The following is a 144,179-nucleotide window of genomic DNA, read 5'->3' on the forward strand; positions in this document are numbered from 1 at the left end:
GGACTGTCCCTTTTATGCGCTTGCCAGACGCTGGCGGAGGGGCTCGATGCCACGGAGAGAGGCGCACACACGTCGAGTTGCAAGGAGCCCAGGAGCTATTAAAAACCGCGCTGGAGCCGTACGAGGGCAAGGATACGGCTTAGCAAATGGTCCCGACCCAATTTCGTCAGAGGAGGAGGGAGATCATAGAAGCATATAATATACTGAGTTGGAAGGGACCCGCAAGGATCATAGAAGTCCAGTTCCTGGCCCTGCGCACGGCAGCCCCATGAATCACACCATGTGCCTGAGAACGTTGTCCAAACGCATCTTGAACTCAGTCAGGCTTGGTGCTGTGACAATTTCCCTGGGTAGACCGTTCCAGTCAGTGCCTAACCACCCTCTGGGTGAAGAACTTTTTCCTGATATCCAGCCTAAATATAGCCTGACACAGCTGCAGGCCGTTCCCTCGGGTCCTGTCACTGGTCACCACAGAGAAGAGATCAGTGCCTGCCTCTCCGACGTATGCGAGCCCTCTGCTTTCACTGGTGCATGGCCAACCCTCTTTGAGCGTTCCTCAAAAATTAGTGCCTCATATAAAACGAGGAGCCTCGCATCTCTTTCAACGCTCCCAGCTCAGGGATGCGATGCCTAGGCTGGAGTTACCAAAACCAGCCCGACCCGTTACCTGAGCACACCAGTGCAGCCCTCTCCCGTCTGCTCCCTCCTTGCCCGGAGAAGCCTGGACTGGCATCCCTGTCCTCAGGGACACGGCTGCCGCCGGGCCCGTGGCGATGGCAGGGACAGCGCTAAAATCGGCCGGACGGAAGCAGCAGGCTGACAGCTGCCTCCCTCGGGCCTCCCCCTCCCTGACCGAGTCACAGCCACCTGCCTAATGGCTTGGCTCCCGGGAGACACCCACCCGTGCGGAGGTCAGGAGTTTATTTTGCTAAGGAAAATCAAATGGGAGGAAGGGTAAGGGGAGTGTGTTTGTGTGGTGGACCCGAGAGACACCGACCCCATCACTCTCTCACTGAAAACACAGGCCCGTGTTGAATCAGCGGCGTTGACTGCTGGTGATTGTCTTGCTGGGCAATCGCTGCCGCAGCTGCCTGGCTTTTCCATTCCAAAGATACCGACCCGGATCAGGCTGCTGACCCTACAGACCACGCAAAGTGTGAAGTGGCTCTCTCGGAAGCCCGTCGTACCCAGTGGGGATATTTGCAAAGCTTCTCGGGTGCCCGCGCTGGAGAGAGCTCGACCCGGGCTCTGCTTCTGCCGTGCCTGGCGGCTCCCCTGTCGGATTGCGCGGGGGCTGGGCTGCGCCCTCCTCCCCCAGCGCGGGTGGGAACGGCTCCGCAGCAGCCGCAAGCCAGCGGGATTTCGTTGTAAGGCCGCCTGGACCCACGCGAGCCACTGGCAACAGAAGGTTGGCTCTGATCCCGCTGCTGCCAAGGGGCGAGACGGCTCCAGCCGCCGGCCGCTGGCGAGAGGGCCCAGGCAGCGGCTGAGACACGTCCCGCAGGGTGGCTCCTGGCGTGGGCTGGCGTGTCACCGCCCGGGCTGCCCCGGGAGTGGAGGCTCCGGTGCTGCCGCAGTCCCCTCTCCCCTGCGCGGTGAGGGCTGCTCGCTGCCGCCCCCGCTGCGGGGAGGGGTGCGGGGAGAGCTGTACATGCCAGGGGGAGGCGAGGTGCCCGTGGGGGACAGGCGACCTGCCAGCTGGCGGCCAGGCACACGCCCCCCCTCCCCCCCCACTGCAGCCTGCGGGCAGGGAAATCTGTGGTCTCCAGGGTAGGGGGCAGTCCCGTACCGCTAGAAGTGGCCCTCCCGTGGGAAATGGGACCGAAGTAACTCGAGGGTGAGGTGGTGGGATCTGTCGCGACTGTTCAAAACCCTTATTTTTAAGAAATGCGGGGGGAAGAGGAAGAAGAGACAGAAATGAGATGCTGACACTGAGGAGTCGCAGGGAGACATCAACAATCGGTGCCTATAGACCACATCAAAGCACTGCAGAGCAACAATAAAATGCCTTGAAATACTTTTTAATGCAATGTTTGCATTGGGCAAGTCCACAGATGACGCCGAATTTGCCATCACAAGAGAAAGAAAGCAGCAGATGAGGTTTAACCAACATTTCTCTGAAAACCGACTATAGAGGGAAAGGAGAGGAAGGGAGAGGGAGAGATTTTTATAATCCTGAAAGGCAAGAGGAGAAACCACATCAACGCAAAGTGAGTAAAATGCGGCAGGACAGGATTACTAAGGCACAGGGGGATCTAAACAAATAGACCAATGTGCCACAAACATCTGTAAAGAAGAAAACTTCCAGTCAGGATTGCTAGGGAGGCACTTTTGACTCAGGCTATTGCTCGGCCTTGCTATTTTAGAAGAGGCCATACTTGTTCCCCCTGGCGCCCCCGTTCCCCTGGCGATATGGGGGCACACACAACCTGAGTTTTGTCCCGATAGTTGAAGAGCTTTTCTGGGCGGGACGCCTCTCGCACGGATGGTGAAGAAGGAAAACGGGGGCGAATGTGTGTGCTGGCAAGGGGAAAACCTCCGGGTTCCGGTCAGTCTCTGCCAAACAAGCAGTCACACTCAGATGAGCGCTTAATTGCTATTGTGTTTTTGTTTTCCAAAGGCAGAACTCCTATTCCCCGAGCGCGACTGCAGTGTGGCACAGGCTGGCTTTGTCTGGTTGCTGTGCGGCCGCTCTCGTCATGCTGACCCCGCCTGACTGCAGCCCAAAGCCAGGAGTACCTATTTAGCCTCCTGCCACCCACGCACGAGAGAATGGCTGGATGCAGGCGGCTGAGCACCCCTCTGCCCTGCTGCGAGTCTCTCTCTCGCTGACTGCTCATTCCCGAGGAGATGAAGCCCCGACCTGTGCTGAACTGTCAGATCCCGCTCTCAATTTGCTTCGTTGCCTTTCCCCGTGGGCGAGCTGCTGTCCCCTCTGAATTTGGCTCTCCCACCTCACCCGCTGGACGGCCGTGCCAGGCGTGACCCGGCGCCTGCTGCCGGCACTGTTTTTCCCTAAGCTGGAGCCTTTCGCGGCTGAGCTTCCCGTGCTGTTTTCACACAGAGCCTCCCGGTTGCTGCGCCCACGCCGGGCAGCCTCGGGAAGTGCTGCCGGGGCTGCCTGCCCTAGGTGCGGCTGGCCGGGGGGCTCCGCTCTTTCCTGCTGCGGAGATGTCCCTGCGGTTCGGCCCCTGCGGACAGCAGCTGGCTGCTGCCCACCGCCTGCCTCAAAACATTGTTCTGCGGGAGCCTGAAAGGCGGCATTGCGGCCCTCGGGCTCCTCCTCCGAGTATGCCACACGCCGCTCCTTGACCCGGGGCGACTCCGTGCCCACTGCGACAGGGGCGCGCCGGGGCCGAGCACAGGGCAGGGAGAGAGGCCTTGCGGCGGGGGAAGCACCGCACACGCTGCCGGGCTCGCTGCTGCGTCATCGTGTCTCCCCAGGGGATGGAGAGAGAAGATAATTTCACTTAGAGAATCATGATAGAACGTGACCCCGACAGGAATGCGGCCGGCACCGAGACGGGAGCGGGGGGGATATCTATAGGTTTCTGCGGCTTTGCGGGGAATTAGCGGGATGGGTTGTGGGGAGCCCAGAAAGCTGCGCTGAGGGAGGGATAAAGGTTCAGCTGGATCAGGGGGTATCCCACGGCGTAATCGCTCGTCACCCTCCGTTCGATTCCAAGGTTTCTGTCTTCCAGGCAGGAGAATTCCCTGCGAGGTGTGCAGTTCACACGACAAAAAAGGGACCACAGACACCAGGAGAAGTTCCTCCTGCCAGCCCAAAATTTCGTCCTGAGAGAGCCCAGTCCCCGGCAGTTTTCTGGTTACTAGAAACTAATAAAAACAGTATTAGAAGCTAATAAAGTCTTGCTTAATAATAAATCTAGGTGAATTCCGTGCGCGGAGCAAGAGCGGGAGAGGTTTGAGATGAAAAAAGAGAGCACGGGTCCGGGTCTGTTGGCTCATGGCCGCTTTCGAGGGGCTTGGGGCCGCATGTCTGGCGTGCCTGTCTTACACAGCAGTTGTGTTTCACGTGGGTCAAAATAAGCCGTGTTTGAAGTTCCCGGGTTGTGCCACGAACGTGTCTCGTGAGGAGGCCGGGGACCACTCTCCTGCTTCTGTAGTGGTGCCTAGCGTTGGTAGCACTGTTTTCCATAGTGGGAGGATTACATCCGGCGGCCACAGGTCTTTTAAATAGTCCCATTAAAGTCTGCTTCGTTTTAGGTTCGGCCTTAAACGAGATTGTTTACAGTATAACACATCACGTATGAGGTAGGGGAGCGCAGAGACGTCTCTTGGTTCAAAGAGCCGTGCCTTGAAGAGGAAAAAAAATCCCTTTTATTTATTTTTTTGACCGAACACACATTGAAATGCTGTGTGCATTCCTGCTTTCCTCCCTGGAAAAGCGAGCTTTGGATCCCGTCTCGGTAACAAGGGGCCGGTTGTCCGCCTGCAGCGCCCCATATGAGAACTATTGTGTGCAAGACCCACAGCGTTTTCTGGGGAACGCCATTTTTTCGGCGTGTATGAGGCTTCGGGACAAGAGCGGGATAAGGAGCAGCGTGACTGGGTCCTGCCCGAACCCGAGGGAGGTTTAAGCACGCTTGGCTTCTCCCTCTCCTCCTCCCTGGCGGCAGCTCAGGCTGGGACGGCTGCAAGGTACCATAGGCCCCGTGTCTCCAGATCTCTCCACCGATCGCACTCAGTCCTGTGGGTTTGGGAGCCGAGAGTTGCATTTGGGCTGGAAAAAATAGTCCAACAAAAAAGGAAAAAAAATCCTCAAACGTCAATTCCCTCGAGAGATCCCAAATTATAACAGCAGCAATTATCTGCGAAGAAGCAGCTCTTCAAGGCGCCTCTGTGTAAAAGCCTTTTGCTACCCGCTTTAAACTGATTTCTTTTACTTTTCCGATGGAAAAGTAGTCAGGCTCCCTGCAGAGAACAGTCGCCTTTCACACTAAAATCTCCCTGCCGAGGCTCGCGCGTGGGCTGCCCCATGCCTGATCCTGGCCCGGCTTTCCCGGTGCTCCTCGTGGGGTGATAAGGGAGGCGTACACATCCCGATCTGGGGTCGGAGGCATAGGAGTGCTGAGCCATGGCAGAGCTGAGCCTCCTGGCGTCCGGGAGATGCTTGGCCTGCGACCTTCTCGAGACCAGCTCTTGTGCCCTGACTCTGACAGTGGATCTGGTTAAAGTTCTTGTCCTGGAGTTTGTCTAGATACAACCTCGCTGCCGGCTTTTCTCGCTCCTCCTGAGGTCTCCTAACCCTCTAAAACTCCGAAATTCCTTTAGGGTGGTTTATGTATTGGGGGAAAAAACCAAAACCTGCCAACAAACAAACAAAAAACTCAACCCAGGCCTATGAACCGCTTTGAAATCTCTCTCGGTCCCGTCTCGCCGGCTAACACCACTCCAGAGTCCACCTGCAAAGAAGGGCAGGGGCAGGAAGGAGGCCCCGAGGAAACCTCAGTGACCCAGTGTGGATGAGGCCAAGAGAGCGCGCAGGGAGGCAGCGGAGCCCAGGAGCCCAGCTGCACCTTCTCCTCGGCACCACCACCCTGTGTGAGCGACTTTGGCTGGCTTTGCCACCTCTTCTCGGGGGTGTGAGTGTGTGTGTGCAAGTAAGGTTGTCAGGAAGGTAATGTGGCGGGTGGCATGGCTGATTGGACACCTCTGTTCCTCATGGAGCCAAGCGGTGCACTATTTTTTTTTTTTTTTTTTTTTTTGGAGGGGAGAGGGGGTGTGATGGTCAGCCCTGCTTTCCGGTGGTCTTGCCAGCCTGTGCCCTCCTTGGAGCTGCCTCCTGCCTCTCGCCATCCGAGAGCTGCAGCCACGAGGATTCACCTGTCAGCAGAGACCTCAGCACAAGGCAGGGAGAAAATCTGCAGAAGAGGGAGGAAAAAGAAATATCTTATAAAAAAAGCGGGCGCCAGGAGCAGCCGGGATCGGGTACGGGGTGCCCGTGGGTGTGAAGCCGAGTGTCCCGAGCGGGCACGCCCCCAGGCTGTGCCCGGCGGCCGCAGCGCACAGGGAGCGTGGAGCACACCAGCCCGCCCGTGTGTATCTGCGGGTTTCACGCAAGCAGCAAGAGCTGAAAGCTGCAGAAACTCCGCGAGCCTGCTGACAAGCAGGCAAAGCGGGTCTGTAGTCTGCAAATGAAGAGAGAGGTCATCTAGTCCCCCCCTTATCGTTCCGGCTTGTTCTGAAGTTTGGCGTGGTAAATACAAAATGCATGGCTTTTAATCCTGCCTGTGTTGTTCCAAGTCAGTAGTTGAGAAGGCAGAAGGGTCTCTAGCCGGGACTTTGGTCTTTGTTTGCGAAGGGAACCTGCTTTGTGTGAATTATTCATCATAATTGCCTATTTCCAAACAGCTCCGCGGGGAGGCTCCGAAATGCAGTCAGGTCTGACTGGTGCCTGGAGAAAAGTGACGCCCGGAGCTAGTGGTAGTTCAGGGACAATGTTAAGTTCCCGGTTCTCCTCCCCACCGGGAACACTGGGGCCGGCATGGGGATGAATATGGGGAGAGACCCGGGGACAAGGGGCAATTTGTTGCCTTAAGCCCAGGAAACGTGCCAAAGCGTTTCTGCTCTGCCTGGTCTCCTTCTGCTGCCCCGAAAACAGGAGAGACAAAAATAATACACGTGCTGAAACAAACAGGGGAGAAGTCTTGGTAAAATGGAGGGAAAGTAGTGGCTGTTTTTTATAGTCCAAGTGTATAATCGGATTTTTTTTTCTGTCCTGATAGAAAGCAGATAAATTTAGGAAGGGAGAGCTAAGAGAATAATTACAGGGTGAAGGTAGTTAAATTTTATTTCGAGTCCCAAAGGCAAAACCTGACATTTTATTGCAAACATCTGGAAGGCTTAAGAGACTGGCATGGTGTTTGTTTAAACACTAATAGAGATTTTTATTCTGTAAAACACAAACAAAGCCCGTTTAAAAACACTTGAGACTGTAAATATTTTGCGGTGGTTCAATTCTCAAAGCCTGAGAAAACCGGGGGAAGGGGAGGGGGAACGAATCAACAGCATAATAGGGGTATAATTATGAATTAGTTAATATACGCAACAATACCGTTTGTGCAGACCATAAAAATAAATTGCAGGCGTATTTTTTTCCCCAGTCACAATAACTGACCCCGCGCAGCACGGGAACATCACCTCGCTCGTGTTTCCAAGCGGCGACTTGTGCTTGCTTTAAACTTGCCTCTTTCTAGAGAACCAGCCTCGAAATCCTCCGATCCGTTAAAAGATAATCGGCGCTGTGTTAAAGCCCAGTAAATCACTCGCTCACATTATCAGACAGCCTGGTTTTAACGTTGTTTTCAGTCACTAACTTTAAAAAAAAAAGAGAAATAACAATAAATCCACGGGCTAGATCTGGATGAGAGACCTTCGGAAAGGTTTTTCTTGCTGTGGAGAAGGGTTTGAAACTGGCCCAGCCCCTGCAAACAGCACATCTGGACAGCACTCCCGCCCAGCACCCGGCTCCCCTTATTTCTCTTTTTCCCCCAAATATTTCCATATATAAACAAATATTTTTCAGGCTCGCTCTGCGGCAACTGGAAAGCAGAAGTGAATGATTTCTTTATAAACCCCGAGGCCTGGCCCTGCGACCCTTGCTCCTGCCACTTTATTCCAGGGAGCAGTTTCCTGGATTTAATGGGAGCTACCCCTGCGAGTAAGAGTCTGGAATAAAGACCAGGCAAAGGGACGCATTCATCTCTGGCGGCCGGGGGTCGGAGTCGGATCTGAATCCAGATTAAGGCCAGGCCTCTGGTAGACTCGAGGTTTACACGGCTCGCCGCGGGGAGAGGGGACCCTGGCCTCGGTGTCGCTGCGGCTGAGAGGTGCCCCGGGGTCCGGGTGCCGACGGCGCAGCGCGGACGCGTTTTGCTCAGTCAGATCTTGGTGCAAAGGCTCAGCCGAAATCCCATCCCCCGACTCGGGGAGAGGGGGTTTTCTTTGGGTGAGCTTTCTCAGCGCAGCGAACCCTGCGAGGGGGCAGCGTTGGTTCTCTGCCCCCCCCGCCCCTCTCATCCCTCCCCTTTCCCCCGGCACATCCAGTGGGGCCGCGAGGTCGCTGCAGGGTCTGCCCTCTCTCTCCGCTCGCACGGCGGAGCAGCAGTGCCTTTGTGTTTACCGCTTTCGCATCGCCCGGTGCGGACGGGCACAGGGAGAGCGAGCAGCCCTAAACCTCCCGGGTACCAGGATAGGGCCAGGGAGGAGGGAGAGGAACAGTCACCGGGGCCGTGAATCCCCGCGGTTCTGGGAGCGGTGTCCGGGACCGCGGGGAGCTGCTCTCCCGCCCCTGGCAAAAGGGTCTGCACCCTGGGGTTTGACAATTAGAGGCCGTGTTGGCTTGGAAAGTGCGCTGTGTCTCTTGTCGGTGCTGCAGAGGCTGTGCTCGGCTGCCAGAGCCGGGTGCGGAGTGCTCGGACACCGCAGCTCGCAGACCTAGGCTGGCACAGGAAAGAGCCCCAGGGTAAGAGACCCGAAAGGGGTCGGGGCTTCTTTAAACCGTCCACCAGTAAAACCACACTTACTGCTCTGGAGAACGTATTTCTGAGTTCTTACATAAGTTCCCAAAATTCGCTTAAGTCTCCCTGCCTTTCCAGTACCATTTCTCTTCACTAAAACGCTATAAATAATCCACTGTTTTCTCGGGCTCTTTTGCTAAAATCTCCTTCCAGCTCCTTTGAAAGCCTTCCTCAGTGTCTGCATCCCAGACAAGTGTTTCCGAGGCTTTAGGAAAGAGGGAAAAGAATTGTTTTGGTGGGGTTTTTTTGGGGGGGATTTTTTTTCTTTTCTTTTTGAGACATTCCTTCTCCTGGGAAAAGACACACAGCTGGGGGACCCGCTGGAAACACGTGTGCCCTCCTCCGAGTCCCCGCTCCCGCTGTCGGCTTCCTCCAAGCCCCTGCCTCGTTCCTTCTTGCTGCTACTCCTGCCCGGCACGGCTCCCCGCGGGGCCGGGGAGCGGACAGTGCCAGGGGGGAATACACGACATCCATCCCGTGTGGCAGCGCCGCTGTGCCCGTCGCTGAACCCGCGGAGAGTGACCTGTCAAGGAGGTGTACTGGAGGGGAGGGGAAAGGAGCGACGGGGAGGGGGATGAGGGCTGTAGGGCGGGTGATGGAGTCGTACAAAACCTGCTCCTCGGCCTAGATAACAGCGTTTAGCCGGGATTTCCGAAGAAGTGGCTCTTTCCCGTTTTTCGTCTGAAATCCATTTCCGTGCGTGGGAACCCCGGCGGGCTGTTGTCAGTCGGCGCTTTAGGCCGGGGACAGCGGGCTGAAGGGCTCCGCCGTCCCGCGCTGACGTGGGCACCATGGATTCACTCTGGGAGCAAAAGGAAGTGTTTTTTCCCCCCCACGCTCCCCTTTCCAGCCCCATAGAAAAAAGTAGTCTATGAAAAAGCTGCCCTAAGCAGCTCTGCACCTTCGGGGAGCAGCTGAGAAGCAATGGACAAAAATAATCCCTTTCCTGAGAAATTGTGTGTCTCCTTGCCCGCTTGTACACCGCGGCTAGGTTCAGGCTAATCCCCTCTCGTACTTTATACTTATTTACATTTTATTTTGAACTTGTGTCGAATTATCCCTCCGCGGCTTTCCCCACTGCATTTTCCGTGTACAGTGTTTCGCTCGACTTCACCCATTTTTCCGGGGTCCCACCAGCTAATGAAAACACACGCTTCTGTCACCTTCTCAAAAGCCGCCCTTGCTGCTTTTCACTGCGAGCCCCCCCCCCCCCCCGCCCCGTGCCACGCGTGACCGAGGGGCGTGGGAGCAGCTGCGGACCCGCCTCAGCCGGGCGGATGTCAGGGCAGAGTGAACAAGAGAGCAGAAATAAAATGCTGAATATTATCCAGGCAAGCAGCCGGCATATGTACCTAGCGGCTTTGTTTTCGCTGTAGCAAGAGTGACAAAAAGAAGCGGGAAAGGGAAAATAATTATTTTTATATAGATAAAAATCCCTTCCCTAAGAGAAGGCGCTGCCCATGCCCGGGTGTGTCTGGGTCTCCCTGCCAGCCCACGCCGCCCGCTCAGCCCTGCCGCTCCACGGACACGCATCGTTTTGAAGTGAAATTTCAACCCCCTCGAGACGTTGCTTCTGCTTCTGCCAAACACCGATTCCGCCGGCAAGGGCAAGTAATACATGGCATAAATGAAGTTTTAAAAACACCCCGTCATCCGGCACCGCTGGGTGATAAAGCACCTCTCGGGTACTTTGCGTGGGGATTAACCAGCAGCAGCATTTGGGAAACCTGGGTGTGGCGGAGAGAAGTGCGGGAGTTGTTACCTCTCTGTGTTTAGAGTTATGGGTTTCCTACTGGCTCCCCGTTCTTCAAACAGTTAATTCTCCCGGCCGGTGTTCCAGGACTCAGATGGCCAAAATTCCTCTCCCTCAAGCCCGAGTCTCCCTCCCCTCCCCATTGGGTCGCAGCTTTTGGGTCTCTCTCAAGCTCTCCCTCCTATTGGCCGGGGACATTTTTCCCCTTTTTTTTTTTTTTTTTTTTTTTTTTTTTCTGACAGGCGCACGCAGCCTGCCTAACTCTTGGAGAAAAAAAAAAATACCAGAAGTTTGGATCAATCAGAGAGAGACAGAAGGAAAGGAGAGAAGAAAAAAAAAAAAAAAAAAAAAAGAAATCCAGCCTGCAGCCCCTCTGAGCAAGTGCTGGGACCTGGTCTGAGCACACCCTCCTGGCTCTGCCTGCGGAGTATCTGCAGCCTCATGTAGTGCCTTCAGGAGACTGAGGGCTGGTTCTTCTGGGGGTGCAGCTGGGGAGGGGTGGGGGGGGGAGAAAGAGGCAAGAGGCTCTGCCTCTGGTCCCCGAGCTGTGTGCTCCCAGCCACTGGTCGCTCCTCTGCCCAAGGGTCTGGGCTGGGGGATAAGATGAGTGAGAGGCGAAGATCGGCGGTGGCCCTCAGCTCCCGAGCGCACGCTTTCTCGGTAGAAGCCTTGATCGGGACAAATAAAAAGAGGAAACTGCGAGACTGGGAGGACAAGGGGCTGGATTTGTCCATGGAAAGCCTCAGCCCCAATGGCCAGCTGGGGGACAATGAAGACCCGACTCAGTGCCTGGACCTCAACCCTGGTTAGTGCGACTCCTTTCTCTTCGGGACCCCCCTCCTGCCCCGCTCCCTCCCAGCTTCTCGCCCTGAGTCCTGTCGGGAGCTGCCCGCCGGTCAGCGCGTCCCGGAAAACATCCGAGACTGGGGGGAGTACTGAAAAAACGAAGCGGGAATTTTGCGGAATTTCTTTTTTTCCCCCTTTCCCCCCCTTTTTTTTTTTCTTTTTTTCCCCCTTTTTTTCATTTTCATTTTCTGTTGTTTTTGTGGGGTTGTTTTCTGTTGTTTGTTTGTTTTTTTCCTTTCAGTTTACGGGGACTTTCTCTTACTCGCTGTGTCTCTTTCCCCTCCACATAGCTCCATGATCTCCCGCGAGGGACGGCGTGTCCTCTCTGCTTTCTTTTTAACCCTCTCTCCTTCCACTCCCTCCGTGCCTGTCGATCGCGATAGTCCTTCCCGGGTGTCTGGGGACACGCATCTCGTTTTGCCCCAGTTTCCCGAGCCCCGGCCATGGAGTTGCCGGGTGGGTCTGGGGCAAAGGAGTGCGGTGCGACTTGCACCCCTCTCCTCTTTTCCGAGTCACCGGCCGCCCCCCGTGTACTCCCCGCGGAGACAGTGCCGCCCTAAGCGGAGGTTTCGGTGTAGGAGGAGGATGTGGGCATCCAGGATCAGCGCTGCTCCGGGGCGGGGGTCGCCGGCTCTTCGGAGCAATGGAGACCCGCTCTGTACTCCCGCAGCTCGGTATCCTTCTCCCGGGACCGGAGCCGCTGGGTTCCGGCCGGCGCGGCCTCGCTCCGCTCCCAGGACGGAGCGTACAAGCCGCGGCGGAAGCGCGGGGGGATGCGGAGGGGGACCTACCCTCTCCGGAGGGAAAACGCTCCCGGCAGGGAAAAGGACCTCAGCGGGTAAGGGGCACTGTGAGGAGTCCAGCCCCGCTCCCGAGCCTGGCTCCTCCTGCGAGCTGCGGAGTGCGGAGCAGCGCCGGGTCCGCGGCCCCAAGGCCGGCGGGACGGGGTTAGGGGAGAGGGAACACAACACTTCCCTCTTGGTGTCCGTACTTTTAACTTTAAACTCTCGTTTGTTTATTTTTATTTAAAAAGGATCCGGTAGCTCGCAGCTCTCATTTGGCTCAAGCCAAACCCTCGGTCTCCTCTTGTCCCCCTGGCCGTTCCTCTCCGGCCTAAAACGACGGCTCCGCAAACGCAGCCGCGGATCCGCGACGATCCCGAGGGTGAAAACGCGCTGGGCCTTGCTCCCCGAGCTGTCCCCGCGCCCTTCTCGCCGTCCCCACACCCCGTTCCCCAGGACCTTGACAAGAGATGGAGGGAGCGGCCCCGCTTTCACAGTTATTGCATGGGGAGAAAGCGAATTTTAGGTGATTTCGCTTTGCTTGTAGTATTCGGATGGGGCAAAAAGGTCAAACGATTTCTTTGCGCAGCCCCTAAGAAAAAGGGCAGAAATATCCCCCACTCCTGCCAAGTCCATTCCGCTGCACTTGGAACACCTTCTAAATTTCGTTTTTATTTATTTTGCGTGACGTTCCCTAAGCTATGAATTAGCATAAGCTGACCAAAAGTAAGAGTAAAAAACCCAAACCAACAAAACAAAACAAAAACAAAAGGAGGGGGGAAAAGAGAAAGAATTTTAGATCGAGGTATCAAAAATATTTGCTGTTAAAAAAAATTGAAGTGTTTTTGAAGGGAGCTAAAGACCGTGAAGACCTCGCCCCTCTTCGCCCTCAAGGAACCTCATTTCAATTTGCTGTTAACAGCCAGCAGCCTTTCCCGGTGCGGATCCTAAGGAGAAGTAGGTAAAATCTGCTGCCAGTGTCGTCTCTCTCAGCGGAGGGAAGGGCATAAAGGAGAGGGGACAGCAGCGATCAACCAGTCAAAAAATAGCCTACGGTTTCAGAGGCTTCCCTGTTCAAAAGAATAAATACACGATCATAGACAAAAATCCACTTTCTAATAATGGAGCTTGTCTGTGCATCAGTATCCTTTTTTTTGGACATTTTTTTTTTTTTAGAACAGTTTTCCATAAATTTTTAGCCGCAATGGGATATCTGTTTATACGGTCTAAAAGTTTAATTTCCCTATTTCTCCGTGAATTCGAATTGGAAAATTGGAAAATTCTCCATGCGCCAGATTGGAGAGCGGGAGAGAATGGCTGCTAATGCCTGAAACCTCAGAAAGTAAACGTGATGTTTTTCATAAAGCAAAGGAAATCAAGAACAGTTTGAGAAATCATTTTTAGGAGGTTGATAGACTTGAAATAAAGTCTGCGTCTGTAATTTGCACAGTCACTTCATTAAACCTAATTCCTCCGCGGTGTACTTTTGCTGCTGGGTGAAAATTGATTAGCGGCTCTATAATGACCACCAAATTCCATCTTTACAAGACCTAATTAAGAACAAACTTTACACCTAACGTATTTTAAACTTGCCAAATCTCCAGTGATATAGAAAAAAATTAGAAAAGGGAATTTTTATAGCGTCCCAAAGGTTCAACACTCAAAGCCGCTGCCCCCGAGTAGCGACGGGCTGCTCCTTCTGCTGGCGGTATTGTTGCTACGGGGGTGCTTGCGGAGAGGCCGCAAGTCGTGCAGTACGCGCTGGGAAATTATGTCCTGATTTTCATGGGATGAGCGAAATCGGTCTAGCCCCATTTATCAATCGTTTCGCCTAAATTGTCTCCATTTCAGCGCGGGAGGGTCTGAAAACTATTCGGTGCGAGGAGCTAAACGGGGCCACGAGTAGAGTAAGGCTTCGCTATACTTTGCCCAGATCTTTTGCGTGCAGGCGGGTATGAGGATTTCTCTCCCAAGCACGCACACGTCCTCCGGCAAGGGTGAGGGGAGAAGGCGGAGAAGCGGCCCCGCTTCAGTCCCCGCGTCGGTGCGGATCTGTGCTGGACGTGTACAAACCGCAGCCTTTGGGAGTGCCTGGGAGGCAGCGCTACTTGTTTCTCCGTTTTGGCGGAATCCCTGACCCCTTACGTGCCATCTTACAGCCGTGCCCAAACTCTTCGGTGACGATATTGGCGAGACCGAGTCTCCCCGAGAGACCTGCCCTCCCTCCGGGGCCGCATCGTCCTGGGAGAAGCGAGGTGGCAGGCTGGGAGGTGCCGGGTCGGGCTGTGGCGTGGGCAAAGGTGAGAAAAACAAGCGGGTGAATCCCCCAGGTTTGTAAGAAACATCTCCCGAGCATCCGAGCTATTTATGAATTTGTCGCCAGAGTGAATGTGCTTTTTTTACAAGACTCATTTAAAAGGGGGATAAACCTGGATTTTAATCATGTGCAGGTTCAACCACGAAGTTGTGAAAAGGAATTCGGGATTACACCGGCTCTCACCTTCTCTTTCCCACCCCGTGCACTCGGGCGCGCCACGCGTGGGGCCGCGGCCGGGCCGGGGAAGGCAGAGCTCGCCCAGGGGCTCCGGGAAGCCTCCCCCGCTGCTCCGCCGCCTCCCACGGCCGCGCTCCCGCATCCTCCCCCGGCACTCAGTTCTCGCCGCCGACAGGCCAAAGGAGGAGGAGGAGGAGGGTGGCGGGACGCCCCTCCGTCCCCTTGGCAGGTTCGGTTTCAGAGGGCAGCAAAACAATGGGCTCGGATGTCTTCTGGGTATTTATAGATTTAACCTGAGCAGCGGAAAGGTCACGGGGGCCCCAGGCGTTGCCTCCCTTGATGAATATATTGTTTACCGTCGTTTACGGCGGCGGCACTCGTCGGCCCGTCCCTTCGCCACCCCAAGGGAGCAGGGACAGACCGAGGCAGAGCCGAGCGCACTCCTTTCCTTGGCGAAAGTTTAAGACTTTGAAACATTTTTTTTTTGGAGAGTGTGGGTGGGAACGTGTTTCCGTGGGCGCGTTTGCCTTCACAAAAATACGGCTGCTCCTTCAGGCGGTCAGGGTCCCTTCACGGCGAGACGAGCACAGGCGCTTCAGAGGCAGAACAAAACGGTGCGGCGGCTAAATAGATAGACTTTTCCGGCTTTGGGACCGTCCTTTTCCTCGCGAAGAAACACACAAGCCATTTTGTAAACGAATTTTACTTGTTAGTGCAGTCTTTGTATCACACGTCCATCCCATCGGTTTTTGGTTGCATATATTAAAAGTGCACCTACCGGTTAAAAAACCCCCAAACCACCAGAAAACAAACAAACAATCCCCAAACAACAAATTAAACAACAGAAAGCAGGGCATTTTTGAGAGTTTAATTATTCGTTCCTTGTGTTTATCTGAATCGACACTGGTGAAGTACTGTGAGGCTCTGCAAAGAGAGAAAAAACACGGCACACATTTTAAGACCCACAATGTGTTTATTACATGTGCTTATCTTTAAGATCAAGATCCAGGAGTTTGACAAAGCCTTCAGTGGCTGACAAGAGTAAAACCTTCAGCTCTTTTAGCGCGGTGTGTTGCTCTCCTGTGTCTCCCGGGTGGTTGCATCGATGTCCATCCCAACCCCGCTCCGCCGCGGGGCTCCCGCTCCTCCTTGCCCACGGGCAAACCCCCTCCGCCGGCGGGGGTGCGGGAGCCTCCTGGCCCGGCCACCCTCCGGAGAGGTAAAGAGATTTTAAGAGCAGGAGAAAATGCGATTGAGCCTTCTACTTCCTAATTTAATTTAATTTTATTTTTTTTTTTAATACCGTTGCTTCTGAATGCTTATATTGATGAAGTCCGTTCTTCGAGCAGTGGCTGTTAAACCCGGGAAGAGAGAGTGACTTAATTCGGTTTCTCACTTCAGCTTTTGTTTGAGTGCTCGGTGGATGGAGCTAGGATTTCAAGAGCTGGCAGAGCAATTTTTCACGTCTCTTTCCCAAGGTAGAGAACATTGGTGTACATCGTCCTTTGCATATTCCTTGAGGCTCGTAGACGAGCAATGCTCTGTGACAACGAGATATTAGACAAGAGAGTGTCAGCTTTGCCTTTGCCTTGGGACTGGGTATAATTGATGAGAAGTCTTTCTAATGAATTTGTGTGTGACTGGGATTGTCTGAATTAATTCCACCTGTTGGATCATCAGTTCACCTCTTTAAGACGGGATACCGAGCTCAGATCCGTTGCTCCCTTGTATACACGATAGAAGGAAATGCGAAAATCTTCCCGTCCTCATACCTCTGTTCCCCCATACCCCAGCAGCAGAGCTAATACTCTCGTCTTTCCCAGAGGAGACAATTGCAGGAGGCAGATGGAGTTGTCCAGATGAGAGCCAGGAGAGCCGAGCCCTGTGGGGGCTCGGGAAGGGGTTGTCTTAGTCAAGTTCATACACCTCTGACCTTGGACCCTGAGGAGACAGAGAGCGAGAAGGATTTGTTCCTGTGGTAATATGTGCCTTACGGAATTGGGTAATTCCTGCTGCTGGGTTTGTGAAACTCCTCCTGCAGAGAGGTGAATTACTCACACTGTATTAAGAGGGTAGGTAATAGAATAATAGCGGCAAACCTTAAAGAACAGTAGAGCGTTGGGAAATGGGCAGTGCCTCAAGCAATTTCTTCCTTTTTTAAATATGTGTTTTAAAGCTGCAGCATTTTTTGCATAGGTTTATTCCATCTGCTGGTAAAGGTGAAAGCTGCTGTTTCAAAAGATGTTTCTTGTCTTCGACAAGAACTTTGGGAGAATCCAAAAAGCTTCTGTTACAAGCAAAAGTCAAGTAACTCCTTGCGAACCATCAATCACTTCTCCCTCCTCCCATTTGGGACTGAGCACTTATATCAAATATCAGCCCAGCTAGCCTCTCCTCAGGCAGAAGTGTCCTGCTTTATCCGTATCTGTCTTTAAGGAAAACTGATGCTTTTCTCAGATGGAAAAGCTGAAAGATGCCTTCCAAGAGCACTGCACTCAGGAAAGAGCGTTTACATTGTTTTACAACACAGTCGGTGCCATTTGAGTCACTTCTAGTCACACAGATCACCGTTCTTTTTGTAATCCGTTAGATTCCTGAACGAATCTTTGCTTGCAGTCTTAGATCTTCAAAGACCAAATTTTCTTTTTTTTTTCCAACGTTTCTTTTTCCTGCCTTCTGATCTAGTAATGAGGTTACAATAGTTTAAATAATACACTAAAACCAGTCTGAGAGTATTGAAAAAAGTCCTGACTATAATGAGACAGGATCAGATGGCATTTACATTGTCTTTTTTGTAAAATTAGTATAATCTGTTCAGGTGTGATTTAAATCACCCCAAGTGTACATATTGAGATCTCTAGTTTGCACTGGTGACATAAAATCAAATTCAGTGAAAGCAACTTAAATTTTCTAAACCTGAAACATTTCAGAGATTGACAGAATTTCCCAGAGAGGCTGAGTGCTAGTGCCTGTTGATGGAGTTCAGGATTTTGTGCTCTTAGTTCTCTGACATCCTCTTAAATAGTGCAATTACTTGGCAGTAATGGGATTGAATCTTCTGTTTAAATCCTGTCAGAAAAGGCATCGTGGGTATAAACACATGTGGACAGTGTCTGCCAGCCTGGGAGCTGAGTGGCTCCTTTGGGAAGAGCAGCGGTGGGCACCTGGGTGTAGGGAAAATGCCGGCAAGTGGGGTCTTCCCAGTTCTCCAGTACCTAATCCTGTCCAGAGCAGCTCTGCATAACAGCACATTGAAAGATTTTGCTTCTATAGCTTTTCATTCGAACTACAGTTTCTTCAGATAAAGAGTACCATGCAGCAATGCTAAGACAATTTTTTTCAGAGGGAAAAAAAACCCCAAAGGTGTAGTTTTCTGTTGCTTATTTCCAATGTTGTTGAAAATAGGTTATATTTGTAACCTTTACACCTGCAAAACATTTGCTGTCTCAAAATACAATCCCATTGCATTTCCTGTGTTAAAAGCTGTGGTGTGCTCTAGTGAGAAGTGCTAGGGAGAGATAACATAGTGGTATGGTAAAATTAAATTGAAATATCTTTGAAAGCACATTGAGAATTTTTGAAACTGAGAAGAAATGTGTGCCAACTGAAATTCTAGTAGCAATTTGCATCCTGGGGGCATCTTTTAATTGCATATTCTTCAAGGTCAGAAAACAATGAATCAGTAAATCAATCCCAGAAGTGATAAAAGCACTCGTTGCAATAATATTTACAATAATATTTTCATATACCCTTTGCTTCATTGAGCTATTGATCTGAGAGTATTGTGAAGATGGTGAAAGGTTAGTCTGAGTCAGACCCTTGTGACAGTGGGCTGTCCACTGTTTGCTGCGTGTTTGTAAATGCAGCCTCGCAGCTGTCAGAGGGGAGGATTCACCTAGCGAGTGGCTTGGGCCAGCACACACTGATTCACAGCAACGGAGGAAGTCTGAGGAGGATTTTCATTTTGGGAGTCAGCAGGGAAAAAAAGTGAAGATGGTGAGGATTCACTCAGATTTAGCTTAGTAAAAGCTTTTTAAACAATTTTTATTTTATGGAGAATCAGGAAAACTTAGGGTTTGGCCAGTCTTTAAGTATTTATTTTTGTATCATCAAATTACCTAATGTTTTTAAGTTGTATAACCATTTTATAAATAGATCCCAAGCCTCTTTATTTTGATTAATTAAAAAGTAGTTTTAAAATAGATCACTGAACTAATTAGCAAATAAAGAATAAAGCATTTTTATTTATATAATACTCAAACCAAGCATTTGGACGCTCAAAACTGCTCCCTATTTTTTCTTTTTCTAAAAGTAAAAGCTCTTTGGCAAATTCTGCAGTATTTAGTGAAGTTTTCATTTCTTCTAAGCTGGATTTTCTTAGTTAATAATATATATAAAATTAAAAAAGAAGTTCAGCTAAACTCTTGCATGATAGAACTCAGTCCCTGTCATAGTGGATGGCTTCACTTCATTGCCACTGCACCTGTTCATTCTTCTCGAGGCTTTTGCTTTTTGGGAAAGAAATCTTCCAGTATTGTTAAATGGACATTTCCAACTATGTCCACATGTGTAGCTCTTGGAAAGGAGCTTGGGAAGAAATTATTGCAAACCATCTTTGAAAGAACCAATTTAGAGTTTCTAAAGAGTACTTAACCAACTGGTTAAAAGCTGACACAAATCATATTAATTATCAGCACATTTACATGAATGCAGCCACAGCAAAAATTGTTTTAAAATCAGTGGGCCAGGGCACACAGAATAGTTATGAGTGACTTACAGTTCTTTGATTTCACTCAGGGGCTGGATGCACTCTTGGTTAACACTGACATTTTTCCATGACCAATGAATTAACAAACCCGAGCTTCAACTTTTAGGAGCTTCGGGAAATAGAGAACTCCCTGGTCAGAAATCTCACCTAAAACCAAGGAGAAAACTGAAGACTGTTTTAATAAGAGTGAAGAACTGTGTATCATAGACTTCTTAAGAAGCTGCACTAGTAATAGCAATATCCCTAAGTAAGATATCAGAAATGCTGCTTTCTTATGATACCAGCATCAGTGTGGATGCCTATGCAGAGAAAATATGAGAGCTTGTAATAACATTTAGAAATGTATGGTGCATATGATGTGTAGGTTAGGGAGGCTTTAAAAATAGGTTCTTCCTGGTTTACCCCTGAAATGCCTGTAGATCAGTTCTGTAAGTCTGAGTTTAGTGAGGAAGAAGAAAGCTTGGGAATAGATGGAGATTCACAGATAGATTTTTTAATCTTTCACCTAATCGCCACATAGGACTTTCCTCAATCCTGCTCTAAGGATCCTATTGAAAGGTCAAATATTAAATGTTCATAGATGTTATTGTAAGCACATTTAGTGACTTCTACAAGAATCACTTTCTTTGATGAAGAAATTATCCCGGTTCTGCCCTGTCAGCATCCTCTTTCAGCTTTGCGCTTTGCACAGAAAAAATGCAAATGAATTTTAACTGTGCTTTAAGCAGCCTTTCTCACCAGGGTGAAAAAATAGTGGAAGAAGACCTGTTGAGTATTCCCTTATACTCTCTCAGACTTAGTGGAAACATTCCCACTGGCTTTTTTAAAAGCAAACTTCAGCCTTCAGGTTGTGCTGGACTCTGCTGCTGCCTAAACTTGTAATTAAATACCATGCAAGAATTGGGACTGGCAATACTAAATCTTTAGTTGATGTATCCTAGCGTGAAGGCTGTGTGGAAGCACTGCTAAAGGAGGGCCTGATTCTTTGTCATGCCAAATATCTGCACTTCAAAGGATTATATGGTGCTGATTTTCAAGGGCGCAACTTCTGTGACCTTATTTTCAGCAGTGTTAAGAATGTATAATTGCCATGGAGATCTTAACCTCTCCCTTGATTTCTGCTCTGAGACACCCTAAACAGGCTGTGATAGCCAAAAATTAGGCTCCTCCTCAGTGCAGCTGTTGGGATTGGAGTAATTTTGTGAGATTCCTTTTTCTTCTGCTTCAATACCATGTCATTCTATAGGAGTTAAATAGTCATGACAGTGAGGTTAATACCTGGGTCATCATTTTATGCTATAGCTGGATCATATTTGCTCTTCAGATTTAGTGCAAATACTTGATAGCATGAAAACAATCAGGTTGGATCTGCTGCAGGTTTCTGGATTGTGCCTGTCTTTGCAATTTCTAAGTGCTCCTGCCATTTAGTTGTGTAATACAATAATACAGTGCTCCATACAAGGCAACGAGGCCATTATTTTTACACTGTGGAGTTATTTTTTTGCTTTATAAAGCTTAATCTTTTTATGCCAGAAGATTGTAGCAAGCTACGAAAATACAGAATCCAGCCCATGGCTGTGGGTGCTTAATGGTTTTTATTTTGCTCTGGAATTTAAAAGATAAATAGAAGATTTATTATCCTAGGATTTAGGGGTTTCCTGTGCCAAGCGCTTTGGAGCAAATAAAAAAAAAGTCTTAATTTACCATCAAACAAGCCTAGCAAAGTCTCCATGTGCCTAGTGGCAAGGCAGTCACATTATTCACTCCAAGGCTTGGAGTGTTACCACATAAACTGTAACATCACAGTGCTGTTACGTAGGTCCTGCAATGCTGCCGGAGCGGCAGAAAGCCCACACTGCCTCATTAGAGACTCCTTGGATTATTCTGTACAGTGCAATTCTGTTTACTCCATCACTCAGGAAATTGGGCCTGAGCTGGGGAAAGGGAGGGCAGCTGTGGAAGTGCCTAGCAGTGTGCTGTTACAGCAATGGACAATAATTAATAGCTTTTGTGAAAATATAGCTGTATAATGCAGCTTCAGGACAAAAATAAAAAAAGCCACCTCAGTCTGCTTCTCAGAATGAAAGATTCAATAGTGAATTGGCTGGTTATTAGGAGCATTTCAAGACTGTTTGCTCAAGTTACATTAAGGTGCTGAGCATCATTTATCCAGGGTAATGCTGGAATAATTGATTTAGAAAAAAAGGAAAAGAGGTTGGATTGAGTACATAGAGGGCACATAAGAAAGTAATCCGGTATGGTTACAGCCTTCCACAGAAAAGCAGTTCAGCCTTAAAGGGGGATGGAAAATGTCTAGGGCATTTTTTGCTTCTGTTCTGTTGCAGTGCCAGATGCCCTGCTCCTGGTTGTGCTCTCAGACACCTGCAGGACTGGAATGTCCACGGGCTTCTGTAGGTGCTGACTTGTCCCTGGGCTGAGAAACGATAGAAAAATAGCAAATCAAGAATAATAGTGCTGTAGCTTGGCTGGATGAGGACTGGGTGTCCTGAATCCTTCTGAGGGGCTCACTTGGCAGGGACAAGGGATGCAATGCACCAGGGAATGAAGTGAGTCACCGTTGTGTTCGTGTTGAGTCATGGGTGTACATTATCCTCCTGGGAGTGAAATGATGGCGAAATCAGGAAGAGATGAGTTAACAGTGGCAAAGGAGTAAAAAACCAGAAAACTGATAGAAAACCAAAGAGAGGGATCACTATTGGGAAGGAAGAGGAGAATGAGGTGGGAAAGGGAGCAGTTCAGGGCTTCATTTCCTACCCACCAGCTGCTCTCAGCATGCGAAGAAATTAAAAACTATTTTCAGACTTTGTCCCTGCATCTGGGTACCTTCCTGTGTTGTTTTCATTTTTTTTTTCCAGAATAATGAATAGCATGGTTCCTATACATGAAATATACTATTTGAAATGGTTTCTGAAGACAACTCAGGACATTTTATGAGTAAATGTAACAATTTGGTGTACTTTAGATATGTAAGAGAGAGGAAAGGGAAGACCTCTAAATTAAGTAGAAGTTTCCATGAAAAAGAGCAGGATTTCTTCCTATGGTCTTTGTTCAGCCATGGTTTGAAGCAAAAAATTAGGAATTTCAGGAAAAATTAAAAATACTCTTCTAAAGGAAATATTTTCTCTTATAGTCAGCTCCACAGGATTTTTTTAGAGTAATATTTAAAATTCTGTTTGCAACTTTGGCTACTTCATCCATGTCTTTGGTATTTTTATAATAAGTAGATGTTAGGCATGGAGTTCAGTCTATTTTATTGTGCAGTTGCATTGGCTGAACATTTTGGATATTCATTGAATATAAAATTCATATATTTCAGTGCTTTACAGTATTAATATTTAAATTATCAGTATACAGAGGTTTTTTATGTGCCATGGAGACTATGTTAGACATGCAGTGAGTGTAGTTATTTATTCCATAGGTATACCTAGAGGCAATTTCTAATTGCTAATTAATTTACACTTAGTACATTTCTGATTCTTAAGGTCATAACTAAACTCAATTTATAATAATCGAGTACTTCAGATAATTTAGTCTTCTCCCTCTACTCAAAATTTGTGCTTGTTATATTGTTTATTTGTGTGTTTTCCTGGGGGCATGGCTAGAAGGAAGAGGGACCAGCTTTTCTGCACAGCAACAGAAGTTTTTTGAAATGCCATTCTGGCTAGGACCCCTGAACTTAAATGAAGAATTATGAAATAGCAAACGTTTCCTGTTGCAATTACTTGCAGTTGAATGAGAATGTGTTTGTGAACTGACCCTCAATAATTTTATTTGTGAATATTCAAAGAATTACTGAGTATTCATAAGGATGCTTGACAGTCATAAATTAAAATATGAATAATTATGTCTCAGACAGTTGCTCTTTGCTGTACCATTTGCAATGATGTTTGCCGTGCAGACAAATGGGAAGGAAAAGCTTATTATTATGGTCATCTAATGAAGTGTGTAATATTTATTTTGCATTTTTTTCCTCAAAAATAAACATTTCTTTTTCAGTCTTCTCTCCACCCCACCCCCCCCGCCCCATTTCTGCTTCCTTTTTTTTTTTCTTTTTTTCCACATTCACAGTTGCATTATTTTTGACCTGAGTCGTGACTTTCCTCCCGCAAGTCAAGGTGTTTGTCCTGCTCTGTTCCTAAAGCAGGAGGTGATTCATTGTTAGCACTTGGCTCGTTGCACGTACTTTGACTGGTGACTCCTGGGGACAGCCCAGGGCTGGCCTTTGCTCACATTTAACGGCACAGCAGAGCATCAATTCCCATCCAGGGCCTCAAGACACTGCAGCTGTACAAAGAGCAGTATTTTGAAGGTGTTGCTGGTCAGTCACCCTCCTTTCATGAGAAGAATTCACACCAACACTTTACGCTGTGGTTGGCTGAATTTTTTCCCATGTGCACACTAAGATGTGATCTTCGTCGCATGTGCCAGAATTGCCTCTTTGAGCACAGCAGGTCAAACGCTCCTAACTCTTCCCTGATATCTGTGTCGTAAGGGGACTTCAACCAGGCTTTGTCATTATTTTACTTGTGGTCTGAGTTTGATATAATTTAATAATAAATTTGAAAGGACGGTCAATGATATTTGAGTAGGAAATCAAATCTCAGTACAGAGGAAACCCTAAATGAAGAATGGAGAAATAATAAAAGTAGAGTTTGGTGAAATAGAACAGAGGTCATGAGGTTTTTGGGTTTTTTTCAGTGCACAATGAATTACAGGCGAGATATCCATTTATAAAGGGACATTTTGTGGAAAAAAAAAAAACCCAGAAATTCCTGAACTATGAACTATGTTTCTTCTCTGTCTAAGATATATTTGTCTAAGAAAAGCCCCCTTTACTCTTACATATCTTAACAACAAACAAGGGAATAGAAAGCAGTAATTCCTCATTTGTGAGGGCAGAGGAATCTGAAGCTGGAGGCCTAGTTTGCAGAGTTTGTAGAGCAATTAAACATATCAGGATTCCCAGTTCAAATTATTGGCTCAAAATACATCCTGATTTAATAAGGAAAGAACAAGAATAAGTCAGTGATTGAGTTCCTTGAAAAAGGGATTTGCCAAACTGGAGATCTAACATTTTCCTTTTCTTCAATTACATTTTGACTACCCTGACACAGATAAAAAAGGTTGTTTTTTTTATGAGGACATAACTTTCAAAAGTTATTATAAAATATTTGTTTGTTTGTTTGTTTTTCTTCAGAAGAGTCTTTAGATGCTTATTTGGGGCCAAATTCAGCAAGCAACTGAGAATTCTAGCTCATCCATTTTCTGAATTTAAACAAAATTTAAACAAAAGCATAAGAGTGACAGTGACTTACAATTTGATATTTCCCATTTTTAGTGAATGTAGTTCTCCCTCTTTTTGCTTTTGTTCTATGATTTTTTTAAGAACTGAAGATTTTTTTTTTTCAGTGAAGACATTCCTGCTACTCTTACCAGCACAGAAAAAAGAGACTGTGTAATATTGGACAGTTTGAATCCCATTTTAATTGCTATATACTTTCTCCACATCATGTTCAAGTCTCTCTCTCTCCAGAGAGATCTATAATATGTACATGTATATATTATATATAATTTATTATTTTATAGATATAATTCCTTATTTTTGGTACAGTTTTTGTATAAGGATGTAGTATAATCTCTTTCTAGGGACATTAGGACACTGTATTTAAACATTTAACATATCTTAGGTATTTTAGAAATACCATTCTTCTCCATTCCCATTTTGCACTTAGGTTTTTTTTTATGGCAACAAGCGTTAGATACTAGTGTTACATTTTATGGCTAAAAATAAGAGAATTGTGCTTTGCAAGAGAGGTTTTATGCATTTGCTAGTGAAATGCTACATTCATTTTACAATGGAATTTTCAAGCATGTTTTTGTATAGAGCAGCAAAAAAACCCCTTGCTTTTTAATGGAAGAAACATTGTTTTATGTATAGATTTGTCCAATTAAGTTTGCAGCAAGTAGGTAATGTTCAGGACTTGAAGGCAGAACTGCCTTCTGTCTTCTATGAGAATCACTCAACAAGAGCATTCCCCTTTTTCCAGCAGATATATTTGTGGCAGCACAGGTTTCCCTCCAGGCAAAAGTGGACGTGAAATCTTCTTTTAAGGGGCAATTAAAAAAATTCACAGTGTTAAACAGAAGTGCAAAAAACTCTTTTAATGAAAGACAGATTGCCTAAGATTATCACTCTGCTAAACTGAAGCAGAGCAGCTGAAATTCCTGCATCATTTACATCCCGTGAGCAAGGCAAGAGCAAAAGCTGGAGGGAAAATATTTGATAATGTGCGAGCAAACAGCTGTGAGGAAGAAAAAGCTGTCCTTTCAGTCACTGAATCTCTTGGCAAAAGAAAACATTAGTTTAGTCAATGCCAAATGAAGCAAGCCCTGGGCTGTGCCATGCCATAAATCCTTAAAGGAACACTCTCTCCTTGGATTTTATAAAAAAGATCAGTTCTGATGTCCTCCAGTTTCTCCTCCTTTTAAATACTCTCTCTGTCTATGCACTTAAAAGTGTTTAAAACTTTAATTTCTGTTCATGGGGTCTTTCCCTTTCTTATGTTTGCAAAGGTGGTTTCTGTTAGCCTGTTTCCTCCTTGCTATCTGAGGCCCTGGTCCTGCCAAAGTGTATTCATGTCCTTTATTGCAGTGGGTCTCCCATCCAAATCCCTCCCAGCAGGAAAGGTGAGCTCACATTTATGTATTCGTAGGAGCAGCGCCTAATTGTAGGGGAAATGGAAACTGCACAGAGTTTTGTCTGTGCCACAAAATAAGCAATAGAGACTATGGAGTAAAGTATATTTCTTTAATACTTCAATTATAGACGTGCTAGATGTGATGTGTAACTTTAGTAAGGAACAGTCTCTTCAGAGAGGAATGTAATATTTCACCTTGTAAGTATATAGTTTTAAGCAGAAATATCTATTAAAATGGTACATATTGAAATTATTTCAGTTGTGAGGTGAGGAATCAGGTTCTTTATTTTCATCCTATATTTTCATTTCAATGTGAAACTGTCAAGTCCTTTTGTTGCTTGCCATGGAACTCCAGTGGGACTTTGATTTTATTTCCCTCATGCATGATCTTGTTGTGCACATTTAGCAGTTCTGATGTCGGAATTTTAGGTAAATCCATTCAGAAATTGCAGTATTTATTAAACCACCTTGTATAGTGTCAGTGGAAGACTGATTGTTGAACAAAATTAAATTGTGACCCCTTATATGGCCTTATTCAGAAAAATAGTCTCACTGAAGTCCCTGGGAGCTGCAAAATACATCAGATGCAATTCAGGCATTTACTTGAACCTAAGAGCCTAAACTGCATTTGAAAATGCACGGTGGGGGGGAAAAAAAGTTTGCTTAAATTATTTACATGCCTTCAGAGGTATATCAGGTTTTAAAGTATGGTAATGTCATGCATGAGCATAATTGAAAAATGTAGCCTAGACATAACAGGCTACCTTTACCTTGTGCCAGAGGTGGCTGAGACAGACTGCAAAGCTGCTGTCATCTTACAGAGCTTGGTAAAGTCGCTGCACAAACAGCTGCTAGACCCAACATGAAGAATGATAGAGCACTGAGTTGTTAGGTGAGAAATTATCTTACTTTCTTTCTTTTTTTCTGGCTAACAACCTGTGGTAAAATTTGGGGAAAGGTGTTTCGTTATTACTCAGTTTTTGGACTTCAGTTGCAGGAAAGTTATGTAGAAGAGAGGCAATCTTTATTTCTCGTTCTGTCTTCTTGCACTCTGGTGCAGCTATTTTACTGAAAGTTGTTTGCAGAGCAAGATGGCATTATTTAGATCTTGTAAAATGAAATATGAACCAGCACATATCACCACATCAGGAAGATTTCATACACATTTTCCTCCCCAAAAGCCTAGTTTTGCTCTTTCCCTGGGCCGCAAACTTTTGAAGATTCTAAAGGGTGTCTCTGTGAAAGAAACAAGCCTCTTGCTGGGCAAATGATTTGCATCATGTTCTGATGTCACCAGAAATGTTAGTTCTTCCTGCCCCTTCCCCAATGACTGTATTCTGTTGTTTACCAACATTTTCAGCTCCCCATACATTTTCCTGAACATCTCACAGCATCCCAGGTACAAGTGAACATTTTCTCCATCTGGCTCTTGTCTGAGGATGTTCTCCTGGGCTCAGCACCTAGAGCAAGTAGTCAAGAGAGCCTCATCAGTGAAGGTGCTAATTTGTTTTTGATTTTCACAAAATGTGTAGTATTGTAATTCATTTGACACTGCTACCCCTGTGTAAAAATTGTTAGAACCTGACCAGTGAGTCAGTTTGGACCAGTAGGTGAGAATATTAAGGGGAAAAGGAAAATTTCCCAGCTGATGGCCTTCTGTGAGCCTAAATTCCTAAGAAATACAGGTAAAATGTTTGTTATGTATACAGGCAATCTGTCTGCTTCTTTTACAACTCGATGTTCAAAATAAATGCTGTAGGCTAGAGTTACTTTATGTGCTTATGAAAAGATTATGACAAAATAATTTTCCACACTTTCATACATTTTTTGTCATTTGTATAGCTTCATTTTTCAACTTTCAGATCTGAGTGCCACTTCAGGAAACAATCCCAACTGCATAAAGTTTATGCAAATGCTGTTAAGAGATGCTGATTCTCTGTGCTCCTTTGTTCCTGACATAGGTCTTTTAAACAACATTTCCTCTCCTTTCCCAAAATACATATAAGGAGGTAGCTAACAAATGTCAGTATATCACCATTAGCTGACAAATTACTACTTGAAGGTATAAACAGAACATTAAATTTCAAAACTGTTGGTTTAGAGACCGCAGATTCACACAGATGGCCATAGGGTGACTTGCAGTGTTTGGCACCTCCGTTTAAAGGATGTTGCACTTCCTTTTTCCAGGAGGAGATTTAAGTTGCTGCATATTCAACTTATGTACTGAAATATTACTTTAATTCTGATTATGGCAAACTATCCAGGAGCATTTCATTGCTGTGCCTCAGCTACTGCCCCCTTTCTTGGGCTCTCTTAGAAGCCCTAACAACTCAGAATAAAATGTTACCCCTTATTTGGTAAATGGTAACATTTTAAAATTATAATTAATACACAATTAACCTTTCATAATTTTTTTCAGTGGTTTGACATAGTTACACACTCTGAGTAAAGCTTTGCCTGTTAGGGAACCCAGATTAAGAACCCATTTACCACATAAAACTAACTAAAACCCCATATTAAGAGTTCAGTATAGTTGCTTGGCTCTTGTGTGGAACACTGGATATGAATTTAATCAGAATATTTATAGATACAGCATTCCTCCTTTGTATCACCATCTGCTCACCACCTCTGATTCTCTAGCTGAGCTTCAGAGTCTGTACCAATGTCAGCGGAAGCTTTAAAATTTGCCATTAAAATAGAAACAACAGCAGAGATCTGCTATTAAAATAATAGCAACAACATCCCTCTGTGGGATGCTGGGGAACACACAACTATGGACAGGCCTGATCCAGCATTCCTTTTCTGCCCTGGGAGCTCTTTTAGGGGGGTAAAAATAAGAAAAGAAAGAATGCACAGGCTGAGCCCGTTTGTGTACAGATAGATGGAAATGTGGAACTACTTTCTCCCATTGTCCTTCGAGCTGAACACTGGGGAGAGATTGGAACAATGCATGGAAATGCCATGGAGGGAATGTAAAGAGATGCTCAGCAGATGAATTCAATATAGACAGAGCTAAAACCGCTGATAAAGTTAATTTATACTTTTTCCAAGTGACTCTCCATGTAGTTGTGACTTGGCCAGCTCCTATGCATATTACAGTTAATGGCAGCAGGATTACAATTAATAGGAACAGTGCTTATACTGGATTGTAGTGGGACTGAACTTAGGGGTCGTGTATGAAACACTCTGAAAACATACACAAGTAGAGCTGTGAGCAGGAAAATAATGTGAAAGCAGTGAAAATGAAAGTAGTGAACAAACATTAGTTTTGCTGTCTGGCCAATTTTTAGCTGATTGTAAGGGAAAACCACTGAGCAGCATCATCTGGTTTGGTCCATTAGTTGTTCTTTTTTTTTCAAAGAGCCTAAGTAGTTGTGGTATGGTTGAGACATAATCCTGGAGAGTATCTCAGGAGACACACACGTCTAATGAATTCACATCATGTTCATCAGCACAACTTCTCAGCACATCTTCATGCGTTATGCTAGCAGAACTTCACTCACCATGTAATTCCTGACAAGAAAATAACATTGTGGTGGCTAGAATGAAAGAAAAAGATGACCACAGTGATCAGTAGTATGTCTTGAGAGACTTTACTTTTCATATTTTGATGCTGCTTTGATAAAAAAAGTTGCCTGAGATGTAACATAAAGAGCTTTTTCTAATAGAGGGAAACTAAGGGCTTAAAAAATTACCTTTTTCAACAGAAGCATAATTTAGGACTAATAAATAAAGCTAACCATAACAAAAGGATAAAAAAGGACAAATCCTCAAGACAGAAAGGTCCTTTGGATGATTTCTTATCCAGAAAAAATTTTGTGAGTACCATTTGCAATGGGTGTTAAGAGTGTAAAATCAGTGGGGTGTCTTAGGTGCTTGGAGAGGGATAGGACAAAGTGCATCTCTAGAGCCACAAAACCTGTGAATTCTCATACTTCACTAAACAAAATTACTGTAGTTAGTTTACACATAGAAGGAGGTTTGCTGATTTTGATGCAATGACCTGCTGAAGAGCTAGGCAGAAAAATTACTCTGTGTTTTGAGGTGCAATCACTGGGAAGCATGAAGAATGTAGTCTGGAGGACAGTGACTGTTATTAAGTATCAGCAGTGTGTCAATGAAGTGTCTGTGCTGAATATATTAGTGAAAATTGATTACTCATCAGTAACAATGTTAAAAGTAAAGTGTTCGATCTCTAAAATACTCAAGGTCCTGCTCAGCTATTGCAGGGTGCAAATAGACTTGCAGTTTCATGGCACAGGAAAAATACACACAGAATTAATTCACAAAGACTAACACAAAATGGCAGCATGATAAACAGTCAATTAATGATTCAACAGTTTTGAAGTGTAGTGGGAATACAGTCTTTGCACACAAATTAATTTCCTCTTATACTGTCTAGGATTTTTTGTCTTGCTTTCCTTGTGCACTCAGAGAGTGCTGTTGGTTAAGTGCAACATCAGATGAAGGCGTGAACTGCCCATGTCTCTGCTGTCAGAAGGGAAAATGCTGCTGCATTTTGTTTTAATCTAAACTGTGTGAGGCTGTCGGCAAGACTGTGTGGAAATGAACAGGAGACCAAAACAGGAGGGCAAAATAAGATATCTCCATGAGATAAGGGAACTCAATTTATTATTTTTAATGACAGGCATATGGAAGAAACGAGTATACCAGAGTAGTAACAAGAAACAGCCTACCATTTAATAACGGGAGAAGATAGCATTTATTTTTATGGCAGGTCAAGAGCCCAATCCACAAAAACAGATGAAACTTTGCTTTCATGAGCTCAGCAGGCCAAAACCGTTCCATGCAAGCCACGACTGCAGTGGGACTGGCCTTTGAAGTTAGTTGTATCTGCCTTTGCAGTATCAGGCACATGAAGCCCTGGAACATTACAGGAAAAAACCTTTAAAAATTACTGTAAAGGGCAAGTAGCATAAAGGGGAAAACAAAGTCAAAATCCACATTCTTGTGGGTATAAATCAGTTCCAGTGGCCTGAGTGAATTTTCCCTTGTTGATACTATGTGAGGCTGACCTAGCAAGACAGAAGTATGAGTACAGTAGCCAGTTGGGCAGAACTCCAGTGAGATAAGCATTATCTGTGTAATATGAGATAAATTCCTTTTACTTTTTTTCAATAAAGGTAAGAATTGCACAGTGCAAATCATATAGAGGTCAGACTGGTCTGCACCTTTGCTGTGTGCCAGTGACTGCCTGTCAGTAATCTACAGGAGTTTGAGGCATGGGCTAAAGACTTGAATTTGATCTCACACATCTATAGCCTTTTACTTCCTTGGTCTGTTAAGACACTGTAGGATTTCTCCTGGTCACTCTGGGTTTTGCAGAGAAGCAAACTGAGATGAAAAGCACTGAGAAATGTCTCTGTCTAGAGATACCTTTTTTGTCAGGTATGTATCTGCCTGAGTAGGAAGAAATAACAGTTTGTTTGGGTACATCAACCCTGCTCCTTCTTGCTTATTCCTGGGTGCTTTCAGCTAATTTCCATTCAGTTGATTTTTTACTAACTCTCCTCCAAGTATCCAGCTTCTCCCTTTTGTTTCAGAATCCTATTTCTTTGCTTTTCCCTAGAAAACCCACCATGCTCATTCTCTTAGACTATCTTGTCTACAGGAACATTACTGCTGATAATTCTCCCCAGATGTTGTCAGGCACATGATCATGAGGCCAGGCCCTTCCTAAGCTACTTACCTTCCATTAAATAAATAAAAAACCCCAAACCAAAATTAAAGATAATTTTATTTTTAGACAGCTAAAAACACAGTCCAAACAAAGCTAGAAAATGCAGAAAGTACAAAACAAGATATTCAAGATTCACGAGAGCATTAACATTTCACTTAATGGAAGTATTATGCCTGTTAACAAATTTAAAGAAAAGTAGTATGTGAATAGTGTATGTGCAATATGTAAATAATTGATATTACTGGTAAAAAATATCATGACTAGGAATTTGGGCTTAGTCCCTGCTGAATTTCTGCCTTCTGTGTGAGTAAAAAACAGGACTTGGAGTTAAAGTCACTTTTTCATCTTCTGACTAATTTCTAGAAATGTTGACAGATGGGCTTGTCCATCTGGTGCCAAGGTGTCCCAGAATTAGAAAGCTTTAAGGAGGAAAGGAGAAGGTGGTTCAAGGATGAGACTCGATATCTTCCAGGTTTGATCATTCCACATGTAGGGTCTCCCCGCAAGAGGCATATCCTCTCTTCCTTCTGCCCCAAGTGAACTCCACGAGAGGGGCAGGCAGTGGGCAACCCAGCAGATCCAAGGGGATGCTATGAGGACCAGGGCTATTGTCAAGTCCACTCAGAACATTTCTGTCATCCCAGGTCTCTGCCACAACCAGGCTGAGAGGAAAGCAGCTTGCATCTCAACACTGGATTGCTACAGGGTCAGATATATGGGTAGAAATATTATTTTATTAAAGTTGGTTTTGACCAAATCACACCTGGAAGATGAGTAACATATGTATTCTCTCTCTTATTCCCTATGCTGAGGTATTTATTTCTCTTTAAAATTACATATGTTTTAGAAATTATTCCATTTTTCCTTGAGTTCATCCACATCAGTTGCTCCAAAGTGCAAAAAGGTTGGATGAGAGCTTGTATATAATTACTGCTGATTGCTATTGCTGATAGAAGAGAGGACTTCATGATTTATTATCACAAATTTTTAAATAGTGTTTGATATCCACCTCCAAAAGGGTTAATCTAAATGGATGACAGCTGTCATAATGCAAAGAGACTACATAATGCATTGAGTGAAGAATTCTTTACTTTTAACCCAGATGGTAAAGAGAGAAAGATGAAGGGAAAAGAGTATTCTCCTATATAGTCAAGGAAGGCAAAATAAAGAAGTGGCTTTAATTTTAATTTTTTTTTCTTTTTTAATCCCTTTCTTATGCAGTACGCATCTCAGAAATTTTCTCACACCATTCTCATTCTGTATTAGTCTACAAATATGGCTTTGTCCTCAAGTATAAAGCATCCTTCAGCTGAGTTCTTATTTCAGCTGAGCTCGGTAACAATGTGCTACCCTTTCAGCCCTGTAAGATTTCCCATTGTGGGAGGCCTTAATAGTATGGAACTGTTTGTTTTTGGCTTTGTCTATTTCCAGATGAAATTAATGACAACAGCTTTTCAAGTCTTTAAAGTGCTGTCTGGTACACACACAAGTATGTGGTGAAATGGAAAAAGAATGTGAGAGAGTATATTCTTTTCCACAATTTTTTTTTAGCCCATCTGAGAAATCTCTGTTCTTACTTCATTTATTAAAGTTTCTGAGGACTTGAGACATGCAGATATTTCTCTGAATCTTTAATCCACAGTAGTTTCTGGGCTCTTTTTTTTTTTTTTTTTTGAATTGGAAAATGCAGAAATCTAACACTTTCCTTTTATCTAATGATTTTTAGTGTGGAAGCTGAGGCATCCTGCGCTCAGCACTTCCCAGAGAGTTACTGCATGTCCTGCCTCTGATCTGTCCCTCACTTGCTCAATTTTGAGAATTCTCCTTAATTTCTCATGGCCAAAATGAACAGCTGTCAGCTGTTAGCAGGGCCTCATCAACTGTCTTGCCCTTGAAGACATTCAATCTAACAACCCACAAACAGATGAGCTGTAGGACCTTTATAGAGCATAAGTACCAGTCCTTGACGTTTCTTCAAAATCATATTGTTTCTGCCACAACTATAAAGTCCTGTTGCTTAATTATTTCTACATCTAAAGGCAAGAAGTCCAACCCACTCAATTTTTAAGCTTTCAAATTTCCTGGGTTTTAATATTTTACTTATTTTACCTCTCAAACAGAAAATACTGTTTTATTGAGCATGATATTGATAAATGTCTAAGGACACCATATTTGGTCATAAACCCATCTGTTCCTGCTGCCTTATTTACATTCACACTTTCTATGATAGTACTCACTTCCTCCTTTGAAGTGTGTTATCCAAGAATTCTCAGTGTATACAAATATATAAAAAAAATATATATAATATCTAATATATATTTATATATATAAATACATATGTATAAAATATATAAAATAAAAATGCTTATTTTTATTTTTATTTCGTGGTTCTGTGGTAAAGAAGCTCCTAAAGAAGTTTAAAAGTTGTTGGCTTTTGGAGAATTGAGCAATAAATAAAACCTTTTGGTCTCAAATCACCCAACATCTCTTCTCAGCATGTTACCATATGTCCTTTGCTGTCTCTTTTGAAGAAACTGCCATATTATCTGCTTTTTCAAAAGCCTGCCCACCATCTTTCCCTTACGTAATGCTTTGGTTTATGCATTTTTGGGTTAGTTCTGTTTAACAGACTTGCAGGAAATCCAGTTCTTCAATCCCTGTGGGTTTATGCATATTTTAACAACACCTTCAAGTAACTCTCTGTTTATCTCAGACTGAAAGGGATTCACCACGACTTTTCTTTACTGATTCTTGATTTTTTTAAGATGGAAATATTTACCAGTACCTTTGCCATTTATCCTCACCTTTCAAGCAACCTGCACAGGTTTCTTATCCCAATGAGTTTACTGTGGTTTTTTTAGATAACTCTGGTAGGAGACACAGCAGTGCCTGAATTTGCATCACATGGTTGACAACAGTAAGAGCATCCCCCAAGTTAAGACCTAACCACCTCTTGAACATTACCAGCATCTAACAAGATGATTAGCTTTAAATTACCTACAAATCCTCATCACTTTCCTCTACCAAGGGCTGGGTTCATGAACTGACTACAATTTTCTCTTCTGCCCTAAATTTTATGGAAAATTCTTAAAAAAGAGGGAAGTGGTATGAAAGAAGCTTGTTCCAGTGTGGAACAGTATGGAGTATGTACTCTTTCAAGTTACAATTTTAGAAGTCTTTGATCAGAATATATCTGCCATCTTCAAACACCAAGCTTTTAGGATGAAAAGGAGGTATTTGACTAATAAAACTGCCACCTCTTCTCCTGGTGGCCTGGCAAGAATTATGGTGTATAATCTCAAACTGCAGCTCAAGAAGCTTTCATTGTTGGTCTGCAAAGGAGCTTCTTGTAATTGTAAGTTGTGTTATTAATTTTAATTTTTTTTAAATTGCTTATAAAACTTGTTGACCTAAGCTAGTCAATCATGTAACAGTTAAAGACATTTGAATTGCTTCTTCTGCTCTGTTGGCTTTCCAGCTGTTGCTCTTCCAACAGTAAAACTGACAAGATTTTATTCTAGTCCTTTTAGCTGATGCTTTCAATAAACACCTCAGTGCTGCCTGCTGCAATAGCCAGTATCCCCTTTTTGAATTGAGGAGATGACAAAATTTCAGATAACCTTTCAGGCTTCATGATACCCCCACTTTACTTTCTTGCTATGTGCTTTATACTATACCACTGCCCTAACATTCGTTAACTTTAGCCATTCTGAATTTCTCTTGTATTAAATAACTTACTGCCAGCCTTCTGGGTCTCCAAGGACTGTTGAGTCCTGTACGCTTTGGAGCACAAATGCAATTTCAAGTGACCAGAAATTACTCGTTAATAGAAGGTACTGATCACTAAAGTGGGAGGCATTTGCATCAGAGAGATGATAGGAGAGCAGGGAAGGGAGGACATCATTATCTTAAAAACTGCTGGCCTGGACAGGGGGGTTAATTACTATCATCCCTGAGACCCTACACAAAAAGCAGCTGTTTGCATGCCAATCTGTGCAAGTCATTCAAATCAAAAGCAAGATAAGGTTTAAAACGCTGCCTGGACCTGAGCAGCGATGTTCAAGATGGTTCTGTTCAAGACGGTGCCGTGCATGTCGTGCACCCACTGCCAAGACAATGGTGTCCAACAGGAATTTTATTTCTTACATATGGAGGGGGCCTCACCAGCCAGGGTAACTTGGAAACATAGAAGTCTTTGGGTGTCCCCAAAGCTTTTGCTCTCTTTGAAAGTCAAGGCAAGGAAGGCACCCTGCCTCGCTGGAGAGATTTCTGCTGCCCAGACGGGGGAAGTGCTGCTTGTTATTAAGTCTCTTGAAACTAGGAGCAGTTGTGAAAGCATGTTTGGAAGCAGGATATGCTCTACAATGATATCCAGGGCTCATAAGAGGTTTTAAAGGGCTTTAAAGAGGAAATCAGACCTGATCAAGAGAGCTTGAAGATGGTAATTTAACAGGGGACCTCTGTATAGTCTGAGGGTGTTGCTTTCCTGTGTATTGATTTTTCTGTGAATCTGAACTGAAAAAAATGCATTAGGATATTAAAACCAGAACTTCTGAAGTAAGTTTGGTTAAAATCATGAAGTGGGAGAATGTGGCAAATTTGCCCCCACAAAGCCCAGTATAAGCTTTTCCTTAAAAAATCACATCAAAGACATAAACATTGCAAGATGTAAAGCATGACAAATGTGCAAACAGAAAAACCTCTCCCTGTTCTTTCCTTTTGAGCCTACAGAGGAGTGTGTAGGATAGACTAGAACAGTTAACAATCCAGGATGCAAGAGGAAATAACAAAGAAACCTAATTCAAACATTAGATTACTCTCACATGCTTTGCTGCAGATTTACTGTCATATTCATCTATTGGAGAGCTGTTTAGTGTTGAAGTGGGTGCAGATGGTATTCCTGACAATACCTCTCCTATCAACAGAGATCCTCTGGATTCCTGCCACTGGCAGGGAAAGTGAAGGGAATTATGGAATTCAGCATTATGGAATTTGGCCCATCTGCACTGGAGAAAAAGCAAGTTGCTTTACTTCTCTTTTTTTTTTTTTTTCAGCTTTACTTCTGATTTAAATTGCTTCTGCTTTTGAAGCTCAGAGGAACTGAGCAGGGCAACTAACTGATCCCTCCTGTGATGTCTGCATCCTCTTCGTAGTGAAGCTTAGTGAATGCTTTTGGCTTTCTAGCTTTGATAATATTTTTTCCTAATAGTGACTTTTTTTTTTTTTAATAAATACAAATATAAGTATTTGTACTTTGACACTGCAGATCACTTTTCCCACTAGCAGTAGGGATATGCTGTAAATCACAAGGAGCATAGACTGAATATCCTTCTGATGGGTCCTAGTGGCCTTTGAAGGATTTCTTCATGTTACACTGATTAGCTATAGTGTTTTACGTTTTCTACCAATGAATGACATTAACAGCTTGTATTTTGTTTTACAATGTAAAGTGGTATTCACTGTTTTTATATTTGCTATCATATGATAGGGAAAAGACACATATTGAGCTATTTATTTATTTAAATATGAAGATGGTCACACAGAAAAGGGGCTGTTAAACCCCCTTGAAGTCATCATCAGCATCATTATTATCCAATGACAAAGATTTTTCCTTTTGAATACTTTCATACAAAAGTCTTGAAGTTCAATCAATGCAAGGACTAAAAGAGTTACTTCTTGGTGAGATCACTTGAGATGCCTGTAGATTTATGTATCCTGGTGTGGGGTAAGGAATAATCTTTGGCATAACAACGTTTTTGCTTACTTTGATGAAAATCCATGGAGACCTGCTAACCTTCTAACTGTGATGAGGAACAGCAGTTTAGATATATGGAGTTTAAGGACCAAAGAGACTCTTAGATTGCCTCACTACCTTTCCATCTACCAGAGATTGCAGCATCTTATTCAGGCAACTTATTATTTGGCCAAAGAATTTCTTCTAGAAAAGCACATAGGCTTCCTCTGAAAGATTCAGAAGCAGAATTCAGCACCACCTGCAGCAGGAGATATCCCGCTGCTAGTAACATGTGTCTTCTTTCCCTCAGAAAGGAGCTTCAGCTTCCTGTATTGGTTCTTGTCAAGCCTTCCTCCAGGAAATGAAGGAATTGTCTTATATTTCATGTTTTGTGCTGTAAGCATATTCCTGCATTGTAATAAACTCACCCTATCTTCCTTTGGTATATGAAGCAGGCACAGCTCCTTGTATCTTCCTCTGAAACACATTTTTCTCAAAATTAGAAGTAGTTTTGCTGTTTCTTTTCTCTATCCCACTGAACTTTTAACCACCCTTTAGAAAATACATGCACAGGACTATGCAGAGTAGTCCAGTAGTAATACATCTTCCTTAAAAGCTTTGGAAACCTAGATTTAAACTACCTCAAGTCTCAGTCAATACTCCCTAGTTTAAACACAGTTACTTGTTTTTTCGAGAGCATTACACTGGAAATTCACATGGTGTTCTTGTCGCTGTGACACCTTATCCCTTTTCAGGCACACCACTGTTCAAAACACAACCCTCATTTTGTTGGTTTGCCTCCCAGTCTTTGTTCCTAAGTACACAACTTTGCATTTGCCTGCTTTAGCATGCCCTGTTTATCAAGATTTATGTTCCATTGAAATATATATGGTATGGCTTTTTTTATATCTTTACTTGTTGGCTTTTTTATGAATGGGATCCCTTCCCAACTTCTGCGTTTTTCTTGCCCAGAAGAAATATCAAGACTTGTCAGCAGAGCTCTTCTGCTCATCCCATCCCCTTAACACTGACACTGTTCTAGCCTTTCAGTGTTCCCCTGCATTTCCAGCAAACATTCAAGACCATCACAGCAGGTCAGAGATGTCTTCAGCCAAGACTCTCAGAATTGCTATGCACAAGTGGTCTTGGCCTGCCAAGTTGAATATGCTTACTCCTTGGGGGCTGATCTGAATTTATGTAGCTTCCTCCTCTGCTACTAATAAATAAAAATGTTCTTCAGCTTTCTTACATGTTGCTGTCTTACTTCTGAGACCTAGACATGAGTAATTGTTATTTTGTATTTATATTAATGTATCTGAATGCATTGATCTTAATAATTCAGCATTCCTAGTTTTATAGGCTACAAGCAAATATTTATTGCTGTTTTCTGATGAAGAGTGTTATGTCTATAAATCCCTGATACTTTTAGCACTTACTAATGTAGACTTTCTTGCTGGTTTTGGCTTGATTTATTCAGATAATTTAAAACTCGGTCAAAATTATCTCCTTTGCCCATTCTTCCTGCTTATTTTGTGTTCCTGTGGACCATTACTCCAAAATTGTGTTGGGACACTGAAATGGATTGTTTAGAAATACAAATACCCGTGGACTTTTAATCAGCTTTCGGGTCAGGCTTGGGAACACAATTTGACCCTTAAACTGTTAACCACAAAAAGTGTTAATCTTCTGCCCCCACCAAGCAAACTATTTTTATGAAAGCGATTATCTCGATGGAAGCACTCCCACCTGCTCTCAGGAAGCCTTGCTGCGTGCTAATAGTTTGCTGTAATATTAGAATTGCAGCTGCTTCAGGACGGGGCGTTCTCGGCCCTGCTGCCATTCATGCAGACACAGGGCTTTCACTATTTGCTCCTGTGACCTGGGTTGGTGGCTACCAGGCCACTGCTGTCTTATTTCAGGGTGCTGCCTCCATCTTCAGTCTCTGGAGGAGATCCTGATCTTTGCTCAGTTCACAGAACAAAACATCATTTCCACATGTTTGAATTCTTCCTCAGCCTGCTCTTCCCACCCACACCTGGGAATCTGGGTACTGGTACAATTGCATAGACTTAAACTTTTGTGGGAGGAAATTTTTCTTCAGGTCAGTGTAAGAAGAAAATAACAGGGGAAAGGAAGAAAAAGGAGGAACATTCACTTACAACCAACGGCCACCTGAGGGATGCATGTTAATTTCTGCTCAATCCCCCTCCAAAAAAAAAAAAACAATTCGTCATCCTAAATTATTTTTGACATACAAGGCTCCAGAGGCTGGGAGACTGAAAAATTACAACTACTCAGTGTAGAGAGAAAAGATAAATACCAACAAATGAATAGGAGACTGAATGTGAATTTTTGGCTCTAGCAATACAAATCAGGGAGACAAATTTAAGTGCAAAATGTCTGGTGCATGTAGCAGAGATCATGAGTGAAGTGAGGGTTTCCAAGTATGTCTGCTGTAAAAAGATCAAAACCTGCAAAATGCACAGAACAGCATTATGGTTCAAAATGTTGGCATGTGACTGTGTGAAATATCATATTGTATAAATAAATAGGTAGCACCATTATCTCTAATCCTAAAACAGAATTCTCCTTCTTTTCTTGCAGGCCTGTAGGTTAGAACAAGAACTGGACATTTTGCTGAGAGATATTTCCATTCCACTCAGACTTGGTACAATTTAACACCAACTCATATTCATTTAAGGTTTCTCTAGGCTTGTCCCACAAACTCATTGCTTTGGTGGGCAGACTTCAACCCTACCATTCCTTTACTATGGCATGGGAGGGTACTTGGGGAGATGCAGCAGCATTTCCCTTTTTCTAGGAGAAGGCAAGAACTGGAGGAGAAAATGGATGGTACCAGAGCTGCTCTTGCATTCTTTGGTTTGAACTGGATATGTGTCAGTGCATATGAATATACATACGTTTGCACAGAACACTGAAATGTAGGGAAACAAGTGGATTTTCTGAGATTTTTTTCTTAAAAAAGCATTAGCTAATTTACATGAAAATTCTGGGTATCCAATTTTTAGAAATTAAGTAAATGAAATCAGGTTGGTGTCATCTTAATTCGCAGTAGAGGGATTTCCTATTAAGTACCTTTTAGCATTTTAGAAAATCTACTTTAAATTACCAGCTTTGTTGGTTTAATACAGTTTTCCTGAATATCTCTGTGTAGATAGTGCCTTGAAGAATTCCTGTAAAGAGAGCAATTTTAAAGCAGCATGGATATTTTTCTAGTTTTCTTAAGATTGTCTTAAAAAAGAAGATTACTTAGGGTAAAGTGAAATAATTTACTCTTTATCTAGCTTGAAGAGGTCATAGCAAGATTTAGTGCTGCCTTGCTTAGTAACATTGCTTAAATAATTCTTTCTCATAGAATCTTCTAAAGCCAAAGAAGGAGTTCCTCAGACAGAGGCAACACCCAGGCAAGCTTCTGGTGATAAAAGAGAGGCTAATATAAGCAAGATGAGAATCTACTCAGTCTCTATGGAGCTGGAGGGAGGAGGTTAAATGAGACATTCTGCAGAGTGCACTTGGCAATTAACTGTCCTGATTAAGGAGGCATGAAAACCACTGTGCAGAAGTTTTCACAATGAAAAAAAAGGTCATCAGGGAAAGAAAAATTATGTCATCATAAAAATAGTGGTAACCTGGGGATTGGGAAGATTGAAGAGCAAAACTACTTCTGCATAAGGGAAACATCAGGAAGGCATAGTTCAGGTCACAGTGACTTTGTAGAAATGAATTATTGAGCAAACCCAAACCTGAACTGGAAATGTTTTCTGTACTAACTATAGCAGTGGATTCTGATGGCTCTAAATTGTAAGTCAGTTCTAGCTAATATGTTGCTAATATTTTCCTCATCTGTTAAAATGTTTTTCATTTTCTGGTGTGCTGAAAATATCCCTGAATAGGACCTCACAAATGTATGAAGTTCTACCACAAACTGTGCAGGCGGTGGTACAAAGAATGTAGGAGAAAATTGCTTTTGGCCTGTGGGACACAGAAGACAATGAGAAGTTTCTTTTAAAAAAAACCCAAACCAATCTAGTTTGCATTTGGTTGCAGAGCAGACCATAGGACCTGGTTATGGGAATCATCCCACACAGAAACCCAGCCAGCATCTCATGTTAACAGATTTGCATTGTGCAGCGAAAGATGAGCCCGTATTTTCTGAGGCTTTGGTGGGGAACAAGAAGCGTTAAGTGAATGGACTATCACATACTGCTCTACAAGAGGAGGACAGCTTCACTCCTTCAGCTTTCCAAGACAAAGTAAAACACTGGAATCCTTCTATCCTCTAGAAGAGGCAAAAAAAAAAAAAATCAAAGGAGAGCCTGCCTACTGCATTAGAGCTAGGGAAAACACTGTGACACTGGAAAAAATAGGAAACTAGGAATTAGTAGCCAGGCTATGTAGTATATTGCCCACATAGATTTTCAGAACATAACAGGTTTTGCCAGTGTTCACAACAAATCTATAATTGGCATTTAATAGGAGCAAGAGCTATCTGGAATAACTACTGTAAAGTAATTAAATATGCAGCTAAACCCAGGCTTCAGTTCCTGGTCTGAGCAGCCAGGTCAAGCAGTAGGCAGGGAAGTGGGCTGGGAGGAGTGGAAGGAAGGAAACCCTGGGAACTACTTTGAATGTTCTCCACACAGGCCCCACAGTCTCTTTTGCACCACACAGCACCTGAGCAGGCCCTGTGAGCAGCAATGTCTTTGTTTATGCTCCTTGCCACCTCCACCTGCATTTCCACAGGGCCCTGTGCAGTTCTGGATTGTCTCCCTTTGGCTCCTTTGCACTGAGCAAGGCCAGGGATGATACTGGGTGGGGATCTTTGGCCACCTGTAATGAAACATGACATTTACAGTCCACCAAGTCCCTTTGCAATCAAATTTCTCTTTCTGAATATTTCTCATAGCATTGTTTCTTTTTGCTCATTTTGCACTCTAATTTGCTCTTTCTATTTGGTAACATACCTCAAGCAGTATTTTGTCAGCCCGGCTAACTGTTGCTTTCTCTGTCTTCTGTATGTCCAAGGACTTAATCCAACAGTTTGTGTCTTTTGCTGGTTTTCAGCCAGGTGTTCTCCAGCATTTTATGAAAGGTGAACTCACCACCTTGTATGCTCTAGCCCTCATGCATAGTCCTGAAACTTCTCTTTGGAGGTTGAAAAATCTAAAAATGAGGGGAAAAATCCTCTTCAAAACCAACTTCCTCATTGAATAAATCAAGGCATGCATTTTTCAAATCCGCCTGTGGTATTTTTGGAGGAAAACCTGAATTGCTCTGTGTGTGTATTTGCTTTGCATGGTGTCTTTTAGATTTCTGAGTGTTTGTCCTAAAAAAAATGCAATCTCAAATGCTGTACAGGCAGAACATTGGTTAGATATTAAATCCTATTTTATGTCTGACTGCTTTTGGATGCAGTCATATGAACTGCAATTGCAAATAATTGTATGGCCAGCACACTGTGCAGTGCACAGAATCCAGACCACAATGTTTGCCTCTGAAATTCTCTCACTTCACAAAAAAAAAAAAAAAAAAAAAAGAAAAGAAAAAAGAAAAAAAAGGAAAGAAAAGAAAAAATAAAAAGAAAATAAAAGGTGAAGATGTTTTTACAAGTTGAACTGCTTGCTGTAAACTGCACCATGTTTCTGTTCTGTCCTGGAGTCCATAAGTGTGGCTTCTAATGACACTGCTCCAGCTGCAGGAATCTGCTCAGTGAAAGAGGAGGAGGAGAATGGCTGCTGGCCATTTTTGTTTTCTAACGTGCATGGGTTGAAGAAAGAAGAATCCCTCATGGGATTTGATTTAGATGGTTTTGGCAGCTGTAAATTACTCACAGCATGCTGCAGAGTTTGCGCTACGAGATATTTTCAGTTCCGTTGAAATCTCATGCTAAAAAAAAACAGCCTCACAAAACTCGAACAAAAATAAGGCAGTGGGACTGAAGATTGCTGCAGATGACTTTCAGCTGCCTCATGCTTGCCTGCTCCATAGGAGGAGTTTTAAGGAGCAGGATTCAACACGTAGGGAATCTTGAAAAAACAACCGTGAATGACACTGAAATGTTGATTTTCACCCTTAATGGCAAAGAAAGGTTTTTTTTTTAGACTTTGGATTACATTAGGGTATACTTACTCTCTGTCTTAAGATAATGCTGCACAGGTTTTTAGAAGAATTGAGTTAGTACTTTCTAAAACATTATTTTCTTCTGTGCGTATGTCCTAACATTTAATAGTGAATCTTAGTCAGACAGCAAAACTATTACTTACAAAATGCATCTCCACAAATAAACAAACAAATAAACAAAATCCTGTGCTAAAATTCAAAATCTCTTGCAATTTTTGGAGCACTGTGTGCAAATACCTCTATTTTATGGAGGGCTGCTCTTAAAGGGAAGTGAGATTACTTTCCATTAAGAAAGGTGTTGCTGGAGTTGAAAGAATGTCTTTTTCAGTGGAAGGGAATGTCTTGGAAGTACTCAGCTTAAGTTTCACATCCCAGGTCAGCTTGGAAGGTTAGACTTCTCCCAAAAACATTTGAGAAATTGAATGGATTTGACCTAGAGATGATTGAAGAGTGGGCAACACAAGGTGTCCTTGCTGACCCTTTAGTTTTTCAGAGCAGTTGTGCTTTGTCTGGACATTTCACACTGTAACAGGTGTGGGGTTGTACAGTCTTCCCACACCACATGGGACCTGCAGCAGTGCAGGGCACCTGCAGAACTGAGTTGTGGAAAGAGAGCAAGAGCTGCTCACCTTTCCTCCCATCAGCTGGATCATTCCACCATCTATTCTTACAGATGCCCAGTATCTACGTTATTTTTCTGTTCCATGCATCACTGTACATAGTACAGGGGGAAATATTTCAGTAAGTGGGAATATGCAAGACATTTCAGAAAATTATACATGGACATTTTAATATTGACATTTTTGCAAATGCCAATTTTTGGAAATGTATTAAAAGGAGTCTAATCAAAATGAAACAGAATTAGACATATTTTCAGATATGAAACAATATTAATACCTGTTGGATACACTTCTATTTTCACAAAATATAATTTTCTAAAGAAAAGCAGCTTTTGACCAGCTTTATAGTTTCATTTCTCCGTCATTTTCTCAGGTAGAGTAGAACAACAAATAGTCAAAAAAATGCTGGTATCTTGTGTTACTTAATTAGTGTTTTTGAATGTCCAGCTTCCTTGCTACACTCCTTCTCTTAGTGGGTCCTTAGGTGCAGATATAAAGGCACACATACCCACACACCCAACCCTGAGGTTAAAGCCCCTCTGTTTTAGGTCTTGCTTGATGACAAGAGCTTGGTCCATGTGTCTCACCTCCACCTTCCTCTCTATGCCCTCCCAGGCAGGCAGAGGAGCACTGCTGGAGGAGTGCTGCTTGGACCCTGTGGAGTTCTTCCCCAGGCTGAGCAAAAAGCCAAAGAAGAAATTGCATGTCAGGTATTCATCCCACAATTTCCCCTTGGGACCATAGCAGGACTTCCAAGGATACTTTGGTGCTGTGGGTTATGGTGGCTGTGCAGGGTGAACAGTGTTGTGGTCCTCAGGTCCATGGCTCAGCACTGTGCTGAAGGTGCATGGATATATGAAGATCATTTTAGGCATCCTGATGTTTCAGTCACCATCTGTGTTTTACAAAGGCTCCTAAATATTTCTGCTGCTGAAAGCCCCCATATGGTGCAAGAAGAAGGCATTTTTAAGGGATCGTGGTTGCCCTGTATCCTGGTAAGACACCGTGATTATAAAGTTTCTCCTCAAGAAACTGATGTTACAGGACCACGGGAGCCAGCCAAGCCTAGTGCTGGCGGCCACTCAGCCTCCTTCGATCAAGAGGTATTGGTGGATGAGGAAATGGGAAAAACAACACGGATATAAACGCAGTAAATTCTGTTGTTAATACTCATTTTATGCAAGGCATCTGGACCTGCCCTCTCTCTACTATCAGGGGAATTTTGAAGGTTGTGCAAAATGTTTTCTCCTGTTCCTCTGCTGGATTAACAGCTGCAAAAATTGGACCAGCTCAGCAGTTTTAATCCCTGGGTTCCTGTGTGTATTTTCTGATTTCAGAGGCCTCTGTTGGTGGAGAAGAGAGAATTCATACCTCAGTCTGGGGCCAAATGATATAATAGTGGTTATGGGATGTCATCTGTTGTCTTGCACATAATCTTTGCATGTTTTCCCAATCGATCCATAATTGCTTCCATAGGGTGGTGTGGAAAGTCCTGACTTTGGCTGTCTGTAAGTCCATTCCAAGGTCCTCGGCAAGAGCACTCTAATTTGAGATGGAGATGCAGGAGGGTTTTCTCTAGAATATTACACTACAGAGATTGTTCTCCTTCACTTGGCTGTCTGAGCTATATCTGTCCAGAAAATAGAGCACAATAGAGAACAATTAAAAATCTCTAGTATCATTGGAAATGAGGAAAAATGCCATTGAAGTAGATAATGTAACTGTTGTGATTGAAGTGGGAGCTGGGATTCGTTTGCACTGAATTAAAAGCACACAGAGAAATACAGTGGTGGGTTAAGTTTCAGTATTAGAGGAGTTTCATAGATTTCCTCTGTAATCCAGTTTATGTGGCTTTGTGCCCACCTGCATGTGGTTGTTTCATGCAATATGGGCATTTCACAAAGGAATAAATGTTATACTTGGGGAGCACTGGTGAGGTGTTCAAACTCTTTAGTATGTCAGAATAATTTCTGTATTTCAGCTTGACTTGCATTTTCCATAATCTCTTTCCTCCTTATATTTTTCTTTCAAGTCTTTATGCCTTTCTAATGTCCTTTTAATGTCTTTATGTTTATTTTGCTTTGTTACTTGCACTATGCTATTTTAAAGCTGTGATCCAAATTTGCTGTCTTTTCATCTCCTAATCTTTTCTTCCACTGATTTCTTTAGCTTCTTCCCATTCTCCTTCTCCCGTGCTTTCTCCCCCTTCTCACTACTGTAATCTATAGAGTTTCTACCTGTTTCCTCTGAAGACATTTGAACTCAGGATGGTCTGAAGAATTTAATGGATGCATATGAGTCAACAGATCTTTTAGGGAACCTTATGGTCAAAGCCTCAATTTAGTAAATAAAATATATTCCCTGTGACTGGAGAGGTGGCTCCTGAATGTTTGCATTAGCTACCAAGCCACACAGGAAATTCTTGAGAATGTTTTCAGTGATTTAATTTCTTGGTTACTAAGTCTGCAGACACTGAATTATTTTGAGTATGCGTGGGCAGATTTTATTTTTTGTTTTTTTTTCCACTATTCCTTTTTTCATTAAGTCTTTGGCCTATTGTTTTTATTTTCTTTTCCTCTTTTATAAATTGTTTCTCTCCCCAAAACCTCACTACATCATCTCTTTCCATCTCTGTGTCCTTCTATGTCCTTTTCATCTTGCTTCTTGTACTCTTTTTCTCCTTGCATTCTTCTTGCTCTTATTGTCTCTAACAGATTTTATCTGCTTCATCTAAATCTGCTGAGGGCAGAGAGTACTATGCCTCTAAAGAAACTGGCTTTTATCATACTAAAAATTAAAACTTGGAGTGTTTGGCTTAGGAGGTCAGAAGATTACCTTTCCCGAGACAGTAACTGAATTGAACCCAAAATTCACCTGTGTTTCTTCTGTAATGTCCGGTGCTGGATGCCCTGACTTTGGAAGCAGAGAAAGGAAACTGCCTGAGGTGTCTTTTCTTTGCTAAGCACTCAGGTAGAGTGCAGCCTTAGAGAGCACCAGTGGCTGCCACCTGCCATTGCCTATGGCAAGGAGAAATGGAAGGCTGTGAAGGGATACAGGCTGGGAGAAAGGATTTGGTGATCTGCTCCTCTTGTCTGTAGCTGCCAGTCCTCAAACACTGTCGGTGAGCTCAGCTTCTGGGTGAGAGTTTTGTGTTTGAGCAGGAAGGCAGCCTGCCCAGTGGTGACTGTTAATACATTGCTGCTGCTTTGAGAGAGCAACCATGAATTCATCATGGCCTCTGTGAGGGAATGGCTCAGGTTTGAGCAATTGTCATAAGCGTGATTCAGCTTGGCCCTCCCCAGGATGCTTTTAGCACGGCTGAGCACATGCACAGGGAAATATTCCTGGCAGGAGGTTGAGGACATTGTATGTAAGTAGATCTGTGTGTCTTTGCTCTTGCACATGTGTAACCCTTATGTAAACCCCCATCAAAAACAACTTCAGTCTAAAATAAGTAAGAAATTGCTTGAGCTCATTGAAGAAGCTGGAATATAATAGTTTTCTGTCAGAAATTTGGCATAAAATTACCTTAAATTGTATGTGTAAAACAAAGCATTTATTGGGATACTGGAATCTGTGCTAAAACAGTCTGTGCTACCACAGAGGTTTTTGCTTTCTGATTTGTACTGTCAAGGCAATCATGCTGCCTTATAAAGTTTAAAAGCTCTGCATTCTTAGACAGACTGTGCTGGCCTGTATGAATGATTTGTATGAACTGTAATACACTTTTTACTCAAAAGCTGTACATTTCTGGCAGATTCTTTTGAGTGCTTTTCAAACCTTTGAAGTAAAAAGCTGAGGAGTAAATAAATGGGAGGAAATCACATGCAGTAAATCACCAGGAGTGCACAGACAGTTTCAGGACTGTGAAAGAAACAAGAGTGAAATATCAATGATTCTGTAAAAGAGATACAATAAAATCAGAAAAACCCAGTCAGGTCAGGTGCTAAGCAGCATGAAGGCTGCTTTGCTCTGCTCCAGCAGCTCAGTAAAGCAGTTAAGCAAATATTTCATAGCTGGAAGTACATGTACTCTAGTTCCTCAAACTGGGTGCTGTGCCCCTCTCACTCTGAGGGTGGAAGAGCAGCGCACAGTCCTTACACCGACAGTCAGAACTCATTTAGTGGGTTAGTGTGTGGGGATGGGACAAAAGCAGTTCTCACTGCATATAGATTTTTGCAGTCAGAGCTCCTGTTTCGTTGTCTGCCAGCTCCCAAGCTGCTCTGTGCAGTCCTGCTTACAGCAAGAGTGGGGGAACCCCAAGTTTATCCTTGCAAATGTAACTGTGGCAAGGTTGTGCTAGATTCCAGAAAAAAACGGTTTTGCAGTGAACAACATAGCAATATTGACAAATCTTATAATTACTGGTTGTGATGGATCTTACAGCTCTATCATAAAAAAAAATCACAGGATATGTTCATGTTACACAAAATTGTTTAATTATCTTCTTGTCTAATAGCCATTAACACTGTGTGTTACATATTTAAGGGAAAAAATTATTGTGCAGAAGAAATTGTGGCCAGAGTAGAGTGAGAATATGTTAGAGAAACAATTATGCAGACACCAGGGTTGTTGAAGGAGAATGGGAAGAGGTGCTACAGGTGCTGGAGCTGAGATTCCGAGGTACACGGGGGAGCAGAGACCCACTTACAATAAATGGAGAACCCCATGTCAGAGCAAGTGGAAACCTGGAAGAAGGCTGTGAGCATGTAGGAAGTCCTTGCAGGACCTGTGGACCCATGGAGAGTGGAGCCTATGCAGGAACAGGTTTGCTGGCAGGACTTGTGACCCTACAGGGGACCCATGCAGGAGCAGTCTGTTCCTGAAAGCCTGTGGAAAGGGACCCACGCTGCAGCAGTTCCTGAAGAACTGCAGCCTGTGGGAAGGACTCATGTTGGAGAAGTTTGTGGGGAACTGTCTTCCATGGGAGGGAGCCCATGTTAGAGCAAGGAAAGGGCTTCATCCCTGAGAAGGAATTAGAAACAACATGTGATGAACTGACTGTAACCCCCATTCCCATCTGCCTGTGCCTCTGTATAGCAGAGAACTCTTGCTGTTGTATGAAGGGTTAAGTGCAGGGTAGCAGGACAGCAGCAACGATGCAGCAAAACCAGCTGGTTGCAGGAGGCATGCGCTGGTGCATGTACCCTGTGCTACATGCAGGAGAGATCCGTGGTCTTTCCTGGGATGAGGGAAGCTCTTTGTCACAGCCTTTGCAGGAGGAGGGGGTTGCTGCGGCTCAGGTTTCGGTGCGGGGGACAGCACGTGCCTCCTGATTGCGCTGTGGAATGGGGCACCCTCTGCCACCTGTCCCTCCAGAGAGGAGGGACAAGCGTGGCCTCTTGCTGCATGAAACACAAGGAGCCCGAGAAGAACAAGTTCTGGGGGAGTGTGGTGAAGGCAGTGGGATACTTAGGTTATCCCAGCAATATCCAGCCCAGGACACTTGCTGTGTGCTCTGAGGGCTTCTCTGCACAAGAAGTTCTTACTGAATATTTTTTTGGTTGGCAATTGGTGTAAGGAATTCCTTATCAAGAAAAAACACAAAGCTGCGCTTGCTGAGTAACTCCATAAGCTGACACGGAGATGTCTTCCTGGATTTAGAAACGCCACAGTTATTACACAAAGCATGTCCCATGGATGTGACCTTCTCAGTTCCTCCCACTCAGTAAACAGAGTTATTCTGGTTATTAACTGGTTATTGTCTAGCTGTGTCTTCCTTTCAAGAAAGGCACACTTTTTAGAGTAAAATTCACAAGTTAGCTGTTTTCTGTGATATATATGAGCTTGTAAGGGTCTTGCCCTGGTTGCAGAGAAAGATACAGAGAGGAAAGGGGTGTAATAGATGCAATGTTAGATGTGCTTTGCTGCCTTCTGGGGAAAAGCCATTGCTCCTGTTTTCAAATGAGGCCAACAAATTTCATTAGTTTACCTTTCTGTAAATATCCTGACTTGTTTTAGCAGAAAGGTAACTGTGGCTACAAAACTGACATTTTGCAAAGACATCTTGAAATTCAGCCAGGGAAACAGCCATTTAATTTCAGCCAGCCACTTCTATTTTCTTTTACTTTATTTGGTTTTCTGTTATTTTTTAGAATCTCTATTCCTCAATGCAACTTGCCTGCAACTTCTCTGTGCAAATGTGTGAAAGCATTTTAGTACTAGCTTCTTTACCCCTAAAGGCCATAAAATTTATGTAAAAAACAGATTCTCAGGAGTCAAAACCAGAATGCCAGTCAGGATTCTGGGTGCTTTATGCACCAAAGAATGTTCTGTTAAAGCAACCCCACATTTCCCCATTGCATTAGTGTTTTTCTCTATCATGAAATGGATGTGGACAATAAAGCTGCTGAGATGGGTTAAGAGGTCCCTCCCTAGCTGAGGAACACAGGAGGAAATGAGGTGACCTGCTGGAGCAGATCAGACCTGCAGCCAGCAGTACAAAGCCAGACTGACATGAGCTGTGGAAAGGAGGGAGAGAATGGTGTGGCATCCAGGACGTTAGCCCGGCTCACTGGCATTCCTTCTGCTGGAGTGTTTTGAGAGAAGGTGTAATGCCCCCTGGACTGTCCTCTCTTTACAGCTTTTGCTGCCAAGAAGCCAATTCCACACAATAAACTGTCCTAATCCCCAGCCTCTTCCTTCTCCTTTCTTACCCTGTACATTTGTTGTACTTCTGTTTTAGCCTTGTCCTTTCCCTCCCTCTCCCTCTCCGCCTTCCATGGTGCATCTCACTAAAGAGCAGCCCAGCTGCATCTCAGACCCTGCTGGGCTCGAGGCTGGAAGGGGTGGGTCAGAGTTTCACTTTGAAGCATCTCTGTGGGGCTTCCAAACTGTACTGGGAGAGGAAATTGCTGCCTCCTCCCGTAGCCACATGGTCAAACTCAGCAGCATCAGAGACAAGCCTGGGCTGCTTTTCACATCAAATTTTACCACACAAGAAGAAGGTGACACAAGTATGATTGAAGGGAAGGTGAGAGAGGGGAAGGAAAGTATGTTCTTCTGAGACTATCTTTTTCTTCTCCTCTTTTTCCCCATGAGAACTGGTGGATCCCTTACTAGCTCAGTGCTTCTCTCCAACTACTTTATGCTGCAGTATGGGAAGGGCTGAAGGGAAGTTTTGAGCCACAGATGGCAGCATTTCTGCAATAAGGAGGGCATGGGAGGATGCACAAGAGCACAAGAGATAATAAGTGATGAAATAATATGTTTAGAAACCAAATAAGGAATGTGCTATCTCTCTGCTTGTGCATTTATGCCCCACTCCCAATGAAACCCCAATGACAAATTCAACTGTCCTTTTCCTCTGTGTTCTTGAAGTGAGCAGTAAGATAAATCTGCAGCAGTGTCTAGGAAGGGTGAGAAGAATCATCTTTATGTCAGAAAAGTCACACACTTTTTCATTAAGACCTTTTGTGGGGAATATGCTAACTGGCAACAAGTACTGGTAGGACTGACAGACACTGAATTCTTGGTCTGTTGGTGTCCATGGAGGTCTTTCAATCTCTAGGCTTTAGTTTGAGTGATTTTGACTTTCTATCCTGTGCATTTTCTGCAGTAGCACACCTTTAGTTTTCTCTGTGCCTCACTTATTTGTGATAGAAACCCCTGAGTGAGAGAGGAGTGTCTCAGTGTGTAAGCTCTAAAGCTGGATGACAGAGTCAGGTTGAACAGGGCTTTTTGGGAGACGTGGAGACTGCAAATTCGATGTGCTATCTGTATACCTGTTGATGTTATTTTAAACTCATATCATGATGGCTAAAGTAGAAGTTAATGGTGATGTAAATTCTCATTTTCTACTTAAAATATATATGGGATATTTGCATTTTTAGTTGTTGTAGAGATTGAAAAATTTGAGTTTTTTTGGTTTCCTTTCCTCATGAAAATGTTCATCCTTGTTTTCTAAATGAAGCCATTAATTAGAATTCTTCATATTTCTTCTTCTCATCTGCAGTAAGATACAGCAAGCCATTCTTTCCACTGCCAAAAGGCCAATTTTTTAGAGAAAAGATGGTTGGAAAGAACCCTCATCAAGCTCAAAATATGCATATAATTTTCCAAGTGTAGTACATGCATTTAAAGGTTTTAAAAGAATGGGTTATGAAATAGTTTAGTTCTGCATGGTTGAAAGTGTGTGGGTATTCATACACAGAAAATTACTAGCCCTGTTTTTGACATCCCTAAAGGATGCTATCTGAGGTCACAGAAACCAACTGCTTTCTGAGATCACCACTGATGCTTTGACATCACTGGTGGGGGGAATCAGGCAAACCTGAGACCTTTGTGACTTCAGTGCTTCCAGACCATGCACTTCCCAAAGGACATCACAGTGGGGCATCCTCTTGTTTCTAGTGTGCTGAATTGAGAGTCAGACAGGCATGAACATTCTGAATTCAAGTATTTTTCATAAAATACCAAACTATCAGAAGGTTTTGCCAACATTCTCCTTGAATATATCTTTTATATTGGATGTGGATGAGAGAAACAAAGGCAAACAGACTGGAAATTTCCAATATTGAGAAATGCTGAATTATGCAATCATCAATTTTAGTCTTAACAAGTGGGATGTTTTTAATTTAATAGTTATCTGGAGATGATTCTCCATTTCCTTTTATCAGTTTTATTCTGGCACAGCTTCTAACCAGAAAGTGGAAAAGTGAGCCTGAGTAGGTAAGGGACAATACAGGTATGATTAAGAAATGGAAAGGTGTACATATAAAGTTACTGTGTGCAACACCTGTGAAGTGTTTATGTCAGAGCTATTCACGCCCTGTTTTCAGAAGGACTAAATAAGTGCTTTTAGAGTAAGTGCAAGTGATTGCTTGCGTTTCCCTGTGTGTGCCACGATAAAAGCCCATACTTCCAGCAAAGTGAAAAAGTTATGCACCCCTTCAGTCATACAGATGAAGTGTTTGTGAGTTCTGTAAAGATGAATGAAGTCTGTGGAGTTTTTGCAGTGAGCTTGTGATCACCAGATGTTGGAGTATGTGTGTGAATGCACACTGGCGCATCTGTTGTTTGGATAATGGGATATACGCGTGTGGGACAGCCGTGCAGTGGAGGTGTTACGACACTTGGGACCACGGCTTCGGCAGGCGAAAATCAGGGGGGCTCAGTGGAAGGAACAAAGTCCAGCAGCGTGCACTTCCTGGAAACAGCGTGTGTGATGGCATGTACGGCCTTGGACATGTGGGATTGCGGTTGGTAGAGTGTGTCAGGATGTGACTGGGGGAGCTTCAGCTGAAGACAGTTGCTAAAAGAAGAGAGAAAAAGCCAAGCCACAAATGCACATCTAAGGAGCATGAATGTTAAGGGAAAAGGAGAGAATGCATTCACTGAGGCTGAACCCTCAGGCTAAGTCACCAGTTTTGTGCTGCTTTTCCTCCATGAAAGTACATGGGAGCTGTGGGATTTCAGAAATATTCTGAGGGGAAATTCAATTTATGCCTTGGCATGGGTATGTGATATTTCAGATTTCAAATTAAATTGTGTTAATATGACACAATTGCTTTTCACAGCACAGGCTTCATTGAAGTTCCAGCACATCTTTTCCAGGTCCATGCACCATACTGTTGTAATACAGCCCCGTAACCTATTCAGTCATTCGTGGTTCTGTCCCCCATGAACTCATACCAACTCCATCCCCCATGTTGTTACTTTTAAAAATACTTTTTTTGTTCCTAACTTGGTCTTGAAATGCTAGAAGCTAATAAAACCAGAACTGTGGAACTGTGCTCAGGTTCTTCTGGAAAATCTTTTCTCTCAATCCTACCTGCATGGCTACATTGTCAGAAAATTGGCTGAATTGGATGCAAGACAGTTGTATGTGAAGGAAATAAAAGGAAGAATATGTTTATAATTTGTGAAAATTCCCCAGAATCATTGCTTAGGAAAACATCTGGTCACTCTGCAGAGGTGATCAAAACAGGAAACAGAACATTAGATTGCAAGAAACTTCCAGTGGAAAGTACCATTGAAAATACTGTAATTTCTGCTGTGTGAGCCATGGGCAAGCCACTGATTTAAACCCCAAATACATTTTTAAGAACTCAATCGCATACATATAGTTATGTGTCTTTGTGTGTGTGCACCCAGGTATGTAATTAAAATAGGACAGATTGAGCAAGCAAGCAATTACAGTGTTTAGAGTCAAGGAGAAGCTTTGTTATGAATGAAATCTGAAAGGATTTGGATTACAGTCAAGAAGTTTAGATAGAGGGCAATCTAAATTGTACAAGGGCAGATAGTCTTCCAAAGTCTGGCGCAGAAAGGGATGTGGGAGGTCTGACAGACAGCTTGGCTAATGTAGCATGTAGATGAAAATAATGCACTTTAATGATTTGTTGAACTATTACAAACCCAAACAACAGTTCAACAGGACTAGCCTGATAATTACTGTTTTCCCAAAAGAAAATTGTAGATTGTGAATGAAACGTACAACTCAAACTTGAAACTTCAGCCTGATGGAACTGCATTTTTCTTGTGAAACTATTCCCATGGAAACTTCCTAATGATTTCCTTTTGAAATAGTCTCATTTAGAAAGGAAATACATAGAGTGGCATATATCTTGTTACAACACTGCCGAAAATGGACAGTCATACTATAAAGGCAAAAAGAAGTACTCTTTCGTGTGTGCAGTTACATGGTGGGACTCGCTGCTGTGTGACAGCAGTGCCAAGGGTTCAAAAGGACTAATGGAAATATAGGACTTTTCTTGTTATTAAAATACCATCTGGCTCCCTGATACTACTGCCATGATAACCACCACAGTATAGGAAAACACATATAATGTCTCTTTCCCTGTGGTTTGTAGGCCACCAAATATCAGCATGCAAATATTTAAAATGTTAAACTTCTTCTGTTTGAGCTGTGTTTATGCCTACAAAAAACTTTAATATTTTCTGGACTTCACAGTAATTTTAAATTTCCCAGTGATTCCACACTGGTCTCAGGGAGAATGGATACCTCTGCAGCCTTAATCTTGTGTCATGTTTTCCTTTTTTTTTATGAAGGATTTTTCTTTTCCTGTCTGGCAGAGAGTAGTCCAAGCCACAGAATCCAGAAACAGACTGTCCCAGAGTTGGTGCCCCTTTCCACTAGGGAAGGGCCTGCCACAGAGCTGGGATCTAGTTTCAAACTCCTGCACAATTTGTGGTTATTTAAAGCCAACTTTTTGGCTTGAATCGGTCTCTAAATATTTGTTGTATGGTTTTATTTATAAGAATAATGACTTTGTGTTTACAGGCTACAGCATATAATGTATTTAATGCCCAGTCTCTTATTTTTTTTAGCTTGCTGTAACTTTCAAGTGCATTTCCACTCTTTAATTTTACACAAACTCTTGGACATTAGCCAGACAAATTCTTTGTAGTCTGTACAGTTCAGGATCTTGGCCAGATTAAAGTTGTCATCAATTTCACCTCCCTCTTCTTTTAATAACATCCCACTTTTCTCTCTAGTACCTCTCATGTTTTTAAAGGTTGCCATTCTCTGCATTCTTCTGTATTTTCTTCAATATTATATTATTTTATTTTTTCTTCTGATTTAACTGAATCTTACTTTTCTGCATGCTCATTTTAAAGCCCTGTATTGTTTTAAATATGGTCTTTATAAATATTCACTACTCAGCAGTCTTTTTGTGAGGCTGTACTGGTGATTCCTTGTCCTAAGCCCAATCTGAATGACAGCTGCAGAGAGTCTCCTCAGGGAATTTTAGGAATCTCTTGGTTTCTTCTATACTGAAATTTCAAATTGCATTTTCCTCAAAGCTAGTCTGATATACTGAAAGCCCAAGCTACTCTTGCTTTCCAGAAGACAATAATACAATATAAACCCTGAGTCCAACTTTTGCTGCTTCAGAGGATTTTGTTCTCCTGAACTACAAGTGCTAGAAGCTTCTGCTGGGAAAAATTATGTTTATAAAATTCTTTTAAACAAACAAGATACCACCATCCACAGACGGGAGAGTTTATAGAACAGGTTTCTGGTTGACATCTATTTGATGAGATTTTTTTAGTTGTGATAGATAGTCTAAAGCATGGATTGATGAATTGCAGGCAGTTTTACTCAAAGAATAAGATGGGATTTGGTATGAAGCCTACAAAGAAAGCCTACATTGTGATATTACTCAGAACAATCTTGGTCACCAAGCTTATGCTTCTGTAGTGAAAATTTGTACTTGCCAAGGATGAGTTCAGAGCCTAGCAGTCAGCATCTCCACCTTCAGCTGATTCATTTCAAAACTGGAGCTGGTGTCTTGGATGTCTGGTCTTAAACCCAATGTTGGCATAGTGTATAAGTTTAGTTTTTCTCAGCATTCTTTGAAAAATTAGCATAGATTGTGAGATAAAAATTCACTTTAAAGTTTAACTGTGGCTTATATTCTTTCTTCTTGCTGGAGCAAAAGTGAACTTTTAAGGGCAAACCCCCAGGGCTGAATATACTAGTAAACTCCAGCTGCTTTGTACTTCTTTGCCAATACTGAGAAGTCATAAACCCAATTTAACTTTCTGGTTAAACCAGGCTTACAGCTGTTTTGCATTGCTGGAGTGGAGCAGAGCAGCTGGAGTAAACCCCTGAATCAGGGTGATTTTTTTCTTTGCTGAGTTTTGTGTCTCTTTTTTCAGTCTTACATGGAATAAGACAAGGCAGAGGCAGGCAACTCTTGGCAGTGCACAGTCAAATTGATGCAAGACTTGCATTTAGAGCCAAAGCCACCGTGGGTTTTTTGGTGTCTTTCTGTTTGTTTTTATATTCTCCTACTAGTTGTGTTTGCCATGGGGATGTAGTTGTGTGATAACTGTACTGGCCTTAAACTCAGTTTTTGTAAGTGCAGCATTTTTTGAGTGGGTTTGGCATGTTTTGTTGGCTCATCTTACAAAAACATCTTATAGCACTATATATCAGGAGGATGAAGAAGATTTTGAGGTTCAAGTGCCAGAGGAATTCTTCACTTCAGAATCAGCTTGGCTCCATTGGTGCCACTTATGATGGTATCAGGTCATTCCATTTCTTTATGCCACATTTCTCCCTCTCTACAACATCTTCCAGTTTTGTGTTTTTGAGTCTTGCTGATATGAATGCCATTTTGTCCTGCCGTGGTTTCATGGTCTTAGGCTAGAAATGAATTACTTGAATGCTTCTTTTGGCTGCCTGAGATTGCAATGCAGCATGAATATAGATGAAGTTCTTGGTTTGGACAGGTTTGTACTGTCTCCAGACCAGTAAATCCTGATGTTGGTTGCAACTTGCAGTCAGGAATGGAAAAAGTATTACTGAGGGATACACGAGATAAACTTTAAAAGGTATCTTTGAGCAAAAAATCATTCTATGACTCTATTATCAGTAATAAACAGGTTATAAATTCTAGCTCTATGTAGTCAATAATGGGCTAATGTTGGAAGAAGGGATGATTAATGTGGTAGGGCCTGTGAGTGAATGGAAAAGTTCAGGGGGATAAAATAATCTATAAGAACACCTGCAGAACTATCTTTGTGTTATTTGTTGTGTGCAGTACATCCATATGGTTACAATCACCAAGTGTTTAGAAACCTTTGCCTACAGCAAGAGCAATTGCCGGATCAGCTGTGCAAAATACACCATGCTAATTTGAACGGCTCTCTTGAACTCCAGACTGCTTCACCTCTGCTGCTCCTCCTGCCTTTGCCACAGCCAGACTTCTGGTGTGTTTTTGACATTACTGAGGTCTTTGGTTTAGCTTCTCCCCAAGTATTTGTTATCAGGGAAAACCGTTGTGTACCTGAAGTTGTTGCACCAGCAGCTGCCACCCCACGGCCAGATAAGTTTCCATTCTTGCAAACTGTTTGGACGTAGTGAGTTTCTGTTCGTTCACTTTTATGGGGCTGTGACATTTTGTTTCTAAATTCCAGTAATGTCACACTGCTTTATGCATGGTTCTTAGGCTGCTGATCTTGTGGGGTGGCAGTAGCCAGTTTGAAAATCATAAATCTGAAAAGAACCATGAGATCTGTCTGCAACCAGCAGTAAAAGCAAGGTGTCCACTCTGCTAATTTCTGTTGAGTTCATAGGAAAAAAAATAAAACAAAAAAAAAAATAAGGTTCCCCACATGTTCTTTGTCCATACATTCATAGATTTTGTACCTTCTTTGTAGTCTGCAGGTCCTAATGGCCAGCAAATCAACTGCAGGGGAGAGGGAAAGACCACCTGTTGTACTAAATATTCACAAACCCCGCAAACAAAAATAAACAGTAAAAGACAAATCCCTTAACAGCTTGTAACAGCTGCCACATTCCACTCAAGAGAAATCTTTATGCTAATGGAATCTTACAGGATCTACATTAGATATCTACACATACAGAGGGAAAAAACCTAAAAAAAAAAAAATAAGAAAAGATCATGAGAGAAAGAGAATAAATCTGTTGGACTCCTCTGAGTAGGTGATGTTTTATGCATGTAAGTTTTTAAGATTTTTTTTCATTGTTCCCACTCCTGTAGTTTATATTTTTGATAGTTTGAAGTAAAACATTTGTTGAGGGCATGAGCTGCATGATGTGGCCAAGGACTAAACTGAGCTCTATTTCTTTTATTGTTTAAGTAAGGAGAGCAGTATCCTTGCTGTGCTCCAGCTGCAGCAAAAAATTCTGCTGAAGATCCATCTATGAAGATGCATAGAAAATAGTCTTTTAATATCTCGCATACCAGTTTCTATCTGGTCCCAAATTGATGAAAACCCAAGAAATTTACATGAGGAATACTGGCCAGCTGAGTCATAGAAACAGGTCAGGCAGTAGCACCTTTCTGATTTGTGTGGGATGCCTCTGATCCCAGGACGCTGGTGCTAGAAACTGGTTGGGGTTTTTGTCTATCATCTTGGGGCACTCAGTGCAGATGCTGACCTCAGAGTCACCATGCTTGTCAGAACAATGTTTTCCTTCCTCTCTGCCAACAAGAAGCCTGGGGATTTGTGGATCAGAAAAAAATTATAAGTTGAGGATTTCCAGGGTGATACAGAGATAGTAGAAATGGGAAAGGGATTAAGAAAGAAAAAATCTGAACTACTCTAATTTTCTTCTATAAGCTCAGAAATGTCCTGGAAGCTTTGAAAGTGACCCTCTGGTCTGGTTAGACTCAAAGGTTGCTAAAAGTGCTGAGAAATTTCCTGTCCTCCAATTCAGTTAAACTGCAGTAAGCAGCTGGATGCATGGACAGTGTGGCAAGAAGGGATGGTTGGAAGCCATCCAACAGGGCAGTAGGAAAGAGAACTGTCTTTTTGCACAGTGACAGTGAAAGAGAGTTATGCTTCAGGCCTTAGAGAGTTTTTTTGCACATTGAACCCAGGAGTCTTTTCCATGAAATTTACAGTATTTTCCCATTAGATAGTTTTGACCTCCTTGAAATGCAGTTCTTGCAATTTGACAGATCAGTCCAAGTCCCAGTGTCAAAACCACTTGGTCAGACTGTTTGTCCAGCAAGTTGCTTGTAACAAGGGATAGTGTTTTAGTATTTCTTCTGTATTATGTGTAGGGAAAAACCTATTAGTCTGGAAGAGTTAAGCATTGGCATTTCCCTGTGGTCACCATGTCTGTCTCCACAAAGACCGAAATGTTTTTGTTTTCTTCTGGCTACACATCACTCCAAAGAATAGCAGAAATAATTGGTGGAAACATCACGAAAAAAGAACATAAAGAATGAGCAAGAGTAGAAATTGATAGTTTTTGAAGAGATTTGAAAGAATGGGGAAATGAAGGAGGCAGATTGATACTAACTGTGCAGTCAGCAGTAGCTTTGTAGATGTCCACCTCCATAGCTATGGTGCAGCAGGAAGGGCCCTGCTTCAATCAGACAGGTGAGAGGAATGACCTTGTGAAGAAAAACAGTTAAGATCAGAAAGTGCAAGTTCATAGGTTCCTGTAAAAGCAATAAGGGTCATTTTGACTTGAGTCAGTCCCAACTGAAAGTCCAGTGAAATACTGTAGATTTAGAAATCTCAGTTGCATCTACTCCCACTTTTGTTAGTGGTCAGTCATGGATGAGCTGGTTGTGAAGTATTATTTCTCAAGGACTGCAACCTAGCAAGAGAAAATCATAAAACTACTTTAATTGCTGCTTGTTTAACTTATGCTTAAAGTGGCACAAATTGCAGATTCGTGAGGGTTGAAAGAGACCTTCAAAGTCTACAACAGTCAAACTAGCACCACCATAATCACCCCTGAACCATATCCCTAAGTGCCACATCCAGACACAGTAGGATTGCAGCCTGACATAGTGCAGGAGAGTCAGCATTCCTGGGGCAGTGTTCTGAGAAGGTCTCCAAACTCTGAAAGGAAGCCATATCATGCAGGATCTGCATTTCCCTTTGATGGGACCTTGAGTTCAGAATGTGGGCTTTTGTAAAAGGCACCTCTTAAAGGAGAGACAAACACTCTTATCTTGTCACTTTGGAGCTAGAAGAAACTACAGGTAGCTTATCTTCCTCAGAAATCCTTCTGATTGTCCTTCAGCCATATACAATATGTAGTACCAGCCCCAGGCTGCATCTCTGGGTGCTCACAGTTTTATATATCATATTAAGGCTTCAGGAGCTATTGCCTGCTTTCCCTCTGCTCACACCAATGTAAAGTAAAAGTAATTTCTTTGAATTTAGCAAAGTTACACCCCACTGAAGCTGGTGTGTGAAGAAATCAAGTGTCACTAGGGTTGAATACGTCAGATACACTTAACCTCCCCTGAATCCCTGGGTCTGGACTAAGTGTCTCCAACTGGATGACAGCATTCAGGAGAGCTTAGCTCAGGAAAGGCTGAAGAAAACACAAAACATGTCTCAGTGCCTATTGAGTCTGAACTAAGAGCAACAACATTAGTGACTCTCCATTTCCAAAATTAGAAGAAGGAGAGATAGTTACTGTTCTGTGCACTAACTGGAGGGTGATGATAATTCATAATTCAGGGCACAAAGTAATATCCCTGGGGAAAAAAGAGTTCTCCTTTGTGTGGTACCACATGTCTGGGTAGATACTGGCTTATCAGTAATTGGTGAACTCCTTTTGAAATTTTTGACTAGTGCCAGGATGGAAAATTATATCCAAGGTAAGGGCTTTCCTTTGACTTCCATAATTAAAGAAAGATCCCTCCAGAAGACTGTAAAGTCAGGGGGATGATATCAGTATAAATCAGTGAGAGGGGGCTTAAGCCTCTGATACTTAATTTTTTGCAGCATGCTCTTCCAATTAATTCCCAGGGATTCCCAAAGCTCCAGCCACATGCCCAGTTTGCAAGGCTGTCCAGGAAATGCTGGAATGAAGTGGGGACAGCACCTAGCCAAGTGCCATCTGTTGGCTGTTTACCATACTGCCTCACAGGACAGTTTCTGAGTGCCTGAACCAAACACAGATGATGTGGTCTAAACCCGTCTCTTCAGATTCAGACCTACAGTTTAGTACCTCCTTTCAGAAGGAGGGCTCCACTTTTCCCTAGATCCAGTCCCTTCAGACTCCCAGTGTAGTTTATCTTTAAGCTGGACATGAGGAAGAATTTCTTCACAGAAAAGGTGATTAGACATTGGAATGGGCTGCCCAGGGAGGTGATGGAGTCACTGTCCCTGTTAAAGGAAAGACTGGATGTGGCACTTAGTGCCATGGTCTGGTTGACATGGTGGTGTTCAGTCATAGATTGGACTTGATGATCTCAGAGGTCTTTTCCAGCATAATTTATCTTGTATTCTGTGATCTCAGAGAAGATGTAAGATTTCTGGTTAATGGTTTAGGACATGAGCAGGTATACAAGCAGATTTTATCGTGATTTGTGAAGTATCCTCTCTCTTTTTGTTGGAGGACAAATTGATGAACCATTCCTAGGGAGACCAAGTATACTGACCCCTACTTATGCTTACTTCTCCAGTGTTTTGAGGCAGAATAATTTGAGCTAGAGGAAGAAGGTAAGATTTGCTCCTGTGTCACTGGGGTAGTGAAGCAGGGAGCAAATGTCTCAGCCCCTCTGTACTGTCAGGTTGATTATCTGTCCTGTGGCCACAGAACCCCAGAAGATTATCCCATATCGTCTGGAATCACCTTGTGTGTAGGATATTAGTTTTGGATGTAGGACTGGTCTCCATGTAACAATCCTCTATGCATAAGTTTGTGCTACTCCTTTAGAGGGATGGGCCTATTATTGCTTCAGCCTAACTTAGAAGTCCATGGGACACATAAAGGACTCACTTTTCAAAATGGATTGGGAGCAACAAGTACTGAACCTTTCTTGTGTCCTGCAGAACTTCTACATTGTACTGGCAGATTGTCTAAATAACTGACAAAGCTTACTGAAAATATCCCTCAAACAAAATGTTCACTGTCCAGTGACATCAGCTAGGGATCTCATAAAAGAGAAATGCTTCCTGATGACACTTGGGTCTGGAAGTTTCTCATAAACTATCAGTCAAACAGTTTATGTCCATACCACAGCAAAATGGATTTTCCAGAAATGTTTCCATGTGGCAGGAGGTGAGGATGGTGGTTCTGTGGGTGGTATCTACACTGCCTCTTTCTTCTTAACCATAGCCTCTTCTTGACCTGCAGGCTGATGTGCAGGCTGCTCCAGGAGACGCTGTCTCTCAGAAACACTGTAAACTTCAGACTCAGCTTCCACAACCTCAGGGTTGTTAAAGAGTTTCTGGCATTTTCTTGGTATGGAAGGAATTTTACATGCCATGATTTGATCACATTTTTAGAACAGACTGATTGTTACTTTTTGTCTCCTTAGGTTTCCTTTGCAGACAGCTACTTCTTTCTTTCTTCACATGCAGAGAACACATGTAAATAGCTGTCTTGTTCATTCACTGGGATGCTTTTACTGGTGTGATCAATGAGGACACTCTAAAATATTGTTTCTGTTTGTTCTTTGAAACCCCAGAACTCTTCCTGAGCCATTTGATGGAGTGTTTCACGTAATTTTATTCTTTTCCTAAATATCATCTAGTGCAAATCTATTAAAAATAAGGTTGGAAACATGAGCACATTGCTTTGCAGAATGTATTGTGAATTATTTTGATGCAATGTGGGTGTGCAACTCTGCTGTTCGCAAAGTTTCATCTTAGCTCTCTGTATGAAAGTGACGCCTGAACATATACAGCATATCTACCTAATAAATTCATGAAATATTTTTGCAAAGAAAGGGCCTGACCTGGGCCACCTGGTTGAGTCAGGGCCACCTGACTCAACATGCCAGCCTGGACTTTTAAACTAGTTGAACCTTGCTTTTTTGTTTGTTTGTTTATTTTTTGAGCAAACCTTCTCCCCCATACAGGTGGTTGTGTCATGGGATCTTTTCTGCATTTGGCTTCAGTTGTTTCTTTGGTAGCATGTTCCATATGTTTACTATCACCTTTTTTTGTCCTTTAGTAGCCTAGAGCATTTTCCTCACCAAAAGCTTAATGATTATCTTTCCAGGAAATATCCTTGATCAAAAAAAGTTTTATAGGATCAAATAAAACACATTTCCAGAACAGTACTGCCAAACAGCAAAATAGAAAAAAAATGTTCAGTGTTTTTGATGATGAAGACATTAAAGACGATAAAAAAACTGTGTTGTTTAAAAATAACCAACTCTTTAATAGTACTGCAGGAGAATATTCAATTAAATGAAATGTAGTTTTCCAGTAAGCCCATCTTATCTTAGCTTGAAACAACAGGTTGAATTAATTTTTTCATTTCTGTTTTTCATCTATATTTTGTACTCCCACCATTGCTTGCTACTATTTATATTTTATGTTAAGGGTCTTTTTTTTCAGCTGTTTCTAAAATTTTACAAAAGAAGCCAGATATCATGTTGGAAAATCAAACCCCCAAATCAGGCTATAAATCACAAACCCCCATACATATATATGCCATATAAAAGGCCAGTGTACTATTCTTTTGCACTTCCTGTGTTGACTTCCCTTCCCTTCCCTCCTCTTACCCCTCACAGCAGGTAGAACTGAAAGGTCTTATCTGGCTTCTTTACTTTGCAGATTCAGAACAGAGCACTGGGTCAGACACAGAGGTGCTGGCAGAAAGGACATCCTGCTCATTTGGCTCCCATTCTGACCTTACATCTGGTGGCTCAGGCCCTCAGCCTCCTCCACCTTCATCCATGGAAGAGATCCAGGTAGAGTTGCAGTGTGCGGACCTCTGGAAAAGATTTCATGACATTGGGACAGAGATGATCATCACGAAAGCAGGCAGGTAAGGCATCTCTGGCTTTCTGTCTAGTTAAAAAAGAAATCATAATCAAACAAACCAAATTTTATTTAATTGATTTTTAAGAAAGAAACATTTTTTCCCCATTCTTGATAATCCAAAGGGATAAACATGCATAAAAAATAAAATGGCTGTCTGAGTTCCTCTGATGTGTTTCCTATTAGCTTTCTTAAGACAAGTGAAGTTGTTTCATATGACTGTTTGAATAAGTGTCTCCAAACAAGAACTGGCAGCTGCAGGAAACCCTTGAGTATAGTTGTTCCTTTGAGCAAATAAATCAGGAAACAATCATTGTCCTGTTGGCTGTACTGAATTTAAGATGAGCTATAAATTTTGAGGTGAGTCATTTGAGTCTCCTTTCAAGTTTCCATAGCACTTCATGAGCTTACTGATTTAATCTAAAATATAGTGAAATTCAAACTCACCTTTGCACCAAGTGTCTTCCTGCAGCTCTAAATAGATGCAGTGTTAATGACTTCCTGTATAAAAAATGTGCAAGCCTAATGTTTTCCTTTGCTATTGCAGTGATACCACGACAGCTGAGGTTAGAAAGAGCCACTAATTAGCCAGATATTTTAAAAAGGAAAACCTCACCATGACAGGTTAGCCAAGGGGAAGATCTTCACTGATGACTACTGTTTAAAAATGGCTGGGAGTCTGTTTGCCAAAACACAGCCCAGAGGTAGTTGTACATTTCTAGATGTCCCAAACGAGGATTTTTAGACACGTTTGCATTAGCAGGCCGTTTCCTACCTTCACCTAATGAGGTTTTAATTCCGATTGACGCGGAGAAGGAGAACGTCAGCACCACGGACAGAGCCCGCCAAGGCGAGCAAACACCGGGAGTGACCCGGGAGCTGTCCCGGCTGCGCCGCAGAAATGCAGCAGGGAAATTTTACCCAAATTTTAGGGAAAACCCAAGGTGCTCTATTGTTTACAGCGTTGTTTTGTATCTGTGCTCTCAAAATTTGCCAGAACAGCTCGAAATGTTGTTTTACATTCTTGTGAAGTGAGCGCTATTGCTCTCTAGCCCTAGAAAGTCCAGGTAATTCAAAGAAAGTTACACTGGACAAATAACCCAAATGTTCCCTAAAAAAACCAGCTGGCTTTGACCTTCTGGCTCAAATGGAAGAGGCAAATTAACAGGAATGCTATCACCAGCTATTGTGCAACACCTCTTCTCTGGAGATGTTAAAGCAGACACAGAGAAAATAAATATTATCCTCTTTTCATAGGTGGTGACATTGAGACCTAAACAGATTAAGTGATCCGTCCAGCGTCATTAAATATGGCACTGGAAGAACCAACTTCCTTCTTTCTGGACTTATTGTCCTGGTGCCTGGACCATGCTGTTTCAGAAACTTAAAATAAAACATAATTATGTGTTAGATGAACTATAATTAATTCTCTGTTAATACATGGAGTCGATAGACCTAAAAGCAGCATAAATATGTTTTTTCCCACCAGTTCAAATGAAAATGGCCAGAACTTAGTGGTATGAAGAGGATCTTGGCAGCTCACACATTTCTGAACAAAGTAGCTGACTTTTCAGACATCTTACAAGCTCCAGTGTAGATAATTTTTTCACTTACAGAAGATCATGTATCACAACAGAGTCATAACTTCCTGTGCAAATCATATATTTGTTATAATCCTAAATAATATTCCTTCTCCTTGAAAGGAGATGCTTGTAATTACTTGAGTCCTGATGGTCAGCTGTCACATTACCACCCACAGAAAATCTACGTAACTACTAAATAGATGTGTTTTTTCTACTTGATGATGTTCTTCTCCAGAAGTGATGTCAACAATATTGGAGGGCTGCTGTTCTTTTCTTTTTCTGTTGACTACATTTGAGGTTAATCATTGCAAAGCATGATGAAGAGCTGGACAGTTTCTTTAGGTAGTACACCTGTTTATTGAGGATGGCCCTTACAGGTGTGATAGAATTTGCAAATTAAATGGTTAACAGTTCAATAGGTTAAACAGTTTTCTCTCAGAGAAGATGTGTCTGTGATGTGTGAGAGCTGGATCTAGCAGTCCTGTTTCTCCATATGGGATGCATGATACATGATGTGTCCCAGAGATCAGATTTTATTATTTCTGGCATAAATAGCAGAACTAGTGTTATTTCCTGAAGATTTCCTACTACTTATTCAAATTGTTAGAGACACACAGAGTAGTTTGCATCTGCTTCCTTCCCCACAGAAGATTTTACTCTTGTTGCTTTCTCTTTGGAAACTCTGAGTCCCATAAGGCCTTCTTGTTTTGAAAGCCATTATAATTACAGACTCAGTTTCCTACAACTACATCTGCTCCCTAATTTTCTATGACTTGTAAAGCACTGCCTGGTTCCTGCCTGTCCCCACAATGTCTCCCTGCTCTTGTTGTGTAATGCTAATTTCTAACCTACGTTCTCATTTCAAACGTATTTCTGGGGCTGTATCCTGCCTATGTCAGGCACACTGCATTTTTTGACTTTCAGACTCCTACTCTCACTCACTTCTAATTCTGCTTTGTTGTTTTTCTTTTCTTGATGCTGTATTTATAGATGTCTTTTTTTTCTGGTCTGTTTCCGTAAACCTATCCAGTCCTCTTATAACTCTTCCTTTTTCCTTTCCATCAAAACATTGTTATTTAGATTATAATCAGATGCTTATAAAAAGACACCTTTGTTCCTTGTGTAAAAGATGGAAATGGCTGTCAGCTGCAGTCATTCAAATCTGCAGTTACCTTTATCTCCTTTTTGTTTGAAAGGCAACCTTGCACTCTGTACAAAATAAGTTCATCTTAAGCCCCGGGTCATACTGATTTGAACAACTAGTCCTAAAATAATGTTTAATTCTTTTTCTCTACTCTCCTTTACTAACAGTGGTCATAGTGGCAGCATCAGTGGAGGAATTTGAAACCTTTCCCACATCCCTACAGTCCCTATCTAATGTCCATGGTCACCTGAGCTGCAGGGGTAACTGTTTGTTAACTGATGCATAGGAGTGCTGCCCAAAGTGGGGGAAAATGTGCAATTATTCCTGCAGGAATGCACTATAGGGGGTGTTTGGAGTCCTCCCCTGGAAGGGAATGGCTGCCTACTGTTTATGGAAGTGGTTTTATGAGTCCTACCATGCATACCAGTACATCCAAGAGGTATCGTTCTGGGAACACACATTCTACCTGTAACAGAGCTGGGATCTCACCTCAGCAATGGGAGGAATGATCTCATCTGTCATATCACAGTTACCACATCTGTGTTACATCAAACCAAAATGCTGATGGCCAGGGTCGGTAGCAAGACTGGAAAAAACCATCAGTGAGTGAAACAGGTGACCTTGTCCTCTCTTGACTTCTCTGTGCCTCTTGATAGGTTAAGTGGTACTTTTCCTGCAGTCTCTTTGCCTCCCTGAAATCATGAGTCTGAGTTGTTTGTAGCATGTACTCAGGGCTGTTTACATTACCAGGTGTTATTTTTGCTTTCCAGTGGAAAGAAAGGTGGGTCCCAAAGTGCTTCTCAGTTAGAGCAGGAGAGATTTTGTAATCAAGCTCTGTTGATGCTGAAGGGGCCCATGAAGAGGACTTCTCAGAGCAAGGGATGGCAGGTCACAGATACCAAACTGATTTTTAGAGTTCCGTGCCCTGTGGGCCAGATAAGCTTGCTCCATCTTCCACAAGAATCTCCCCTTTGGGAGCAGCTGAGAAGATCTGTTGGTCTCTCTCTCTTTCATAAACAATAAATCCATTTGCTACCAAGCCCTGCCCTCAGCTTTTCCTCTCAAAACACACATCTCTACATGATCCCAGAAACAGAAGGGCATTCCTCCACTGTTTTTCCTTGCCTTCCCTCACCTTCCTTTCCTTTCCTTCACTACTTACACATTTTTTCTCTAAAGAATATATACATTTGGCATCAGTCTTAAATGCAAGGAAATATGAGATATGAAATAACAAGGATAAATTCAGGTTGCCCTGTAAACTCACACACTTTGTAAACATTGTGCATACTTAATCTGCAGACCTAAACCAGATTATTTTGCAGAGTTTCTCAATTTGATTATTTTTATGCCTGGGAAATGACTATTCTGTCTATTTCTTTTTCTACAGTTAAAGAGCACATCCCTTCAGTTTAGGGTTTGCATTTAATAGATGTCACCCATATACAAATCTATTCTTACTAAGTTCCTAACTTAAGGGTAAGAAACTGAAGCTTTATTCTACTGGGGAAAAAATCCATTTTGGGAATATATCTGTGATCCTCCTCCTATGACCAGTTTTCACAAAGTAAAATTAAACTGCATTTTAAAAGAAAATTTTAAATAGCATCACCAAAAGATATACTGCTAGCTGCCGCAACCCAACTATTTTTTTTTTTTGTTGAAAGTTCCCAAACATGGTCTTTAATATGAGTACACTCCTGTGCTTGCAAATACTTTTTAACAAAGTTCTAGAGATATTTATCTATCATTAGTTTTCTTCACATTTGATGTTCATATACTCCAATCTCATTATGGAGAAAAACAGAAACTGAGTAGACTGAGGCACATGGTTGTTGCTAAAATGTTTTTTGAAACACTTCTAAGTGGTCCTAAAGCAGTAGAAATAAGATTTCATATCACACTATATTTCCCCTACAAGGGTACTGTGTGTAAGTTCACAGTCTAAGCTTTGGAAGACTGTTTTCCTGCTGAGTGGTAAAGCTAACATATAAATAACTTGATCATCCCAAACTGCTGCTGATATAAAACCTCCTCCTAAAATATATCAGATGTCATCACATGTTCCCTATGAAAACAGACAGCCTTCGTATCTGTAGCTGTTGACTATGAAGCTGATACCTTTCTAGATGAAAGACTCTTGACTGTTTATTAATACAGCCATATCCAAATGGCCTGAATTCCTTCCAAACCTTTGAGCCTCTTGTTTTCTATAAGGCTGATGCCTCTAGGCAACCAAGAGACAGCCAAGAGGAAATGCAGAGAACAGGGACTTTTCCAGGATTATACACGAGCACATCCCTAAGTCTCCACTGTTAGCCTCTGCCTTTTCCATTTCCCTCTTTCCACACAGCAGTGCTGCCATAGACCTGCTGTGACAGTTCCAGGCCAAATCTTTATGGCAGAGAAACCTAAGTTACTTTTATACCCACAGAAAAAGAAAAACAGTAACAATTTATAAAACTTTAAAGGTACACTTAAACCTTAGAGAAAGTAGTGGGATCAGCCGAGCTCTCGCCGATCATTTTAGAGATTAGCCTCTAAGCCTGCTGAATGGTCTGTGGTAATCTTTTACAAGGCATTTCATAAGCAAACATCCCCACAGGCTATACTGCAACTTTACACGGGGCTGCAGATTTGGAGAGAACTTTTTGGGACACACAGCTCATTCAATTTTCCCAACACAGTGTGCAGACTTAGACCCAAAGAGACTCTGATTTAATCCTGGGTTTCTCATCAACCCTCTGAAACATGACCTACCTCTTTAGCTGCTCCCAAGCCACCTCTCTCTAATTAAAGAGAGCTGGACTGTAAAATGCCACATCCTGTACCCATTTGGCTTGGCAGATTTAATGAGCCATTGTGGCAGAAACAAGGTAATGCCCTCAAGCCACTGAAGACTAATCCATTTTTCCGTCCCCACCTCCTCCCCAGTCATTCTACTAGCAAACTCACACCATCAGTTGCACAAATTGCTCTCTCCTTGAAGAGTTTCTGCAGACGATTTTTCTGACAGTTTTACGTCTCTCATAACTCGGGTTAGCTGTGCTGTGGCAGCTGTGGGGCAGTGCTCTCCCCATCCCCCACGATAAATGACCTTTTCCAAAGCAGATGCAGTTGCTAATAGGTCAGCTCTTATCTTTTCCCTGTGGCCTGAAATGAAAGAGCTGTGGGTAAGGCAGAGGCTGAGCATCAACCTCCTCCTCCTTCCCACCCTCTTCTGCATGGGGCTACCTGGGGCTTGGCTGGGAAAGAATGAAATAGACCCTCATGATCACATCCCTGTCATGCAAAGTTTGAGAGACATGCCTGGAGATGCTGACACAAGGTTTCCTCTTTTCTTCCTCCTCCAGGCTGTGTTCACTAGTAATACTTCGAGAAACAGAAATGACGAAAGAAGAACTAAACTTTCTTCTCTAACATGTCACTGCTTCTCACTAAATAGAAGGGAAAGTGTCACAATTGTTTGTAGAGATGACTCCAAGAAACATTTCTTGTACACTTTCCTACTATTTTGGCATTGTGATTTTAAATTGTCCTTTAATATCCTACCTCCATTCACATACTTCCATTCCTCAAGGATATGTCTGCTTATCAGAGAAGCAGAATATGATTTTGTATAATCATCCAGTACTTTTGGTGTTTCTCCTACCAAAGTTCTGTATTTTCTAGGCAGAAGTCATTCAGTTGAGTAACACCATCCTATAGGACCTCAGCTTAAGTTTTTCTCAGATAAAGGCTGAAAAGCCACTCAGGTAGAGCTCAGGTCTGGGTTAACAGTCAGTGAAACATTGCAGGATTTCTTTCTGCTCTGCTCTGATTTCAAGGTTGCTCAATTCCTTCTGCACCTCATTCCATTCAGCTCCTCAGATTTTATGAAGGTGTAAAAATACCACATTAGTTGGAAATATAATATGGCATAAGCAATTCCCTCAGCATGCGCTTTGAGGGAGGTGTAGAATAGAAATTGGTCCACTGGCCACCATAAAATATTTAAGAAGGAGAAATTATGTCATAGCCACACTAACACTAACATGCTTTAAGGTTAAAATTGTTCTGATCTGTTCTCTTCTGAAATAATTGCCTAGCTACAAACACTTCCACAACAGTGACTGTGTTTAGCAGAGCTTAACTTATGCTCAGACAAGAAGAAAAAGGCTGGGAATTGTTTCTTGTTGGTGTAGAGTTCCATACCTTGTCTATCAGGAGAAAATGCTTAAGATAGATCTGGATCATATAGCATAGAAAAGACAACACATTTTAAAAGATTGCACAAAACACTATCAGGGGTTCAAGGAAGCCGTGGCATAATGCCAGTGTTTCTGTTGAATGTGAAGTACATTCCTAATAAGCAGATTAATTTGAGGGATGTTTTTCTTAAAAAACTGAAAACATGTGAGTGAGAGGATCTTTCAGGATGGTATATTTGCTTTCAATGTTACCTCAGTACTGTCCAACTCGATACTGAAATGTGACATTCTCAAAAAAAGGGAACTAAAGTGATCCTGAATTAAATGGAATATGAGAGAAGAATTACAGGTGGATGGCCAGTGGGAAAAATACAAGGTAAAAGGCACACTGCCCATCCTAGAAATGCCTTAGAGAGGATGATTTGTGTGAAGCTTAGCAGAACTGTCTGCTAGGAACTGGGAACAGAGTGCTTGACTGTGACTATTTTACCATTACTTACAGGTGGTTATCCTGTTACCCCTCTTTCTAAGTGGGAAAAAACTGAAGATTCAAAGCACTGCCAGCACAGTCTTTTCTACTCACACCAAGCCCAGAGGAGTCATGCCAAGGACTGGGCTGTATAAAGTAGCATGCTTCTGGTACCAGAGAGAGGTACAAGGAGCCTCTTCATTTTCCTTATTCACCATTTTCTTCCTTATTTCTACTCTTATTTTCCTAGGAGAATGTTTCCAGCCATGAGGGTGAAAATTACAGGCTTGGATCCCCACCAGCAGTATTATATTGCCATGGACATTGTCCCTGTGGATAACAAGAGATACAGGTAAGCTTTTCAGGGGCAGAGGTAGGAATTGTGTACCAGCTTTACTGTCAATGACAGCCTAGGAAAGACACCTCCATTAAACACCATTGCAAAGGTGTGCTGGAGGAGACCCTTTTGCTTTACACCAACATGGTTGATTTGACCAGAATCTTTAGACACAAACCCAGAGTTTTAATACAGTCTCCTGCTCTTTTGGAGTGAAATCTGTATTTTTTCAAGTAGCAGTTTTTAATCGAGGAGATCTCTATATGCATTTCCTGGTTGACACGATTAGCAATGACTGCCTGAGGGAACTGATCACTGGAGTTATCAGTGGGAGGTCTGCAGCCCCTAAATCTACTTCCTCAAGAAAGGAATGGGCAAGGAGCAGCTTGGAACTAATCCAGGCCCCTCAGGTCTGGCCTGAACTGGATTGGGTGATTTCTGTTTCAAAAGTGCTCACTTTTGAAACAGCAGTTTCAAAACAGTGCACAGCAGCCTCAGAATATTGGTCCCTGACCTACAGTATGGAGTCACTCAGAAAGTTCCCACTGCTGAGCTAAAAACAGGAGGAAGAGATTTATCTGATATTAATGGGCTTCTGATCTTAAAAAATACTCTGGAAAACTCATGATTCTCTGCATCCCAGAAAACTCTCCAGACTGACGTGATTTATGCATTCTTATTAAAAGACCCTGGAGAGCAAGTCTCCTCTCCAAATAGTCTTGACTGAACCACATTTCAAGGATACAGAATTGCACCTCTGCTTTAAATGCTAAATACTGAATTTTTGGTCCCAAATTGTACAGTTTTTTCCTCAGGGAAAATGCTTTTCCTGGGAAGCAGAAAGCATTTGATACTCAGCTGGATGTTTTTCCTTCTTCTAAGAGTGTGATTCTAACAACATTGACATTGAAAATACATTTATTTTCTTACCCTGCTTGGCTTGTGCAGCCACATAGAGCAAACTAACAGGAAATGAAGACTCCTCTTTTTTTTCTTTCTCCCCCCCCCCCCCCAGTTTCTTGTGACAATACAGGAAATTAGTCACTGTTTGTAGGTAAAGACTGGAACATCTTAGCAGAGCTGAGTAGAGACCCAATGAGGGGCAGCACAGGGCAGAACTCAGAGGTGTCAGTGGAACTGTTTGTGAAATGCCTTCGAGGGAAGGAGCTTCAGGGCAGGAGAAAAAAAGTGTCTAGGCAAAGCGGTGTAGAGAAATTTATGGCATATATAGGATGGCTAGATCAGGAACACAAAAATATTTTTTTCCTCTGATCCCAATGTATGTCATACTATACGGAATTTCCTTTTTTGCAACATTTCAAACCAGAAATTCTGTTTTACTGATATCCTTTGGATATTGCCCTTTCTGGGTGAAGCCACATGTGTTTTCTAAAGTCTGGTATGAGATACAATGCAGATTTCCAGAAATTGCAGGGTATTTATGAATATTTTCAGAGAGGACTTTGTTTAACCATATTTTCTAGCCTCTTACTCTGGCTCAGAGAGGGTTAAGGAGTTGAGAAGGCACATGTGGCAGAGTTTTACAGGGAAAATAACTGCAAGGTGGTTTTAATAAGGAGTCAAGTCTGAACAAGTGGCTCAGGGGTAATCTGGCTTTCATTTAGAAGGTAGGAGGTTGCAATAAAGCACATGCACCCCTGACTGCAAATGAGAGCTTGGGGTGCATGAGGGTGGCAGGGGAGGGGGAGCCCTGGACATGTTCCTGCAATGAATGACTGACTACCTCCCTTTGCCACCTACCCTTCCTCTTTCAGGTATGTGTACCACAGCTCCAAGTGGATGGTGGCTGGCAATGCTGACTCCCCAGTGCCCCCGAGGGTTTACATCCACCCTGACTCCCTGGCTTCTGGAGACACCTGGATGAGGCAGGTGGTCAGTTTTGACAAGCTCAAGCTGACCAACAACGAGCTTGATGATCAAGGCCATGTAAGTTAGAAGTTAATCCTGGTGCCTGCTGTCCTAGCCTTGCTCCTCTCAGACTTGAAAGGGTGCTGCTGCTGCTTTGATGCTCCCGTGTCCTGTTGGGCACACGTGTCTGTGGTTGCTTCCAGATTTATAGAGGGTTTTTTTGCTATTTCAGTGCTTTTCCTCAAAATGTTGCCTGACCCTATAAAGCACCTTTCTCTTGGCTCACAGCAGAAACTTTGTCTTATACATGCTTTTAAGAAAAGGATCATTTTTTCCATATTAGCTCTTGCTCCATCCCTGCTTTCTTTTACATCTGGATGTTGTGTAAAATATTTTTTGGGGAAATAAAGTCCTTTTCCTTTTGTTTTCTCTTCAGATAATCTTACATTCAATGCATAAATATCAGCCTCGTGTTCATGTCATCCGCAAGGATTTCAGCAGTGATCTTTCTCCTACAAAGCCAGTTCCTTCAGGAGATGGGGTGAAAACCTTCAACTTCCCTGAGACTGTTTTCACCACAGTGACAGCCTACCAAAATCAACAGGTAAATCCTTCATGCTCCTTTGATGTTGTGCCTTCACAAAAATATCAGTGTGCTCTTTGCGACTGAGACACTAAATTCTCTGAGAAGCATAGAAAACTTACACTTTACAAAAAAAAAAAAAAAAAAAAAAAATTCTTGGTCTGGGGTATTGTGTAGACATAAAGTATCTAGCCAGGAAACCACCTTGAAGATAAGATGGCTGTAGCTTTTACTGTAAAAGGAGTAACTAAGATCAACTGTAAAGAGGTGTGTTGTGTTCAAATTTCCTTGCTACCTCATGGTACAAAACTAGAGTATCCTGTCCTCACTATAATTTTAAGGCAGTACAGCTAGTACAGCTCTAACTCCAGATCAGTTATCTCAGAGACAAAGCAGTTGGATTTTTTTATAGCAGTGAAGGAAAAAGTTTTGAAGATGCTCAGTCTCATCAGTTTGTTGACAAAATCAGCCTTTGAATGTATGTATTGCATATAAACAGAAATTCTCATGCATGCGTGTCCTGAGGGATAGGGGTCAGGTAAGGGGTCAAGTTATGCACCTGAAATTTAGGCAAGTAAGCTTCCAGTTCTGCAAGGAGATGGTCAATAGGATCTTCTGGGAGCCTGCCCTTAGGAACAAGGCATGGAACAGAGCTGGCAGATCTTTAAGGAATTACTCCATCCAGGCCAACAGCCAGCAACCCCCAGGAGCCAGAAATCAGACAAGGAAGTCAAGAAAGCAGCATGGTTGAGAAGGGACCTGCTGGGAAAACCAAATGGAAAGAAACAAATGCACAGTTAGTGGAAACAAAGACAGGTACCCTGTGTAGGGACTGGGTGAGGAAGGCCATGGCAAAACTGGAGCTAGAAGTATGGCAAGAAGTAGATCTGGCAAAGAATAACAAGAAGAGCTTCTACAGCTAAGTTAACCAGGAAAGGAAGGTTAAGGAAGGTGTACCTCCCCCTGATAACCAGTGTTGGAAAACTGGTAACAACTGATGAGAAATCTGAGGTACTTAACACCTTTTTTGCCTTAGTCTTCAAATGAATGAGTCCTCACTTCTCATACATCTTGAGAGGATGCATAGAAGGACAGAGACTGGGTAAGCAAAATGCTTCCCACTGTAAGTAAAGATCAGAAAAGAAGCCTTTGGGGTGACATAATCGCAGCCTTCCAGTACCAGAAGGGAACCTACAAGAAAGATGGAGGGACTTTTTACAAGGGCGTGTGGTGAAAGGATATGAGGAATGGTTTCAAAGTGGAAGAAAGTAGGTTTAGACTAGATATTGCGAAGGAATTCTTTACTGTGATGATGGTGAGGCACTGGCACAGGTTGCCCAGAGAATCTGTGGGTGCCCCATCCCTGGAAGTGTTCAAGGCCAGGTCGGATGGGACTTTGAGCAACCTGGTCTAGTGGAAGGTGTCCCTGCCAATGGCAGGTGGGTTTGAACAGGATGATCTTTATGGTCCATTCCAAATCATTCTGTGATTTTATGATCATTTGTGTTTGATTCAGGTCTTGCATAGTTCCCAGTGATGAGACTTAGTATTGACTTTAGATACCATAAGGAAAAGATGTTGCTGCAGCAGGATTCTTTCTCTAGGGACCTTGACTTTAGTAATGATCTACACTTTTCTGAAACTAGACTTCAGTCTTCTGGGACTGAAGGACAGATCCATATTAATTCAGCTTAAGGCAGATTGTAATATTTAACCAAACCTGATTGCAATATGTAACCAATTTTTAGCAAGTGTGAATTCTAACAATTTAGTGAAATGTTATAGAGTTTTTCATTTTGCAGTGTATAAGACAGCACAGGTGCAGACAGTGCTCCTGTGACTGCTTCTTTTTCTTCCCATGCTTTTTTTCTCAGTCTGGTCCCCTTGAACTGACTTAAATCAGAATCCACAACAGATCAAAAATATTCCAACATTCTGGTGGGTTTGCTATCATTGCAGTATGGGAAACTTCCTGCTCCCCTTGTCCAAATGAAGATACTCCACAAATCTTGACTGTAGATCAGACAAGGAAAGAGGATAGGGAAAAGAGAAGAAATGTCAGGAAATAAACCTGTCATTCTTTTTTAATGACCAGACTTATAAGACATAATTACACAGGGAGGGAGATGCTAAGGGAGGGATCCCTGTCAGGGATTGGCACCATAAGCTACCTTACCATAAAGAAACACTGACACTTCTGTCTCTCTGAATTCCAAATGTTTGGGGATTTTGTTCAAAAAGATCTGGGGGACACAATCATATTTTTATAATAGCAGTAAGGAGATTCTGGTGGGCTGGAGAAACATTTTCATTTAAACCAAATCTAAATCCCCTGAATCTGCCTGCATGCCCTCCAGTGGCTGCAGAGCGTTGCCTTACTGGGGGAAGCATCTCTGGAAACAATTGTAAAATGTTAGCAAATCCACCACAGGGATTCCCTCTGCTGTAATTCCATCCTCCACAGAACATATCTGTCTCTGTACACACAAGTCCCTGGACAGCTGCAAAGTCAGGCTAGCGGAAATTAAGTTCACAAATTAAGCTTCTGCAAAAATAGGAGCTGCATTCCAGATCTGAGGTTAATATCCAGAGTAAGGGCTTGGTTCTGACAGAAGCAAAACACCTGCAAATCCCCTTCAGATCAGACTGTATTAAACTAGTCCCTTTTGAGCAGTTTCAGCAAAATCACCTCAAATTTGGTAGGTTCTGGAGATCTCACTCACATTCCAAACATAGAATGTCTAGGACAAGCTGAGGCTGACAGAGGGAAACTCTTGTGCTACACCAGGTTGTGGAATAGCCAACAGGGAGTATAATACCACAGGCTGCAAGGTCAAAATCCCAGTATTATAGTCCTATTACCAACATGAAATTCATGCTTAAAAATAAAGTAGGAAGGAAGATTCCCCCAAAGCACTCAGTCTGGCTGCTACTTCCTTTATTTAGAGGAGGAAAAACAAAAAAACAAAAAAAATTATACACCAGAAAACTCTTGAGGGCTGCCTAGATGCTGACCAGAACAACAGCAGCTTGTACGTGTGACTGGGTGGCCACCTGATATCTTTGGGGACCGTAGCTTGTGCTTTTCTCTTCAGCATTGTTTGAAGGTCCATAAGTTGCATCCAGCTGCTGGATATCTGGAGTGTTGAGGCTGAGATAACTCAGACAGCAGCCAAACTTGAGCACTGTGCCTGTTTCCAAAACCACGTGGCCATTGATAAATAGCAGCTCCTAGGGGTTTGCAACTGGTGTACTTCTACTTCAGGAGCAACTTCTCAGCCCCAGCACTGTGCCAGATTTCCCAATGCTACTATGATTTCTGTCTCTGGTGACATTTTTTGATAAGCAGATTATCTGTTCATGGATAATGGAAGGGCAAATTTAACAGAGGTCTGGGGAAATAAGTGTGAAAGATCATTGTAGAGATGGCTTGGGCAAGAATGGTAATCATCCACATTTTTCATTTGTTGAAAGAAAAAAAAAATTGAAAATATCAACTAATTCTCTTTTTCTTCCTTTTAGATCACCAGATTAAAAATTGACAGAAACCCCTTTGCCAAAGGTTTCAGAGATTCTGGGAGAAACAGGTAACAGAAGCTTGTTTGTGTTTCCTCACTGATCTCTTCAATCCTTTCCCTGATGAGTGCACAGGGCATATGTCTGTGGTTGAGAAAGGCAATTTAATTTTTTTTTTATTAAAATGAAAAACAGAGATAGAAAGATAGGGGATTACAGATTGTTAAACAGACAAATAGGTCACAGCTTAACACTGTGCAAAATAATTATTCTTTATTACATGTAGGGTTGGCTGAAGGACATTTTTAAATTTTAATTTTCACAGGAAATGTCAAATCTCAGAGTGCAAATCCTTGCTTTATGTTAGAAGAAAAAAATTAGTTTCTCATAGGTGTGCAGGATAAAAGTGCAAAAATGTTCTAGTTTCAAATAATTTCAATTTTTATCCAGCAGTGCCCAATGGTTTCACTTTGACTGCTTAATTTCACTTTGTTGCTTAATTTTGTCATGATTTTTATGGAAAAATTAAGTAGAACACCTTAAATATTATTTAGAAGAAATTATATTTTAACAGCACAGTAGTTAAAATGAAGCTTTAATCAATCCCCCATTGTATTAGTAAAAGACATTACAGAGTTATCAAAAAAGAGTAAGAAAAAAAGTTTCAACTTTTTCTGCTGTTCATGAATCCTGCAGCAGAATGTGCAGCAGATCTAAATATTTCAGATCTAAATGATGTAGGTATCCTTTAAATCAGTGTAACAAAGGCTTTAAACTTTAAGTATACAATTAGACATATATGACTACATTACAAGAAGCCTAGGGCTGTAAAGCAAAGCTCTGAGTGTGCAGACCAGAGTAAAAGTGGTGTGCATAGCCCTCATTTGCTGTCCCCATGGGCACTGTAACTCAGTTTTACTTGCATGCTCCTGTTGTGTGTGTTTACCAGGACTGCTGTCTCTTTCGTAAGGAGGTTTGGTGAGGTCAGTGTTCATGAATGGGCAACTGCCCTGAGTTTTCCACCTCTCACTTTAGTGCTACACTCTCCATCATCCCAAAGAAGACATTTAACTGAACTAGAGACTTCCTAGCTCAGCTCCTCTGCTCTCATCTTACTGAATTTCTGCATGAAGAGGTTGCCACTCCCATTTAATCACCGCTGTGATTGTCAGTTCTCCTTGAGGCATATGTAACTTTTATTCTGCTCTCCTCTCCTGCGTGGGGAAAGCAAAGTGTGTACTGGGTATGAGATCTTCCCTGTGTGCACAGATACAGCTGCACTGGGGGTTGGGTTTGGGAGAGGGATTGATGCAGTTCCAGGTACATGGTGGGCTGTATTAATGTGGAAGGCATTAATAAGGTCCTAGCTCAGTGAATTTGGACAGTTTCCTGAAAAGGTTGGGAATTGCTGATCTCTGTAGCTCATTGATTTAAGAAAGGGCAGGAAATTGCTACACGGCTGCAGCTGTGGGGAGGGCTCAGTAAGGCTCTCTGCTGATGTAAAGAGGAATTAAAATCTTTAAGGTATTACACATCAAAGGGAGCAGCCTGAGGCTTTAGGAAGAAAAAAACAGGCAAAGGTATTTGCAAGCATATATAGCAGTCAGGCGCCTGCCTCACAAGCAGGGGTCTGGCTGCAGTTGCACTGCTGTTGTCAGCTAGGGGAGGACACAAATGCTCAGCTGCCTCCTTCCCAGAGGACACATACACAGATATTCCCATAGCAGAGAGGAAAGCATTGGCGTCCAAGCTGTGTGTGGAAAGGACTTTCCAAATGGGACGTTTCTTAACTGTGCTGGATGACTTTTCTCTCTCTTGTGAATCTGTAATCTCATTAGGATCACTGGTCAAAAACCAATTGTGATGCTCTGCAACTTCCCACGTCCTTCCCACAGCTTGTCAACTGCAGTGCCTCAGACTGTGGCTGGAGAAGGTCCCGCTGAAAATGTGGGTATCCTTTGCAAAAGAAATTGGATAATTTGAAGAAGGGCCATTTGTCAGGCAAAGTGAGTAGTACATGTTCAAGAGGTTTTATGTATAAGGTCTTAAAAGAAAAAAATCAAGGTGTGGCAGCAGCAAGAGACAGAGAATTCTGCGGCAGCTCCAGGACATCCTATTCCAGAGACATTGGATACTGAGCCATGGTTAGAGTTTGCCAGCAAATGATGGAGGAAAGAACTCTCAGGGAAAAAGCAGTGCATGGTGGAAGAAAAGGAACTCTTAAGCCGCTTCTTTCTTGGGACATTTCCTTTCTGCTTTATGTTGAGGCTCTTCCATTAAATGGAGATGGATATTTTTCCTCCACTTATTTATTGTTATTGTTCCACTGTTGTCTCCTGCGGCAGAAATTGTGGAGGTGATTGTTGTTTTTAAAACTGGCTTCCATTTTGGATCATTCACTTCCATCAGCTTGCAGCCTGCCCCTTTATTTCCTTATGACTGTTGTCTCCCTTCATCAGTGCAAGAGACTGCTAAAACCCTGCTGCTCTGGGGATACCCCATCATGATGTGACTGACTGTATCCATATGGGGGAGCAATCTTTTCCCAGATCCTTTCTTGGATCTCTTTCAGTTATTTTCATGAGTGTCTCTCTTCAGACCCTACTGCCTCAGTCTTTGAGCTGGGAGAAGGAGCACTAAGGTGTTTCAGAGGGAAGGATGGAAACAGCTCAGCAGCTTGCTAATGTTAAGCAGTCTTTAAGCATTCAAACCATGTTAAGTAATGAGGGTCAGGAATCTAACCACGAGCCTTGTTGGATTGCAGAGGTAGCCTGTGTTTGAAGGTCAATCCTAGTTCCTGTTAGAGATTCCCCCTATCTGATTTTTAGGCCTTCTTCACTTTTTGCAGAAACACATAAAGTATTTGTAGAAATTCAACAAGAGAAGTTCCTGATGTTGAAAGAGAAGTTTCCTGGTGGTGAAAGGATACCCACATAATGTATGAATAAGGCAGGTTATTACTTGGTTGCTTTCCTGAACTTCAAGAGATTGAGAAACCAGTTTTTGACATATGGAGCTCAGTTAGCCAAATGTTTGGGTAGTGAGGGTGCAGGTTTAATGCCACAGAGGTTATTTTTAGAGACTAGGTAAAGTTCATCTGACAGTGGGATGCTTGCAGGAGCTCCTAATCCAGGAGGAAGCCAGAAGGGAAAACAGTTAGGAAACTCAACAGGGTGATGGAAGAAAAAACCCCTAGGCTGAAGGGAAAACCAGCACTTTCAGATGTGGGCAGCTGAGGTGAATAAAAGTTGTTTGTTTGGAAATACTCTTTGAGCTTTGTCTAGGATAAGAGAGCCAGGAGGACACTTGGAGCCAATAGTTTGGCTTCCCCAGCAAACAATGAAATGATGGCCTGAATCCTATGTGCAGTGGGAATAGCGAGATCAGCCATATGGAATGGATTATGGAGGTGCACAGATAGCTCGTTTCATTTTTCAGACAATGGAACTGTTTCATTTATTGCCTATTATTAAAACTTTATAGCACTAAAAATAAAAGAATGAATGAAAAAGAGAGAGCAAATTTTGGATACCTTTTAAAGGACTGACCTTATTAAAAAATGCTGGCAGTGAGACCTCTTCTGATACTTTTTTTTTTACTTCCTTCATAAAGATGGTGTGAGAGGGAAGGGTTTATGGCCTGATAGATATTTTGAAGTTAATTTTTCAGTGCAGTTCCTTGGAAGAGAAAGTTGATGCCACATGGATAATGTTCAGCACACTTGGTATCAGCAACCCTCAGCAAAGGCCCTCCAAATTTCCTGGCATTTCAGAAACGCTGAAAACAATTATTATTTTGTCAACATTTATTATTGTCCCAAAATGTCTCTTCATTGGCCAGATGGGGATCCTTTTCCTTGTTAGGGGGTGGAACACACACATAGAATGGCACTCCAGTATTTCTGCTGACTAGAAGAGCACACCAGTGTCATAAACTGCTATGGGAGAGACAGTGACTAGACTTGACAGGGATTAAATTTCTTGATTCCCACCTCATCACCTCAACATTTTCTTTCAAAAATAAGACTACATCGCAGACAGAAGAAAGGCTGCGACTAGGGTTTTAAAATCAGTACAAAAAGGTGGTGTGCCTTCTCAACAAGAGCTGTTTTTAGCATGACTGTTTGGTTTTCCTCTGCAAGGCTCCATGTGTAGTGTGGTAGGTGCCTAGCAGGTTAGCACATGAACATGCTGTCTCATGGATCTTGTCTGACACCTGGAAGGATGTGAAAATTCAGTAAGGAGGTCTTCTGCTTAGAAGCTATTTCAAAAACACCCACAACATTTTTTTCTGCATGAAGAAAAAGAGCCCTAAAATCCAGAAACCAAAGATAAAAAAAAAACCCAGAAACCCACAAACTAATGGGGAAAAAAAGGCTGGTCTAGTACATAGAGGCTTAAGTCTGTGCGTAGAAGTGGACATAAGTTTGAGCTCTGTGACCCACATGCTCAGAGAGGATGTTTTATACACATGTTTAACACGTGCAAACTCGTGGGGAGTAAAGGACTCACATTTGGGGCAGGAAGAACCAGCTGTGGAGTTTGATATTTATTCTTTGGGTGACACCACACTGCCCTCGGCATTGCAGGGCAAGGCCACACCGTTGCTGCCAACAGTCACAGTGTGGAAAGGGAAGGGTGACAGGAGCTGTGTTCACAGCAAGGGGGCTGTTGTAGAGCTTCTCCCCTGGAGCAGGAGGAGGTAGGTCCCTGTTGGTGTTGGCAGCTTTCCTTCCTCTGACATACAGGGCAGGAATAGAGCAGCTTTACAAGCTGCTCTGACACTCTCAGTGCTGCCATTTACCCTCTGTCAGCTCACAGACACAGTCAAGTCCAACCTTTGAAAGAATATATTATTCCCAATTTACTGTTTTACTTCTTCTTTTTATTATGTCCTGGATATTCTCTTTTTCCCCCTTTCTTTTAGAAGTAGAAATTATATGGTTCCTTTGAGAATTGTATTGATATAGGGAAAAGTGTTAGATGGAGAGCTAGAAACTTTGAATTGTGAGTCAGTTGCTGAGCTGATAATGGTGTAGGCTGCAGGGAGAGGCAGGGGTAATAGCTTTAATCTGCTTTTAGTGTCTCCATGAGCCACCTTCCATTAGGGCCTGGATTTCACTGGAAGGGAGTTGTGACAGCTAGAAGCCCAGTGCTGGTACAGAGAGGGGTTGTGTACCTGGGGATCTAATGACTGAGCGACTGTATGTTCACTGCTCTCAGTAAGTTGGCCTCCCTGCTTCCCCACACAATCCTGTGGCAGACACAGAGCAGCTGGAGTAGCACAGCTGGAACTTTCAGTCTGCATTTCTGATACATTACGTGGTTCTAATCATCAAGGCAGGTCCTTTCAACAACAGGTCTGGCTCCATTGCAACTTGTTCAGGGCATTTTATGCCCCCTGGATATACAGTACCAGAAAGTCTTCCCTCAGTGTTTGGGCTGGGGATCATTTCATGAGGCTGCAAAAAAGGTACTGTTCTCTTCCTGACTGTGTGTGTCAAGGAGCAGATGGAGTCTGAACATGTGTGACTTTCACACACAGGGAGCAGAGGAAATCCTGGGGGTGGTACCGGTAGCCAAAGGGCAGCTTTTGCACACAGACCCCAGCTTAGCTGATGGGTTCAAATTCTGCCCTGCCTTGTTGCCTCTGAGCTCCATGAGCTGGCAGAGGCCACTGTATTAACCAAATAGTTTTGTTGTAATGTGCTCAGCGCTAGTGTGAGACTGATATGCAGAGATGTCTTCTGTTTCTACTTCTAACAGCTTAGCAGCTAATAAACACCATGCAACAACCCCTCTTCTAAACCTCCTCTTAAAATACAGAGTTTAGTTTGCCAACTCCAATGTATTTAAAGCATCCAAGCTTCCGGGGAGACTTTGGAAAGTTAACTGAGTGAGTGGAGGCATGTGCAGAAAGACATTTTCAGAAGGAAAAGGCAGCTCCAGTGTCAGCTCAACATCTGATGAGCGGCTCTGGGGATGTTGTGCCTTTTGCATTGAAAGGGGATATGTTCTCACATTTGATGAAGAATCTCTACTGGTATTCAGTCAGTGCGAGGGCTGTAACCTACTGTAGGAAAACACTCTGGGGAAGGTGAGGAATGGGGAACAGAGTGGTGTATAGCTTCCACTGAGGGGAACATTTCCTGGGAAGAAACTCCAGTGGGTTTGATAACACACCTATGTCCTCACTGAGCCTGCGGCACTAAAAGACTTCCACCAGAGCTAGGAGTTTGTGGTGACAACAAGAACAAATCTGAGACCCCAGCGCTTCAAGAAGAAAAAAAATTCTCACTCAGTTTTTGGCTTTTTCTCTTTGTTAAGTCTTTGTGGTGAGTTAGGGACCCAAAGCCGAAATATCACTGACCTTTGAGAAAGAGCATCTTATGCATTTCTAGTTGAAGTTCAAAACCAAGAAGATTCCCTTTTTGATGGCTTCTCGTAGCACTTCGAAACAGTGTCCAGAACTGTGAAATGGCAGGGAAAGGCAATTCACACAATCTCTCTGATTCTATAGTCTGAATCCCAGGCCTTCTTTATTTGCATGACAACTTACATCCAAAAAGTGTGGAGGGCCATTCAATGATAAACTCGGTATGCCTTAAGGAGCTGACAGTTGTGTGTCCCCCTGGTAAGCAGACAGAAGGCTTGAGATTCTTGCTAGAAAGGAAAGAGGCATTTAGAGACTGTTAGGAACTTTTGAAATCCTAGGCTGGGGAAATTTCATTTTACTCTCGTGGTCAGCACCTGTGCGGGAAGACTCACTTGAGGAATTCACAGATGCCAAGGTGACCTTTCAGTGGCCGCTGGCAGCCTGCCAAGCAAGGTCAGAGCCTTCTTTCCTCAGTGCCTGTATCCCCAGCTGGTTGACATTCTTATTCACTCCTTCTTTTCTTTCCTTTGCACAGGACGGGGCTGGAGGCCATCATGGAGACCTATGCCTTTTGGAGGCCCCCCGTGCGCACTCTCACCTTTGAAGATTTCACTACCATGCAGAAGCAGCAAGGTGAGTGAACAAAGAGATGGCAAGAAAGAGAAAGAGCAGGAGAAGAGGGCATAAAAGCAGCAATGCACTTTGCTGTGTGTCCAGCGACTGCAATGTCACACACATTGTTGAGCTCTTGGCTGAAGTGAGAGGACACAGAGCAGAGAGGGGGATGGAAACAGTGGACAGGCCATGCCTTATGAGGTGTGATGGAATTGCTTGGGCTCCCTGATCTCCCAAGAACTAGAGTCCTAAGAGCTAGAAGGAGGAGCAGGAAGGATTGTAGGGTTGGGCAAACCAGCCCAAGTACACAGCATGAGTTAAATGTGAAGAGAGCACAGAGAGACTGAGGAAATGCTTAGCCATGTCAGACACATTTTTCTCCATTTACAGTCTACATTTGCCATTTGTAGGCAAACACAAAGGGAAGCAGTGGAGTGGGGGCAGGATTTGCTCTCTGGAAGTTTTAGGAGACCAAGAATGTGTCTCCCTTTGGGGTCATGCTACCTTGATTTCAAAACACAGTGGCCTTGCTGGACACACTTTGTGCTAGTAAGAATCTGGGAGGAATTATTGGATAGGCCAAGTGTTCATGCTGTGTCTTTTCATAGCTCCTGCCCTTTACATATCTCATTAGTTAAGTAGGACTTTCATCTCTAGTTTCAGGCCATGTTGCTATTTTGCTTTTTGCAGAGGTAGGTCTTTCCCATTTACTTTAGTGCAGCTATTTCTAGTTAAAAATAGTGATCACTGAGAAAAAGATATCAAGGCAGCAGCCTGATACATTTTTTTTATTCCAACAAACATGCAAGGAAAGAAACAATTCAAAATGGTGTTCAAATGTGGCACCAGCAAAGTTAAGCAATCAAAACCAAATGTCTGCCCTGTGTAGCAAATTCTCCAGCCTCTCACATTCAAGCTTGACATCATGCCCAAAACCTCTCTCCAGATCTTAAATTCACCTGGGGATGGATGGTGTGTTCTCCTTCAGATGCAGGGAAGCAGTGGTAGCTGTTGGGGTTGCCCATCACTGAGGCAGAATCAGAATAGTGTCCAGCAGAGGAATCTCTTCTTGCTTGTTGACTGTCCCCGTTGCCAGTTCCACATGCAACACCCCAGGGCCCACGTCGCCTGCTAAATAATTTTTCTGATGGCACAGCACAGAAGTAGGACAGAGCACACTCCAGTCAGCTCTGTTAGACTCCCCATGCATGGTCTTCACCTGACCACCTAACTCTTCTTGAATAGCACAGCATGGGGCAGGAGGGATTTCACACAAGCTCAGGGGCTTGTGTCAAGGAGCACTTGGGGTGGGGCACATGGTCAGAGATGGGTTAAAGCAAGGACTTAGAAATGTTTTCAACACCCACCTAAATAGAAACATAACAGCCTCTCCTCCTGGTCACAGTCACTGAAGCAGCCTCTCTCCAATGTCTCAGCCTCTATTCAGGCTCGCCTGCCTCCCTCCCCTCAGTTATCAGATAACATCCTAGTGACAAGTCCAACTATTGCTTACGTGGTAAGGTAATATTAGGAAAGGAAAATATTTAATGTATTTTTAGCTTGTTATAATATAGTTTGGCAGCTGAAAAGCCAGAAAGCAATCCAGTACCCTGTAACCAGCAGGCCCTGTGCAGACCACCACCACTGCACCAGAGACAATAAAGCCTAGGGCAGCCCTTAACTGAAGATGTGTTCACAGGTTGATCTCAAAACCTAACAACTTGTTACAAAGGGGTTTTTGAACTCTGCATTTAGCCATGTGAAATAATAAATCAGAAATATTCCAACCCTCATAGTGCTCATCTCTCCAGAAACTGCTGTAACAAACTGTCCCCTGGTCTCAAAAATAGGTGCAAAGCTAAGGTACAAACATGCTCTATTTTAATTTCTGGCTGCTGGGACAGTCCCTTAAGTCAAGGACAAACATGCTAGTATGGAATCCTTAGAATTGCTGACAGAGCAAAAAATGCCGAGGTAGCTTTAAGCCACGTGTGATTCCTCCCTGCAAATGTGAGACAACCAGGATACATCGTGCCCACACCTCTTTGTCTCCTTGCTTTCAAGTACATGAACTGGGTGACAGGTGAGTAAATCACTGCTGTTTAAGAGCTGACATCAGCATAAGCTATTGAAGTTCAGATCCTCTGAGATTCTACATGGATGTGACTTGCCCCAGAGTTTTCTCCTCTGCCCCATCTGGAGCTTCAGCACTCTGAGCTGCATGGTGTCATCTCATACCCTTATATATTTATGAATTAGAAACTTTCAGATTTTTTTTTTTTAATAAACTGATATTTTAATTCCAGATCCCACTGGTTTCATCAAAGCTGGGTGGATATGTGACATTTCTGAATAAACATTTGAGGAAATGCAAGCTTTCCTTTTATCCCCTGAAATGTTTGTTGGGAAATTGCATGGGGCTATGGGAAACTTTTGGGACTAGATGTGGCACTGAAGGTAAAGAGGAGTGAGTTCTTACTGCAGAGAGACAAGATGAGGGCAGCAAGGGTGGCCACATGCCTAGGGCTGATGAGGAGCAAGCCATGGTTGTCCAGCCTGTGAAGAGAGAGAGAGAGCAGATAAAACTACTACAATAAAATACTGTCTGTGGTGATAGGAAAAACTGCAGTAGGTTCCAGTTACATGAAGTTTAAGGATGTGCTGTAACAGTTTCCCTGTAGGAACTGTGGAATTCAGTTTTGATTTTCTAGAGACGGATCCATTCTAGTGTAATAGGAAAAATTACACTTTCTAGGGCAAAAGCTTGGGGCATCAGCAGCATAAAATATGGAGTTTTCCTTGCTTTCAAGCTAAATTTTCCTGTGCTACCTGACTTTTCCAAGATAGTTTTGCCTAACAAATCCAACTGAATTATTTGGCCAGATTAGAAATTTGACTGATAAAAATAACTATATAAATGTGACAATTTTTTGGAGAGCATTTAATTTACTGCCACATGTGCCAGTTTCAAAAAGCTATTGTGTGTATTCTGAAATGAGGAGCTGACTGATCTCAAAGCTGAGAAAAACTACAGATATGCCCTCCAGTAAGGACAATCCCAGTACTACCCTGCAGAGTCTGGTTCCAGTACTAACTTATCCAGAGCTACAAAAATTAGTGCAGTTCCTAAGAGGTACAAATTGCAAAAATACTGAAAAATGGTCAGTAGTGATGGGGACAGAGGTAGCAAGGGCAATACAGATTGCTTGGTAACCTGCAAGCATGCAAACATGCTTCATTCAAGAGACTAAGTTTTCTGCTCTAACTAGATGTTTATCCCTTTTCGTGGGGTGTTAAGAGCTAAGGACAAATTTCCTCTCATCCACCTTCTTCATAAATGTAATTGTTTTACAGGTTTTTATCTCCCACTTCTGTACCTCTCAAAGCGAATAGCACCAATAATTTAATTTATCTTTTAGTGGGAACTTTTCCAGATTCTTAATAGTTTCTTTAAACAGAAGTCTGCACAGAGTATTCCAGACGCATCCATGAGATACAATTATCTAAAGATATTACAATTTTTTCCACATGATCCTTTCTGCTATTTGACCCACATCCTAGTGCTTTGCTCATTTGTTCGGCCCAAGCTTTATGTGGAGCAAGGGACACACCAAAATCGATACTTGTGCTGGATGCAGCTGTTTCATGCAGGGATTGAATAACTTTCTAATCTGCACAATGATGGGTTTCAGCTGCCACGCAAACTGGAGGATTTGATGTCGCACCCAGTTGCAGACGCCTGGTGCAGCTGAATCTCGTGGTCCATGAGATTCAGTTGCACATGTTGCAGTGAAGGACAGCACATCAGCAAGTCCCTGCAGGTCTGTGACCTGAGTGGTCACCATGCTGTCTTACCAAGTGAAAGAACAATGCTGCTTGTCTTAGGGAAATCCCCTGTCTTGAGAACAAAACCTCTCTTTTGGAGTGCATAATCCAAAAGTATCTGCAGCTTCACAAGAGTGAACACCATGCTGGACACAATCACAGCAGATCTGCAGCCAGTTTTGAAAGAAAGAAATCCCCCCTGACAAAAACCTTTGCACAAAATGCTACAAAAATGGCAATCCAGGAGCAGCTGACCTTCTGGGGAATGGTATCACCCACACTGCAGTCTACTTACTGCTGGTGAGAAAGGGGGCTTGGGGTTATTGAATACATATGGCAGTGAGACATGCAGAAAGCCAAGAATCTATTAAAGCCTTTAATTGGAATATATTTTCAAAATTTAGATTGAACCTCATCCAGATTCTCATTATTAAAAATTTGTGGCTCAGTTTCTTGATTTTAAAAGGGAACATTAAAAAAATAGGGAGAGGAAAAAAGAAAATCAGAGTTCCAGTAACTCTGCATTATGTCACTAAGAGTAAAAAGAGCTATTGCTGGCTCATTTGTGATATCCAGTTTCCCACAGGATATTGTGATGAGCAGATCACTATCAGTGACTCTAAGTTTTGCAAGGACATAGAGACTAAAAAGGCACTGGGGCAATATTAGAAGAGTGATCAGTATCTAATCCTTCCTACAAAAGCTGATGACTTATCAAGAAATGAAATCAAAGGTACCCTGGCAGTTGGTAGGAAGAAGTGCCTCCTAAGCAGAATTTCGGGACCAATGTGAAAGTCACATGATGTGATCTTTCACTAGGCTTGCAGCACATAAAAATTCACTTTGTCATTAAATTACTGTTTTGATGCATGAATAACAAATCTGCAAGAGTTAAACATCTTAAACTTGACTGGTCAGCTCTCAAGGCAGCTTTCCTTCCAAATGGGCTCTTTTCTTGAATAAGTGCTTTTCCCAGGAGCTCCACAAAAGAGTAGATGCAGTAGACTCAACCTCTTCTCCACCAACTTGAGCATCTGATCTTGGACTGGAGGTAGAGAGTAGAGAGTCCACCTCTTAGAGGGTCTGCAAAATTGGCATTAATGGTTCTTGAGATCAGCACTGGAAATTATCTACAAGGGTACTGTAGGGAAAGAGGGGTGTGTTCCTTGCTGGTGAGACAGCTGCTGCTATCTCTAGAGCAGCATGTAGGTACAAACTGATCAAGCACAGGTCCCACTGTCTCCTTCCGCGAAGGGAATATCTTAACCCTGCAGTCTTGTGTCAACAAGGATACGCACAAAAGGCTCCCTCTGCTCAGTGTGGAAGAGATTCAAACGTCTCATTTACTGCTGGAAAGGAACAATGTTTTCTTGTAGTAACGATGTTTCCAGACAGACCCTAAGTCCGCACGGGCTATCAGCAGATGTGAGACAGATACCCCGAGCTGAGGTGTTGCTGCTTTTCCAGCTTCTCTGTCTGTAAACATTACCCTTTCTGGGCAGGCATCACCTCTGTCTTGCCAAAGTTTGTCTGTACTGTCTGTAACTTATTTAGTATAATACTCTTCCCCCATGGGGGTGGTGCTCAGAGAGCTGCCCTGATTGCACTCATATGAAAACAAATTCCTGAATACACAAATGTGTACTGGTGTCAAGTGGAAGGAAGACTGAGCCCTCCAGGACTTCATCTGAAGGCATCACAGATGCCGGGAGGCAGAAAGAAGTAAATAACTGTTAGGATCCTTTTGGCTTTATCTGAGATTCTAGATCCCAAAAATAGTGTCTCCCAAAAGAGAGGAGCTGCTTACACCAAGGGAGGTTGAACCACCTACAAATTCATCTGATTGGCCCTTGCCTCCCAAAGGCAGCCATCAATTCTATCAGCAATGCCACCACGATAATCTGGATTCTGCTTCCCTTTCGAAATCAATTGTAATCAGTCTAGGCAGAGGTCAGATAGCTGGGTGTGGACTCAATTATCTGCTTGATTCTTTTGACCTTGAAGAGGAGATTGGAAACAGAGTGGTTGTTGCCAGAGTTATTCGGATGAAGCACTGGTTTCTGCTACATACTTCAAATGGCTCGTAGATTGCCTCATTTAAACAAAGCACCAGGGAAAACACTGTTCCAGCTTCTTCTAGGCTGAGCTGCAGACAGTTTTCCTTTAGAGAAGGGTCATTTTTGGTGCTCCACTGGAAAATTAAAATGCCCTCCCAGATGTGACACAAGAAACTGGAAATCAAAGTCTGTGCCTCTTCCTGATGACCTGAAAAGAGCCTGAAGTGCTCTGTTACTTCAGAGAGGTGCTCACCCTGAGTTCCAGTGACTCAAGCCTAAATCTCTGTTATCTGGTGAGTGGTGATCAGATTTCACATGAATGACTAGAGGTGGGCAATGATACTTTGAAGATTTGAACAGTTTCCTAAGAGTAGCACATAATTTTCTTATTAATAGAAAATTACATGTTCCTTGAACTCGCCACAGTACTTCGATGTTTTTCCTCAGCTGTCTTGGTGCTCTGGATGTGGATGAGAAAGAAAATCACATCTCCTGAATCATACTTTTTGTCCACATTAGAAAAAAAAAAAAAAAGATTGGTTTTTACCATTAGATCTTGAAAATATTTTTTCTTAGAAGATGACTGAGGCAAGTTTTATCTCTAACTTTCTGACTGCTCAGTTTACCTTGAAGAAATTTGTAAGATGTTAAGGGAAGTAAAGTATTATTCTGAGTTGTTCTAGATCTACCATTAATTCCAATGATTCTTGTAATTTGAGGCAAACTTATTTAAAAAGTCCTTCTCTATAATTTGCTAACCTTAACCAAAATTTCCTTTCATTCCTCACTTTTGTGCCATACAGTACATATTTTCCCCCTTAAATCTATTGCTGTAATTATCTTTTTTTATGTGCTCTGTGAGCTGTATCCCAAAGAACTACAAAGCACTCTTTATGTTTCCTCTACAACCCAGCAACTTGGCATGCAATAGGTTTTGAGTCTCATTTGGGCCTTTTAAAGATTTTACCAGCAGATTCATAATTTGATAATTGGCCAAGGGCTCTAGAGAGAAAAAATGCAGTTACTCTGCTTCACTCTGTGAAGACAGAAATGGCTCTCATTCCCATGAAAGTGGGAAGTTTTCATTCCTAAAAATAGGGAAGGAGTGAAGAGAGAGTCCAGCATGTCACAGACCAGGTGGCCCTGCCCTTTCTTGGTGAGAAGACAAGGAAAAGGCATCAAAGCCATTTAGTTTTCCAAGCTGCTGAAGAGGGAACTCAGAGGGGTAGTAATGGTGATGAAGAATCTTTCAGTCCTTCTGAAAGTTTTAGGTTTGAATTTTGGAAAGCTAGGATTGGGAACAGAGACCTTGGGCTGCCAGTTGTATTTGCAAGGAAAAAGTTGCCATGATAGGTGAGAGCAGGAGTGACACCTGATATTGTGGCATTTAGATGTCTTAAGGCATCAAGCAGGGCTGAGGCATGTGCTGCTTGAAGCAGAAATGGATCCAGGTTTGTGCTACGCCTGGCTCCAAAAGGACATGAGATCAGATAGTTACAGTGGCACACTCTGGCCTCATAATCTGTCAGACCACCTGGCAATCTGCACAAACTCTCCCTCCTGACCTCATTACTCCCTCAGATTCCCATCCTTGGGCAATTAACACATTTAATTTTTGTTCTGCGACCAAAGGTGAAGTGACTTGGACGGCAAAGAGTAAATGTCATATGCCATACTTAGTGTGCATGTATGTGGAAGTGCACAGAATGGTAGTAGGATTTACCTTTTTGTTCAAATTTGTTTTCCTGCATGCATTCCATTACATTTATTTACTGTTGTGCCTGAGGATACGACACTGTCTGAGGATAGGACACTGCAAAACACTGGTCTTTCCTGTGCTTTAGAAAGACACTGTACATATGTATCCAAGACTGTAGAGTCCTCACAAAAACCAGACCTTTCAGAAACGACTTGGAGTACATCTCCATGGGCAGGCTCCTCTGTGCTCCTTGCTGGCCAGACACATGCCAGCTCCTGGCCAGCTCCATTTGGAAAGCTGGAGAGTTGCATTATCATGGCTCTGTGCCCAAGTGAATATAAACTACCTCTCAAGAGGGCTTATTTACTCAAGCTAAGTGCCAGAAGGAGAGTTGTGAGCCAGGTGAATGACTAGTGGCCACAGTCCCTTTTTTCTGTGCCCCCAGGTGCATTGGATACATGCCTATCATATGATGAAGATGCCAACATCTTGGGCAGGTGTCAGAAGAGGGACTGTGGCTCCTCCAGGAGATGGATAGGTGAGGTTGTGCACCTATTAATCCAAGCATCAGGTCCTGTTCACATATGGAGGTAGAAGGAGATGACCTGGCTGAGACTATGGGCTGGACACTGTCCTGTAGGCTCTGCACAGCCTGCAGGCCGTGGGCTGACCATGGTTCGTGTCAGGCCACAAGCTAAACTAGCTTGTAGGTGGGAGTGGGCTAAGCTCTTGCACTCAAAGAATAACTTTGTGCTGCCTGACCCATCAAAACGTGAAATCTTTAGACAAACCACCTTGCTATTCCCATCCTTGTCAGAAAGTAGAGCACAAACTCTGAGGACATGCAGCCACATCTGTTTGCAATGTGACAGTGAATACCAGGTCAACCCTGTGTGAGACCAGCCATGCTGACAATTGAAGGCTGTGACTAAGTTGCCCAAACTTCTCTAAAGCTCTTGTCTGTCTGGTGAGACTCTGCCATTGCACTGGGTATGGCATTCATGTTCAGGTATGCTGTGCTGACGGCAGCTCTGCACTGAGCAAGGACTTCAAGGACCAAGAGGTTTGTATGGAGGCACTGCAGGTGATGGTAGCATCCAATGCCTGGAAACATTAGCAAGGAAAATATGCTGCAGTGGAGTCCAAAGTTTGATTTATGTGCACCTTTCAGATAAAGGAGGTTGGGATAAGTTGAGGGTCAAGTGAATAGTATGGTGTCATTCATAAGACAGATCCCAGAAAACTTTCCATGCACAATTGCTTCAGACTCCCTTGGCACTGACCCTCTCCCCACTATCTTGCTGTTGCCAGAAAGCTCCTTTGGCAAATGCTGGCTTCTGGCAGATGCATTTTCCATCTACACTGCAGTGTTAGAAGTTCTCTACGTGACCTGCCTTCTATGGAAGAGGTCCCTGTAGCATTTCAGATGCCCTGGCATGCTGAATGTTTCCAGAATATTCCAACCCCTCATGATTTAAGGCACACCATACCTATGGACTAGGTATGTTTAGGCTGCAGTTTGCCATGAAATTGTCCTTAACACAACCTCAGTCTAGGTAAAAGCAAAAGCAAGGGTTTATTTGGAAGACACAGGGAGACAGCACCATTACTGTGGCGTAGATGGACACACATGACAGGAAGGAAATACCAGTCATACGCTATTTGAGATGATATTTTAATGGCACTTCTTGTTGATACCCAAAGGAAAAACTGTAATTTCTTCCCTAAGCCTTGTGGGCATCTATCTGACACTGGTGCACAGACAGCATTTCTATTTGGTGCCACAAGAGTGACAAAGAAGAGAAAGGCTTGCCTTTACATTCTACCCTTTCCACATGGTATCCCTGTCTTCCAGCATGATTTCATTCTTCTTTTTCCCTACTTCTCGGTCCCAGTTTGCAAACTTTGACTTCTCTTGCACTTGATCGTTCTCCAGTTCCCATCATTGAAAATGCTGTTGTCCTTTTGATAAGGTCAGCTTAGTTATCACTTGTATGCCCGGAGAACAAGCTCCTTTCAGGATGACAGCATTGCTTGGCTAAACCCTGGACAGAATAGCAGGACACTGTGAGAACAGACACTTTAACCTGCCGTGTGGGGCAGGGTTCAGATACAAAGGAGGGGCCTTTGAAATTCCGAACCTTCTATTTTATACAAATGTGACTCGATAACCGCACGTATGTGGAAGCAATGCCTCCAGATCCAAAAAAAATTATCTTCTGGGGGTTGCTCAAAATAGTAATTAATCACTCTGGAATCATGGTAAGTGTGGAGGTGAGAGATACTGTGACATCGCTGGTAAATGCTTTTGGTGTTGGCAACGATTTTCAGGGGAAATGGTGGGTAGAGAAAAGGAACAGAGGACAACTATCGAGGGATTCATTGTATTCTGGCTTAAATGTGGTTTCAGTTGACTTAAACCAGACCTAACATAGTTTTGTGTATCAGTTTAACTAGATTGGTTTCTATCCATGCCTTCCATTGAAATGACACACACATCTGTTTTTCCAAGACTGTGGTATGGTGTGGATATATTTACTGGGCTTCCTGCCATCTCTAGGGGTATTTGGCTGACTGTTACAGCTACAGACCAAGTTATAACTTCACAAAAGTCCAGGTTGTGTATGGCTCATACTTAGGGCCGCCAGCAAAGATGGCTAGGAAATGTCTTTCAGAGCAGAGTGGAGCTGGTCTGAAGAGAATGAGCTGAGACAAGCCTTGCTTTGTATTATTTCCTGTTCCACTTAAAGGTGTAAAGATTACTCCACAAAAGATCAGGAACTTCCTGCTTCTGCATTATGCTCTGTTGCAGCAGAAGTGTGGCGTGTCCTGTGCTTGTGGTTGGAATTGGCAGCAAAGAATTCTTGAAAGAGAGTTGTCAGGTTTGGTACTTGCTTCCGTTGATGGATTTCTTACCTCATCATTTTGAAGTTACAGAGAAAAAGAAAAATCTTTTTTACTCTGTTTCCTAACTGTTGTGTTGTCACTTCAGGGTTTTCCTGTTGGCCTGCAAATAGGGATTATTCAAAGCAGAATCACTCAGTCCTTCTTTGGAGGTGACCTGAAATGTGCAGTTCTCAGTTTTGGAACCATTAAGCAACCCTTGAAACCGCTAACAAGCAAAATTTACTCTGTGTAGTCAAAGTCGTATGGGTAGGACTGGACTGTAGCTTCTCAGCAGATGAATAAAGTCTAATGACCCCCAATTTAAATGCAAATTAGACGAGCAGATCTCTCTGTACCCTCCCCTCACATCTTAAGGATCCTTATTCCAACAAGTAGAATGAAGGATTCACTTCTTTGTTCTTTCTAGATTGTCTTCTGAGTATCTTTGACAGCCATGTAAGTCACAGGCAGATGTTCACACTATAATATATCCTCTAGAGAAAGTGAGAAAGTGATATATCCATATCTGTGAACATATTAAAAACTCAAGGCTTCAAATATTAATACTAAAATTAATAGAAAAAAAAAACCCAAAGAAAACATAAAGCTTTCAAGTTTCAAAACAAGCTTGACAAAGTTAAGAGCTTGCTTGTAAGAAAATTGTCCTAAGCAAATAGATTTGGAAAATTCAGGAATAGGTAGGAATTCACAGTCTGAACCTGGGCTTTTTAACTCTGGTTGTTCAGTTTAGTAAGGGAACTCACAGTTGGTGTTTACAGTGGTAATGAATATGACATCTCACCCTGGTAACTGATGTGTGCGCTTTTCTCCTACCAAGTTGATAAAGTTCAGCTCTGGGGCAAAGGAAGACTGAAATTAAGACATTGTATTTAATAATTTATTCTATATATTTAATTTCAAACAGATAATTAAATACTCATATACATATGCATTTTAATTTATTCTCCAGACACTGTCAGCAAGGGAGTCACTTTCTGCAGTTTGTTCATGAAATAAATGGTGTAAAGAGTCAAAAGCAGGATTACTGTGGGTTAAATACATCTCACTTTGTGCTGTATTTGTTTTGTGATTGTTTGACCTCTGTATTTTGGGTTTGGATAACTAGAAGATGATACATGAATTCAGCTGTCTGCCTGTTCTCCCTGTTAGAGGTTGTGCTCTTTACAGCAGGGATAACAAAAAATAGTCTGCATTTGTGTTCAATCTCACCTTTATCAGCCATTTCAGCTAAAACAGGCTGCAATACTTTTGTAGAGGTCAACCTTCCCTTCTGCTGACCCTACTGCAATACTGACAACCTGTAAAAGACAGACAGGGATGAAGGCTGGAGGAGGTACCATCTTTACTTACCACACCCAAAATAATCCCAGGCTGTCTGACAGAAACATTAAATGAACCAGGAAAGTGTAGCCTTTTAAATAAATGCTAAATTAGAAACTTACACAGTAAGCCTTTGAACTCTGGAGCTAAAATACGTGAGCAAGTTTGAGCGTATTGGTATTACCAAGAAGTGAAAGCAGAGTCCATGGTGGCATTTGAAAATTCAATTTCTCTCATTTACTTTAATGGAGATTTGATGCAATGCTTCTCTTTTATGCTTCGGAATGAATGACAAAAGGAGTCAGTGGCTCAGCAATAACTGGTAAGCAATCCTCCCCATGGCTGGTAATGGGAATGACTGCTTTGACTTGGCAACACAGAAATTTGCCTTCTGTTAGTGTTGCCTGGGTCAACAGCAAACACTCCAGGCTGTGCTTACCCAGTGCTGTTTCTCTTCTTTTTTTCTGAATCTGGGTTAAAAAAAAAATTAAATTAAAACATCACAAATATTATTAGTGTCTCAAGGTTACATTTTCACTTGCCATTGTTTCACCCTAGATGTGTCAGAAAAATTCAGATATAATATCACTTTCATTCTCACCATCATATACTGACACAGAACAAGTCTTTCTAGTCTGTCTCTTAAACACTAGCATCGCCTTTACTCTTTCATCAAGCAACTCTGCATTAAGTTCTTCCCTTTTTTTGGGTTTTTTTTTTTGGGTTTTTTTTCAGTAGCAGACCTATACTGGTCTCAAAACCCTGCTGGATTTTTTTCCATAAGGTGATACATGAAAAAGTTGTCCCTTATTTTTGATCCTCAATGTGCAATCTCTGCCTTGGTGAAATTTCATCTGCCCATTCAAACACTGTCTTTTCAATTCTCTTTGCCTCTCATCTGTAATCTTCTACCTTGTTGGAAATGCTGTCCCACAGTTCCTCTGGATCTGTTTATTCCCTGGTGAAATTTTTTCACCAGCACTTCTTTGGTTCTTTTACAAGAGTCTCCAGTGTTGGTTGCCCTAATGTAGAAAGGGAATCTTGTGCAAAGAGAATAGTCAAATGAAAATAAAAGGTTTCACATCAGAAAACTGAATTTTTTTATGCACAAAACAGATTTTCCTGGTTGTTCAAGGAAGCTTCCTTCCGTTCAGAATGTTGCCTATAAATAATCACTTCTTAAGCTCAAAATTGTGCCATAATCTTCTTCATAACACTTACTTTCAGCTTGCTACCATTCTTGGTAGTATTACACAGCATTATTTTCCCAGGTCAGAACATGTGAGCATCCCTGCTGTGCAGAATGGTCAATTCCATCATTCATAGCATAAATATTGTAAAATGCGCTGATACTACTGACATGCATATATATCAATATTTTGTTAACATCAGTGGTACAACATATGGAATCCCTTTTAAATTCTACGCACATGATGGAAAATCCTGACACATCCCTTTTCTGTGCTCTGTGGAGCAGGATATAGCTTGAAACTGTGTCCCTTCATTTTAGTGCTACTTCTGGCTTGAATCAGCGCCGCTGCACTGTGAGCCAGCTGACAAAAATGCTGAATAGTGCAGAAGTCCAACACGTTTTTCAGCCACTTCCCACCGCAAGCCCCCGAGCAGATGATAAAGGATGTTTGCAGTGGGACCATACAGTTCACTGACTGGTGGTCTTCCTGCAGACCAGGAGAGAGGAGAAATCACCAAATTACCTGAGGGTTTTTTTGTTTGTTTCTTTTTTGTTTTGATTTTGTTTTGTTTTTTTTTGAGGGGGTTGGGTTTTGATTTTTTGTTTGTTTGGTTGGTTGGTTGGTTTTTTTCCCCCTCCCCTAAAAAGAACTAGATAAACATGCCTGGAAATGGCAGATCTCTTGACTGATGAAGCTGTCTTTCCTCGCAGCTTCTCCCAATGCCTCGGGTTACTCTGTGGCAGGCTTGTTTCCGTCTCCCATTTTAAAAGGGAATAAAATGTCTGTTGAAAAACAAAGTCGTAACAAAAAAGCAGAAGGAAAGACCAAGGGATGCTATTAATAAAGTGAGGGTCCTTGCCAAGAAAGGCTGAATTTTCCAGTGGCCATTTTACCACCCTTGCTTCTTTATTGAACTAAGCTGTTTGTTAATGAGGCCGTCTCATTTTGCAGATGTGGTTCTGGGTGCTGAACATCCTCCCATATGTTTTGTTTTGCAGGAGGCAGCACAGGAACGTCCCCAACCACCTCCAGCACGGGGACCCCATCACCATCCGCTTCTTCTCACCTTCTCTCTCCATCCTGCTCTCCTCCAGCCTTCCATCTGGCCCCCAACACTTTCAATGTTGGCTGCCGGGAGAGTCAGCTTTGCAACCTCAACCTGTCTGATTATCCTCCTTGTGCCAGAAGCAACATGGCAGCACTGCAGAGCTACCCAGGGCTGAGCGACGGGGGCTACAACCGGCTGCAGAGCAGCACCGCTTCTGCCTCGCAGCCCTCTGAAACCTTCATGCCTCAGAGGACTCCCTCCTTGATCTCAGGAATGCCGGCTCCTTCCTCCCTGCCCAGCAACAGCAAGATGGAGGCATACAGTGGCCAGCTGGGATCTTTCCCCAGCTCCCAGTTTCAGTATGTCATGCAAGCAGGCAACCCTGCCTCCACCTCCTCCTCTTCACACATGTTTGGTGGTGGCCACATGCAGCAGAGCTCCTACAATGCCTTCTCCCTGCACAATCCCTACAACCTCTATGGATACAATTTCCCTGCTTCCCCCAGGCTGGCGGCAAGCCCAGAGAAACTCACCACCTCCCAAAGCACTTTACTCTGCTCTTCCCCCTCCAGTGGGGCCTTTGGAGAGAGGCAATACCTTTCCACGGGGATGGATCACGGGATGCACATGATCAGCCCTCCCTCCAGCAACCAGCAGACGGCCGCCGCCTGTGACAACAGGCAGTATGGAGCGGTACAGGGCTCCTCCTCACAGATGTCTGTGCACATGGTCTAACAAGGATTGCCTTTCCTTGGCATCGAAGGCAGCCGGACCTTCATCGTTCCCAGGGCTGAACCCATCCCAGTACTCTTTTGCCTTCAAACTTATAGTGGAACTAGTATTGTAACGATAAACAAGAACATAAGCCATCTAGGTGTGCGCCCCAGAACCTTCTGGAGAGCCTGGACTGACAGCCATTGCAGCTTGTTGTAGCCCAGGGCCTCCAGACTGGCACAGAGCATCTGCTTTTTCTGGACATTGCAGAGAAGAGGGCATGACTTTAACAAGGAGCTGGAGAGAAGCAGCTGAATTTACTGTTTTATGCATTAACGTTAGGCAGTGTGAGCTTTCAGCGTGGAAGGATCCATTCCCTGTGCTGTCTCCTCCGAGGGTTGAAGAAGGGCAGTCTCCCAGGGCTTCATCCTCTGAAGCTGCACTGCCCAAGGCTCTAAAGACCTCCCCCTTCCCAGACAGTTCCTCACTGCCAGAGTGGCTCAGCCCATTTCTGAGACCATCAAGGCCTGTGGGTCTTTCCTCCACTGCAGCACAGGAATGGCGCTGCTGGGCTGGGGCTTCTTCTGAAGAGGTTTCTCATTTTCACCACGGCTCTGCCCAGCTGGCTGCTTCTTTATGGAGGTTGAGCTCACCAGCACCCAACCTGCAGATGGAGATGGGAGAGAGAGGAGAGAAAAGTTTTAGCTCACAAATGAGCCTCAGACAGAAGCAGGGATGGAACTTTGGAAAGGTGAATGGGGGGAGGGGGCTCAGCTCCTGTTGACTTGACTGGAAGTAATGCAACAAAACTGAATGGATGACAGCCTTTGTGGGGAATGTGTGCCTCCTACAGCACTCATCCCAGTGGGAAGAAACTGTCCAGACCGAGCTCAAGGGGAAGAGTGATGAGAAAAGAGAGCGCTACAGGAGTGCAGCTGACCTTGCATGCGAGAATTGCCATAGAAAAACATTAGCATTTCAGAAACAGTGAGGTTGAGTATTTGCCAACCTTCCACCTGCCACATGGTCTCTGTTTAACCAAATAGATCATTGCCTTTTAACATCTTTATTTTCTGTTTTTTTTCCCTTGTTCTTTTTTTTTCTCTTTTCTTTTCAAAACCTTTAAAAATAAGAAAACAATTGTAGCTTGGTGCAAGCTATGCATTTAAGTTGTGTGAAAATGCAAATACCAAGTAACAGAATACAGATATTATTGAGAGTTGTTGTGAGGTGTTGTAGATAAATGTATTTATATGCCTAGTGGGGTATTCAATATTATGAATATAAAAGAGGGCAATAAAAATGGTATGTAAAATATGTATGAAGAAAAAGCTGTATAAAGATTTGCCCTATGCACGGAACTCTGTTTCTAAGTGCCAAGCACAGAAAGCGCTAAATAAATCTTTGAAATTGTTCCTTCTGTGTTCTTCTCTGTCTGTGAGGCTTCCTCAGTGGTTTTCTAGAGACAGACATTTTTAAAATACTGTCACATGTGTTTGCACAACAGAAGGGGTGAAGATATGGTGCCAGATTGTGAAGTCCAGGCAATATTGCAATAAAAATAAAAATTCTGTCTTCTCACGAAATTAAAAAAAAAACGAATCCTTGGAATTTGCAAGCTGTCTTCTTCACATGAAATGTATCTTAAAAACAGCTTGAGTTGTTATTTTGATTATTGAAGAAGCTCTTCAGAACAATTTTTCACAGTCAGTACAGCCAATGATACTTTGAAATAGCAATATAGTTTGTTTATAATTTAAAAATAGTTTCAAAATGTAATTCTGGGGTATGTGTCAGTTTTTTATTTGTGCTATAATTCTAATATGAGATTGAGACATTAATAGTGAAAGCTGTGAGAGGCTGAAGCCCCTTCAAACCTGGCTGTAAGTTATGGCTGCAGAGTTTACAGCTCTCCTTGTGTCAATAAACTTCTTTTCCCCTGAATTGAAAAAGCACCAGAAAGGTAGAAAGACCTTTAAAGATCAATCCTGCAAGCATTTCTTTGTTTTTGTTTTTACAAGGGAAGATAAATATACCAATGCCATTCCCAGTTCTGTGCCTCGTCTGTCTGACTGTATTCTGGCTTTTACTGTGTCTAGCCTTGGATGCTGCTGAAAAGGGTAGGGGGGATTATGGATGGGGACAACCTGTCCTTCACCTTGTTGTCTCTTGTTTACCCCTAATAATGAATTATTGGTTTAATCTTGACCATGGAGTTTTAGAGTTTTTCTAAAATTGTTTCAGAGTCTTTCAGAAATGCCCTTCAACCTGTGCTTTGATGTTTGCTTTTAGGTTTAATTCCATTTTATGGCAACAATTTCTATAGGTTAATAGTATGTTGTGTGAGCCAGTATTTCCTTCTGCTGGCTCTTTGCATTAGATTGCCCTTTCTTATTTAATCAAATTAATTCTTTGTGAGTCAGTCTGTATTTCAGCTAGAAGAAGAGACTCAGCAAAACCAAAATCATTGTCTGTATCAAAATACACGTGTCTAATCTGGATTAAACAAACAAATAAAAAAAGAATAAAAAATTATCACTGGAAACAATAGCTCTAAAAAGCAAAACATATGCAGGGCACAACCTCAATATTAGTGTGAAGAACTGGTATCTAAGTTTCCACACATTTTAGTAGGAATCCATGGGTAAGAGCTTTGGAATGGTCACCCAGACTCTTCAGCAGTGTGATCCTTCATGTTAATGAGTACTTTTTCCCTGATCCCACCATATTATTCAGAAAATCTTACTGCATTAGTACAAATTGAAATTCCTTTTGGTATGAAGCATATTGACCCCAGCGTGAGCATTCATGGACCTTGTTTATAGACATATTTATTTAACTCTTATGGAGCACATATATAAAATGAGAGAGCTTAGACAGCTAGATATTAGTTATTCCTTAGTGTTTTGTTGCTGCAGGGTCAGAATAGCTATCATCAAAACTGAAAAAAATAGGAAAAAAATATAAAACAGATTTCCCTGTTCCAAGATGTAAAGCTGTAAGTACACAAATAGTACTTAATGTGAAAGTCACACTGACAGTTTATGAAGATTAAAAAGATTAAAAAAGAAGCTGATACTGAAAATGAGAAAAAAAAACTACACTTTTTCCTTGGCAGTCCCTGTGCAAAGCAAAACCAGAGCAGTGTTTGGAGGGCAGTATCAGAAATAATGGGACAAACTTGTTAAAATTATTTATTTAGTGCTCGTTAGGTGCACAAGGGTAACACTCCCCTGAGCAGATAACCTGCTTAAGGCCTTGACGCCACTCCAGAAAGATGACATGAGCATTGCATTTGAAGTGGCCCCAGGTGTGACAGGAATCTCCTGTACAGCAGTGGCTCTTCTCCCCCTGCCACCCACGTACGGGCACAAGGTCCTGAGCCATTTGCCACCTCTTACTGGAGCTTTCCAGAGAGAGGTGACAGCAGTGGAGAATGGGAGAGATGCACTGGGATCAGTGTGAGATCAGCCAGGTCCAGCTGGCCTGGTGGGCAGCCTGGGTTGCAGAACACACAGCAGCCACCCCCGGCAGACTCCCTTTCCTTGGGTGACTGCCCTAACCACAGGGCTTGAGAGCCCTCCTGGCATGGTCCCGCCCTGAGCCAGGAGCCCTTTGAGTGCTCATTTGCAAAGCATGTGTGTGTGGGTGGCAGAGGCAGCAGTGCTGTGGTTCCTGTCCCCTTCCTTCCCTACTTTACCACGAACATTTGAACGCTTTGGCCAGCTTTAAGCAGCTTTGGGATGGAAGTTCTTACATGTTTCTTTAGAAGAGACAGTGGAGGAGGGCAGGGACCTTATTAATTTTCCCAGTGCAGGGAAGGCCACTGTGTAACATCTCATTCAAAGAAGCCACACAAGGAACAGGTGTCCTGCATGCAAACCCCCAGCCACAAGTTTCCTCTGGCATATGGATGTTATCAAACACCAGAGGATCTACCCAGAGCTGCAGAAGCCAGGGGGTCCCAACTCCACCTCTCCTGGGCTGGCCCATTTGGCCTTAGCCCATGCAGGCTTCTGGTTTCCAGTCCAGGAGAAAAGAAGGCTCTGTATCTCCCAGTTCAATGCTGCAAATTTAAAAGGTCAAATATCATGTACCTCTCTGAAGAAGTATCCCTTTGTAAAAGCTGAATCCAAATCCTAGAAGGAGTAATGGAAATCTCAGTGATAGGAGATCTCTCATCTTACAATACAGGCTGTTCCAAGTGCAAACCTGACAACTTGTTAGAGAAATGAAAAGTACAGCACAAAAATAATCAGGGTGGGTTTGCAAGCTCTACAGAATTTATTTAGCTTCATTCCATAGCACACTGACAGGCACAGGACATCAATATTACCACAGTCAGTGCAGCTCAGCAATGCCAGGACACTGCAAACCAGTGCAACATAGTGTTCCCAGAGGAAATGTAAGCACCATGTGCTTAAGCAAAATGTTCAGGGCGCAAATATAATTGCAAATTAAGTTGTACAGGCTGTGACACCCTCTGAAGTGTGTGAGAGGCTGGAAGCATTGCTGGTTTGCAATATTCTGTGTGCGTGTGTGAGGGGTAAGGGCAGGTTGGGCCTTGCCCTGACAAGGGGATGTCCTGCCCACCCTATTCCTAAAGCCTGTATCCCAGCCTGGCAGTGGCTGCCAGTCCCTGGCACACCAGAGGCAATGCATTCATCTCTGGAGCCCCTAATCCAGCTCTAAAAATGACCAGAAGTCCCATGTGGGGGAAGGGACCAGGAAAGCCTAAGGGTATTTAACTCAGGACATGCAGAAGGACATGTCTTGACCCTCTTGTAATTTCTATCAGCTGAACACTGCAAGAATGAGGAATGGTGGCTATATTTGTCCTTTTCTATGTCTTTTCTGTCTGTATTTCTTTCTTCTTCTAATTCCCTCTTAGAGGAATTTTGAGTAACTTAAAATCGAATGGGCTTAGAGTTTGCTGAGTTGAATGGGCCAAGTTAATGCTTTGGGAAGTGTTTTACATTTCTGGGGGCCTTACAATGCCCTACAGCAAAAATTGCAGAAGATGATCTGCTAGAGTGCCTCATTTATTGCATACTGATTGAATCTTTATTAAGGTGGGTGAGGGCTGACAGATGGCATCTGCCATTAAAAAGTCTTCAGATTATTTTTCCCCCAACTCAAATAGCTGCATTGACTCAGAGCACGCATCACATGTGAGTTCAGCACTAGCAGATCGGTTTTGCTGGATGTTTCTTGTTGGGCATCACCCTAAAAGAAACAACAACATGAAAATGCAGCCAAGGGCTGGGCAGAGGAATGTCTGAGCATGCCCATTGCATGCCACAGATGTAGCAGAAATGCAGCTATAAAAGCAGTGACAGGACTTCATGAGGAGGGTGCTGGTGTGGCCAAGGGACAGTTTGCTATAAATAAGCCAGTTCCTGTCCAGGGAACATCTGACTCCTTCAGCACTTTTTCTTCTATAAAGAGGCAGACTGCAGGAGCAAACTTTTTGGCCAAGTTTGTAGCCCAGCATTTTGAATCCACAGATGGGATCATTTCTGAGAGCTTCTCTGTGGGTCAGCTGGGAGGGGCTTCTGCAGCCTGATACTGACCCAAAAAACTTCTGCTGGAAAAGTGGCTCACTCAGTTTTCGCACCGCTTCTAATAGTTTGTGTGTAATTGCTATCTAGGAAACTGCATAGAATATGACTAAAATCCACAAAACTCCTTTCAAGGGTTATTTCTCCACGTCAGTCACTGTTGCTTATCACCCCAGAGGTGTGACATGGCCACAAATTACAGGAGCAGTGTACAGCTCTTCAAATATCAGCTCCTTTCTGCTAGAAAGCCCTCCAACAGTTCTAGCCTGTCTGAACAGAGGATGAGGCTGGAAAAGAGCAGTTCCCATGGACACTGCACTCTGTTGTGTTCCGACAGCACGTTGGTGAGCGTGGCTTCTGTGCTGGATAGTGGTCGGCACCAGCTGATTTTGGGAGGAGTGATAAACCTCCACAGTGGCGATAGTTGTGCAATAGCCCCTCTCTGGAGCACTGAGCTCGTTTCTTTTCTGACTCAATGTGGGACTCATTGCATGCTGTGGAGGAGAAGGATTAGAAGCATGTAATTTTACACTGGTTGATGCTCCTACAGATGCTGTTCTTATTCCAGTAATGTTCTGAATTTCTTGAGCATTTTGGAAGCTCTGACATTGAGCTGGATAGAGTGACTTCTATGGACTAACCTCAGATGCTTCCAGGAGCAGTGCTAGACTCTGTTTAGCTAGGTTGGCCTTTGAGCATTCAGCACTGTGTGCAGCTCAGGGCACTGTTTTCCAGCTGACTGGGTGCAGCTGTACTGCAGACACAGAGCTGGCCCAAGTGGAACTGCCAGCAGAGACCATTGCCCTTCTTAGGATGATGGAGAGGGTGGTGCTGCTTCAGCCAAGAAGCTGGTTCAGCTGTTAGTAAACCTGGAGCTTTATTCACATATTTATTGTCAGTGAAGGGGCTTGTGGCTGGCACTTTTCCCTCCAGACTACACTGATGGCAGCCCTGGGGACATTCTGCAGCACCCACAGTATTCCCAGTGTTTCCTTTGTAAGAATTAGGGATGCCCAGTGACTTGCAGGGAGGTTGACATGGTCTTGGGTTCTTTTCCTACCTGAGCTGGTTTATAACATTTCCCTTAAGTTGCATTAAGTTGGTGTAACCAGCCCAGGAACAAAGGCAGCCCAGGCACAAAGGAAAACTGAAGTCCCTGACCTATATTAAATAGGTGACGTGGTTTAGTGATTGGAGACATGATGTAATCACCTGCATGTGTCTCTCTCAGTAAAGCTGGAAAAAGTTGCAGTACAATTAACCCTGCAGAAAATGGATTTATCCTGCCAGCCCCCCAAGCCAGGGCCAGCACTGTACTCTGTGGTTTATATGACGTTGCCATGCAAAAATCTGTATACAGAAATATGAAGATTAGTTAGAAAGCAGCATGAATGCAGAGGGGTGTGGAAAAGCAGTAAAGGAACAAGAGAGCAAGGGTGCAAAGAATGGCCTGTACTGATCGCCAGGGACGTGATCAATGGCAGTGAAACTGGTAAGCTCTGAGGAATGTGTCGCTTCACCCAAATCACAGCACGGGTGACTCACCAGCAAAACCCTGCAAGCAGCAACCGGAGAGTGGCAGTGAGACTGCAGTGCACTGCTGTGGCATTTCTCTTACTTGTAACCCCAACAAGAAGTCTAGATTTGCTAGCAGCTACCCAAAATGGGGAAGGAGAAGACAAGTGCAGCAATGTTACCCAAGATTTACAGTGGATAATTAACCAAAATTCAAAGGTTAAAGTTCAATACCTGTGACTCCTGAAATATATGCAAGATCTGTCCAAATGCCAATACATTATCATCAGTGAAAGAAAGCCAAAAGATGAAGAAGTTTTAAGGGCAATCACCCCAGAATACTTGGAGACATACATTTTGGAGCTTGTGAGTTCCATGTGTGAGTTGGCAGTGTAATATTTTTTTAGAAAACTAAATAAAAATCACTTTTAAAAATAAAATAAAAATTGCTTCCACTTCTATGCAGTATTGTACTTTTTTGCATGAGTTTCTACAGCTGTAGTATTACCCAAAAAATACTGCAACTCCTAACTCTGTAAACATTACAAAGTCAAGTTTTATAGGAGACCAGAGGAAACCAACACAAAAATTTGGTGATCTGAGGAAAGACAAAAAAAGCTAAATATTATGTAAAAGAAGGTTGATCTAACATGAAGAAACCTGTATTAAGGAAAAAAAAAATAAAGTGCATGCATCCAAAACAGGAGAGACTTGACTATGGTCACATAGCAAAAGGAACAGCATAGTCTGAAAATATATTTTGTGGATAGCTCAGTTACTTTTAGATAATGAGTAATAAGCTGCTTTCCTTCTTGGATGGATAATTTGAAATTATCCAAAGGAGCTTGAGATGCTCTACCTTCTGACCACACAGACAAAAGTCATATCAACAGAAAAAATGAAACTTTGGAAGGAAACACATTCACTTCTTCAATGTGAAATGTGCTGTATTAAATTTGTTGTTTACACTGTATACACTATTTTAGGCACTGTTTATCACAACTAATCATTAAACACAATTGAAAGCACATTAAACTGGTTACATTGCCTATACACCAACATAAATGGTTTTAGGCAAAGCCTAATTGTTCTTTCTTTATTTAGGGTGACAAAAACACCATTAAATATTAGGAGTAATTTCAGTTGTCTGCCCCTGTAAATTGGAAAGATTTTTCCATTACTGCCATGATCTTGGAAGGAAACAATCTGATCCAAAGAACTTGTGGAGACAAAAATCTATTTCATAGTCATTCTTGATTTATCATGCTTGGTTTCTGACAAAAAATATTAAGACCCTGACTCCTATCGCAGGTCTACTCATGCAAAAATCCAAACTGGGATACTAAATAATTCTGGAACCTCTGTTCTCCACACCGAAAGACATGGTAGGGAGGTCCTGTAATGCCATAAGAGAAATGGAAGGCTGGAAATATCTGCCTAACCTAACCATAGATCAAGCTGTCAAGTCAGGCTTATAAATAGTACAAAGCGACAGAGGCAGAGAGGTGGAGCAAGGCTTAGCTGTCATATGGCCTTAGTTCTTTGGCTTCTCCTTTCTAATATCTAGGCCACATTCACCCTGTGAGTGTCTGAGTGTGCCATGATACCTGATGTGAAGGGATCCTTTGATGTCCATCTCTTTCAGGCCTAAGCTGGTAGACTATTCCACCTTCATTGTATTGGCACCAATGAGATATTCATAAGAAATGCAGTCACAGCCTCATACAAATCCATGTGACCCATGTTCAGGACAGCCCTTGACACTCTGCTCCAGCAGTGACTTACTTTTCATCTTAGACAAGTTGTGAAGAGAAGATAGAACAGTAGAAGGGAAATGCAAGGGGAATATTAAATAAAGTGGCTTTTCAAGCTGAATTTAGCTGTGGAACAGAGTTGCAGCTGTAAACCTTGGGGAAGTCTACAGGGTCAGTCAGTCCTGGGTGGGCTGTGGATTGGCTGGGTGGGCTTGGTGGGCTGGGTGGACTGGATGCCCAGAGCTAATGCCCAACACTCCTACAGCAGAAGGAGTGACAGCATCCATGGGTTGCCCTTACAAGGTAAGCAAGCATGCTTAATTTCAATTGAGCTTGAATCCAAACCAAAAAAATTCTCTGTGTTCATCCATCCATAATATCTATGTTTTTTCTCCCTTCATCTGTTGCCACAATTGTGCCACCTGGGGTTTCCTTAAATTCAGTTCTCCTCTACTTTTACCCATGTTTCCCAGAATACTGGCAGCTGCAATATAATGAGATTATTTATGATTTTTAAATATAATCTTCTGATGTATCTCCCAGGCCAGCAAAGCAGCAACCCAGCAAATCTCACTGAACCAGGGCTGCCTGTAGCAATCCCAAAGTGCCCAGCCATCCATTCCCATTTCCTGGTTTCACTGGTTTCTCACTGCACTTTTCCAGATTTACTTCTGGACCTTTTTTTAAAATTATTTTCACAGCAATAAGGCAAAGAAAAATGTTATTGGCTGCCAGTGTTCAATCCCATGGAGTCATTGCAGACAGAGCCTGTTTCCCATGATTTTTTCCCATTTTGGTAGTGTACAGAGTAAAATGGAAGCTCTGTCCTCAGCATTGTCCTGAGACATGGACAAGGTGTCCTTGACCCAGCCGGTCCTGAGACAGAGTCTGCAGTGACATGAGTGGATGTGCTCCCAGAGGTGTCAGGTCTCAGCAGGTAGAATATCTTTTATTCCTGCATTTTCTTCACCCACTTGGGGCCTTGCCTTTTCACACATAGACATACTTCAGAGTAAACACATTTCTAATACAGCAAGAGGAAACTCATCTCCTTCAGTGCAAGAATAAGTTGGTTGCTTTTCAGCAAATTTGTTGGGCATTTATGTCTAAATACGGACTTGCATATAACAAGAAAAAAAAATCTCCAAATTTTTATTAAATTCCATTTTATGTTGATAAATTTTTAAACTTCTTTTTTTTTTTTTTTTTTTTTTTTTTTTTTTTTTTTTTCTCTGTAGAGTCAGGGAAAAAACACCTGTAACCTCCTCTTTGTCATAGTACTTCAAAATTTATCTTCAGCTTTCCACAGCCAAAGCAGTTAGAGAAAAACTGTGAAATCCCTGTAGCTCCCTTGCTGGTCAAAGCATTGTATCCCTATTTTACAGAGAGTAAATCAAAAAAAGGACTTGCCCTTGGCCATGTGTGCCAATCTCTGCTGCATTATTGCAAAACTGTTATCACTGCCAGAAGCAATGACAAAGTCCCCATCTTTGCCAGTTTGGCATTGTATAAAAGTAATGTAGCTCAATTTATACTTTAATATTTTAGTCAGATGGAGGGAAGAGCGTGCTGTGTGATGGCTGACACCACCGAGCACAGGTGTCAAGTCTGAGCTGTATTTTTCCCATCACTGTTGCAACACAACCCAGACTTGCAGGCTTAGTGGGACCAAGCTTAGTATTTTATCACCGACCCATGGCAAGGTGGTGGTGGAAGAATTTCCAGCTGAGGCTGCAATGCACAGGCAGGAAAACTTCATCATTGCGTGCTGCTCCAGAGCAGTCCTGCTGCTGGCCAGCAGAAATCTCCTGGATGCAACTCCTGGCTCCTTGCGAGACTGTGGAGCTGAGAAGTGCACCCTGGAAACACAACCCTTGTACCCTTGTACCGATGGTGCTCTGGAGTTTGGTTTGATTCTCCCTCTGTGTGCAGGTAAACACAGCCCTGTGCCAGCAGCCACGTGTAGGTGCACAGAGAAAAAGAGGCAGTTGCTCAAACAATATGGAATGGAGGGCTGGAGAAAGGCACGTTGAAAATGTAAAGGACATTTATGTTAAAGGAAGGTGTGAGAAGTTCAGGAAGAGCCAAATTGCAAAAAAAAAGTGAGTACTTCAAGCAGCCAAATTAAACAAGACACAATGGGGGCCAACTTTGCCTCCCAGGCATTTCACAAGCCCACACCCCAGAGTTCAGGGGGTGCTGGGGGGAGAACCATGTGTCCCTCTAGGTCTTATTTAACTTGGCCATGTGTAAAGAATTTTAACTCTTTTGTGACTTGCTGATTTCTGCAGCACTTGATTATTGCCCTTTTTTTCTTCTTTATTTCTGGGTACTTTTTATTGGATAAGTTTTAAATCCTTCAGAAAACAAATAATTTCTTTTGGTTTAAAAAATAATCATTGGAGGCAAAGCATAAAGTCATTTCAGTCATAGTATCTTGGAAGAAAATAGATACAGTATTTTGGAAAGAATTTGAAATGAAAACACAAAACCTGATGGGATTTAAATGTAGAAAACCAAAAATTGAGTCTTGCCTCCTCTTTTCCCTTCCCCTATCCATGAGGTCACCATTTCTCATCTAACAGACTATGGCATCTTGCCGGGATCCTGAAGCAGCCACCAGAAAAAAATATTCTTGCTCCTGTAAGCACAATGCAGGATCAAACTGGCCAAGTAAAAATAATCAGAATGGCTTATTTGAAGCTACAAAGAGAAAAACTTTGTAGAACTAACAAGAAAAAGACATCCAGACAAAGCAGGGAAAAACCTCTTTTGTCCCTCAAAAATTTGTTGCCTAAGCGTTTGAGATTAGGTGAAAATGTGTGAAATAGTGGATGTGCACTGAAATTCAGCATTGCAAACAGCTCGACTGTAAAGGAACTGTGAGTGTCCATGTGTGCAGGGGGCATACAAAGAATGAGTGTGCATGTCCCTGAGATGTGGCAGACCTCAGTCCAACAAATTTAACTTTAATCCTGCTTGGAAGCACTTCCCTGTGGCAGGCCAGCTCTCTGAAGAGCAGGGGTTGATGCTGCTGACATGTCAGCTCTACTGGTTCTGGGGCAAGTGACTTTTCTCACAGCATTGCTCATTCTGTTTGTGCTCAGACCTGAGGAGGTGCTCCTTCACTCAGCCCTGGCATGGTATGAGCAGGAGCTGAGCTTTGCATCCATGTAACTCTCAGCCCAGGTGAAGAAGTGATCACTCTCTGACACTCCAGTGGCCTCATTCAGCTACAGATATTTACCTTTTTTAATAAACTGTGATGCCTTTGGGGTAAACCAGGGGCACTCTAGAGGGGAGTAGGGATTGTGAATGTTCTTCTCCCCTTGCAGACTTCTCTACAACAAGACCCTGCAAATTCAAAGGACCTCCTGGCAGTATTGATGGCTCCTACTTGCTCTGCCACAACTCAGAGCTGTAGAATATCTCAACTTGGAAGGGACCCATAACGATCATCAATTCCAGCACCCGGCTCCTCTCAGGAGTACATGAAACTAAACAATATTACTGAAAGCATCATCCAGATGCTCTTTCTAGAGGCTTGGTGATGTGATCACTTCCCTGGGGAGCCACTTCTAGTGACTGACTACCTTCTCAGTGAAGAACTTTTTCCTGACATCCAACCTGAATTTTGCTTGGTGCAGCTTTATTCCATTTCAATAAGAGTAGAATGGTGAACCAATATGTCAACAGTCATGGCTCACATTAGAACTTCTCCATGAAAGCAGCAATCTGCTGGTCCCTGGTGTTTATTTCAGATTCTGAAAATTGCCCAACTACACCTATCATAGAATCATAGAGGGGTTTGAATTGGAAGGGACCTTTAAAAGTCATCTAGTCTGACCCCCTGTAATAAGCAGGGACATCTTCAACTAGACCAGGGTGCTCAGAAACCTGTCAGATCTGACCTTGAGTATTTCCAGGCGTAGGGCATCCACCACTTCTCTGGGCAACCTCTTCTAGTGTTTTACCACCCTCACTATAAAAAACCCAAACAACAGGTCTGCCATATATCTAGTCCACATCTACCCTCTTTTAGTTTAAAACCATTACCCCTTTTCATATTGCAACAGACCCTACTAAAATGTCTGTCCCCACCTTTCTTGTGGGCACCCTTTAGGTGCTGGAAGGCTGCTATACGGTCTCCATAGAGCCTTCTCTTCTCTAGGATCAACAGCTCCAACTCTCTCAGTCTTTCCTCCTAGGAGAGTTGTTCCATACCTCTGAAAACACAACTCAGCTTTGGGACAGCAGTGGTAAAGTGAATGCTTTAACTCTTACTAAAGTCAGGCACAGTTATTTTCAGTGTTGTTTTCAGTATTTCCTAAGTTATTTTGTTGTTACTTAAATCCAATGTGGACTTGTGTTGAAGATCCAGTTCAAAAATGTGTCCTCATGACAATTCTCCAATGCAAGAAAGAAGGAGAACTTACTACAAAGAAAAAATCGTGTTCATTAGAGAGACAGATTTATTGAATTTTGGATCTGAATTGTCTCCAAGGAAAACTGACAGCATGAAGGGCATGAAGTCAGTTTGGCTGCTGCTGTGCTCACTCTGAAGCCCCCTGGCTTCGCCTGCCTGGCAGAGGCACGGTCAGCAGTGAGGGACACTCCCCTGTCTCTCGTGGCAGATTCAGGGAGCAGCTAAGACAGAGCGCTGCACTGTCTGCCTTGTATGGAGGAGAGGTGACGTCCGAGGAGGTAATGAGGGAGTCGACTCATGGCCAGGGAAAAAGTCTCAGGTTTATTGCAAGCTCCGGGGAGCCCTGAATTCCATGTCCCGGTGACCGAAAGTGGCCACATGGCTTTCGCAATCACCTTAAGTACTGGGGCAGAGACAAGGGGGAAGGATGCCCACCACCCAGTGGGGGAGTTCGTGAGAGTGGAAGGCAGAAGGACAGACAGAAACACAAACCAATGGGGCAAGGTTAAGGGAGGGACCCCTGGCCTTCGTCCACTCACTCGATGCCCAAGGTGGAAGATTTTGGGAGGGTGGGATTAGGAGCTGCATGATGGACAAGGCACCAGGGAGAGGTGGCATTAGCGGAGGGGAGGGGAAGCTCAGGGTGGAACCATTGGGAGAAAATGGGGGGTGAAGGGGCCAACCATTACAGAACTGTTACAAAGATATAAAAACACAATACAACATTTGGCTAGATGGGATAATCCTCTGGAATAGGGGAAATGTGCTCATCAAGAATATTCCTAGTATTCTACCCATACTATTATGGATGTCCAATGCCAAGGGCAGCAGCCAGTGTCAAAGCACATGAGGTGCCCAAGGGCATGAGGCAGCAGGGAGGAGCACGGCTCCTGCCTGGACACCTGCAGAGCTCTGTCTGAACACCACACTCACTTTGCTGCTCAGGACAAGACAAGCTCCAGCTGTACCTGACAAAACTTCCAGCCTACCCCAGAGTTAATCACATCATTCAGAATAATCTTGGGGGAAACTCCTCTGAATTTTTCCTGTCCTTTCCAGTCCTGTCCACCAACCATGTTCTTCTCAGCTCCTTGAGAGCAAACTGTTCACTCCTGTGCAATGCCATGCAGCACCTTGGCTTGAAGCTGTCCCTGTACACCCCCTGGACTACACACTGGGACTTTCATCTAGATCTGCAGTTTTCCAGTACCCCTGAAAGCTAAATGACTTGGATTTTATTCTTTTCTCATCCTCTGTTGCTTCTTGTCTCCTGGATCAGATGGAGCTCCTCAGGCTTGCAGTGATAGTTCTTCTCCTTACACCACTTGTGGGAATGCAGGGATGAGCACAGAGTGCCTGGCTCTGACACTGACAGATCTCATACTGCTCCCAGGGAGTTGCTCAAATGCTACAAAGATGAACCATATGGGCAGCCCCAGCACTTGAGGCCATTAATAGGAATTTTTAAGCAACTGTGATTGATGAGGCAGCTCTTACAAGTCTGAGATCAATGAAAATGCAACTTGATCTTTTGAACCCAACTCCTTAATTTTTTTGTTCCTTTTTCTGCAGAGAATCCCATAAAACCATTTCTGTGCAGACAAAAGCTGTCTGGGACACTTCATGTGGATTTGTCATGCATTTTCCTTTTCTTCCCCCTCCAACCTATTTGCAGTTTCATATGCAGTTTGATTTTGAGTCTTTCTCCAAGATTTGTGCAGCTCAAGATCAGCTTTTTCTATAATTGTAAATGGGCATTCTCTTGAGGGTGTTTTTTGAGACTTATTATTTTTCTTTTGTTTTCAATTTAGATAATTTACTCCTCATTATTATCTGAACACCAGGGAGAAAACACTGGTAATCAAAACCAAAAGTCATTGAGGAGAGAGGGAAGGTTGAGCAATCTTCAGGAGAAAGCAGGGAGCCCAAGCAAAGAACAAGAGAGAGGACTATGTCTAATAAGTCTTGAATTATCCAATATTGATGTTTTTCCCTCAGGATCTGCTGACACAAATGAAGAGTAACTAAAACAGCTCCATCTTCCAACATTTGCTATCAGGCTCTTGACCAACACAGCAGTTGATCCCAGTAACTTTGGATTGAGACCGTCCTTGGCCAAGATGTCAAGAGTCTTCCACTGACTGAATGCTCAAAGAAATGAAGGCCTCTAAGAGACAGCAGGTCACTTAGAACTAGAGGAGAATAAGCCTTGAAAGGCAGAGGGAAGGGGCAGCTTCTTAAAAATCTAGACAGGGAATTAGGGAAGCCTGAGGAGTAGGGGCAGGGAAAGAGGGCAGCATGGGGAACTGTATTTAACTAAGGTCAGAGCTTGGAGGCACACAAGAGGGTCCAGAGTGCAGGAAGGAGTGCAGTGACATGGATGAGTATGATGGAGCTTAGAGAAGCATGATGCAAGAAGAGAATGGTCCAGAATGAGGATGTGAATGGCAAAGAGCTGCAGAGGAGATGCGGGATGCACATCATTGAGGAAAATTTTGAGAAAGATTGAGGGAAGAGCCTTGGAGAGGTTGGGGCTGCTTCCCTGCTCTTGGTCACCATTGCCAAGGAGCAAGGAACTTGACAGAGCCCACAACCAACTTGGAAAAAGAGTCACTGAGAGCATTGATGGGATTGGGAGCACCCAGTTTTTCATCACCCTTCAAAAGTACAAGAAAAATCGAAGATGTCCCAGAACCCAGCAACATAGCTTAGCTCTAGACAGCTGGTCACAAAAAGAACCTGTGAACTTATACTATGTGACAAAAATTACAATACACTGTCTCTCTTTTGCTAGGGAAATAGTCAAACCTTTCCTATGAACAACACCTGGGATTCTTCCTTACACTATCAGGTTTCCAAAACTAATCCCTGCAGGATATGATCCTTGGCAGGTAGAGGGATGGGTAGTTACAGCTGGAGGTTAGGAATGACAGGCCCAGCCCACTCCTCTGGAGCTGGCACTCACTTCCTGGGAGAAGGATAAGCAACTGCTAAGCAATGGGAAGTGCTTGTGCCCTCTCCAGACCTCAAACACCCCAAAGTGTTCAAGCACTTTGATACGTTCTAGCTGTGGGCACAGATCCATCTGCAGCTGTATGCAGCCCAGAGATTTATATCTTCAAATGAGCCCTTTGATGGTGTCACAACGTGGGTGACTTCCAGGGCCTCTCCATGGTATTCTAGAGCACCCTTAGCTCTGGCTTTCACTCCATATTTGACAATGTGGTATCCCCAGAGATGTACTCACACTAGATGAGTTCTTCCATTAAAACCTTACTATTGCAGATATAAAATTCAGTGTTACCTCAACAGAAACATTACACTCATTTATCTGATGGTAGTGACTCAGATGAGCTTCAAGCTTGGGAGTGTGCCAGTAGCAATGCTACAAACCTGAGTGGTTTGGGCTTCACAGTCTTTTCTTTGTAACTAATCCCCGTGATTAACATTTTCCTTAGAAGCAGTCAGTGGAGCAGTGAGGAACACCAGCCTGGCAGCATTAGAAACTGGAGCTGGGTCCCCAGAGAGCAGATGTAGGCTGACAAAGACAGGGCCAACTTCTCACACCCACACAGGGCTCTGGCCACACAGCTTGGAGTCACATCCAACTTGGAGTGACAGCTTCGAGAAGTGAACAGCGAGCTCAGTTGCCACTTCTTTCTCAGATGCTGCCTGCGATTACTGAGGCTGCCAAAAGCCACAAGAAGGCAGCCAGATGCCCTCCCTGCATGCTGGCAGGGTAGTCTCTTACCTAGAGAAGCCCCCATTTCTCTAGGTCAGCTGCAGCACAGGGCTGAGCTTTACCAGGAGACCCAAAACAACCACCCACTGACCTGTCTCACCTCCTCTTGCAGACAGTTCCTCATCTGGGCACTGCTTGAGCCCAGGTGAGTTTTTCCTTCATTAGAACACCAACAGGGTCTTACACAGTCTCTGTGACTGTTCACATTCACCCTTTCGCCATCACCAGCATCAGGGAATGCCTAAATGTTTGCAGGGAATTTCCTTTCAGTCTTGCTCTCTCTGAACCCCTGTTTATTTCTTTTATTTCTATCTTTTATTCCACTTTTGAAACTTCCTTGAAAATGACACTGACTCTTCTACTTATAGCCACTGCTCTGGAGCTCAATCAGTCTTGTTGATCCCCAGCTGCAAGTGACAACACTTCTCACTCTTTTATATATCAGGTTAACAGCCTGATAACAACTGGGCAGGAGAGGATATTCCTGGCACTCTGAGCATACTCTGCAAGGCTTGTAGTGTGGCACCAGCTCTATTTTGCTGTCTCTCGCTCTTGAGCTGTTGCCTTCCGACTGCTTGAAAATTACTTACAAGGTTCGCATGGTCCAAATTAGGTGAATGGCTGAACACTCATGATGCTGTAGGCTACTTAAAGAATTTTAGGCAGATTTTTAATATTTCATTGTATGCCTGAAAACTTCTGAAATTTCTAAGTAAACAAAAGGCAAGTTTTGCAAACTACAGAAATGTTTCATCAGCTGAGGATCTGAACCCTTCTTCCAAGCTCATTTAGTACCATTTGTAGCACACTGCTGTTCATGCAGATATAAAAAAATGTTGTTTTTTTTTTTTAATTGTTTAGTTCTCAAGGGCATTTCTCCATTTTCATGTGCTAGTTTAAGACTAGAATTGTTCTTCAGCCAGTGTACATTTTCATTAGGTATTCCTTTAAAACACATGCTAAGCATCTATGGGACATTGCCATTATCTTGGGTTGCAGAAGATGTTATGTGTATGAAAATATCCATTTTGACCTCTGCCTGGCAGAGTCATCTCTGTTCCCAGTAGTTCTTTTCCAATCCATCTGAAGAGCTTCTCTCCAGCCACCGTCCCTACTCTTAGCCTACCCACATCTGCAGTACTGGCCCTGCCCTCCTGCTCCACCAGCTCTGCTGCTCATCACCAAAGCAACGCTCGAGCACGTTCCAGAGCATGTTTGGTGATGTGAGTTGCTGAAGGATAGGCAAACACTGCTCCTGGTGTGCAAACTGTTACTGAACTCAACAACACTTTCTCTTAGAGCTTCTCACTTTCTTTTAGAGCTGCTGCTAAGTATGTAGGTGAGACTCAAAAAGCTTAGGGCAGAAGTCTTGGCTTCTCTATTCTCATTACCCTAGATCCCTGACCTGTGTACTGTTTTGAGGAGCTGTATTTTTTGTCTTGGAAATCATCCCTGCAACCCAGAGTTTCCTGTACAAAAAAAATTACTCTTCTCTAGGTCTTCATTATTTGAGTCACCAGCACTCCCAAAGGGAATGCCTTTTCAAAATGCCTTTAACACTTGGACTGTCCTTTTTAAATTTTAGTGAAGGCTGGAGGGTTTGCCAGTGGTTTTGATTTCCCAGCATGAGCCAAACGTGCCTGCCAGATTTCTCAAGAGGGGATGTAAGATTTTCCAATTTCTAAAGAGGCCAATGAAGCATTAAAATATCAAAATGTAAAATAAATGTGTTTTATGAAAGGATTCTCTGTTGTCAAAGAAGGAGGGCTGGCTAACACCTGAGGGTGCCGGGAACTTCTCTGCTCTGTGACCTGAGGCCTGCGGGAAATGACCTTTACCAGCCTGGAGGCACAGGAATGAGGTGGTGCCAAACTTCCCCTCCACGTGTTGTGGGCAGCTTAATGGAAAAACCTGTAAATATTGCAGAATGTCACTAATTGTTATTAGTATCACTGTGCCTTTAGGTAGAGGTATGTGCTGTGCATTTTATGCCCTGTAACTTGCTTTTCGTAACAGTTAACCACTGTCTAACAAGGAAAGAAAGTCAGAGGTTTCATGCTTACAGGAAGTATATGGTGTTGATAGATTTGCATAGTATTTAGAAGAGCTAGAGTTACATGGCAGTGACGCAGTTCTACAGCACTCGCTAATTCTCTGTTCTCCCTGAATGTTTTCCTCCTGCCTCCCACCTTTGGCCCTTTGGACCTACCCACCCTGTTATTTCTCTCTCTCTGGGCTGTGCCTGGAGTTACTGAACAGCTGCACCAGGTGTGGTCATCCATACTCTCTGGATGGGAACTCCAGAAATTTGCCTCTTGATGTGTCTTGCAGTCTTCCTTTCCGTATCAACTCTTTGCTCTCTCTTGTGTCTATTCCAGCAAACCGGGTCTTAAAATCCCACTTGATTGCCTAGCAAAGCAGAGCACGGTGTTCCCAGGACAGTTTGAGCAATGGTGATCTCTACATCAGACAGGATTTATGTTTGTCATATTTCTATCCAGAGTTCAGGTTTCACACAGATATTGCCCCATCCTTACACACACAGATTCTTACTCTGCAAAGTGCCTGACAGAAGCAGTGCAGCTGTTGTACCATCTTCATCCCTGATTCTGGTGAAATGGCAAAAGCCTCCCATGAACCATCCAACAGTTTTGCAAGGGTGACCCTGGAAAACTCCCTGGAAATGCCCTTTCCTCTTTCCACCTTGAGAGCTGGTTTTAATTGCTCTCCTTTTGTGGCAAATGGGGGTAGAGGTGGTGACATCAAGCCCTTCTTGGCAGCTCCCTTTTCACAAGGAAGCATGCATTCAATTAGAGGATTTTAATTAAAATACTTTTCTGTAGCATCCTGTTTCCAGGCCCTGCTGTAAATTTAACTTGACATTCTCTCATTTAACAGGTGGGTGAGATTATTGTGAGAGCTGCCAGATGGAAGAAAGCAGAAACAGGGCTGGCTGTTGAGATAGAAGAATGAAGAGAGGAAGAGAGAGAGAGAGCAAAAGAAAGGAGTGGGACAGATATCTGCTGCATATCTGTCAATATTTACTATGCAACATGCGATCCTTTTCTGTGATGGTTCCTCACTGCCATATGCGCGTGACTTCTTAAATGCCTTTTGAAGGATAAAAGCAGCAAACCCAGGATCAACACAGTTGCATTTGATTTCCTTTCCTTTTGGATCAGAGCAGTTCAGGAATAACCAATGAATGGCAATTGATGCAATATTCAAAATACACTCACAGCTATCGCTAAAAAAGGAAGAAAACCCACCCTTTGACCTGGCAGCTGAGGAGCAGAGTGAGAGCTTGTGAGGCTGCAGTGGCAGCCCTGGGAGTGGGCAGTTTGCTAGAGGTCCCTTCTGCCACTGCAGCTGTGTCGCCACCAGCTTCCAGATGCAACAGGTTAAAGATATGGGAGAGTAAGAGATTGTTTTCAAGAGGTTAAAACTCTGCAGCTAGCAGGAGCAAGGATGAGGAATGTGGAAACCTGCTACAGTTGGGAATCTCAGAGGTAGAAAGGATGGGGACAATGGGTGGCCAGGAAGGAAAATGAAAGGGATCAAAGGAAGAGGAAAAAACGAGTAAAGAGAGTTTGGGAAGGAAGAACCTTAGGGAATGGGGATGAAAGAACCACTCAGGGTTTCTGAGGTTGGGGAGAAGACTGAGAAAGCCACAGAAGTAATGAGAAGACAATGGGGGTGAGAAGGAACAGGCATGAAGAGGAACAAGGACCCTTACGCTCTCATTTTCCCTCTTGAAAGCAACAAAACTTATGGAACCTAAAGACCAAACTTCAGTCTAAGGTGGATGGGTAACAGCGCTGATGTCCTTCCACTGTGCTGTGTTGGGCTGTAGGACTCTAACCCACCACCACACAGCATGTGCTGTGAGACCTCTGTGACAATGCAGGGTGGAGGCTGCCTGTGGCAGCACCAAGCTGTGGTGCCAGCAAAGAGGGAGTTATTAACCCTCAGGAGCATTGCACACTGCTGTCAGAAATCAGAGCACTACTGCAACTAATCTTGCGCTTGCATTGGTTGCCTGAAACAGCTGTTTTCAAAGGAGGCTTTTGCAGTAGGAGGCTTAGCAGATAAGGTGCTACTGGGGAAAGTGCCTGGTAAGCTCTCTTTCCCCTTTCCTTGTGGTGTAGATTGGTTTAAGCTCCAGCTTCAGGGGCCTGGAGCTTTCAAAGCTAATGATTTCTTCTTTAGATTTTCTGTTCTAACTCCAGAGGCCTGCTGAGTAAATCCATTGTCTGGATTATTTGCTTGGAGATTGATAAACTCAAAATTGTTCACGCAAGCACTGAGAGTCCTCATGATGTCCTCTCAAAGAACGGGATTTCAGACACAAGTATGCTCAGGCTTTGCCTCCATTGAGCAAACTGAAATATTTCAATATACACCAAAATTGAAACATATGGTTTTGATTCTCCAAATGGGCAAAATCCTGTACAAAACAAGCTCCCATTAAAAAAAGAGAGAGACAAAGACAGAGAGAGAGAAACCCAAACACTTTCAGAGAAAGATTCTTTACCAACAATTGTAGACATTTGTACAAGGTGAAGCTTACATCAGACAAAATCAAGTGCTTTGGCCAGCAAACACACTTTTATCAGTCACTTCATAATCATTCTCTAATAAGAGTTGTTAATTTTTTCCAACAGGATTTTCTCTCCATATTATGATACCCGGGGTATTTAATTGCATCATTATCCTTTAATTCCTCACCAGCCATGTCTCCTATGTGTCTTTGTATAATTTTTCCTGGGACTGATGCCAGGCTAATGTGCCTGTGTTTGTTTGAGCAATCCCATTTGTCCCCTTGAACACAGGAGCAACAATGAGCTTTTCCCCCCAGTTATCTGGAACTGTCTCACTCTTCCAGGACCCATGAAATAGCAAGAGGAATAGCTCAGAGCCCTCTTCAGCAAGTATTTTTTAAGCTCTTTGGTAAAATGTACCTAGTCTGTGGACCTTAAAATGTTTAATTTTGTAATTGTTCAGAACCTTCTAAAGTTACTCTTGTATTTTCACAGATTGACAGGGAAGAAGGGTCCACAAGCTGTCTGCTGAGACCTCCAGTGTACCACTGACCTGTGGTACACAAGTTGTCTACATCATTTCGCATTCAGTTCCAAGGCCAAAGCCTGAACAAAGCCAAGAACAGGGCACGGCAGAATCTTCTGACAAGCCCTGTGCCCACACCCCAACAGGAGCAGGGAAGCCTCCCTGAACACAAGTGACAGCCCTGCAAACAAAGTGCGCCCTGTACTGTGGAAGAGGAAACCGCCTCCAAGACTGTGCCAGCCTGAGCTTGGGGAGGCCCCACGTGCACCTCGAGCAAGCCAGGGACTGTGACTGTGAACAAAGGGGCACAGGGTATCACCCCCAGGCACCTGCAGTGCTTTGGATCACAGACCAGCTCCCACTCAAAGAGCTGCCTTTTATTTTCTCTGGTTTCTCAGCGCTCGGGAAAAAGCAAAGCAAGAAAATAAACATTACTTCTTACAGCAAAAGCCTGAAAGCACACTAGAACATGTCAGCAGAACACCAAGGAGAAACACCCTTCTGATACCTGCAGGGAACAAGGCAAAATCCAGATGAACTGAATTTGCTTTCAGCTCTTGCTCATTCAGAGAGTTCTACAGAACTGAGGGCATTTGCAGTATACTGAGAGCAAAGGGAGGTAAGTCTTTTACTGAGAAGTTCAATGCAAGTGTCTTTCTCTGATTTACAAATTGTGGGCTCTCATGCTGGAAACTAAATGGGCGTTTGTCAGTTCCAAAATTTTCCCATGGCTCTGTCCTTTCCTAACCCCCCAAGCAAATGAATCCTCCAAAACTTTCAAATTTTCCCAGATTCACATGATTTGTGAAAAGAGTATGACTCAGGAAGTTAAAAAACTTTGTTGTTTAATTAAAGTTGCTTCTGTCTAATGCCTTCCCTTCCTTTGCTACAGACTGCAAATTTTCTACTCCATCCATAATATCACACTTTATTTTGTCTTTATAGCAGGAATACAATGTGCACTGAACACTTTGGACTTCATAGTTTTGCTGTTAAAGACACCCATATTCAAGCAAGGCTTTGTGAAGGGAGTATTAGGTAGTGTTTTTTTAATTAGCTTTTATCATTCAGTGGTTGTTGTTGTCATTGTCATTGTTATTATTGTTATTACTGTTATTAGTGTTATTATTATGAGTATATTTATTTATTAACATTGATCTTTAGGTTATTTATTAACTCTTAATAAATGAGATATAAATATATTTATATATTTATTTAAATATAATAAATTTTTTAACTCTTAATAAATGTCCAGAGTTGGTACTGAACTATCTCATCCAGGATGCAGGACACTGCATGTAAAGAAATTAGCACATATTATTTTTAGAAACTCTTAGAAGTTTTGTCACCAGTAACATGAGAAGTCCAGCAAATACTCTCCACGTTCTCCTAGGCCAGATGGCTGTCATTCCCCATCCTTAGTGAAACCAGCTGACCTTTATCCTACACGCATTCAAGTTTTGTGATTCTGGAACAGTGACTCTTGAGCACATTACAGACCTGATGTCTGGAGACACAGCCTCTCTGCTGCCATCCCTGCTGGACAAGGTGGCTGTGAATTTCACTGACTGTGCTTGCTTATCATGAACAGGTGGGATAGAGAAACTTCGATTCACACACACAGAGGCATCTCAGAGCTTGGACCCCATCAAATGGTTTGAGAAAGGTGCCTCAATGTCTCTGCTCTTGCACTTTGCCACTGCAGAGTGTACAGTCACCTCACGTCAACCACAGTCATCATGGTCTGACTTGATGCTCACCCATCTCCTTTGGAGACAGACATCTGTCTGTGACAAAGCTCAAAGGGACACAACTGGGAAGATTTCTTGTAGCTTTGCATGTACAAATGTGAGCTAAATTTGTTTTTTGAAGTTTATGTGAATACAGGTTATATTTCTGATGTTGCTGTAGTAACGTTGCCTACAGGATTAGTTACTCCAGATGCTGCCAAATTTTAAACATTTGTACTCTGTTTTGTGCCACTGACCTCTTCATCTCCCATAGTCTTATTTTTTCTGAGAGAAAAAAAAAGGGATAAAGTGATTTAGGAAGAGTTAATACCCCTGAACAGATGCACCAGCAAGAGAAGTGACAAAATGTCAAGTGGAATGTGCCTGAGGGCTTGGAATTTGGCCATGGAAGTAGCAGATGAGTCCCCAGGATGGCATGTCCCCCAGAGGCCTGGCATGCTTTGGTGACAGCTGTGATTTTTATGACCCAGCTTCGATGACAGTTTGGGAGGGGTCAGCTCTGCTCTTTTCTGACAAGAATTTGGTTTGTCATCAGATTCTAAAATCCCTCTGATTTATGGTATCAGCCACTGCTAGCATTTTACTGAGATGTAGGTCCTCTCCCCACTCCCTGCTGACTGGGAGGTTAAGATGCAAACCCTGATGTTCAAATTAAATTAATCCTGAGGAAAAAGGAAGTGGTAAGTCATGAAATGACAGGAGACACTGAAGAGCGAGCACTAAAAGTCTTGCATTAAGAGCACTTCATGTGAGAACAGGGTGCTCTTCCACCTCCATCTGAGCACCAGCTCTTCCATTCACCTTCACAGTCCACAGCCTGCCAGACACCTTGGTACCATATTGCCTCGTATTTGCCAGTGACAAAGCAACTTCCCAGAAAGGTGATCTGCTTGGATCAAAAACGATTAGGTGTCAAATGCCTGCAGCCACACAGGGGAAGGGCCATGTCAGCACAGCACTCCTCAGCTTCTCAGCTCCCACTCAGTGTGACCATGGTGTGCATTTCCATGGTCACTTAGCACCCAGCAGGGAACCCAGGTGGCAATTGCAGTCAGTCATTAAGGACACAGGTAGTTTCTGTTTTCCTCCTTTTTTTTTTTTTTTTTTTTTAACACTAAATTCTTTTTTTTTTCTTCTTTTTCCCCAGGTCTGATAAGACATAGTAACACAAACAGCTCTCCTGCAAGCCAAGAGCCCAACTCCTACCTCCACCAGCATTTAATTTACATCTTAAAGGAAGATGTTCTAGAAAAAGGAGAACAAGACAGGTCCATTCTGATGACTCTCTCAGCTCCCTCCCAAAGGGAGGTTACTGCCTCCAAACATTCTCACTTTTTGCTTACCTTACAAATACAGCTCTGTTGCCAGCCAGAGGCATTGAATTTTTCCTGCTGGAAAACCCAGTTCCATTGAGGCCTCCTAGCAGCTGGAAGATCCAAAGGGGTGGGATTATCTTCTTCAGAGGAAGCTGAAGGAGACCATTCAAATATCTGAAACAAGAAGAAAGGACTGGCTGTGAAGCAGCCTCCCCGCAAGGGTGAGAAACACTGGCCTCAGGCTAATGCAGTTGTAATCACAGAATTATTATAAAGTCCTAAAATGGGCACGAGGAGCCACGGGTGCATCCCAGCGTGAAAGAATGAGGGTCTGCTCCAGTAATTCCCATGAACTGTGCTATTAATGTGTCTGCACAGTCCTGGGACAGAGGATGGAAACTTCAGGGATCACTTTTTGTGGAGATGACAGCAAAACATTCTATAGCACTGGGCACCTTGTGGCCAAAATGCGTGTGCTCCATGGGATCAAGAGACAGGAATTCTCAGCATGGAATTTGACACTCTTCTAGCAAAATATATGTATTTTCTATTTGGATGCACCACCATTCTTGCTTGGAACCCTGCTCTTGAGTCCTGCACATTTTCCTCCCTCTTTCCTCTTTGTATTCTGCCACATGGCATTATTAGCAGTCCAATTAGACATTCCTTCCATTCTCAGTTCTTTACATGTTTTAGAAGGCAGAGCCTTACTAACTCTCCAGTGGTTCACTGGATTATTATGAAAGATGTCATTTTCTACTGTAAATTTTTAATGAAGTGAGTAAAAGCTAAAGAAACAAAAATTATGTATTTAACTCTATCAAGCACAACTCAAAGGAATGGCAGGCTCAAATTTCTCACAGAAAGTTACCTGACCACGGGGTTTTACAGGGTAGATCCTTTCATTTCTACACAACTGATTGAAGGGATTTTACATTAGCATTCCCACAAAATTTGCTGGAGATGTTTGGTAAGTTTCTCTTTGCCCAGGCAGGGGAGAAAATGTAAATATTCCCCAAAGTAACAGAAGCTATTCAAATCAATCAAGTATTTTTTCACCAAAATGAAAGTGCCTGGGAGAATCATAGCAGAGCAATGGCAAGAGGAAATTAAACTCAGATCCTTGCCCACAAAGGATGCAGAGGTGACACAGAAGGTCCCAAGAGGTCTGCCACAACTCCTGAGGCCTTGCAAAAAAAGATGAACTGGCCCTTGCTGTGGAAACATTCCAGTTCAGTTTTTTTTTTTTTTTTTTTAAATAAAACAACTACAGTTTTGATCTGTGGAAAAACATTCATCTCAGTAAGAAATGTCGGGCAAAAGTCAGTCAGGATGTCTTGATACTTCTGGTGCAGTGGCAAACTGTATTTTGTCACCCATTCAATTGCATGAAAAATATTTTGAAATATTTCTGCTGAATGGGTGCTACAGATCCCAACATTTCAGCATTTTCTGCTGAATGGGTGCTACAGATCCCAACTGTGTTTATTGAGAGACAGTTTTTTCTCTGCTATCACGGGGCTCTAGCAGTCCTGTCACAGCACTTTGCACAACTAGCTCTGTGTGAGATGGATATGAATGGCAGTGGAAATCTGTTCCAGAGGGACGGTTCTGTTTCCTTTATGGCTATTTTGGTTTATGTTCCAGTTGTCATCCTAATATGCAACGGCCTAATCAGATAGCAAATGCTCCCTGAAGACCTCAGGATGTTGCATGCAGTTTGGGGACAGCACTGAGACAGGCCAGTGCCACATGACATAGAAGAGTACATTTTTTATTAATAGTTATTTTTTAATTTATTAAAATAATTTATTTATAGTATTTCCCCCTGGTTTTCAAGCAGCTGAGTTCAGTAGGCAAATTCTCCTGTTTCCTCAGTTAGGACCGCAATGCCAAAGCAAAGGCTTTGGGAGAGGAGTGGTCCAAAAACTGCAGGGAAAATACACGACCAAGACCAAGCTATTGTAGTTTCTAACACAATCAGAAAGTGAGAAATATTGTTCTGAGCCTCCAAAAGACTCCCAGGGTCTACAGACATTTGAATAAGGAACCAGAGTTTCAGTACCATCTTAGGCTCCACAGTGCTTCACAGATTTTTTTTCTATGCCTGAGAAATGTTTTCCAGATTTCCTCTGTTTCTGGTTCTTGCCAGTGATACAAATAACACAAGAACAGTCTATCTCAAAAGTGTTCTGGCAAACAATTCAGGTGCTGGCAAAGACTCCAATGTGCACTGGCTACATTAGGTTTTTATAATGTGTCAGCTAGTCCCTGATAGCTACCATGTGGTGATAACGATTATTCAGTCCAAGCCCTAAATGAGATGGAGAAAGAGCATGTGTAAAGTGGGAATCCATCTCTGCAACCATGCTCTCATTTCTACACTTGATATATTTCCTGGGAAAGGAGTCAATCCAGAATCCTGGGCTGTTACCACTGAGAAAGGACCTGCTCTTCCCAGACTTATATTTATGGGTTCATTAGCACTATTTGTCGCCACTATGTCTTCACCTTTTTATTTTTCCCGGCTTAGTGATGCAGAGGTTGTGGACAGCCTAATGCGACTCACATCTCTCTGTAAAGCAGGTAATGGTCCCAGTGACTGCTGGAGAAAATTGATTGTGTTGGAGCAAATGAGCCACTGCTGGGATGATGAACATCCCTGAAGTCAAGGTTTGCACACAAGTGCCGATATTTTGGCATTGCACATCAGGCATAATTTAATATTGGGAGCCCAGAAGTGTCTGACTGGGCTTCAGAGAGAGCCCCACCATTCTGTTCAGCATGTCAAATTAACTAGCCAGTAGTGAGCTACCCTGGCTAAATGATCACCCGTTGGCCAGGTGCCACACCACAAAGCTCCCCATACAACCGTCTCAAAAAATGGAAACTTGTTATTCTGGAGCTGCACTGTGAATACCCGTTCTGTCAAGGCTGGAGGGAAATATTTGGGGCAGGCAGGCTGAGAAAACAGAGAGGTGTTAGTTGTCAGAATTGATTTAAATGGGTTCCAGCTTTGCACAGGAGCAGTGGAGCTCAGCAGCCAGAGGATGGGAGGTAGTCAGGGTGGGGGCTCAGGGGCAGTAGAAAATGGGCTAGATACAAGATTCAGATGCTTGAGAGGCTCCTTTGGAGCCAAAGACAGTCTGTTCCCACTTCACTTTCTAATGTTCACCAGCACTCAGAGGTAGTAATTGCCTGCTGGTGAACCAGTAGAGGATTCTTCTTGGGGCCTTCGCAGGCAGAACTGCCAGCGGTTCTGGTGAGTTGTGAGAGTGACAAATTCAGCCTCAGCAAACGTTGCTGACCCTTGCTTGAGTCAGTGTGGAAGTTAACAGTGTTTGGGAGGACTTTCTGGACAGCTTTTGAGGTGCTGAGCACTTCTGGGTGCTTCTCCCTGCAATAGGCTCCTGTACCCTAAAGCCCTTGCGTTATGCAGACCAGGAAAACTCTTGAGGCACATCACATCTCCCTTATTCTAAAGAAATCAAGCTTGGATAGGGTTGGTGAATACCAGCTGTCATCTAGATGTGCGATCAGGTCATAATCAGAGTGTGCCTAGGAGCTGGAACCTGGACGGTTGTAAATTGTTGTCCCTTGATAAATATGTGACCATGACCTAGAGTCCTGACAACTTGAAACTTTCAGCCCAAGCCTCTGCTTAAGCAGAGACATCTGTGAGAACAAATCAGATTGCTCAGGGTTTGCCATAGCTGTGCTGCGTAACCCCCTCTCCCTTCTTGGGAGAAATCTCTTTCCTGCTCTAAGTTAATCACCACTCTTCCCCTCTCTCCCAAAAGTCATGTGTTTAACTAACTCTACAGGTCCAAGTGGCCAAACACTACAAGTGACACCAAGATGCCGTTCTAGGAACAACAACAACAGCAAAAGCTATCCAGGTCCACAAAGACATCTAGAGAGATCGTTATGCACACAGACCCAAGTGGCAATACACTTACACAATCATGAGCAAAAGTCTGCAGGAGTCAAATTGAACATGAGGAGCACCTCTGTCCCTCATGGTGTGTGGTGTGACAAACTGCAGTCAGAGAGTACAGATCTTCTCAGAAACAGATGCGTGCCTGTCTTTTGGTTTGTGTGGACATATCCTACATGACTATTTTCTAGGTCATCAGAAGGTACTAGTTCTTCCCATTAATTTTCTACTCCAATTTTTAACATCCAGAAAATGTCACCTCCAATCTATGATACCTAAACAGATTTGAGACAAGCAACAGGCACTCTAGATAAATGTTTGTCATAAATGTCTTTCACTCTTCTTCTGAAACTCTTTCAAAATGGTTTCCACATTTGGCTGTTACCTACAATAAATTGTTTCCCTTCTACCTTGCAGTGAGCCATTTTCTTCCTAGTTTCACACTAGTTTTCCTCTCTGTTCCACAGCCTGTTGCTTTAAGTTCTAAGCATTTTCAGGCAGCTGACTTACTCCACCTCACAGTAGAAGGCTCTTTACCATATTTTATTCTTCTTTTTGATATCCAATAGCATTACATACAAGAAATTTTCTAAATCCCATTTTATATCAAGGTAGTGTGAGTCTAGTTATACTCTGTGATACATTAAATATGTTGTGCTATGTACCACTGCTACATGTTTGCATTTACATTATTCATTTGTTTATAGTAATAAGGATAAGTTTAGCATAATTTATTTTAACTTTCCAAATATGAAGATGCTCAACTCTATGACAACAACTTTGCTGGCCACAGCCTATACTGCAACAGTCTGATCTGTCACCCCATGAATGGTTGGGCTGTTTTGGTATTTTTTGTTTCACCACTCTGTTGGCAGTCCTGGTGAGGTTGGTTCCTCCCTTTTCAAACTTATCACTCTGCAGGGTCTTTGAGTCTACAGTAGAAGTGCCATAACTTATCAGATTTTCTTCTTTAGAGACACCCATCATTGCGGGCTTGATGTGGCATCTCTGATAGTTTGCTCAAAGATCTTTTGTGATCTTCCATATAGCACATGTGTGTATCAGAACTGGCAACATTTTAATATGGCAGGCTACTCAGAAAAGATGCCCACATATATTTTGCTATCATCGCAGGCTTCCAGAGAATGTGAATGGGCAACAGACTTGATAAGGCCACAGTATTAAGCAGACATTGCACTGGTATGTATTATGCAATGGATTTAAATCACACCAGAAGTTTAGAGGTCTCAGAATTTCTATGTATTGCTCTTTCAGCAACTAGAAGTCTACTTTAATAGACAATTCCAAAATGTTTGGACAGTTACATGTGTTTTTAGCTACTGTTTATATGACGAGATTGCTTTCCAGTAAAAGCTTTGTTATTTGCTATAAAATTGAAGGCATAGCTGACTATTTGATGAGGTGTTGTGTGCACTGTGTCTGTTTTGGAAAATCAAGAACTCCATCCTAAGGGAATGCCTGAAGAATTTAGGCAACTGTATTAACATCTGCAGCTATGCCACAAAAATGCTCTGAAAGGGAAGAAAGTTGTAGGGTTTAATATGGAAAGACAAAAAATTTGTTACTTTGATCACATTTGGTTTTTGAAAGTTTTGGATAAGACTACCATATGATAATACAACTAAATCAGAAGCAGCAAGAATTCTGCTTGTTTGCAAATGGGTGTTTCAGACAAAAGTATCTCAAGGACCCAGAAAATGATGCTTGGCTATTGAATGTTAAAATTCTTGCTTTTCTAGTTCCTTCTGGAGGCACATGACAATTTTCACACCAGACCATATGGGAATGACATGTGCCCTGGTGTCCTTTCTGTAGACAAGCCTGTGAAATGCAATGATTGGAAAAGCTCCTTCCTAGTTTCTACCAGCAGAAAAGGAGTTCATAAAACATTATTAAAGGAGTTAAAAACATTGTTTTCCACCATAACTTCACAGAATCACAAAATATGCTCATTTGGAAGGGACCCAAAAAGGATCCTCTAGTCCAACTCCTGGCCCTTCATCACACCATCCCCAAGAATCACACCATGTGCTTGGGAGTATTGTCCTTCAGCACGCCCACTTTTGGATTTCATTTAACTATTCACACAGTCTCAGGTGTTTTTGTGAGCACTACAGATTCATTAAGAACTACATGACAAAAAAAATCTCCTTACGCTAATCTTCAAATCTGAAGCTGATATTCAAATTCAGGGATGCCCTTTGCTCTTGCTATCATTTTACCTACTCCATCTCTCCTTTCTAAGCTGAACATATTTGGTTTCTTCACTCATCTGGAAGTCTGTCTTTCTAACAACCATTTTTGTCATCTATAGAAATCCTTTCCCAGAAGTTAAGCAGAGTTGTTTTTTACCTGGATAGTTCTACCCATGTGATCACAGAGCAGTCTAGCAGAACACAAATCAAAGCATCCCACCCGATTTGGATTTACCAGCAAATTCTGATGTGGTTCATTTGACAGAATGAAATGCAAACACTGGAAGACATTTCAAAAATAGCTTGTGAATTTTCACATGCCCATGTAAGACATGTGCAAGTATGGGGTAAAAATTACTTTGAAATCTAAAGCCAAAATAACAGAAAATTTAAACACAGTAAGCTCATGTGCAGACAAGCAGCATAATCTGTGTGTTTGTGAAATTTTTACTGCATTGAGGGCCTGGCTGTATCTCTGCCCGCAAAATCAAATTATAGACATGGAAGAGAGTAAATCTCTGCCCAGAAACTCTGTGCTTGCAGAACAGCAGGTGCAAGTTTCAAGGGCAGGTCAAGGTCACTTTCAAAATGCAGCCCTTCATGTAAGGCTATCAGCCAAAGGTAATATTTTTCTTCCTAGGAGTTCATAACAACACAGGCTCTCCTCAGAAATGGAATCACCTTGCCTTTGACAATACAGAAACCTTCTGTTTCATGAATCTGGTGCCCACTGGGACACAAATCTAACTCCAGGTCCAAGGGTCTTCAACAACTTTGCTGTAGATGAGGAGACAGCTTCACACGCAAGAAAACAATTTCTCAGATATCTTTCCCCATAGTCTACCTGCCTGTTTCTTTTTGGCCTTTTAGCAGCTATCACCAGGATGAGCAAGGTGGTTTATGGCTGAATCAATGAATTTTCACCTCCCTACTCCATAGCTTTCCAGAGAACATCATATATATATATATATATGCTTTTCCATGCTGATGCTCTATGAGGCACAAATTAAGTCTTCCCAGTCTTTCAACTTGACCATTATCCCTGCTCAGTTCATGCTGGCCTTTCCTTCCTCCTGAATTTCCAGGCTTTCCCCCTAAAAACATGTGCTACAGATAAAGACCACCTTTCTCCTAAAGACGGTAGAAATTGTCTGGCAATGTTATCACACTGCCTGTGCTCTCTCAAAGAAGGCTTCCTCACCGGTTCCTTTCCAACTCACCTGAGCAGAACCTTTGCTTGCCTGCTGGGAGGCTCTCAGCAGGCAAATTGAACAGCTGATTTCGGGGACATGAGATTTCTGCATGACCTTGTACAACACAGGAACTTTCCCAGCTTAGCAGTTTCCCCAGAGGTGTAATTCCAAAACACTCCCTGAAATAGTCCCACTACAGCTGCTCTGAGAGCACTTCCCAGCCCCCACCATGGAATTTCTTCTTGGGATTCACACTGGCACTACCCCAAACTGTGTCATCACATGCACATTTATTTGGTTGCTGTATATATATTAGGATATACTCATGTATTTTCAACTGTTTTCAGCCTAACAAGTTACCCAGTTTTCTTTGCATTCATCAGAAGCTTTCATCCTTATTTACTATGCCATAAATCTTCTGCAATTAGCTACATTAATTAGAAAGGCTTTTTATGCTTACTTTGAGACTATCAATGAAAATACTCAACAGTGATAGACCAAACCCAGACCTCTGGGACTACATTAGAAACACACACCCCTTTACTGAAGATTCTCCACTGGTAAATATAGTTTTCATTCACTTCATTCATTTGTGATTTCTTTAATATGTGGAATAGGGCTTTGGCAGGTTGCTAGCTTTTAGTCAGAATTCAAAATATTTCAAAGTCACATTTGGAAGGAATTGAAACTACCTTAACAGAATTAGCTTTGTCAGCCAGCAACACAATCTTTTCAATGAACAAAGTGAATTTATTTTAGTAGAATCCCTTTTCTATGCAACCTCACTAACACTCATTGAATTCTTGTACTTTAACTGCTTTTTGATTGTGTCCCACTGCTAGTTTTTCCCAGCATCAATATCATCCTAACTGACATATAACTTCCCCTGTTATGCCATTTATCTCTTTAAAATGTCAGCAGACTAGCTTCTTAATGTTTCATTGGAATCCTTCCAATTCCTCAAAACTTGAGAAATTAAATCCACTATTCAGAAAGCTTCCTGATTCACTTCAAAAAAAACCTTGACTGCAAAGTAGTCAGGTAATTTCATTTTAAGACACTTAAACTTTCATGGTTACTGTTTGACTAAGCTACCATCAGACTGTACCCAATATACCAGTACACTACACCAATGCAATAGATCTTTTTTTGGGCTGCTTTCCAAGTTTTGTTCTCTAGGAACTGCACAGGCTCTTGGGTTCCTTTCAGAGGAAGATATTGCTTTTAGTTTTTGGATGTCTTTACATTATGGTGCCTGGTATGATTGTTATGACCACTTTGACCACAATTCTTCTTGTGATGGTCAGTTTTGTGCACAAATCACAGCTACCAGACCAAACATTCTCCAAGAAAATTCCACATTCCAAGAGGCACAACTTTAGAAGCACATCAGGGTGGGACCTATGTCTCATTTTTCGCTAACCAAAGGTAATTTTTTCTCATTTCTGTGCTTTATTTTTATTTATGTTTTGCTTACAGTCAGGTGACAGCATGTGGGCTTTTGGCGTTAGCAAGCACAAATACTAAGTCAATCTGCACTGGATATCTTAGATCCATCAGAACAACTTGGCTATCTGAAATTTTTCCTATTTTGCATAAAATCCAGGATGTGTATATGTATCTTCTGTATGTGCTACTGCATGTGTGTGTGCGTCTACATAAGCTATACGTGGCATTAATATAAAACTCCTGTATTATCATCACAGCCAACTCAATTTTCTCATTTTCCTTCACCTTTTCCTTTCTTTTTTCCAGTACTAAGACACTCTTCATAAGCCTAGGATATCAACTCTGCACAGCAATCAATCTAAAATTAATGATAATTGCCTTCCTTTAATTCAAACCACCTATTTTAACCAGCAAGGTGGTGTTCACCAGGCATGGCACTACCTCGTGTCCTCCAGCTCCTCTTGTGCTCCCCAGGCCTTTTCCTTTCTTCCCACAGTGGTCACTGCTGTGTAACAGGATTCTGCTGAAGCCATGCAGCACTCCCCGTGCTCCCCAGCTGCGTTATCCACATACTCTTCTGGCTCAGTTAATCCCTGTCTTTCTCAAGAATGGAGGTCAACTCCTGGGAGAGGACTGGAGGGAGATTCCTCCTCGTCCTCCAGGGAGGTGCCAAACAGAGCAACACATAGAGCCAGTTGGTGCAAGTTCATGAACAAACTGTGGCAGATAAGAAAGGATCTCTCTAGAAGATGTCCTTCCTTTGACATATCCAAGTCTATACAACACAAAATGACTATTAAAATGCAAAATCCAGACCTATTCCATTCCATGACCACTACAGGCTGGTAGCAAGCTGAGAAGGAGAATAGAATTTTCCCTCTACTCATTTCTGATTCCAGAACTGGTGGTCTTCCCTATTTGTTTTGGAATTATGTGGTACAAAGTGGAAAGAACTGGTGTCCCCTAAGTGTAGGAATGCACACCTAACTTACTGGGTCTCTGTACTAGCAAGCTCTGTGATCCTCTTCAGTGACAGTATTTTAGGGATATCTACAGGGCAGTTTTCCAACATTCTTCATTGACATACTTTGGGCATCAATGCCAATACCAGAACAGTCTTTTAAGTAAAAACAAACACAGACCAGCTTAGGCTTTGAGATGGAAGGCAAAGGATTGGGTGAGAGAGTCAGTGTGGCTTGCGCACCTGGAGTGCTCTGGATACATCACCAGAGAAAGTGGGAATAGCACCAAATAGTCTTCAACGGACTTGAATCTTGTGTTCTCACGACCTTGAAGAGTCAAAGAGAAGGGGAAGACAGCTGGTGTTTTATGTGGAGGTCACAAGCAGCAAGTATATAGGACTCTGTCTCTGGGCCAGCAGAAGGCAGCACCCAGAGCTCACACTAATTTTGATATAGCAAACCTCATCACTTCTGCTGGCAAAATAAGTCTCCTACAAGGTCTTCTAAACATAGGCCTGCTGCCTCACAGCAGTCCTCAGTGAGACCTTAAAGGGACATTAGATCTGACACAATTCTCAGTTACATGTAGCTAACTTATCCAACTAGGATAGTTCCTTCAAGGACAGAGAGAACCAGACACTGGACCAAGGTATTCTCAGACTGGGATGTCAACACTTTGCTCTGGAAAGGGCAGTCAGGTGTTGTGCATAATCCTACACCTGGTGTTGTCTGAAGCCTGGATCTCCATATTTCAGTGACACAACCATCCTGTCCCTTGACAGCCTAATGAAAAACGAAAGCCATGTAAGTGGAAAGTCCCTTAATCTTAAATCCAGACAAAGTCACTGTTCTGGTTTTTCACTGTGATTCAATACAGCCTCTGCATACACTCTCATATCCTAAATGATACTGGCAGTGGTGACCATTCTTGCCTTTTCTCTTGTGGAGTACCAGCCTTGGCAGAAGCCATCCTGAAAATCTTACCTTAAATCTCCTTATCATTTCTAATAAAAGAAAACGTCTTAACTATGGTGTCCTGTCTGAAGGCCAACCTATGTAATTCCATACTGGATTCCTGTAATTTCATGCAAAGTTGACTAGAGTCAAAATCCTTTGTGCTGTGTCCAGGCTTTATGCCATACACTCCTGACACTCAGCTCATAACAAACTGTATGACCCACGTCAGTCACCTGTCCCACGACAATCTCTGCCTTCTTTCAGCATCACTCCAACATATGTCACATTTCTATGCTGCAATATATTCAATCCAGAGCTGTAATGTAAATATTTTCCAAGCTTTATGTCCTGTGTTGTGTGCTGATGTAATTAAAGACCTTACCAGAATTCAAGTAGCAGGCATATACTCATGAAGGCAATTGTGACTCTGAAATACCCATTAATTTGAAATTAAAGTCTTAACTGTCATGGTTTATAACTATTTTTTAGTGTTAGAAACATCCTTTACTATTTATCTGTTTCTGTGCTGTGGTTCATCTGATCTATCATTTCTCATGGCCATGGGGAGAAATTTCAAGCTTTTTTAAAAACTCAACAGATTCCCCTCATACTCCCTACCCAAGTCATTTAATTCTACCTAGATGGCAGGTCACTGATGCTTTGCTACATCAAAAACTACAGTGCAGGCTCCTGTGTAACAGAGAGGGAAAAGTGCTTAAAGCCTTGAAGGTAGAACTTATTTATTAGACAGAGAAGTTGTCAAAATTTATATGTTTTGTTCTACAGAATGTTCTGGTATCAACATTTATTTTGGATGCACATCTGGAAGAAATATTGAAACAGTAATGTTTTTACTAAAAGCAAATGTGTCCTTTCTCAGCAAAAGTTTAGCTTCGGCCTGGTTTGATATAACTGTGGGTCCCTTGGAACTGCTGTGGTGCCTCATGAGGGTGATACATCATATTGCTCGGTCGATGAAGTTCCCAGCCAGAGTCCTGTGATGTTTTGTGGTCATCTGACTCTCAGAGTACATTGCAAAAATTTAATGAGAGAGACAATTGTGATGCATTATGGGAGTATGATGGCTATAAATTAAAATGTCCACAAGGCACATAGTAACTCTTGTGGACATAAATTAAAAATGAACTGCCCCTTCATGAAATGTTTTAATTCAGTTTGACAAACCAAAGTATTTCAATTTAGGTTGAGCTAATTCAAAACAAAGCATTTTATTTTTCCCAATGGGGAGTAAAAATCTCCAGCAAAAGTGCCATAGGGAAATTCAGAGCTCTTGAAGACTAAGTTTCCATTCAGAAAAAGATATTCATGGGAAATATCTGACCCCCTATAATACATACTCCGTATCCATGTTTATAAAAATATATACTCAAATATATTAGCACAAGCAAAGATATATAAGGTAGAATGGTTAAATATAGTTTAATATGCTTAATATACAGTTGGTGATATTTAAATTACAGTTAGTTGTATAATATGCAATACAAGTTGGACAGAGAAAGTCATAGAGCATCTATTTCTAATACCTATATGGATAAATCTGTAAGTTGCAAGCTCAGCTCACTAGAAGCTCTTTTTTTTAGTTTATTGGGGGAGAGAGACCTGAGAGGAAAAGGTGAAACATTTCATCTCAGCCTTGATGGATTCACAGAACTGGCAGGCCTTCTATTGACTCATGACAATCCTGTAATACTCTAGCAAATGGGAAACATCTCATTACATCCACAGAGTTTTCTGGCTTCCTATTTTAAAATAGAGAATATGCTTCCTTGAGACAGAACTCTGCTGTTGTATTGTGGCAGAAATCTAATATTTATGCATTGCTGACAGAGGCCTATGTACACCTTCTGTATTACCACTGCTCACAGGGAAATATCGCACTTATTTTGGGCCATCAGAAATAATATTTCACACTTTTTGTCAAAATGATTTTTGTTTCCCAGAAGTCAAAGTTCTGTTTAGTCCCCAAAGAAGAGTCTTATCCCCAGGAACCAGTGCCATCAGAGGTGGAAAGGTGCAAACAGCATCAAATCCAAACATCTCATTGTTTTTGATGAGGTTTCACCATGGCGAAAAGTATAAAATTACACTCTTGTTATTTTTATTTCAGAAACATGAGTCATTCTAGAGCGTTTCAGACACAAAATAATGGCAAAGCAACTTTAGAAATTGCTGGTAAGTATTCTCACAGTGACACAGTTTGTCACTCACAGCTGCAAAGGGGTTTCTGTAAGAAACACTGTGCTAACCTGGCGCATGACTCTGGAGAGCCCACAGCCATGTCAGCTCTGCCAGCTGCATCCTGCTCCCAGCAGCAAGCAGGAGTCCTGTAGAAGGGGATATTTCTGGGATGCAGCTGAGCCATGGGGAGTGCAGCAGCAAAGGTGCTTCAAGGCTGTGCAGACTCACATGGGGAGAGCCATGGCCAGTGCTCCCTTCTGCCCTCTGATCCCACCTCTCTGGGATATGACTGTGTTGTAACAGCTTGTGACTGTGACCTGCTTCTTGATAAAAAACTGGACCACTCATTTTCCATTCCTCATTTTCCTCATTGAGCTGTAGTGTCTGACTTGCTTCCCTGCCTCAGCCATCTGCCTGGAGTTATCCAGCCTCGTGATCCTTCCTGAGTCTCTGCTTTCCAGGATGTGTGCCTGCCTCTCCTGGCAGAGAGAGGACAGAGCTTTCCATTCTGTCCCACTAGATGCATGTCCTGGCATTTGTACTTATTCAAGCTGAGTTTTGCTCAAAGGGTTCTGTTCAGGTGATCAGGCCTGAATCAGCAGTCTGAATGAGTGTCCCCTCATCCCCATTCCTCACCACACCTCCAGCTTTGTCTCCCCTACAAACTTCACCAGCTGTGATTTTGTACTTCTCAGAGCCCACTGAAGGGACACGCTTGTCACATTAGCTAAGACCATGTGTCTGGCATTTCCACTCAAAATTATCACTGTACAGTGTGAGTTGAATGCAAACAGAATAACAGCTAACAAAAGAAGCTGGAAAATATTGCCTGTGGAAGAGGGATAGCAGAATATGTTGTATAGTAAAACACTGGGCAAAACCACTCCAGGAGAAATGGATAAAGCTTCAGTCAAGCTTTTATGAATTGCCCTACTTTTGGGGCAATGAGGCCCTGTGTACCTCTCAGAGACACAGCAACTTTCAGGGAAAGGCAAGTCTGTGCAATGCAGGTTGCCTTTTCTCCATGTCCTGAGCCCTTGCTACATGACAGCCTCACCATCTGTAGCTGTAATTTTGAGCTATAAATAGCATGAAACATTCTTTCCTGCCTCTGTGCCCGCTATGCCATTCACGCCACCGATGTCCTGCAACAGACTCATCCAGTCCCTATCCCATTTACCCTTCTCCTTCCCTGTATTTGTGCCAGACCTATTTTGAGCCTATTTATCTGAGCCATTAATCACAGCATGGTTAGTCATATTAAAAAAAAAAAGAATTTCTGGTCTGTGGACGTGACAAGTCATTTCCAGCTACTGAACAACTTGGCAAGAGATTTTTTTCCTTTGGTTGAAAATATTCAAGACACAACAAGGAGGGTTTTTTAATCTGTGTGTTTTTATAAAAAGAACATGTAAATTTGTCAGAGGGGATGAGATGGGAAACAGCCAACTCTTGAGCAGTTGCTAAAAGATGACACTTTGTAAACTATGTTGATAACCCTCTGTGGGAGGAATAGCAAAAACTTAATTAGTCCTGCTATATATTATGAGAAGTCTTATTTTTAGAGTTTTGAAAGGACCCTGCAGGAACTTCTTGTCCATAACCTCTTGTGCAGAAGTACGATGTCTTGATTCCATGGGAAGGTGAGAGACTTGACAGGGAATAAGGCAACCCACAGTTTCTTATGGCTTAGGTTTGTTCAGTCCATACAAAATGCTTGCTGACTTCTAGGAAGGATAAAACCCAGGCTTGTAATTTCTGGGATCTAAACTAAAATGAAGAAGTAAATAGTTCTGACATCTGGAAAAAAAACCCCAACAATGAAGTGTCCCAGATAAGTTTGCTGCTGACCCCTTGAGTAATATAAAGTCATTGAATCTTTTTGTACTTCACCTCTGTTCTGGAAAGTGGCAATAATAGCAACATTTGAGATGCAGATGGCTTTTCCACCTTGTTCATATTTTTTTGCTTTTAACAAATTTTGTGGGTTTTGCACTAAGGTATGCCTAAAACCTATTAAAACTGCCCAAAAAAAGACAGAGATTGTAGATGAAATTGCTGGTAACAACATGTTAGAATCATTCACCCCAGCATGTGAGGGGGCTCAAAACTAAATCAAAATTCTAACTCAGACACATGAGCCCGACTCTTGTCCTGTAAACATTAATACCTTAGCCACCAAGCTCTTGGCTATTCTAGGTCAGTCCAGCCTCATTCTAGTGTGGAAAAGACCCTTCTTTTTTCAGATAAAGAATTTTTCATTAAAATTAACTCTACCCCTGCAAAAAATAATAGTTTCCTGATAAGAAGCTATTCTATTCAAATAGTCTTCCCTATTCCAGACAATATTTTGCAGCTTTCACTTAGGGACAGTCTCATCTGGTCACTGGGCTTTTCAATGATGCTTCAGTTGAAGTGCATGGGAAACATAATGTAAACTCTTTGCTGTCGGTGTCATTTGAGTACTGCACTTATCTCAGGCAACCTAAGTCTTGTGAGATGCCCCTTTTTTCTAATGCAGAACACAAGAATAAATCAGAAATAACAACACTGAATACTGAAAGACGCTTGCTGAGAGCCACATGGGACCACTGTTGTGGATGCCTCTTCCACTGGGTGAAAAGTCAGAGACAGCACAGCTGAACAGAGAAACATGGTGAGAAAATCTTTGTATAGCATCAAAGAAAGACACCTAAAAATAGCCCAAATCTTCTTTCTCTACTTGTTTAAATAAATCATCTTTCTAAGGAGAACTGACACTTTGCAACCTCACAGCCATATTTATAGGAGGTGGCAATAATTTTCAAGAATGGTCTAAGCTGGGAGGGAAGTAATTGATCTGGAGGGCCACAACAGATTGGTGATGACTGATTTAAACTGCAATGTGGTTATCTGAGATTAAATAGCAGGGAACTTTATAAAAATGTCAATTGAGAAAGAGAAAAGGCTTTGAGGAGGTGTGAAGGATTCAGAGAGCTTTAGATGCATCAAGTCAAGGCTTGTGATTGCTTCTGACATAAGGCTTCTCCAGCATTGTTTGCAGCCCTGACAGATGCCAAGGATGTGTCCAGGCTTCCCTCAGTGATGCTTTAGCTCTGCCTCCCTGAACAAGGGGATGAAGTGTTATAACACCATGGAAAAACAGCCTGTGACATCCAAGCATTTGAGGGTCTGTCCTTTTCCTACCCAGGGTAAGATTTTGGAGCCACTGGTGTTGGTGTGGTCCAGATGATTGTCATCCATAAGAAGAGTTGAAATGTCCCAGGTGCAGCCTGCCAGTGTCCCTGCTGTATGGACAAGATAAGTGAGAGATTTGTTGTTATCTTCAGGAGGCTCCATCTCATATCTACCCTGTACAGATCCACACAGATCTGGGCTGGGATCCTAACTCTACACAAAACCACTTAGGAAAATCCAATGAAAAACTGTCCTGCTTGACACATCTCCCTTGGGGGTTCTATTCCTGGAGCTTCAGTATCTCCAAACACTTTCTATCATAACAGCTCCCATGTTTCCACTACGGCTTGAAAGATAAATGAAGGAAAACCCAGCTGTGCCCAGGGAAAGGGAGCCCAAAAGACATTTTGAATGTAAGTGAAATATAAATATCAGTGTCCTGTACTGTCACAGCAAGCACTGCTCTAAGCCATGTACATCTGTCCCCTTTCTGTATTTTAAGGCCTTCCCTAGGCCAGCAGACCGTATTGTGTTTCAAGAGCTGCTATTCATTGTCAGGCACTCACTGTCCAAGGAAAGGTACTGAAGAACCCAACAATTCCAGTGAGCAAGACAGTTTTCTTGTGTGATGGGAATAATTTATTCAAGCCTATTTCTAAGATGGGGAAGATTCTAGAGACAAATTTTACTTCAGCTGTTAAAAATATTCAGTTTTCTTAGAAATTTTTGTGAGAGTAATATTTTACAGTCTGTAAAGTCATTCCTCCTGGAGATTTTCAACAGTGAGAATTTTATTCCATGTGCTTTCATGCTCTACACACTGAAGGGAGAAGGAAGACATTATATATCAGGGCATATTGAAACAGGCATAAGAAAATATGTGCACCTCTCCTCTTCCTCTCCTTGTAGTACTGTACAAATGCTGCCTCCTAGAGACTCTCAGCCTCTCCCAAGTTTCATGGCTGTCTCTGTTTGTGAAATTGAACTGCTGCTGCAGCCGCTACCTCCTCCCTTCCTTTTCACTTCCAGTTCGGGCTCAGTGGTGGGATGAACAGGAGGGCATAGTGGCATTCATCATCACAGCCATTAAAACTTCTAAAGAGATACAAGAATGCCATACCTCAGACACTCCATTTCTCCTCCTGCTAATGAGCCTGCCAAACAGAAGGTTGTCCTGTGAAGAAGAATGGAGGGATGCAGCAGGTCATTTGGTATCAGTGGCTAAGGTGGCATTTCTGACCATTGCCAGGCACGCTGCATTTAGGGGTTTCCTGCAATTTAGTGGTGGGAAGAAGACAGGCTAGAAGAGGTAAATCCATCTGCTTAATTGGACCCTACAGAAGGACAGTGGAGAGATTAACTTATGGAAAACAGAAGCAAACTGCTGCAGACTTCTGCTATCGGACAACTGTTAATTGTGTTTGGAGACGCAGCCCAAGCTCGTGCATGGCAGATGAGTGTCCAGCTGCCACTTAGACTTGTAAGCACCCACTCTCTTGCGGCAAGCACAGGCCATGATTAGTGCTAACCGTGCCATGAAGTGGTTGCAAATCGAATTAAAACATGTCATATGCATAGCCACTGCTGTCATTACTATGGCTTTTGGGGAAGAGAGTGAAGAAAAGGCCAAATGCAGCACAAGAGAATCCCTGAGAGACACAAAAGCTCAGGCATTTGTAACTCCCAGCTGGAAAGTTGAGTTGTTGAAAGGAGACTCTGGTTTTAAGGCAGCTCACTAGATAAATCTGACAGGGTGATAAAAACGGTTTGTGTTTTTGCTCCATCTCCAGCAGCACCCATGTTATTCCCAGCATGGTCATGACTTTGGTCTCAGCCTGCTTAGGGGAGATAATTTCATTGTGTCAGCTGTCACAGATGTGCACAGCACTGCTAACCTGCTGCAGCAATGTTGCATGGCATCAGCCAAACTCAGCAATATTCCTTTACCTGCACTTATGTGACTGACAGCCTCTGCCCTGCCTTCCACATCAAATCCCTTTAAAGACCTATAAAACACCCAGTGACATTGCCTGAGGCTATCCTCAAAGGCAGTTGGATCAATTTGTTAGAGTATTATTCAACATGTCTAATTTCAGGTGTCTGCAAGGAAGCATTTTATGACTCAGTGGGTTGCTCTGGGTAATCTCCAAAGTCACAAAGGGAAATAAATACTTTTAGGACCCGATCAGTTTCATTGTTTTAGACATTTACATAACCATGAGGTAACTAGCACTGTGTAAAGGGAGGCTCCACATCCAGACATCCAACTCAGAGGAAGATGTCCACATCTGGTCAGCTGCATCCCACCCACTGTGACTAAAGGGAGAGAATACATCATACTTGCTCACATTCAAAATTTATACCAACCAAAGCCTTCTGCCAAAACAAGCAAACCTCTTCGTTCACACGAAGAGACAGTTCTCAGTGTTTTGTAGTTCTCAATTACTCCTTGAAACCTGAAGAAATCAGAAACTGTAAGTGCAAGGAAGTGCAGGAGTGCACCAAGAAGTGCAATATCAAACATCACACAAGACCATTTTCGGTACAGGAAGGCCCAACTTCCACTCACAGCTTCTGGCTGATGGTTTCAGTCCCTTAATTCTCTCACTAGCTAAAAACTTCATTAAAGCTCCATATAACAACAATGGACAGAATGAGGGAAAAGAAAAAAAGGCAGGCTTTGCTCAGAAACATGGTTTGAATTGTTCATGTTAAAGCACAGCCAAATGCTTTGCCAAAGCAAGGCAGAATAAACCTACAGCTAGTATTTAGAATACCCCAAGTGACTAAACAGTACTTGACCCAGCAGGACTGCAGCTTGAGGTTACTGTCAGTTCGTAGCCTAGAAACTATTTAGGTGTAAATATGAAGATAAATAATTCATTTCCATTGCAAAGAGCAAAAGTGATTTTTGGAAATTAGTTGAATTTACCAAAATTCTTTCATTTCATGCAGTATGAAGTGATATATGTAACAAAACATAATATTTGTAACACATTTCTGCTCTGAATTTGCCTGGAAGGTTTCCTAGAAGGAAAAACAAGAAAAATATATCCATATTGAATTGGACAGACAGGGATTTTTTCATGCTCCATGACTCCAATTGTTTCACTTGCATTTGAGCAGAATGAAAAAGCTGCAGAAGACTTAAAATTGACTAAAAACTCATGTCTTCCAACAGTTTTGTGGAGTGTCTCTAGGCACAGATACATCTGAGTTTCA

The 144,179-nt window shown here is 42.9% G+C and overlaps 1 protein-coding gene across 1 annotated transcript; it reads left to right on the plus strand.

The window, feature by feature from the left end:
- The first annotated feature begins 10,572 nt into the window (after positions 1-10,572).
- On the plus strand, positions 10,573-101,150 carry TBX15 (T-box transcription factor 15). The gene is made up of 8 exons (XM_068181888.1): positions 10,573-11,101; positions 64,085-64,298; positions 71,928-72,029; positions 73,790-73,961; positions 74,320-74,487; positions 77,989-78,053; positions 84,893-84,990; positions 98,972-101,150. The coding sequence occupies exons 1-8, from the start codon at positions 10,900-10,902 to the stop codon at positions 99,754-99,756; spliced, it is 1,806 nt and encodes a 601-aa protein (XP_068037989.1). The 5' UTR covers positions 10,573-10,899; the 3' UTR covers positions 99,757-101,150.
- The last annotated feature ends 43,029 nt before the right edge of the window (positions 101,151-144,179 follow it).

Source organism: Anomalospiza imberbis, chromosome 2, assembly GCF_031753505.1.
Source record: "Anomalospiza imberbis isolate Cuckoo-Finch-1a 21T00152 chromosome 2, ASM3175350v1, whole genome shotgun sequence".
Taxonomy (NCBI): domain Eukaryota; kingdom Metazoa; phylum Chordata; class Aves; order Passeriformes; family Viduidae; genus Anomalospiza; species Anomalospiza imberbis.

Excerpts from the sequence above, each read along its gene's own strand:
- TBX15 (XM_068181888.1), top strand. The coding sequence starts at position 10,900 with ATGAGTGAGAGGCGAAGATCGGCGGTGGCCCTCAGCTCCCGAGCGCAC. Across the intron at positions 78,054-84,892 it reads AGAGATTCTGGGAGAAACAG|GACGGGGCTGGAGGCCATCA; the intron begins GTAACAGAAGCT and ends TCCTTTGCACAG. Across the intron at positions 84,991-98,971 it reads TACCATGCAGAAGCAGCAAG|GAGGCAGCACAGGAACGTCC; the intron begins GTGAGTGAACAA and ends TTTGTTTTGCAG.